The sequence below is a fragment of the Colletotrichum fioriniae genome, assembly GCF_027942845.1.
Source record: "Colletotrichum fioriniae strain IMI 355084 chromosome Unknown scaffold_12, whole genome shotgun sequence".
Taxonomy (NCBI): domain Eukaryota; kingdom Fungi; phylum Ascomycota; class Sordariomycetes; order Glomerellales; family Glomerellaceae; genus Colletotrichum; species Colletotrichum fioriniae.
Genome location: NW_027076848.1, coordinates 523,829 through 629,517, shown reverse-complemented (window position 1 = coordinate 629,517; position 105,689 = coordinate 523,829). Strand labels below are relative to the sequence as shown.

Sequence of the window (105,689 nt, the reverse complement as noted above, 5' to 3'; positions counted from 1 at the left end):
TTTAATAAACTCGTTTAATAAAAAGCTATAAAATAAAATATAATAATAATTTTAATAACTAAAACTAAACTACTTAGCTTAGAATATATTATTAAAAAAAATACTTATTTTAAAATACCTTTTTAGTAATATATTATTTAAACTCAGGGGATATTTAAAAAGTTTATTATAATAATTATTAAATAATAAAACTTATAATAAAATAAAGGGAATATATTTTAATTTACTTTTTATTATATTAATATTTAAAATATATAACTACGTTAAAAATATTTAAAAAGCTTATTTAAAATAGTTTATATATTAATAAATAAAATATTAGTTAATAATTTTATAAAAAAGCTTTTTATAAGCAAAGTTTAAATACTTTATATCGCTTTTTAAATATAAAAAAATATATAAAGAATAATTATATAAAATAAGGGAATATTAAGGAAATAATAAAACGCCCCTGGGAGCCCGGGTTTTTTAATTTATAAATATAATTTATAATTAGGAAATATAAAATTATTTTAATAACTCCGTTAGGTTATTATAAAAAGATTATTTATTTAAAAAAAGTAAGCGCGTATTTATTTAAAAAAGACTTTAATATAGGTACTACGTTTACGAGGATATAAATATTAATAAAAATATTAATTTTAATTTAAATATTATTAACTTTTATATATAAAATAACTAGTACTTTCTTTTTTTTAATAAGCTTTTTTTAACTAAGTTTTAAATATAAAAAAAGCGCTTATAAATACTTCTCTTATTAAAACTTTATTTATATAAACTACTTTATCCTTAACCTTACTTAATAACCTATTAATTACTAAAACCTTACGTAATACTATTATTATATAAATTAAGTCTTAAAAATAGTTAATAATTAATTTAAAACAATAAATATATATAAAAACTAATTTTTTATAGGGTTTTTATTAAATTCTCTTTTTTTACTTACTTAAAACATAAAAACTTCTTATTTAGTTTATATATATACTTTTTAAAAAAGAACGTAATTAGATTTTTTTATTAATTTAATAATATATATATTTATTATTAATACTTAAACTTAAAAAGTACTATTCCTCTATTTATTTACTAAGAGCACTTTTTAATATAACCTAAATATTTAATATTAAATAATAATAATATTTATTTAAAAAATCCCTCAGTACTAGGGGTACTAAAAGGGGTATATTATTAAGAATTAAAATTATAAATAATAATATTAAAAAAAAATATTATATTTATAAAGAACTATTTTATATTTATTAAAAAAGGAGTAAGGGAGGGGGCTCTAAACTACCCTTACTTTTACTTATTTTTTAAATAATCTTTTCTTTAACTAAAAGGCTATTATTTATAAATAAAAACGTTAATAAGTCTAAAAATAAAATTATAATATAATACTATTACTTAGCTAATTAAAGTTTAATATAAAAAAATATTATTTATTTATAAATAAATCGTTATTATAAATAAAGGAGCTATTATTCTTTTTTAAAATCGTTTTAAAATACTTAGTTTTATGTATTATAATAATACGAGTATATTTTTTAACCTTAATATATTTAAGTATTTATTTTAAATAATATTATTAATTATAATTCTTATTTTTATTAATAAATACGTATATAAACACAGGGTATAAAAATAAAAAAATAAAAGTATATATATATAGTTAATATATAAATATAAGTTAGAAAAAAAAATTAAAATAATAAGTAATTATAAAGAATTTACTTACTTACTTATTTTAAACTATAAGCTAATTATTTAGCTAATAAAAGGCCGCCCCTTAATCTTACTTATTATTAATAAAAGAGCCTCGAAATTATTTATAATAATAAATATAGTTAATAAATTATTACTTATTTACTTTATACCTATAACTTAGTATATAATATAATTTATTTTATAATTCTTTTTATAAATAAATTCTTATATAATATTATTTAAATTTATATATTTAGTAATACTTTTTATAATAATATAAATAGTTTAGTATACTTTTTCTAAATAAAAATTTATTTAAGGGGGTATATCGTAATAGTTTTAATTATTTATAATTTTATTATATATTATATAACTTTAGTTATATAATTATTTAAGGTCTATATTTGTTTATACTCTCTATTTTAGGGCGAACCTCGTACTTATTTCTTATTTTTAATAAATAACCGTTCTTTATATTTAACGTCGATACCCCTATTTATAACTATATAATAATAAAAAAATAGGCCAGGCTTCTCATCTAGGTTGAGTAATACTTGCGGATGCTTGAAAATGTACGTTAGGAAATCACACAGAGCGCTAGCTTCACAACGATACAATTGAAATTATAATAATACCGTAGTTCTTTATTTAGATTTAGGTTTTCTGCTGTCTTTATTTTCTTTTCTTTGTTTTTTCTTTTTTCTTTTCTCGAAGAAAAAAAAGAGACAAATACTTCTATTTGAATTGGCGACTTGAAGTTGACCGACGGAAGAGAGTGGAGCTATGTTTGCACCCTAAACGGGTCTGTCGTTTGTACCCGCTCCCTCCGGCCACTCAGTGTGGCTACATGTATCGATGCGTTCCATAACTCGTGATACTGACTTTGAGCCTCTTGTCGAACTGGTAGTGATGTCTTAGAACACGCTGCCGGTGGTAGTTCATCTGGATCCAACAGTTCGTGAGTGACCAAGTGATGCCGCGGAGTCTGTGCTCTCAAAGTATGAGTGTGCCTCCACCTTCAACCCCATTTTGTTTACTGCTTCAGAAATGCGGAAGTCCCCAGATTCAGAAGGGTCCGTGGCGACGATTAGGAATTGCGCTTTTTCTTCATTCTTTGCCAATTCCGTTTGTTCTTTGTATAGAGCCACCAGCTCTCCTAGAATGAACGAGTCGAAGATCTCGATTGGTAGGGCGGCAGGGTTGTCGATGTAACAGATGACGGTCATCTGTCTTGATAATTTTTGAACCAGGCGCTTGACAACGAACCACCAATGGTCAACGTCGGAAGTAGTCGAGAATTTGCCAGCGCACCAGTCGTCTTTGTCAAAAAAGTCGTACCCACATAGCTCCAAGATCTGGGAAACGAGGGATTGGATCATCATCAACTCGACCTCTGCGTCATCGGGGAACTTGTAGCCACAGAAAATGAAAAGACTAAGAAACTGGTCTCTTGGTTGTCCTCGAATAACACCCTCATTCTTTAGCTGCTTTCGACTGTCTTCGACATATATCTTGCAGAGCATCGATAATGCGGTTTCCGTCCATTTAGTTTCGGGATCGGGATCATTATCCGGACAGCAGTATTTCCTAATGATCAACAATGGGTTTGAAGTTGAGGATGACGTAGCGGAGCCGGTGTAGTTGAACAGAATCCTCTTATCTTCAGAGATCATTCTAGCTTGATGTGCCGCGGGATCCACTATTCGGTGTCCCACCTCCTCCAAGCAACGCCTATCGAGATCCCTAGCTGAACGGTCGAGAGCCGCTGCAATCCCCTGCCATTTTCTATATCTTGCTCGCTGTTCTCGGTCCTGATCAATAGGCAAATTAAGCAACTGGAGCATTCTGTAGTGTTCGATCTTCAGTAAGGTAGTCAGTCCAGAGGGTAGAGTGATATAGGTAATAAGAGTTTCCTAGTGACTTTAGATGAATCGTAGGTGTACATCTTGGTAAAAGGTCCAGTCAACTGGCAAAATATCAGTTGGATTCAAAGTATAGCTGCTGAGGAAGGAAGCTGTCGGAAGCCAAAAAAGTCCTCCGATGACCAGTAGATATATTTACGGGGTAGTCTGTGGTACAGCGGCAAGCTAAGCTGATTTACTTCTTTGTAGGAATGGAATACATGATACCCGTAGCCAAGCTTCGATGAATGCACCATGATTTCCGGGGCGGTGATCCATTCACTCCAAGCATCCTCTTTGTATGTGTGCTGTTTTGTTGGCCGGGGCTATCCTATTGGACCCAGAATAGGAGGATATACCCTCCTTTCCGAATTCTCCTGAACATCTGATTCACATCAATCTGTCTAACCCAAACGTGATGAACACTTTTCTTCGTCCCGCAGGTCGACGCCATACTAAGGTAAACCGCACAGACGTCCATTGACCTTGAAGTTTCAATAGCCAAAGGTAAGTGCGGCAAAAGGCACCCAGGGATGGCAGATGTTTCTTATCCAACAGAGCTTCAAATGACACTCGGTCTATCTTCGGCTGATATTGCAGACTAGACTTTCACCAGAAGAGTGAGGTACCTACTGGAAAAGTTCCTCAGCTGCACGCGAATGCAAAGCGCCAATCTAGGCATGTTATGGAGTTGGCTAGCTGGATGCAAGCTGAACTCCAATGTAGCCACATCGCAAAAAATCAAAACATAACGTGTAGGTTTCTTTTGGATACGATGGTTTGATTCATGAAACTATTATACATAACAGAGCTACGGGCAAGTGATTCAAAGAAAAAGAAAGTGATAAGTGGGGAGCTTATACATCCACGATAATTGGATGCAATTTGCCTCACTCGTGATTACGCTTGCGTGTCGATACCGATAAGTACCAAAACAAAAATAACGAAATTGGCTTTTCCCCTAGGGGGGGGTGAGGGTAGTATTTCATACAGGCAATGTCGTAGCTCAAGATCGTTGCTCTTCAAGACAGGAGCGTAGGGTTGCCATCGGCATTTATAAGTATACAAAATGACTCAATTGATATTTCTGTAGCCTAATGCTATTTATCGGCTTGAGCAAAATTCCTGTAAAGTGGAGACTCTCTAGAGGCCAGATACGTGGGAAGGTGCCTTTCTCATATCATTGAGAAGCTCCGATCCTTATCCGCTCCAAGCCTTAGGTAATGAGATGCAGCAATGTGCCGCTTTCCATAGAGGATATTATGAATCCTCAGCCTGGGACCGCCTCTGGGTCCTGGGCCTGTGAATACCAATTTGAATGCCTTACGTTCCGGATTTTGTCTTTGGATCTCTACTTGGTCTTCGACCAAACCGATCAAACTGTCTATGACGATATCCATCCCGTGTTCTGTATCATGTCGACCAACAAAGTCGATGAAACAGGTAAGCTCGACTTTCCAGGACACTTTACGAACCAACTCTCTGAAGAAGCCGCATAAGTATTCGATATCGTCTCTCTTGGCGCTTTCGAAAGCCAGAACATTTCCAGCTTCATCTGGGCAGCATCTTCTGGCGTACCTCTCAACGACCTGATAGATGAGGGATGTCATCATGGTCAAAGCAACGATCCCCGACTCGCTGCGTTTGGGATGTGCCGTACCCCCCATAAAAAAGACTAGAGAGCCGAAGGGCTTGCCTTCGCGGAAATCCCACCGCTTCTGGTCGGCCAATCTGCGACACAATACCAATAGTTGACTCAAATAAAAGTTTTCCCACAGATAGTTGGAGTCCATGTCGCAATCGATGAGTACCATGCATGACTTTCTGACTTGTTCCCACGCTGCTATTTCGCGTGAGGCCAGAATTTGAGGCCAAAGTGGTCCAGAAACCTCATGGGACGCATGGTACAACTTGACCTCATTGTCTCCCACCCATTGAAGATCCTGATCGTCGCGGCCGTGGAGCCACTGGATGTCGGCACGGGGATTATCGAGGAGAATTAGTTCCTGCATGGTATCCCATGCTCCTTTTTCAGAGGCGGACTCCGGAGACGACATGGTAGGCAATTCACAATGTCCTAGTCTTACATGTCAGTTTGTCATGACGTAAGCAGATATTGAAATGAAAGATCTTGTGGCGAGCTCACCACTACTTGAACGACGGCAGTTTGTCTTTAGGTAAGCTTGAGCTTAAGACTTCTTTTGTAGCTGGGTCGAGTGGGGCTTCGGCTTTTTGGCAGTTCTTGTATACTAGCAAGAAGTTGGTTGTTGAGTCTTCTATCACTAGCGAAAAGACTAGCAAGCTGTGAGGATTTGAATTTGGAGTACTGATAATGTCTCCAGTGGAGGTGGAAAAATAGGTTGGGGTGTAATCACGAAGAAAAGTTGATAGATCGGCTGCTGAAACTAATAGGAATCCCTCCTCGAAATCGGCTGCCCCCCATCCTATAAATACCGAGTCCCAAGATAGACTGAATTTTTGATGTCGAGCTACCTTCACAGTAGTGACTGGACTTACAGGTGCACACATTCTTTGATCAATTTGGATATCGTGAACATCTGCTTTGAATATCTGTGACGGTGATGACTTGATTGAGTACAGTCAATGATCTACGGATGTTCCAACCGCGTTTTCCAGTATCAACTTGGGGGCGGTGACCATTCTCCTTGGTATTGTGAAAGGGCACAGTCCCTTGAAAGTCACTATTCATTCTCACCTGAGCAGATCCCTTTGCGCTCTCAAGCGGGCTTGCTCGCTTCGGGGCGTTTCCAAGTCCAATAGGATGAAGAGTATGCAGCCCCAAAAAGCCCAAGTGGCGGATGCCATTGCTTTTTGGAATGTGTTAATGCCTGCTTTTGAATCATTTCGTAATGGTCGCATGATCAACTTGGTGTGGCGCCTGGACTCGTCTCGTGCGGTACTAACGGTATGAGGTAACAAAAGATGACAACACGTTAATGTTTCTTTCATATTGGGAGCGGTGGGCGGTAGAAGCTGAATTTGTACGACATCCGGGTCCATGAAAGAATCGGGCAACAGCTGTGTGATACAACAAAGAGACTAATCTTCAAGGAAAAATCAATATCTCAAGGTAAATCCGATGAACTTATGAAGGACGTATTTGATTGGAGGCACCTGATGCAAACAGCATGTGGGATCCGATCACCACACTACTTCATCTGCTGTGCCTTATACACTTCTTGAATAGTGAGGTCAGACCACAGCAAATCTATATCAACAGCCAGGAATGCAGCCACATTTATTTTCATGATCTATGATTTCGATTCAAACCAGGCGATCAAGGCATTGAGAAGGATTAGAAGTAGGTTTAGATTGTCTTACGTGTGTGGACCCCACGTCACACAATTGAAGAGCACTGGGAGAGATGGAATAGGTGCATGGTGGAAAGCTCTGACTCTGGTTCCGATCCTGGTTCCGATTCTGATGACGAGAAAGATGAAAATGAGAATCAATCTACTCTTTTGTGCGCATATATTAATTTCGATGGGAAGGTACTTGGCCCAGTTACCAATAGAGTTAAAATTTTCACCATCTGGAGAACTGAGGCATATTAAAACTCTGCCTGTCTATCCCTGACTCTTTGCTAAAGATACTAAAGCACGACAGTACATCATATATAGGAGCAGGATGCTCCTAGATGTAGCAAAATTCAGGGCTATTCGCCACATGGGTGTCACTGACAAGAGAGATGAAATCATCGGGCAAATTGCCATTAACTTCAAAGAAGCTCTCGACGATGAGGCGCGAAGGACGAAATGGGAGTCTAAGATAGGTAGCATCTCTCAAAACCGCTCGGGCTGCAAGGAAGAAGACGATTAATCAATGACACCTTGCTGCCCTGGGTGGTGATACGTGACGGCTGTGGGATCGAAACGAAGATGACCGAGGACTTCATGAAGACTGTGATTCAAGACACTCCTTTGAGAGCACCATGACCCTGAGCCTCATGAGAGGCTTTTCTAAGCCTGACACATCCTTTGCGTACTTCCAATGAGCAACAAACCCTTACACAGAGAAAGACTTGATTTTGCTCTTGCATGGAGCACCCGGTATCAGCAAAACTACTTTCCTTGATAGATTCTTAATGACCGCAGGAGATCTTGGCACCGTCGCGAAAGAAGTCGAGAACGAGCTCGAGAAGAATCTTGCTCTGGCAAACAGGTGGGTCTGCATCTTATTGTTAGATGAAACAGACATTTTTGTTTCCGCAAGAGAGCGAGAACAGCCTCCCAAGAAGAAGATGAGGGCACCGGGGGAGTCGTCCGTCAGAACAGGGCAGCCATCCCGCGCGTCGTTGATCCAAGCTCAGCAAAGGTTGCTAGTGGTGTTGCATTCCGATGTTCTGACAGCGAAGTACATTCGCATATAGCGCAATTGATGTGCAATACGCCTGACCTTCGTTTTGCCTCCAGACTTGGATATCTCTTCTTTCCTCATATTTCAGGTACAGTGGCTCATGGGTATCTCGATGTTTCGTATGGTTATCTTCTACCCATTCCAAATCCTCCTGGTCACGGTCTATTATGTATTTTATATCTATATTATCGACAATCATCGTCAGAATGGTACCTCATGCCCCTTTCGCATCAGCGAGTTCAGGTGCAGTCATGGTAGGTGATGAAGTATACTCTCGTCCTAGACCAACCATCATAAGTCAAAATGGGCGGGGCTATCAATGACACAAATGCCATGTAGAGCTCATTACTTGTGACTGGCGGCGTTATATATCAACACTTAATGCTGTATGTAGTGGGGATTATTGCTTCGGGAGCTTTTGAGTAGCTGCTATGGAACGAAATCCTTGACCAAATTTCTTATCAAAAGCAGTAGGACGATCAAGCTGTAGATATTTATGTCCGAATGCGCTCAAGAGGAAACACATCGGATTGTAAAGAGTCATGAAAGACTGTCCTTTGATCAGGCCAATCTCTGACCTTTAGGTACCTTAATGTGGGATTGCGACGAGAATTCCATTTTTACATCGGCGTAATTTCTCAAGCAGTAATTCATAGTTGGTGACAAAACGTGATTCTTTATGAGATTAATCCATAAAGATACCATGTGTTCCGTGCCTCTGTGCAGCTGGTCACCTCTCGTGAGTCGTGAAGTTCGGCAATCCACTCTAAGCCGCTACCTTTTTCACTCTTGACCGCCAGACCCAGCTTGATAAATACTAAGGAGCTTACTGCTAGCATGTTTCTAGAACCGAGGAAGCCAAGGTTTCGAAGTTCTAAAGGTCCATATTAAGTATATGGTATGCGCAACATGCCCGGGCACTTGCTCGATTCAATAGAAAGTCCATGTGAGTGACAGAGAAAGTACTTTGGGCTACCGTAGTGGTCTCTCATTAGCCTAGGGCCAGACCTGAGAGATCTTCTGATAAACCTCCGGCCAACGTAAAATCGAACGGTAGGCCCAATGGATGGCTTCCCTACAAAACCTCGGAGCCTCTCACTCCTCGTTGCCTTCATAACATCTGTTCGCATACAGGTACCCTTGAGGAGCCAGCACCGGTATTATCAATAATGACAGGCGCCTTGCTATCATAATGCTATGAGAACATTCGCCTTGCTCAAGGCTGACCCATGTAATTTTCAATAGGCGTGGGCAGGCTGCCAAATACCCCGGCCCTCTACTCTACGATCAGACTTACGAGAATAGCTTTCATTCCGCTACAAACTTTTCGATATTTGGTGTATTAACTGGAGATCGACGCATAGGTTGGAAGCCTCCTACGCGAACTATATATAATCTTGTCTCAAGCCTCTGTTTCTTTCCACGGTCGATATTGGCGGCCAGCCCAACATTTATTTCAGTGCAATATCTTACAATCTGGGAAATGATGCAAGCGGAACATTCATTACTAGAGGACCCGTACAGATCAGTCGAAATGAGTGCACAGTTTTGTTGATCTCGGCCAAGGCCTGCACAGCCTCCATCATATCCCTGTACCTTTGATTATCACGGGCACCGAGACCGTCGATGATGCAGATCATTTTTTTTGTTGTGCTGGCTGAGTCGGGGTTCTGCCAGTCTGAGTAACCCCGAGAATATCCCACATAAATCCGTGATTCGAAGATTTTGGGATTCGATTATTCGCTCGAAGTCACCAAACATTGACTCCACCTCGCTTGCGGTGAAGTATTGCATATTTTGCTGAAATATCTGGTAGATGAGGGCCCGAATTACAGTGCTTCCCCTGAGGGTTCTGTCTTTGTCCTTGTTTGCTAGGCCACAGAAGAAGAAAAGGCAGACATTACCCTGTCTTCGAACTTCTTTGGCCAACTCAGCGCAGAATACTGACAACAGTGTCAGAGCGTAGTCGTCCATTGAGATGTTCAAATATAGGCCATCCGTATGGGTTCCATACAAGAGGTTCAAAATGAGGCTAGATGGTTGGGCTCGGGAAGCGCTCATTAATCCAAGTTCGATCGAGCCATCATATAGAAAGCGGTTGGCCCCCGAGTCCCCGACAAGCCATCCTTCATCTTTACATTTCTCGAAGATACTCTCGACTAGTCTTCGACCTGCCTCATAGCCTTGGTCATCTTCGTAACCGCCCAAACCGAGCTTAACGAATATGTCGTTTTGGTTGTGTCATTCCTTCAAGGCAGTGTAGAATGTCTGAGTGTCACCAAAATCAGTGGCGAGAAAGGTTTGTAATGATTCGAAGTATTTCGATTCGGGGGACATGAGGAGCAACTTTTCTGACGTTCTCCTGAGTTCGGTTAGCTTAACAACATGATTCAAGGTGTAGGCGCCGGTACCAACTTCAAGGAGAATGTTGAGAATGCCAATGGATCTAATATTGGTAGCTGAAATTGTGGCACGCTAGCTGCTGTCGTGTAGCAAGGTATCCAGGAAAGAGAGTTTGCGTGATTAACATGCAGTGAATGTTGGAAAGTGTCGACTAGAGATTGAGGGCTAGAACCGCCGCAAGGATTCACAATTTTCACAAATTCAAGCCTCACAAGGCAGACTTGTCTTCCGAAGTGGTGTAGATTTGTCTTATGTATAGCTTCAGAGTTTGAATGTCTTCTTTGTACCAAAGCCAAGGTATGTGTACTTTGAAGGTGATGGTTCCAATTCTGAGATAAGGTAGTGACGTGTTACTTCATGCCATTCAAAGTAGTTTGTGATACACGGCGGTGATATAGATCGTGACCAGGAGGAACTATTTCCTGTGTGACGCTCTTCGTCAGAGTTTTTCAATGGGATGATGGCAAAGTCTTTGAAATCCAAGTTATAGACCGAACAAGGTCGTTGTATTTTGGAATGTCAGTTTTGGCCATGTGAAGTAAAATCCTGAGCCGAATTTCCCCATGGGTTTGAAGCCTGAAGGTTAGAAGAAAATAATCTCGCTTGCTGCGCTGCAGGCCAAATGGGGCCTCATGAACAAAGATTGGGTATGAAAGTATCCAAGCTGCAATACCACCTTTGTCATTAGGTAGCGTTTCTTAGCATGGAGTGCTTGGCGGCGGTAAGGAGAAGATAAGGCCTCATGACGTCTGTTCTTTTGTCTGTTCTTGTTTTCTACAATGCTTGTCGGCGGTGAGTTGAAAATAAACTTTCATGGGACTTTTGCCTGTTCTCTTAAAAAGGTGGATCGGCGGATGTTTGTTTCAGTATATCTATGATACATGTAGTTGGATTGACGGGACCAGAGAGATTGCATGTAGCTCCCCAACCAACAACCACCAACCACCAAAATCGCATTCTCTTTGTAGTTTGAACAGCCTACCACAAACAGACCGCACCGTATGTTTGGGTGCTCAACTTCATGATCAAACCAAATGTGGGGGTGGGGGTTCAAATCTGCGTTTCCGCAATAGTTCAGCATCCGCAACTTTCTCATTCAGAGGGGTGAATTACCAAACCACCATGTAAGTATGAATGCGTGAGTGCCAATGAGTGGCTGAGCTTTGAACGTGTAACTGTGGCGAAGTGGCTGTGTTTGAGCTGTCTGGAGCTTGTGATACCTACCATCTCACCCCTCTCTGTCTAGCAATTATTTAATTACTACATCGACTACCTTACTACTCGCCTGTGGGCAAGCGGTCTCGTGCTGTCATCGCCCACTTCTGACCACTATTTTTTAATAACGCTAGAGGTTGCAATCAAGCAATCGAGCTGTTGGCAGCATGGAGGGCACAGCGCCTTAGCAACAGAGATATTGGCTTGAGACGGATGCACTTACAACTAAGTGCACATTGGTGTAGGTACCAAGAATGATATTCAACGGAGCAAGAATTGCCTGGGCGAAGGCTTGTTATTTATTCTTGCTTTTCAATATTTCTTTTTTATTCTCTGACAAAATCGAGATCGGTTTAAATTGAATCATTTAAGTACGCTTTTTCAATCCTTTTAGCAGATGTCACAAAATCAGCACATGGATAGAGCATCTTAATCTACATTCGCTGTCAAAGTGAGCAACGAATTGATGATGCTGTCGATGGTGGAATGTCAAGTACCGGCATGTTCCAGGCCGGATTGCGGCCGGCTCTCAAAACTCGATTTTCTGTCATTTCTTTCTTTTTCTTAAAGAAAAAGAAAAAGATACTGTAAAGAACAACAATTGCCTTTTCTCTTTTTTATATAGCACACCTCCCTGGGAAGTTTCTGTACCAAATCATGAATGTTTCAATTGGTGCGATTCTGTGGTCGATGAAACATGATGTGTTCGAGTCTTAGAATTTAGGATATATAAGGCAGTATTTCAATGGACGAAAACCGTTACGCCTGCCGAACTCGATCTTAAGCCTAAATTTTGGTGCCCTCCAGGACGCTTAAAAACCTCCTCAGAGTAACGGTGCAGATGGCAGCAGTGCTAGTGTTAAATCGACAAGATGGCACAGACCCTCATTTGGGAAGAGTGCCTCATCCCAGTCGCTTAGTCGAGGACTCGTACAGATCAGTTGAAATGTCGGTACGTAGTCATTACCAGTATCACTAAGACGGACCATCTTCATTAAGGTCTATATGACCTTGCTCACTCCGAAGGAATCCTCCACATCCTTACGAGAACCCACACCACCAATGAAACAAACAATTCTTCGCTCTGGCTACTAATGATCCTTCACCGGAGGGAGAATTCGGATCACTATGTCGAGCATTCCACATAGTTGATCGAGATCCTCTGTCTCGATTTCCTCGTAGAATTCGTGTCCAACCGATATTACATCTTTATATTCGAGTATGAACGCGCGGATGTAGTCAAAGACCTGGGCCAAGAGAGAGCGTATCATGAGCAGGCCTGTTCTGACGCCGTATTGATCTGGTTCTCGACCACAGCAGAAAACTAAGCTGATGATGTTTCCATGCTCTATGTGTTGTCTCTCTTGAGAGGATCGGAGGTTTCTCATCGGAGTACTGCAGACCACTGACAATGGGGTCACTCTGAGGCCCTTGCGTAGGGTCCAGATGCGATGTGTCTCATCGGAATTTTGCGAATCTCTGGGAGCTTGTAGACGGAGAGAATTATCGTAGATGAACAAGCTACCTGGCCGCCCCTCGTTGAGGAAATCGTTACAATAGTCCATGGCTTTCGTGACAGATTCTCCCTTCTGGAATTGGACAGGAATATGATTTGCAGTTTCATTGATGCACCCGGTGTCAACTGTTTTGTTGACACTTGCATTTGGATTACGGAGAAGTTTTATCAAGTCGTCCAAATATTCTTGGCCTCAACTTCTTCGACGGACCATGTTCTCGGACTTTCCTCACCAGCCATGATGTATGATGGTGGATACTATCTTTTCCAGAACGCGTTTCATGAGTTGGACTTCTTGATGATAGATATGATCCAAGTGTCGTCCGGGCTGAGGCTTACTAACAGGGTTAAAATAAAGTTAAGAGATGGACCTCGAGTTGGTATTCGAGTCTGAATATAATGACCGAGAAAAGTGTTGCGAATACGCGAAGTAATCACAGTCGGGGATGAGAGGTGCGCTCGCATGAATTCTGAAAGCCAACTCACTTCCTGTGCTCTTTCGAGCTTCCCATAGAAGTTGATATGAATCAAAATTGGTGCTGGTGATGCCCATTTGACGTCGCAACATCATGGATGAGCTGGTCCTGCGTGACACATGTAGCTTTCATCAACGCTCTACTGGACAGCGACCGCATGTTTGGTAATCTAGAGCTTTGGTGACCATGGCTGAACAGTGCCCTTGATGCAGCCAGCACCCATACCTAGCCGTTAACTTTGACCATGCGCAGTGTAGACAGAAGCTGGGTAGTACCCAGCCATGAGCAATGAGGGAGCCAGAGACCGAAGTGAATTGTGACTTTGGTTGGCTCCTCAAGCACGCTGATAGGTATGCGCATGCGAGAAATCGCGTCAAAGACCAGCAGGGAATCTGCATGTATCCAGATCTTACTTCCCTGGGATTGGGTGTTTTTCATCGAGTGTCTATGGGATGTGAGCTGGATGACAAGTTCATCGCGACATCGTTTCGTGAAAAGGCTCAAACAACTGTTCGGATTACATACATACATGAGCTTAATGGGAATAACTGCATGTGGCCTCCCCAATTACCTGGGTCAAGCTTTGCCTTATCTTTGGAACAGCCGTTCACCAATAGACTCCACTTCGGCATCAGGATATCATTTTCATCATCACGACACAAAGAAAGTGTATGTATTCAAGTCTGCCTTACCGTAACAGTCGAGTATCAAGAGATTTCTTATTTAGGGATATTGATTACTCAATCACTTTGTCGGTACATGGGTACAAAAGAGTGGTTGAGCTTTGACCCTCGGTGGCCAAGTGGCCATGTTGGAACAGCCCGAAGCCTATCGTTTGTCACCCACTTCCCATGATGGCCATCCCCTCTTTCTTTACGCATCTCCAGATTCGGCAGCGGCTCTAACTGATACATGTAGCACCGGTTTTATCGCCCACAAAGGTCTTCTGATACAATGGCTTGGTGGCATGATCTACCTAATGAGCTTAAGAACCAGATTTGGGGCCATCTCCTCAAATGCGGCAGCGAAGAGAACCATCCATTAGCCCCGTACGCTTCCATCTCTTCCGAATGGCAGAAAATCATCGAACCCTTTGTCTTTAAAGAGATATACATCTCCCTCCATTCTCAAAAGTCCAGCCCTAGCCGACGAAAGGTTCTTCAAGCCCGCGATATTCTTAGCAAACCACGCCAGAAACTTCTCAAGCGACTCCGTGTCAACATCGACTATGATGCCACCAAGACGTCCAAAGGCTATAGAAGGGCGTTTGCAGAGGTTGTGATCTCCTTGTTCGACTTGTTGCAGACCTGGAAGGCGGGAGATGCCAACATCAGCCTCGAAATTTTCGAAGTTCGGCCCTGCGGGCCCCCACTGCTCACGTACGGGGGAGAGCTCTTGCAGCAGCAAAAGTGGTCAATCGGTTGCGTGCGGTCGCTCCGCATCGTGAAACCACAATCTTACATTTCCCGCAGTACTGGGCCCGAGCTTGCCGACCTTATTTTGACTGGGCTTGCGCCTGGTCTGGAAACATTGGAGTACAACTACGAAATCGGTTGCCGGCCTGGATATAAGCACAAGCTCTGCCTGGTCACGGATTGGCAAATTACTCCGGTGGAAGTAAAGTCGCTCACTATCCGAGAATCTTGCGACCAGAGCAACTTGAACACGCAACAGGATTGGATCGAATATATTCGCACGCATCAGGGCATTCCTGAGCAACTATTTCAACAGAGCCGCAAGTTGAAGAGCCTATGCGTCTCGTTCGCCATCGACGCGACTGACTTCTTTTCTCACATGATGGACCAGCCCGAGAACGATCGCTTATCCCCGCAGGACAGCGTCACTGGCCCTGATTGGCCTGAACTACAGCTCATCAGCCTGACGTCTCATTCTATCTGGGACAAGGCACCCGAGATGACAAACAAGCTCCTGTTGTCAGCCGCTAAAGCTGCCCGACGGATGCCAAAGTTGAGAGTGATGGAACTCTGGAACGCCCGGGAGCAATACATTATCTCGGCGGGCTGTTTCCGTTACTCCATTGAGAAAGATGGGACCCCAAGATTCACATGGGAAAGTACATGGGACTTCGAGATTGAGGAAGCGACAAAGGCGGCGTGGATCGATGCCGCCAAGTCACATTCTTCTCATGGCCTGATTTTCGAAGTGCGAAAAATTCCTGCTGAGCTACCGTGGCTCTTCTCACCTGCCAGGGCTCATGCGAAAGTGTTTTCCTCCCGGAATACCTCTCAGTTTTTGGCTGGTTCAAGCACAGAAAACAGCTTGGGTCTGCACGTGGCTGATCTAGGATTGAGTTAGAGATATTTCAATGCGAAACTTCATACGTTGATTGATCCTTAGCCTCGAGTGGGTAAATTGATATCGTACATGCAATTGGAATTTCATCCTTTGCCTGTAGGAACAATACCCATAACCAAATAAAATTTGCCCTCTCCATATTGATTGCAAGTAACACGATGCACCTACTTATCCAAGTGTTCCGGTTTCGTTACAGACCACGATCCTGATCCTCCAGCATTACGATAACTTTCGGTTGCCAAGACGACTCTGACCTCTACCACATAACAATGGAAGTTTGCATCAATGCCATCATTCCCAGCCGCGACCCAAGGGCTTCTAACCGACGCTGAGCGAGCGCACCGCCGCATGGTACACGGAACTCTCAACTTCACTGCTTTGCTTCCAAATGCCAAGGAAAATCTTCGTGATTAACCTTTCGAGGTACTAGTCGACGACACTAAGGGCAGCCACAACGGCTCATGGTCACCGTCTCTCGCCATGTCGGTAGGCTTCGCTCAGATATAGATCAGCCACAGTCGCGCTAAGCAGGAGAGGTTGGGGGCCTCCAGCTTGCATTGTCCTGGTTGTTCTGGACCGTGCTGTCGCGTTGCCGGAGTCGCGGTCGATACGAACGTCTGTTCCCGCGTCATGAGCGGCCTTTGCCGTGTTTGTCTAATTTGAGGTGTAGTATTGAAGGGTTGCATTCCAGTTTGGTTTTCGCAGGTTGATGTTGTTCATGAATTAAGGTAAGCAGGGGTTTCTTTGCCGATCGTATCGGTACTTGCGTATTGGCCACGTCCTGGCAGGGGTACATTAGTGTTGAGAGCTCTTGAGATCCGCGAGCTTAATGATTCCTAGAATATCCATAATACTGGGGCAGGCAGAGTGCCGTGAGTGCCAAGCCACCGAGTCGCAGGTAAGCCCGCGATGCGAAGTAATCCTTGCGGCCGACAGGGAAGCTAAGAGAATTCGATCGAAGTCGGAAACAATGTTTCTGTCTGTCAAGAAACATCGGGTCTTTGTGAGTGACGTCAATCAACTGATCTAGAGACACTAGGGAGAAGGGGCATAAGTCAAATGCAAACCGACAGACTATACTCAAAGCTGCATAACCCAGAATTTGAGGCTTAGGTAGCTTAATCCCTAGACAGCGGTGGACAAAGAAAGTTCTCGTCCATGGTTGCGCGGGAACATGATTGAGGTGAGCTTATCGCCCACAGACACTTTGGTGATTCCTCTTCAACATAAAACGCACGGCCAAGTATACCTGAAAGCCGCGAACTGTGGAAAAGGCCCAAATTGGGCGTTAGCGGGAGGCTTCGGTGGGCTTTCGACGGCGCCGTTGACATCGATGCGCCGCGCTACTGCAGGTCCTTGGCAAACATGAGCCTCCAAACATTCACTTAACAGCACTACTTCGGGAACGAGCCAGGCAAGCCAGGGGTGACCGTTGAGGGGCTCAGGAGCTCAGCGGTGAGGCTCTCATGTAAGTTACCTAGCTGCAAGTTTCCACGCCCTCGGACCATTCACTATGGCAAACATAACGCCTGGCGCCCATTCCGGCTCGGAATCGAGTTCCTGCCCGTCAGTTATGCAGCGTGCCGTCCCAAGCTCCGGAGGAGGGCCAGATGAATTCCCACTTTTTCTTATCCCACTACCTTAATGAAAGGGGGTACTCAGATGCTTTTTCCAATGTCTCGTTTGCTCCTAAACCATCTAAGCTTGTTTGGACGCGGGACTAATGACGGCGACATGCATGTTATCAACCCTAAGACGTCGAGGTTTAAGAGCCGTTTGCTTTTCTCGATGGTTGCCGAGGCGCTACTAGACCCGTCTTTCCCTTGCATAGCGTGTCCTATCTTCCATGAGGTTGACATACCACGCGACGAGGGAGCTTGAGCCAGGGACAATTGGAGAGATATAAGATAGATGTGTTGGCGTCCGTCTTTTTGAGGAACGGAGACATGACAAGGCACACAGAGTAACATCTTCATTCTTCATTCTTTCATTTGCTCCTAGGTCTCTTGTCGTTTTCGACCTCGAGTATCACAGTCACTACAACGCTACACTCACTCACTCTTCCCAAGATGAAGTGCTACATTGTTGCTGCTTTCGCCGCCGCGGCTGCGGCCCTGCCCGAGGTTGCCAACCTTGCCGGTCGTCAAAATGGCTGCAACGCCGACAACTGCCTTCGTGCCGTGCGGGCAACTCGCTTCGGAACTGCGACCATGGAGGTTCGCATGGCAGAATGCAGCTCGTTCCTTGCCGTGACCCAGATTCCGGCCACCTCGTAAGTTTCTTCAACTGTTATCACCCCAAACAAAAAGGCTCACAAATCTGCCACAGCACCGTCTACATCACTGAGAGCAGCATCCAGACCATCACAGCCAACTCCACCAAGACCATCTACCAGCGTCAGGCTGCCGAGACCCCCATCTCCGCCACCAAGGCCATCCCGGCCTACGCCTCCGCATGCGTCGATGAGAGCCGCTACAGCTCCGCCTGCTCCTGCTTCGGCGCCACCGCGGTCACCACCACCGCGCCGACCCCGATCGTCACTTCGACCGTCACCTTCGTCTCCACCACCACCCTCGCCCCCTTCGTCAACGTCACCCGCCCGGCTCTCGAGTGCAGCAACACCTGGAACTGCGGCGACCGCGTCATTCCTGTCTGCTCCAGCGAGACCGGCTGCGTCTGCTTCCAGACTGTCGAGGGCCGCAGGGTCTGCGCCCAGCCCAACGACTGCAGCCCCTCGTGCGACACCACCAACGACTGCAGCAATGGCGAGGTCTGCATCAAGCAGAGCTGCTGCTCCGGTGGTACCTGCATGAAGGTCGACGTCTGCCTCAACCAGGCCTTGCCCAAGATGATGTTCAAGAGACGCAACGCCGCGTGGGTCAAGAAAGAGGCTCGTGGTGACCTCCAGCATCTCAGCTTGGTTCCCCACGATGCTGAGATCGAAAAGCTTGCCTAAGTTCTGTTTGCCATGCCCAATAAATTGGGGAGACTGATTGGGTGATCCGGGAGATGTTTGGCACACCCTTGTACATACACGAGAAAACGAAATACCCTTCATAGACCTGCAGTTACCGAAAAACTCTGTTTTCGCCCGTATTGGCGGCCTCGGAGTTGCTTATTCCTCGTAAATGATCAAGAGACATTTTGACTCAACAGTCCCCGCCGCCACTCGACTTTTCAACCGTGAATTTGTGACATGGAACTAGGGTATCGGAAAGATAAGCTTGGATCAGGTCCGGTTTGTAGGGCTTGGAGGATCCATCCCCTTCATTTCCTTTGGAAAAAGAAACGTTAGCCTTGGCTCGGTTGCTCAAGATTTCACACGTGGCTTTCCTATTCGCCAATGTACTGGGACGGGAAGTGATCATCCGCGGCGACATCCGTGGGCAGGGAGGTTTTCTTCGATATTTGTTCTTCATCTAAATTTGACTGATGTACATAGTAGGCTGCATGAATTAGACTTGAAATATGCATAGCACTAATGTTCCATCATATCAATCATTCGGCCTTGATGTTGTCATTCTTTGCTTGAATGTTGCAATCGCCACTGGCACTAAATTGATTGTGTCAGAGCTGCATAATCATAAAATATAGCGCGTCTGTCTTATTGTTGTTTCTAGACAAACTGCCCTTCCATGCAAGGTCTAGGTGGCATCCTACATTGGGAGAAGTTCTCCTTTTCGCTCCCTTGCAGTGTCGGAAAGTTGGAAGCCTGCGGGTGACACTCTATCTCCTGAGTGACACCACATAGCCAAGAACTAATAGCCGTAATCTAAACAGTCTGCCAAGGTAAGTGTTATTGAAACCGCCTCACATGGTGCTGCCTGATATGCCTTGAGCAGAGTCACATTTTCAGAAGTGAAACCTCAAGTCCTCCTGTGCGAAAGACTAGAATGCAGCGAGGTTGAAGAGACGGTACAAAGGGAAGAAAATGGGTCGATGGTGTTTCAATTCACCTTTTTCCGCAAAGGTCACTGGCTCAAGTCTTCCAAATGCATCTTGGCGTGTTAAGTGTATTATTGGGACTCAAGTGAAGTGGCCGAATCATCATGTCCTACTTTACTTGGAAAGGACGTGGCTAATCCAAGAATTGAACTTTCCCGCGCTTTATAGTTGCTCAAGGGTTCCAGATTTTCCCATGCCAGCTCTTCTGTGACTACTTGATCTTGGATCTGTTGAATAGAGGGTTGCCGCAGACTTTCTCCATGTGACAACTTGTGAAATCTAGGAGAATGTTCCGTTCTCGGACATGAGTATTAGTTATTGTTCGGACATTTCTTGAGGTGCTGAAAGTATGATGGAAGTCAACACTTATTGACATCATAAGACGGCCTTGCCCAGACACTCAAGCAAATGTGTCCTCACTTTGTCCTGCAAGAATTTGTACTGTTTACCTCGGGGACTACGCTTGCAGCCCTTCTGCTCGTAACACAAGGTATAGCAACTCTCACAGCCAATACCTTGAAACACCATCTTCTCTTCATTCCGATCATGAAGATCACGCAAGCCCCAACGACGATTTATACAGCACTGTTATCCTCTTCACACCCATGTTAACCCCGCTCCCTTATAAAAGCATACGAGTAACGCTTGACTTTCTGCGGATTGCCTAAAAATCTTACTAGGCTCTAGGAATGATGACTATATGTATGTATTAGTATTACATATGCCTCTCTCTTGCCGAGACGTGATGCTGCAAAAGGTCTGCCGCCCCGCGCTAAACATGGGGGTGATGCAAATATCAAGTGTCCAACACCAACACGATGTCGAAGTGACGCAAAGGGCCCTGTATTCTCCATCTTTTCATGCAATGGCCACTACTTTCTTCTGAAGTTGCATCGATAAAGCCATGAGCTCGGTTCATTGGCAAAACCCCGCACTGATGCGGAAGACTGGTCTACTGGAACCCCCCAACATTCTTGATTGATTTGACAAACCAAATCCTTTCCATCAACGGACACTGATTGCAACTCCGACTCTACATATATCGGCATTGAAAAATTTCTAATGAAACCAAATTTGTTGTGAAAATGCTTGCTCTTGTCGCTGGCGCAACTGGCAACATCGGCCAAAGGCTGATCGACGCCCTCCACGCTCGAGGGCATCAAGTTCGTGGTTTGGGTCGAAACCCCGCAAAACTCACAGACGCCCGACGCGCCAAGTTGGAGGGCTTCGTCGTTACCAAGAGTCACTATGACATTGAGGCTCTCGATCACGGCTGCAAAGGAGCCGACGCAGTCATCTGTGCATATGGAGTATTCCCGACTGAGCTACAATTCGATGGGCAGCTTCTCCTGCTCCGAGCCGCTGAGCGCGCCAACATCCGCCGATTTGTTCTCTCCACGTGGAATAATGATTGGAGTCGAGACCCATTAGGCATGCATGAGAGCTATGACTTTTTCATTGCTTTCCGTCGGATTGCTGAGATCAGCTCGCTTATCAGGCTGATATAAATCTTCACAGGCGTCTTGGCTGAGGTGTTTTTGGTGTTCCCGGATCACCCTCTTGGTGCTGTTGAGCTAAACGGCTACTGGGACGGTAGAGAGAAGTCCATGAGTTTCTGGGGCGATGGAAATAAGCCAATGCCGTGGACTACGGAGCGGGACGCAGCCGAGTTCACCGCTGCGATTATCTCTAGAGACGATGCTGAGGAGGGCGGATGCTGGAACACAGTCTCCGGTATCCATTCAGTCAGGGAGCTTGCTGCAGCTTACGCAAGGGTGAAGGGCAAAGAGGTCAGCTTCAAAATCAGGGGGACTGATGAAGACCTTAAAACTCTTGCATTCGAGGCACGAAAGGCAGCTACACCGAGACAATTCTTCCAGTACATGTCGTACTTTTACCAACTCCATACAAACAACGGCACATGGGATATGGCGAAAGTCGACAACGATAAGTTGAATGTTCGAGCTACATCTCTCGAGGACTTTTTACGACACAACGATATCTAGTTCTGACTAGCCATGTGACAAAAGTGTCAACTATCTTTACCAACTAAATGTGGAAATCATAGGTAACAACAGTGACCACGTTCAACAGTCATCTTTATGCCAAGCATTAATCTTATCCAATCCTGACTTGTTCGACCTAATTTGCTACGGGAAGCGTTCCAAAGCTTCCACAAAAGCAATCCGCTTACGGAGCTATTGGCAACAGTCATTTTTGAGTATGAGAACTCTTGGTCCATGTCACCAAATGGATGATATGCGATTCGAATAAAGTTCGGCCTCGCAGTCCGATTTTCAGACCAATCTCATGATATCGCACTTAGAAACCTGAGTTACAGATGATGTGATTTTGGCCGAAGTGTTCGCTATCATTTCAATGGCATTCGTCGGACAGGTGGTCGATGGTGCATTTGAGCTGAGCTTACACTGTAAGGACGAACTCAGTCTTGTGCGAAATGAGAGCCCAAAGCTGCCGCACAATGCGGGGTCTATGCACGCGGCAACAGGCACTCAATTATGTGTGACAAACACGAAATGGTACTGCAGCACGTAATCCACCTCTTCATCATGTATGTACGTTGGTAAGTAGGTAGGCGGCATTTAAATCTACACTCGGTATTTGTTTCCGCTTTGGTAACACCGAAAGGCTACGCCAGCTCCGGGTGTCCCGGTGGTGGGGATTTACCCTTTCAAGCTTAGCAATCAATATCCATCGTGAAAGATGTCGCAGATGGCGCCTTCAATTGCGTTCGACTGCTGGGTGCGCTTAGCAATCGCTCGGAATAATAGTGTTTAGGTGCAGGATCAATCTCCCCGAGATGGTCTGAATCCCAGTCGAAGCAGAGATACTTAAGACCATCACATATCTCACTCAGTCGGAGCAAAGCAGTCCCATTAACATATCAGATCTTACCACCGGTACACACAAACTACCATACTAAATCAACAAGCTCACGCAATTTACAGCACTGCTATTGGCCATACCTCCAACATCACGAGCATCCACAACCGTCCGATTTCCACAATGTCACACTCCGCCGCGATCCAACTCGAACCCAAAGCCCCGCTCACAGTGCAAGATGTGACCACTGAGCAGCCTGGCCCCCACGAAATCCTCATTAAGAACGAACTAGTCGCCCTCAACCCCATTGACGCCAAAATCGCCAAGCTCGCCATCTTCCCCATCCCGTACCCCGCCATCCACGGCTCATCTTATGGAGGCACCGTAGCGGCCGTCGGCTCCGAAGTCACCAACTTCAAGGTCGGCGACAAAGTAGCTGCTGTCAAGACAGGTGGTGCAAACGGTAACAAGTACAGCGCCTTCCAAAAGCAAGTTGTATCACGAGATGTCACTGCGATCAAAGTGCCAAGCAGCGTCGACCTTCACACCCCGGTCGGTCTGCTAGGCAACTTCAGTACCATTGTTGGCCTTTTCAACGAGCACTTAGCCCTCGACAGGCCCGATCCGACTCACAAGCTACCCTCCAAGGGCAAGAAGATTTTGATTTACGGCGGCACATCTAGCTTTGGCAGTTTTGCAACACAATATGTGTCTCAGTCTGGATACGATGCCGTCACCACCACATCCCCACAGCACAAGGACCTCGTAGCCAAGTTGGGTGCCGTTCACGTCGTTGACCACACTCAATCACAAGACGCTGTCATTAAAGAACTCATTGCTCAAGGGCCTTACGAATATGTAGTGGACTCCATCTCATTGAAGCCCACATTTGCCATCACCACTGCAGTTCTGGCTGCACAGGGAGGGGGCAAAGTATACGCTTTGTTACCTCCCACTGACCCGGAGAGTGTTCCCAAAGATGTCACCGTCAGTTTCGGTTCTTGGTCGGCACCACTTGCAGAAGAGAAGAATGCCGATCTTTTGAAGTGGTCGTTTGAGACCTACTTCGCTCAGGCCATCGCTGCAAACAAGATTGTCGGTTTGCCATCTAAGAAGATTGATGGCGGATTGGACGGGCTGAACAAGGCCGTAGATGTGCTGTTCAAGGGTGTCAGTGGATTGAAGGTTGTCGTGGAGCCATGAGTTCGAATCTGAAGGTCGGTGATGGGATGAGGTTATGACGATTGACTTTCTGGTTGGATATTCAGCTAGGAAGTAAAATAGGGCATCGTGAATGCCATGGTAATCCAACAATCAACCCCGAAGCGGCTTTCAAATGGCGGAATTCTTCAAGCATCTAGCTTCTTTGATTCGCTTTGGTATTTGTTTTTCTTTTCGAACTCAGAAACACAGCGCCCGTCCTGAGTTTGCCATACAACTGTGAACCAACATCGATCAACGTTAAACCCCCGCCGCGGACGGCAATAGCATGTACAAGACTGTTATTACATACATATGGATTACTCCTCCCTCCATCGATAAATTGCGACTTCTACACACCAACACCCATTCTTTCGAGCGCGTAGCTCAAAGTTGTCTACGCTAGCTCAACTTGATGTAGCTTGCTTGTCGCGGGCCCCAAACTTCCTGAGTTCGGCCGCAAATCACACACTAGTTAAGCTGGGGGAGCTGCTGGAGCTTCAGCCGGAGGAGCAGCCGGCGCTTCGGCCGGAGGTGCTGCCGCAGGATCCTGAGCCGGGTTTGCCGGTGTTGCCGGTGTCGCTGCTGGTGCAGCCGGAGCCGCCGGGGCCGCCGGGGCTGCAGCGGGAGCACCGCCAGCACCACCTCCCGGAGGACCACCGCCGCCAGCTCCCTGAGCCGGTGCTGGGACAAAGGCGGCATTTGCGAGGGGAATTTGTCCAACGGCACCGCCGCTCACTGTGGTTCCGTCGACGTTTGCTTTCGCGGCAGCGGCTAACTTTGAGTATTGGACGACTTGGTTCGCATTGGTGCTGTTTACTTTTGTTAGCAAACAGTCAAACATTCAATTTGTCTCTGCAACGTACGGGTTGATGACCAGGACCTGTCCCTCTTGACAATGAGGTCCAGTGGCGCAGTAAAGGAACATCGGGTCGGCACTCGTAATCGGCATGTTGAATGTTCCAACCATAGCTTGCCCGTCCTTGAAGGGCACATGCCCGCTGTGAATAGCCGTCGGAACCTGAGCTTGAAGGGGTTGGCATGCGGCCCCTTCGGCACTCTGCGTCACGGTATGGTTGCCATTGCTGAACTGGAACTGAACAACGTCGCCAACCTGAGCCATGATCAAGTTCGGGACGAATGTATCCTGCGCTCCTCCAACCACCACCGGGATGAGTTGATTGCCTTGAGGGGTCGCTGGTGCGGCGGCTTGTCTTCGGACTGTGCTTGTGTGATCAGAGTGTGGAAACTGGGGTCTGATAGGTGTGGAAAACTCACTTCTGAATGGGCGATGGGGAACACCTCCCACAACAGTACCATCAGCTGGGAAAGGGTCTCTCTTGGAGACTGGATGAGGCATCGCAGTGACCGTGGCGGCTGCCATAAGGGCCCAAGCCGAAGTAACCCTCATACTGGGCTGTGAAAGAGAGGTATCGAAAGTAGAATTTTTGAAATGAATGAAGCGATCACTGCTCAGCAGTGACTTTTCCCTGTTGATTAAAATGCGTAAATGACTGGAAATGCCGGTCTCGACAGAAATCACGGCGAAACCTCACTAGGAGGAAATTTGACTGAAAGAAACTTGAAGGAAAAGAGGAAGGAATGGAAATGGAGACAGAACTTAGAGTTCGAGTAAGTCTAAATTTTGAATTAGATTAGCACCGGCTGTAGTACATATTTGCCATCGGAATACCCGCGAAGCCAAGACACGAGAAGCTCTTGTCCGGGGCTTTAGGGGGCTTTACTAATGATGAAGTGCCGAGAGATAGTGGAGGTGGGGGGCAGAATGCGAAGGTTCAAGACACTCCAAGACGTTGAACTGCGCAACCAGACTTTTCCTCCAACTGGCGATGCTGGACATCGCTGAGGCTCGTGCTGCCAAGCTGTCTGATGATGTTCCGTGATGGTTTGAGGCTCTATAAGACGATACCTCTTTGGGAAGTCAGAGCCTCACAGGGAGGGTGACGATCTAGCGGGAGATCATGTCGATTGGATCGTCGCCGTCTGTTCTCCCCACCGAGGATCATGGGATGGCGTAAGTCTGTGTTTCCGAGTTGAGATGTCAGTGGGGCCGGAGTGGGCGCATGGAGCCGTTAGGGGGCGCCATTCGGTAGCTTCCCAGGTTTCATCTCGCCTTCAGGTCACCCCATTCACCGTTGGCAGAGCCTTTTCTACGCTCCCTTCGGACTTTTCTGTGACGGATACCCTAAGAGTTCTCAAGGTTGTTTCTCCACTATTGGACTTTGCGACGGCTTGTCATGGCTTGTCAGTGTGTAAGTGACAGGCCTTTGACATCCTCCACCGTCCAAGACAGGTCAATGGTTCGGCAGTAAGCGTCGGCAGCGCGCCAAAAGGCCTCACTGTCCCGCTTAGTCAGGTCACAACGCCGGACGAAACGAAGACAAGATGAGACGAAAACCCTTTTACTCGGTGTTATCCTGAAGAGCGCGCGCGCTTCGGCCGTATTGAAATGCCCGCGGGCCCCCTTATCGAAAGTTGAAAATATTGACGGGACCCCAAGCAGATCACTTTGAACGATCGACACTGAAGCCGTATCAGTTTCTTCTGCTCTTTCACACGCTCAGTTCTGTAGCCTGTCGCAGCCACGAAGCCGCGTCGAGATTACGTCCTCACCTCCGAGATGCGACGGCTTGTCCATAGCCAAGAGAGGCTTTGCGCTGATGATTCAAATACGAGTATACGGATACAACAGAGCTGCCATCTCACCTTTGAGAACTCTTGCGCCATCGCAACAGCCCCACCTGCCCTGACTTGCCAAGTCAACTTGGACCTGTCGGACTTAGTTGAGCGAGTTGAGACTCGGATTTTTCGTCGCTCGGCCTTTGTTTCCTCGAGGCCACTGTCCATGCTTTTCGCCGACGAGGAGACCCCTGGGCACCATGATTTTCCCATAGATTGTCCGGGCCTCAGCCCTAGCGCATGAGGATTGTCTCCGACGGCCGGCCCAACGTGAAAGGGTAATGTGAACCAGTGACGAGTCACGACTTCATGAGACACGTGGTTTGTAAGCTGCCGGACTCCGCCATAGCTTGGATCAGGCATTTTGATTCCGGTACGATCCGATCTCCAACGTGAGCCCGCAGACCCCGTCCGCATCGTCTGCCGCAGAACACACAGCTTCTATGCCTTGGTAGACGGCGACATCAAGGCGACTGTCTATAGCAGGAACGCGACAACTACCAACGATGAGCAATATATCGAAACACTACCAACATCAGTTTTCAGGGTCACTTTATTCAGAGTCGGCTGAGATGTTGCTTCATGCCGTATCGCCGATAGCTCTTCGCGATGACGCTGCTCTATCCGTATTAGTTTTCGAATCTGAGATTACTAATGCATGCATTACATCATTTCTAGGATAAAGTGAGATGCGCATGCCGCGCCCTCCAGACAAGAAGCGCGGTTGGGGCTTTACGAGAGCCGCATACAAGTCGAGGAAGTGCTTGGCACGCGAAGCAGAAAGTGTCGCGTGTCCGGGCAGTGGGGGTGGAGCTTCTTCTGCATTTGGTCAAACTGTGACGTTGAGTTCATACTTTTGCGCCTATCGTCAGACACATTCAGCCATGCCGCATCTTATTTCATCCTAATACCTGATTATGTGCGATGAATATCTTCTGATTCTTTGATAATGAAGAAAGAGAGTGGAGGCAATCCCGTCGGAACATGAGCATCCGTCCTTAAGTGCAAACAAACGTGGGGAGAACCGCCCCGCATAAGCTGCCCACGTAAGTATGTGAGAGAGAAGAAAAGTTTTGTTCATTTTCATATGTTCATATTTGGTAGATTTCGGACTGCTTTGTCACCGGAGCCCAGAAAATGCTTACAAATTACATTCGCGAGCGGAGAGTATGAAACATACAATTCATGACAACAAGCTGGATCCATGGGCTCAACGACAGGGCGCCATGGCTGTAGCTTCGTTCAGAGTTATAACAGTGTTCAGAATGACTGCACTCATCTTGACCTTACTCGCGACGAGCAATTTCACTCTATACGTTGGTTTATACTTGAAAATGGTGGCCCTTGAGTATGAATTTTGTGAATCTGGAAGTCATTGTGAGCTGGTGTTCCTACACACCAAGATCACTAGACAACTGACAGATTCACCTAGTGTGGCCCTTTTTACAGTAGTCCTACGTTCTCCATCACGATAACACCTCCCACGTCTGTTTAGTAATATGAGGTGCATTTCAACTAATAAGCATTTAGGCAGATAGGCTTTCTTCCGACTTTAAGATTATCAAAGAAGTCGAATAAAAGGTTTTCATTCAGGTATCTGAGCTCTCTGATTGCGTTTGAGATTCATCAGCCTACAACTGAGAACTTGAACTAGTGAGTGGAAATTTCATCTTTACGGCCAAGAAGGTTAACATGAGGTCATTATGGAGTTTACCTTCCCTCCTTAGCCCATCTTCTTCGAATCCAAATTCAGTATTGCCTTGTTCTTAGTCCAAGCCTCCAAGAGGCCATCGACCTTCTTGATATTCTCGTGCCCGGCCGCCTTTGTAGCCTCAAATGCCAGGCGATAGACATGGATAGACTCGGCAAATAAAGGACGACGATGCTTCCATCCAGTCAGCTTAGTCAACTTTGTGGAGTCTGTCCACTGGGGAAAGTTGATGATTCCCGGCGGCCACATCTCTCCTTCTTTCGCATCCGCCTCATCAATGTACTTGAGTCCATCCTTAATGTGGTACTCCTTAACCAGTGCCTGCGCAACCTTGTCAAGCGTCTCGTAGCTTTGGGCCGAGATGTTAAACGCTTGGCCGTCAATCCCGGCTACGTCTGTGTGAGAGGCGATAGCAACATAGGCGTCTCCGCAGTCGTCGACATGAAGAGCATGCAGGATTGTGCTGGGCGGAGCGGTCAAGACGAGGGGCTTCCCCTCGGCGGCCGCTCTGGAAGCGACATTGAAGAAGGCTTGGTAGTAGCTAGAGGCACGTCCGTAGACATTGGTAGGTCGAACGAGGACTGGAGTGAAAACGTCGCCGTGTTCAACGATTTTCTGTGCGTACGTGGCTCGGTTGGTGAGCAGGGGGATTGTCCCGATGGGTGACTCCTCCGTGTGTGGAGCCAGATCCGGGGCTCCGTCAAAGTGCGGGCCGACGCCGTAGTCCTTACATCCGGAAGTGAAGATGACGATTGACTTTGTGCCGGCCGACAAGCTTGCGGCTCCAAGGGTACGGAGCAACTTGATAATGTTCTTATAGTGTGGGATGTAGTCCATTGTGTTCTCCGTGGTTGAAATAATGGCATCGAGCTTTGCTGGGAGATGACTCTGGATGTTGGCGTGCGCGTCGAGGTCATCGATGGCTCCAATAATGGGAATAATCTCCTCTTGAGCTAGAGTTGTCGCCGCTGAAAGAGACCTAACAAGACCATAGGTGGTCCATCCGGCGGCCACAAAGCAGCGGGCAACGGCATTGCCAATGTAGCCGTTTGCACCAGTGATAAAAACAGTTTTGGTTGCCATGTCGACTGCCTGATTTGATTTTGATGCTCTTCGTCTCGTCATCTTGAGATCATGACTGATGTGCTATTTATTTGTAGTTGTCTTCTTTGGGTTCTGATATTTCTTATCCGTAGTCTTTCCTCCAGACTTGATTACCTCGCCTGTGGCCCTGGATAAGAGTGCAGATCGGGGGGTACAATGATAAGAGCGGAAAATATTTTGCGGTGAACCGGTGGGATCAGTGACTAAAGACGGCGTAACTCGTGGCCGACGGAAGTGCTTATTTGTAATAGGGATTCAGTCTCGAGTGAAAATTGTCATTGTGCAGTTATCTTTATTCTGGTGTAGTGCATCGCCGAGGGAGATGGCTTTGGTCCGTCGCTATCCGTTCTTTATCTCGGTGTAGGACGCAGTTTGATATATCCTCGCAAATCATAGTGAAGACTTCTGACGTATTGCGCCTCTCAGCATGGACCACAATGCAGCGGATGAGTTCATGCACCCAGGAAGTCAATCGTTTCAGTTGATTCCCAATTAGCTGCGAATGATTCATTTCGCAGTGACATGGCCGTCAAGAAATGGATTAGTCAATGGATTACCCTTGTGTGGATATCGCTAGGTGGTAACGTTATACAAGTATCTTAGAGAACGGATGACTGATTGCTAAGCACGTAGCGATGAAGTGTTGGCGCGATTAGTAGTGACGTGGCTGGTCCAGTCCCAGTCCGCCGGAATTCCTTAGAAAATTTCCCGATTTCCCGCGAAGCAACTAGGATCGGCTACTCGAAGGCGGCTTGTCGGAGAAGCAATCCTCTGAACAGGCAACTTGCGTCGGGTCCGATTCAACGCATTGTTCGGGCGTCTTGAGCCGATCCGGCCCCACTACCTCCGAGTTTCACCGAACATACTCACCGAGGCCAGTTTCCCACCGAGGACAGCCAACCTCAGACAAGGCAGATCTCTATACAAGAATGATTCGTTTGGCGCGCTCTCCGCCTGAATAAACTCTGTCACTTGTAACATTCGTAAGCGTTGTTCAATGTCAAGAATCGCTTGACGGAGCACGTAATCACGGCCTCGCAAGAAAGTGTATTTGAGTAGGTGACATCCAACAAGATGCCGTCTCCCGCTCTCCCTCTCTTGGCACCGGAAATCAGAGCATCTCCGCGGTTGAATCTGATCAGATCAAAGAGCATCCGCTATCCAATAAAGTTCAAGGCATTCTTACAACTTCTCACGTAAGCGTCAAAGGTGGATATGTCATAATGATAGCCGCCCAACCTGCAGCGGTCCCTGGCGGCCCCTCCCGAAGTCTCCACTAGACATGGTTATCTTGACAGCTCGGCGTAACTCCGTTGTAATTCTCGCATGCACGTGGTGTTTTTACGTACTTATGGGCCAAGAGCGAGCCCATCCTCGTACTTAATTAACCTTGACAGATTAACTCAAGGATTGATCGAAAAGATTGCCATTAGCTTCTTGGAAGGGGGGATACTCCACGCGGCTCGTTCTGCATGAAGCCCCATCCATCTTACTCTTTCATGCAGGGTCCAAACATTGGTGCGAGCTATCTGAGCTGGCCAAGGTGGGCAGCATGACTACACTTGCCGCCCTGGAATAGAGTTATTGTGCAAGGTGTATGTAGCTCGTGCTACTCGTCGTCGACATGTCACCTTCCAAAGTGGCAACGCCTTGTAGCATCTGAGCTGCTGCATCTATGATGCCTCGAGTCTGCAGCTCACAAAGACCACAACATGCGATGAAGGGTTCTCTCAGGGGAATTCTTTATGCCAGGATATCATAGCGACTGCTGTGGACCAGTTCTGATAGAGCGGAGAAGTCCGTCATGGAAGTAATTCCCTCAACTAATTCAGAGGCTGGTAGGCGGAGTGTACTGATTTGGGCATGTGTTTACTAGACTCATGCTCAAGCTACCTACGCCACACTGTCTTTGTTCAACTTTTCTAATACCATGCTTTGAAGCTTTCATAATTTTGAGGCATTTTCATCGTTCTATGAAGCAATCCAAGATATCACTGGCAGCAATTTGTGAGATGGCATAACCAGCTCCGCCATGGTCGAATCGGAGAAATCGTCAACAAGTAATTGTGTAAGGGTATAAAGACGTCGTAACGTCGCTCCTCCGAGTCTCAAATCTCAGATCAACAGATCAAAACATTCAGAATAATCATGAAGCTCCCTGCTTTTCTCCTCGTGTTCTGCCTTATGGCACTCTACCTGAAGGTAGCAAAAGCTCTTACGCCCCTGAACGGCACTCTTTTCCAATCCACCTTTGTGTCAAACACTCAGGATCAGTCCTTCCTCATTGGCAGCACTCAGTATTTGGCTGTGACCTCGGATCCCATATTCACCGTCTCCTGTGTCCTGGGCCCCTCTCAGGGACCACTCACATACATCTCCGCCCTTTCCGCCACAACGACCGGAGATGAGCTGAAACAAGTCATCGATGATTCTTTCGGAAAGGATGATGTCTTCGTCGCGGGCTTTCTGAGCAACGTTCTTGTCAGTGCCAGCAGCTCCGAAGACCTCGATGATTCAGTCATAAGCTATTTGGAAGGTCTCGGATCCAACATCATCTACGGTGCTGGTGATGGGCCATCCACTTGTGGCAACTCCACGCTTGTTCCCTGTCCTCTATTTGCCATTACGGATGGAGATAGTCTCTACCTCAGCAAGGTCCTCCTCATGTACGTCGATATGTACAGAACTTTCGTGACTGGCACGTACGAGTCCAACGGAGGATATAAGGCATTCACTCAGTCCGAAGCCGACTGGGGATACCCTATGATTCCTGTTCCTTCCAGGCTCTACAGCACAGAAGACACGAGGCCTTTGGCCGGCCAGCGCGTTGCCGTGAAGGACATCTATGATCTCGAGGGAATCCAGACAACCGCTGGTAGCAGAGCCTACGCTGCCGTCAACGACGTCGCAGGCAAAACGGCACCTGCTCTCCAACAAATTCTTGACCTCGGTGGAGTTGTCGTCGGCAAGCAGAAGACTGCCCAGTTCGCGTCGCCCCAGAGCCCCTGGAACTGGAATGATGCTTTCTACCCCCGCAGCCCTCGCGGAGATACCTTCCTAAGCTGCTCGGGTTCCTCTTCTGGTGCGGGCTGCTCCATCGCTGCTTACGACTGGTTGGACTTTGCCATCGGAACCGATACTGGTCTTTCGATGCGACAGCCAGCCGCATTTTCGGGCACCTACGGCAACAGACCTTCTCAAGGAATGATCCTTATGGAAAACATTATCACGAATGCCTTCAATGCCGATACTGCCGGCGTCTTTTGTCGCGACCCTGTTAAATGGGCTACGTTCGCAAAAGCCTGGTACGACGCCTCGCTCCACCAGGACGCGTCGTTGAACGGCTTGCCTGCTCTCTCCGTCCCCGACGACCGTACGTTCCCTAAGCGAATTCTGTACCCGGTCGATCATCTTCCGCTGCAGAACCCCGCCGCGGAGACGATTCTTCAGAAGTTCCTGAGCGACGCTTCGGCATCTCTTGGCGCCACTGTGGAGCAGGTCAACCTTACCGAGACGATCGAGGATGTGACCGGACGACCCATCTCGCAAATCCTCGGAGACTTGCTTGTTCTGTGGACACACGACTTGATCCCGGAGACTGCCCAGCCCCTCCTGGCAAAGTATGCTCCGGCTTTTCCGCCCCTTGACCAGCCGTACCGCGGGGCGTTCCACTCCCTGACCGTCGACGACAACGTATACAAGGCGGCAATGACGAACCGGACCCGCGATGCGGCCCTGTGGCACGACAAGGCCCTGTTCTCTACGGACACGTCCTGTTCTGAGGCAATTTTTGTCTATGATGTCGGAACTGGCGGCATTCCTACATTCCGATCCCAGGACCTCAACAGCGACCCTGGTTCCACAACCCCTGTGAACCCTACAACTGCTCAAGCCGGGTCGACTGTGGCCTCTTACTTTGGCGATGCAGACTACACTATCCCCATTGGCCAAGTCTCCTACTTCAGCAATGTGACTTTCCAGGAAGAGGTTATGCCTGTCAGTGTGAACCTTGTGGCTAAGCGCGGCTGCGACTTCGTTCTTTTCAACCTGGTCAATGACTTGGCCGACAAGGGCATCTTGAAGACGGTCTTAACAGGAAAGCAGGCGTTTGCCTCTTAGGTCCAGAACTGCTCATAGATGATACATAGATTTGATATCGAGTGAACTTAAGAGTGGCCACCGATTGGCCACCATGTTCGTGGTAACTGCGGATTGTGCTGTGGAATTTAGAAGCCAGCAACTCCCTTCAATGTCACCAAATCTATCGTACTTAAATATATCAAATATCATCCATCTATCCAATCAAATCATAAATTGGAAGTCTTTTGTGCAAAATTGGTGTTAAACCCTTAGTAGCCTTATCATTGAACACAGCAGAGAGCTCCATGATGAGAAATTTCATCTCAGAAATTTATTGTACTCACTCACAATACGTGTCTTTTGAAATCCGGCGTAGAAAGAACTCCCTGGAATATACTTCAATGCGTTATTTTCTGGTCCTCGTCCTTTTTGTCAGAGTCTTGATCTCTAGGGACATTGATAGTCTGGCATCCGATCTCCGGATATGCTCGGGTTACTATATCTGGAGAACCGCGACAGGTGGATGGACAAGGGTTCTCATTGCAACATGAGTGGTATCCAATTTAAAAAGACCTGGAATCAAGGCCATTCATCTGCCCACAGTCGAATGTTCACATCCAGATACGCGACGATAACTCATCCTTGCATTCCTCACTTTCTATGTAAGCTGGGAACATCTGAAGTCTCTTGATGCTGGTGCAAGGTTTGAAGGCCACGATGCTTAGGGACTTGGAAGCGAATATGGAGAAAGCGCCTGGACTTCGGCTTGACGATTAATCACTCAAGTGTGGAGGGCACTTGGTTGCTCTTCGGCTTGAATCCGAGATGCCTGCAAGACGCAGGAGCATGACACAGATGATTTTGATTTCCTGGATTACTGAACACCTTTCAAGCTCAAATCGCAATAGCCGCTGACATGATGTTTTGCGATAGTTAAAACACTCCGAGCGCGTGTCGGGGACTAATGGAAGGCGGGCCCGCTCTTCCACTCGTTATTATTCTCGCACGCACATGGTGCCCTTGTCGATGGTCCGTAACGGCTCCTCCCGGATACAGGTCCCACTAGACATAGTTATCTGACAGCTCGGCGTAATTCCCTAATCTGGATCTCATCCAATACTTCATGCCCGCCGCTCAGGGTTATGGGCAAACAAGCAACCGCCTTATAATTGCCATACCCCTAGAATATGCGTGGGTGGGCCCCACATGCTTCGGGATGATACTCTACTGTTCGCTCACAGTGAGAAACAAGTTATGAATCATGAGGTGGCACAATCCTTGAGAAAACGATGATGGAGGTTATGGGAAGACTTAGAGATCGGGCGTCGTCGTAAGGCCAAACAAATTTTCGTTACTCCAAGTATTATCGTTTTCATCAATAACCCCAGCCCTCAGACCATCGCGTGTTTGGGTTACCAAGGTATTTGAGTAACCAAAACTATCAAATGAAAAAGCATCATCTCCTGAGTAGTCAGACGGCCGAAACCCTCTTCTGAGAATACATCGAACGATGTCTACTCCGTGGTCTTGCGTATGTTCAGGATGTGCCCAGTGGATCAGATGTAGCAATCCATGTCAAGAGTAAGGGTCCAAACTTCACGTTCTTTCACAAACGCCCACAAGTGCTGTCAACTCGGCCCCCAGGTGACCCTTGCCTGACGACGTATCTTCCTCAATGGGGTAGTGGTCTGGGCTCGCCAGCTGCGAAGCTGGTCCGAGCATTCCTTACAGCCCAACGAGGTTGGAGACGATGAGAGTCTTCTCTTTACTTCACAGAGACTGTGAAAATAATGCATCCGTCTAAGGGAATTCAATCGCACAACCTACCAAGCCGTGCTTGCTTAGGATTGATGAAACTATGCCTCTTTATGTAACCTGCTTTAGTCTATCAGTCTTACCAGGTCAGGGAGTCTCGTACAGCGAGTTTCTAGTCTAAGTCACCAAATATCTCGTAGTTTAGGTGCATTTCTTATCAAACTATGTTTATGTCTTGGTAATGAACGCTGGTCTACCATCATCACATTCCTTGACCTCTGCTCTTCTCTCCATTCGACTACCGGAAACAAGTAGACCCGTCCTTAGCCTTGGAGGCTCGCTAACCCAATAGTCCAATAAGCGAGATGACTTGTGAAGTTGATAGATATATCCCTCAACGAACGTTGACTTGACTCCATAGTTCAAAGGGAATGACTCGGCGCGAAACCCAATTCCGAAAATTCTCTCTCGAACCACGAGCGACCCAGGATTGAGGCCACGACGGGCAGAAAAATGACATTATTCAGAGAATGTTACGTTTTCTTCATGAGAAGTTGTGTCGACCAAGGTGGCAGGGTCAAAACTTGCCTATTGCATGTCGATGTGGACTGTATTGCAACTCAAGCTGCACGCAGGTGAGGAAGCATGTTGGCGATATCTCTTGTAGCCGGAACAGAGACAGATAGTGCCGGCGGTTAAGCCGGCAATCCAGTCGGCATATCGTTTTTGTTAGAGAAGCCCGGAGTTTCATATGATTCTAACGATGTATAAGTAGAAGGCCGTCTCCCAGCCAGTTGCCATTGTCTTTCTGAAGGACATCGCTCTCACAGTCTCACTCAGATCACTCTCATTCACAAGGCCCTCAGCATCTCAATAACTCACGTACCACAATCAAAATGCTCCCTTCTTTCAGCTTCAAGAGTGAGGACGCCTCCAAGGCCTCTGCCAACAAGCGCACTTCTTTCTCTCCTATTGGCAGCACTTCTGGTTCCCGTCTGGCTCAGAGGCAATCATCGAGCGCTGCCGAGCAGAAGGCTCGTCCTCAAGCCTGGGTTGATACCCCTCAGCTCATCTACTCTGAGTGGAACAAGGCTGCCGGCGATATCAACCAGCCTCTTGGCAGTCTGCCCTCCAACTTCTCGATTGGTCTCGTCGGAGCCGGAATCACCAATGTGGTTCTGGCCTTCAACCTGGCCAAGGCCGGCGCAGATGTCACCTTGATTGAGGCGACTGATAGCGTCGGAGGCCGCCTTCGATCTCTTCCCACGGCTGACGGAGTCAACGTGGCTGAGATGGGCGCTATGCGCTTCCCTCCCTCGGAAGACCTGCTCTACTACTACGCCAATGAGTTCAACTACACTTTCATCCAGAACTTCCCCGACCCCGGCAAGGTCCCGACCATTGTCTACTACCAGGAAAAGGCTACTTCTTGGACCGACTCCAACACTGCTCCCACGGGCTTCGAGAAGGTCAACAATGGCTGGGTTCAGCTTATCTCCAAGGGCTTGACCGGCGGCAGCAGCACCTTGGCTGCCGGCAGTCAGATTACTACCTGGCTCAGCTCCAACGACACTGCCACTCGTAATCTTGCCGTTCCAGAATGGCAAAAGTACTTGGACACCTTCGGCGACGACAGCTTCTACACTGGTCTTCGTCGCATTTTCGGCGAGGGCCACGAATGGGATGTTCCGGGCGGCGAAGTCTGGACCGAGGATGACTTCCAGCGCTTCGGCACCCTTGGAATCGGCTCTGGCGGCTTTGGCGCTGTCTACTCTGCTGGTTTCAACTCCGTTTTCCGCCTGGTTGTCAACGGTCTCGAGTCAGACCAAGCTGTCTTTGCAAAGGTCACCGATTCCGGCCTGCAGCCTGCCGGTATCCGTGATCTCGCCAAGACAATCTGGGACAAGGCGACTGAGCTCGGTGTCAAGACCAAGTTCTCCACAGTTGCTGAGGTCACCAGCGGCGGCGGCGATGCCCTCGGCGGCCTTGCTGTCGGGGTAAGAGAGACTTCTGGAGGTGCTTCCACCAATGTTCAGTACGACCTTGTCGTTGTCGGAACTAGCAACCGCGCCATGAACTACGCCTTCACTCCGGTCTCGGAGACCACTGAGGACCCTATCATGCCCTTGGAAGTTCAAAGAGCCATCAACGATCTCCACATGACCGCCTCATCCAAGCTCTTCATCCGAACCAAGAAGTTCTGGGAAAATCAGGCGGCTGGTTTCCCTCGTGTCATTCTTTCGGACACGAACCTGCCGCAGACCTACACTCTGGACTATGGACACCCCGACTACGGCATGGTCCTCGTCACCTATGCCTGGGAGGATCTTTCTCTGCAGATGACGGCTATCTCGGATCCCAAGGAGCTTTTCACGGAACTCAAGACCCAGATTGATAGAATCATGCAAGAGTCAGACTTCCCTGAGTATGCCAGCCTCCTTGAGCCCGTCACTGACGACGACATTTACCTCATTCACTGGCCGCTTGACCGCTACTCGTACGGTGCTTTCTCACTGGGATTCCCGGGTCAGGATGTTAGCATTGAGTCTCTTTTCTATGATTGGGAGAGAATCAACCAGACTCAGACTTCGCGGGTTCTGATCAACAGCGATTGCACTTCGTTCCTTGGTGGATGGGTAGACGGTGGCCTCCAGCCGGCTCACAACACTCTTTCGGCAGTCTTGGAAAAGTTTGGAACTTTGAACTCAGCAGCTGCTCATCTGGCACCTTCTGCCCTTCTTGGATCTGGCTTGTACCAGTATTAGATATTTTCTATGATTTCTTTTGTTCTCTTCGATTCACCATGCCGCTACCAGGTAGACTCAATTAAACACGCGCGTTTTCTCACAACACTTGTGAACATTAGTTGTCTGAGGTGCTTCGTCTCCCATGTTTATCGGACTTGCTAGCCATAAATTTAAACCATTTGAGATCCCATGATCAAAATCCAAGCTTGACCATCTCTATAATTAATTACAGTTCATGGCATAGTCACAGCGACACATGATTTAGTCGAATATTCACATTATGCATCATTGATAGTTCTAGCGGACGGAGTGAGCCAACTTACAAAACACATTCGCTCGATTGAATGTTCATACAGACAGTTGCAGTTGTCTTTTAGCCGTCAGTTATGCGGTGGAAATTTTGTCCGGGATAGTTTCCGGCGTGCCACCCCGGTCTTCAACGGCGTTGACAGCCACATGGATCTGCAACTAGGCTGCTCGGCACTCTGTTCGACTCCACACAATAGACCTTGGGTCTCAGCTGACACGCCCCTTAAATCTCGTTCTCGGGGCGCAAGGATTAGTCGAAGCCTACCTGGTCAGGGGCCGACAAAAACTCGATGTGTTCTTTATCACATTCGAATTCTTTTGCCTACCCACTGTCACTATGGGCGGGATAAGTCCCGGGCGCTAGAATTGGGCAGTAAATTCATATCAGATATCGAAACAACTCCCGAGAATGGGTCGATTCTGGTTCGTGATTGAGCAGATAGGTTATATATCCCGACGGTCTGCTTAGCCACCACTTGCGTTTCTAGGACTACCTTGGCCATCACACCTTCCATTCTTTGAAATCCTATTCACGAGAGAGTTTGGGCTGGTCTCAAGCCCCAATCATCGACAACATGAAGTTCACATCCTTTTCTAGTCACCTTGTCATTCTTTTAGGGGCCTCTCTATGGGCTTCAGAGGCAAACGCGCTCTGCTCCAACTCTTCCCGGTCAACCTTCAAACACCCTGGCCTGCTCCACACTGCCAAAGACTTTGACCGCATCACCGGCCTTGTGAACGCCCAAAAGGAGCCATGGACAACCGGCTGGAGCAAGCTGAAGACGCGCGCAAACGCGGCCTACAAACCCAATCCCAAGGAAACAGTGTGCCGTGGCGGCGCAGGTCGCGAATGTAACCCGGAAAACTACCCGTCTCTCTACCGCGACGCCCACGCCGCCTATACTAATGCCATTGCCTGGAAGATCACCGGCGACGAGGCCCACGCCAACGCGTCGGCTCGCATTCTCGACGCCTGGAGTGACTCGCTCATCTACATCAACGGCTCTTCGGACAAATTTCTCGCGTCCGGTATCTACGGCTTCCAGCTCGCCAACGCAGCCGAGATCTTGCGTGAGTGGAATGGATGGGACGGCTTGTCTGCAATGGCCGAGATGTTGCAGAGAGTCTTCTACCCCATGAACCACAACTTTCTCGTCAATCACAATGGTGCATCCATTGACCATTACTGGGCCAACTGGGACTTGGCCAACATGTGCACTATGCAGGCTATTGGGATCTTGGCGGACAACAAGACCATGTACAACGAGGCCGTTAACTACTTCAAGAACGGTGCTGGCAATGGTGCCATCAAGATCGCCATCTGGGAGCTGCATGAAGAGGAAGGCTCGGGCAAGATTCTTGGTCAAGGTCAAGAGGCTGGCCGTGACCAAGGGCATGCTCTGCTGGACTTTGCTTTCTTGGGCGTCTTTGCGCAACAGTCTTACAATCAGGGCGATGACTTGTTTTCGTACCTCGACAACAGGATTTTGGCAGGGTAAGTAAGATGTATCACAAGAAAATGAAATCAATACTAACGCGCGACGAAGGTCGGAGTACGCTGCAAAGTACAACCTCGGATTTGATGTGCCCTTCACCAACTTCACCAACAGTCACGGCACGGCTGTGAATATCAGTGCATCTGGACGTGGCGGGCTTCGACCTATCTGGGAGTTGCTCTACAACCACTACGGCGTCATTAAGGGACTCAATGCTTCTTGGACCGAGCAAATGCGCGACCACGTGGTTAAAGAAGCCGGGGGTGCCGAGGGAGGTGGCGGTGATTACGGCACAACCAGCGGCGGCTACGATCAGCTAGGATTTGGTACCCTTCTCTACAGATTGGAGTAAGGTCGGGATCAATCACTCTTCCTCCGGGGCATTGTTCGGCAGTAGGCGATAGTTTCGGCTTGCTATCATCCCTCAAACTCTCTACCACTAGGTGGCGACCTTCATTCACTGCTATTTCGTTATTTCTTCAGTGGTTTATACTCTCATTCATGTGGCATATTCTTCTTGTCTATACTCAATTATCCTTTTGATCCTTATCATAACACGTGGTCTTCTACCCCTTTTCTGCACCCTGCCAAGTGAATAGTATATTGGTGTGCATACTTTTGATAATCCAAGTTCCGTGAACCAGACTTTCGTGACAGCAAATCCACTGACGTGACCTATGTTATTCCTGCTAGAAACTGCATGCAAGTATCTGTGACCACCAGCCGGAATGACTCAATAGGCCCATATCATCCCTCCCCAGCTAGGATGATCATTGCTCGTCAATCGGCCCTCAGTTCCAACAGTCTTTTTAGCCTTTGTTACCCAAGGCGCTTCCAGCTGTCTCTTTACGACATATTGGTAGTACAGAATATCCCACATCGGATTTGTAGCCGTTACACCTCGCTTGTCCTGGGAGATGGTTGCCCAAGGCCCATTAACAAGAACTGCTTCGCATCGATACCACTTTGAATCATACGAGACGGTCCCATTCAGATTGAACTTGGCCGTATACTCTGCGCCTCTAAGAAGCAGGTTGTTACCTTGGCTGTAGAGGTCGGAACCCTGGCTCTGGGCTACCCGCGCAGCCTGAGCGATCCAACCCAGGCCGGACATGGCATGGCCTTTGGCATTCATCAGTCATGGTAGTCGTCGAGAATTGGAGGTAGACTTACTCTGATCACGGCCAGACTCCGAGCTTTGGCCCGTCTCGGGTTCAAAAAAGGAGTAAAGCCCCGCACAAGGGTTGTTCAAGTACTCATTAATGGCATAGTTGTAAAGGGTGACATCGTCGAGATACACAGCAAAGCTCAGGAGTGCCTTGATACTAGCCATTCCGTAGTTTGCCTGACCAATCGGGATAGACTGCCGTGAGAACAACCAGTAGAGCTGGATACTAAAGCCAGAACCGCCTTGCCAACGTGCTCCAGACTCGGTCCAGTTTCCCTCCCAGCGCATGATTTCCGCGGCGTTGACAAAAAGATCACCATCCAAGCCAATGAGGAGGGATCGGTCCGTGCCAATGATGTCGACCAACGTAGACCCCCAGCTATCCAAAATGGTCGTGCTGCGGTTCCAGTGGGCGTCGTCTTTGGTGATGTACCACATCAGGGCATTCTGCCACGCGGCGCGAGCGTCGGAAGCGAAGGACGTGTAGTTGGTGACGCTGCCGCGTGAGATGACTGGCTTCGGCCCCTTCATCTCATAGGATGACAAGCTGTAGCTATCCTTGCTGAAGACGGCATAGGTTGAGGCCCAGGGATCTATGTCTTGGAGGACCCCATTGCGGATGCGCTCTAGATCCTCATGCGTGTGCCAGATACCGGGGTGAACGAAGTCACTTGGTCGGCTCTTGAGATACTTTGAGATGTCGCCCCCGGGAGACGCGGATATGACTGGCACTGGCCCAAAGACACCGGGAATGTCGGCTACCGTGGCAAGGCATGATTGTGCGAATATGGTGACCCATGGCAGAGCTGACAGTGATGAAAAGACCTGAGAGTCATGAGCAAAGTACCATTCTCGAGGATGCTGAGTGGGACCTACCTTCATCGTGTTGCAACTGGTGAGACGCAGCTTCAGTAGACAGGCCTTTGGGGTAGATTGATGCTGAGTCGTGGAATTGGAAGCTCCGTCCCGTCATAAGACATCTGGCTGAGATCACTTTGGATATTTCATAGTGTTCACGGGTCACACCTTTTACTCCACCATCGTCGGCGCCGGGGGAGGTTGCGGGCCGGGAGTGCAACGGTGAGAGTTCACGGCTTCGAAGATCCCCAGAAAGCCATCACGCGCCTGAAGTTCAGCAACATCTGGGAGTGCTGGGATAAAATGCGGGGAGTTGCATTCACAAGTACCTGTGTTGCGGGGAACCAACGTTGCTGCACAAATCTTGTGTTTCGTGAGGTTCGATATCACTCGAGTATTCACTTTCACACTTCGTGATTCAGTGCCATGTGCAGGGGCATACCGTCAGATTGCTATTGATGTCCCCCACAGAAATGAGTAGCGGCGGGTCATCTACCGGAGTTCGTGTTAAACGCCCCGAAATTGCCTTGTCGGATTTGCTCACGCATCCGGTCAAGCTCAAGGAGTCAATCGTAAATCGGTATTTCTCGCATAGAGTGTCGCCAGGCATCTGAAACATATCATTAACTAATCATTACTGGTCGGTTAAGCTTGCCATGCCATCCTGGTGGACAACTGAGTCTTTGTGGCGAATGCAACAGCCAGTAGATCACCAGGCAGGAGAGAAGGGAACAATGTGGGTGCTGGCTTGTGGCGCAAATGGTAATCGTGATGAGTCATCATCGGACCTGTGGTGGCTCCTTAAGCCACAGACCCTCGAGATACGAACGTCCATTGGTCATATGCCTCTGGGAGCGACCCTCTTCGTCAGCCACCACCGCCACACTCTTGGCTGCCCCATATTCGCGAGCCTGCGCGGCGCGTACCCTACACAAGCCACGCAAAGTCCCAAGATCCTCCATCAAAGGTTGTATAGTGTAGTGGTTATCACTCCGGATTTTGATAACATCAAAATCGAACCTTTCCGGCAACCCCGGTTCGAACCCGGGTACGACCTCAATCTTTTGCCAATTTCCCTCTCGATCCCCAGGATCGATCAAATCCACACATTTTAATAGTCTGAGTGGTTCAATGATCAAAAAAGAATCGTTTGATATTAATTTCTACATTTTGCCGCTATTTCCTACTGACTAGCAGCAGCGCTGAGATGTAGCTTGATCAACGTCTTAAGAAAGTCAAGCCCGTAAAAATGCCAATTATCCAAAAGTCCCAACACAAACAGACAGAAATAATTGCGAAACAAGTGTCAATAAGCCCTGGTGCCTGTTCATGAGCCATAATTCTGGCAGAATTCGGGTTGAAGTCCGCAGGCCAGTCATTGCCGGGCTTATAGATTCCTCCATTCCCTCCACTACGGGATCCTGGCCCCGAATCCGACCCCGCTGCTGCTCCCGGTCCGGATTCGCACTCACCGATTGGCGGCACAGCATCGGAATTGTTGACTTCCACGTCCGGCCCCGGATTCGGAATCATGACGTCTCTCGAATCTGCCGTCCTGCATCCATTGCCCATGTTCGCCTTGAACATTTCTGGTCTTTTGTTGAAGCTCTCGCCATGGCCTTCTCCTCCACCCTCGCCTGCAACGCTAATAACGGCGCAATTCATGTACATCTCCCGATTGCCAAGATTGTTGAACCACGTCCAGGCGAGAACTGCATGGTCAGAAGACGGTGTATCGCCAGGCAGTCTGAATTCGAGTTGAGTAGCATCGCCCCTTGGGCAGCCGCCGATGAAGCTGCGGAGAACCTTGAATGAACTGCCGCCGTCTACCGAGAGGCTGATCTGGCATGATCCACCTCCGTGCACAGCATGGCCAGAGATTGTGACAGAGTAGCTATTGCCGGCATTCCATGTGTCGACGGGTTTCGCTCCTGGGCTACCTAGAAGGCTCAAGTAGCCCTTGCAAGGAAAGTCGGAGCCGCTCGACGATAGCGGGGTTGTGTAGCTATAGTCGACGTTCTCGGGTGAAGTGTTTGGGTTCTCTTTGGCTTTAATTGGGGGCGGGTCAGTCATGGCCATGTGTGCATGGCCTTTGCTGGCCTTCAACATTAGGCTGATCAAGCGGCGCATATGCATAATGCGAAGCTTTGTGTTGCGAAGAGGAAGAACGTTCCAAATTTCCCTTGAGAATTTCTTTCAATTATTTGCTTGACCTAACCTCCGTCTTTGGGGCTCTGAGATATTCTATCAGACAGTCAAAGGTGTTATGGCATCTTATGCGTTGGAGTGAAAAGTCTTGACCAGAAAGCTTATATAGAGAAATCTAGCTCGTGAATAGCGCAAGATTCGAGAGTTCGTCTTCAATCATCTCAAAATGAACAACTCTTGTGGTTGACAGTGAATAGGAATTCCAGTCGGCCTTGCGAAATTTGCATCATTACTCGCCGCTTACAGGTAGCCAACGCGGTACACCCTTCTTCCGCCTTGAAACTGGGTCGCATCATACCCGCATGATGTAGTTAGCAATGATGGTACATCACTTTCTTATGTTCAAAACTTCAAGTGCTCATTTGTTGACGTGACTCCAGATATTATGCTCTCGCCGCCCATGCAATCAAAGCAGCCCCGACTCCGCTGCCATCTCTCGCCATGCCGATCCTGATTCTCTTGTCGCCCATGAGACCAATCTCCGGTATTTCTCTCAGAGCTTCCCGCAGGTGCTCTTCAAAGTTAGGAAAGTGTTCGATCAAAGAACCATCGACGCCCACATCAATGATTTCGTTCGAGTCCTCGCCATCAGTTTCCGTCTGATAATTGCCCCGGTCCCTTGGCCGCGGTACCACGCGCGATATGCCCTTTGATGGAATCGCGAAACGAACTCTGACGTGAAGCCAACTCTTAAGCAGGTTCCACAGACTTCGTGCCCCGTAGAGGAAAGGTTTGAGAAGGTTGATTCCCAGGCCTCGTGATGTCGGTGCTACTGGCTTGATAGTGCTTTTGGGTGTAAACAGTCCGGACTGGAGAGCAACACCAGCGATCGCGACGGAAGATAGCCTAGCTGATCTACGTCCAATAGCCGCGGAAAGAATCTGTATTGCCTTTGCATCATTTGCCGACACGTCTGTAGCACCAAGCACTCTTGCGATTTCTTTGCGCGCGCTCTCTAGCGCTGGAGATGAGTCCTTGACAACTGCTGACAGTAAAGAACTGTCGATGCTGTCAGGCATGTAAAGCGGGGGGTCTCCCGAAACTTGAAAGTCAAAGAGGCTATGTTCCGATTGTGACAGGTCGATTAATATCCTTCGGAGTAGCTCGCCGAGGTACATGCCGGATATGCGTTTCTCGAAATGCTGATCGTCTGGGTTGACAGAGTCTCTGTCCAAGTCTCGGTCGAATCGTGTTGAAGGTAGCACTTCTAGCTTGTTGTCAAATCCTCCCCATTCGGTATTCAGCGCCATCATTGCGTCCGATGCCGAAGTTAAGAACTCTGCACGTGAATGCAGCTTGGTGATACGAGAAATGCGCTCCATGTACGCTCCGTTGGTCCCGGTTCCGAAGATAGCGCCTACCACATTACTGGAACGACCCGGAGATGTGTATGCTCGCGCGGCCAAAGTGCCGACAGTATCGTTCGCCAATGCTGTGACCAGGAGAGGCAGGTGTTGCTCATCGAGGGCTTCCTGCAGCATGGCACATGGGTCGCGGCCAACTGCGTCAGCGATACCGAATGACTTTGTCCAATACAGTAGTGTTCCCTTATTGATGGCATGCTGATCGAAAGTGAAACTGAAAGTGAAGCCAAGGCTCTTGCAGTGCTTTTGTCTTGTTTCTCCAGTAATTGCGTCTCCCTCTTTCAGGAGTTGGGACCATGTTGTGAGGTCTTCTGGGTGATGCTTCTCCAGAAACTCCTTCATCTGCGAGGCGATAAATCTGAAGAGATCCTTGTATGTTGGCGCAGCCATTAGGTGCCTGGGGATGACAGCTTTGGACTGAGTCAAGGAGTAGGTGGAGTCTCCGTGTAATTCGACAGAGCATACCCTCAAGTTGGTACCGCCAAGATCGATAGCCAAGCAGACACCCTTTTCAGAACCATTAGGAAGTTTGGTTACAAATGAAGGAATCTGGCACATTGAGGTGCCATCTTCTTCAAGGCCCTCATCTGTTTGCGATATCAGTTTGCTGTGCGACGACCCAGAGTTGACTGGACTTACTGAGCTGCTTTAAGAAATGAGTCGTGGCGCGACGAACATCTGCCGCTGGGAAATCGAAGTCATGTGCGATTTTCCGGGCCTGAGCTAACAACTCAGACGCCCTGTTACGCTCAGAATCAATCAAAGACATTGAAACACACCACTCTGCCGACAGACAATGTTAGTCGTAGGCAGTGTTGGTGGGAAAGGCTAGGTTCATGGGTGCCAGCGCCTATCAGTCGCACTCAGCAGGTTGGCAACCGATCAAGTATTCAAACCCCCGCGGCAAAAAAGAACGAATTTGGCACCGGAACTTGAACCAATTCCTGCAGCTAGGATACAACCGTTCGGAAAGAAAAGGAAGGTCATCTCATCGGAATGTACTGTAAGAACCAAGAACACTCATAGCTGGCGCTGTCTACCACAACCATCGATGCCCCGGTGAATCCGGACCGGGTTGGCTCGGTGGACCTCTTGAAATTAGCCAGAAATCCCTCCAATAACAACCCCCCGGCCTATCAAGGACCGGGTCAAGGACCCCGCGTTAGCACTCGTCACCCAAATCTTCAAAAGGACCGGTTCCCCGGTGCGACCGGTGAATCTTAACTCTGCCCCGATCCCACCTGTTTCACCGGGTACCCGCCGCAGAATGCAAAAGTGAATCGAACCTGGCGGAAAACAAGGCCGTTGGACACCGGTGTTTGTCGCAACTGTCGCAATTGATAGAGTGGGACTCGAACAACGCACTCGAAGTATCATTGCACAAACGAAACGCTTTCATAATGTCTGCTCACCAGATGAGGGACAAAGCGTCGGCCGATGGGCCGGATGAGTCGGGCCCGAGCAAGGCCCGGAAGGCATGCGGTAAGCACACGGTGGACTCCGTCTCATTGCATGCGACTGTAGACGCTGACGGGTGTGTCCACTTCAAGTCAATTGTAGACGGCAAAAGGTACGTCGGCCTTGAGCTGGTCCTCTGGTAAAGGCGAATGGTCTAATCGGCCTTTTCGTGACGACAGATGAAATGTAGAATTGAGAATGGGGCCACTTGTCGAAGATGCCTCCGCGCGGGAGTGCCGTGCGTATTCGTACCTAGAGCCAACGTAGGCAATTATCCCAGCGTCTCATTTGTATTTGCAAACCTCCCAAGACGTGTCTGACGAATCGTCTAGTCCGCCTCTCATCGTGAAAGTCTCTCGCTGGCTTCATTGATCCAGGCAAATGAGCACGCTCCAGCACTAAACAAATCCGTGTTTCTTCGGTTGAAGCGACTTGAAGACCACTTGGGTCTGCCAGTCCTCACCAACTTGGATGAAGCAGACTCACCCACGTCCCCAGATGTACCAACATTCGAACCCGACACACCCGGGGAAACATCGCTTGGTGCCCTCTGGAGCGCTGTATCTGTCTTACGAAGAACATGCTCATCGAACGCAGGCTCGAACATTTGGGAGAAGTCTCTCATCAAAAGACTATGGTTATCGTACGTTTGCCCCAACTTCTCGACACCATACCTCGTAGTTGCTCCAACATATCTGACGGACTGCAGCTTCCACGAAACCATGCCAGGACTTCACTTCCTCCCAACCAAGCAGACCTTCTCATCGCCGAGACCACTCATGCTAGCTTCAATGTTATACTGCTCAAGTATACGAGGCTTGCCAGAAGTTGCAGTTCTGGCACCAGATTACTTCAATGTCTTGTGCAGCGCCATCTCCCAATTGTGTATACCACAGAGCGAAGTCGGCCAAGCCCCGGATGACCCAGCTTCAGCTGAAGAATGGGCCTTTCAAACGGTTCTGGGCATCATACTCGCCGGCCTGCTACGGGAAGCCGTCGTCAAAGAGACGGGGATCTGGATCTCTCTTGCTTACCGCCTCATACTGGAGCACTGTCCCTCCAACACTGACGAGCGATCCCGCGAGTGGCAACGCCTGTTTTCTGGCCTCCAGGTAACAACTTTGTCCAGCGGTTCTTTCCATCTTTCTAACATCGAGCAGATCGTTGACCTGGAGCACGCCTCAATACACCTCTCCTGCCCAGTCATACCCATCGAGGCGCCCCTCCCACGACTCAAGATCCCAATACAAGACCAACTCTACCGGCTCTCGAGAATGATGCATACCGGCCTCACCCACTTCACAGGCAGAGGTCTGCCAACAATATGGTCCTGTTTCGAGAGCGAACCCAGCGTGTCACAGATCTCTTCCGTTCAGTTTAGCGGCGTCGACGGCGCTGTCATCCGCGACTGGGCAAGGCAGCTAGATGATTGGCTCGTTGAGTTCAGTGACAAAGACTTTGAGTCGGAGCACGAGAAGAAGCTCGTGTTTCGGCAGTATATCCTGCACAGGCTGCTTGTCTTGTCCATCTACCACCCTGCTCGAGGCTGCAACCTGTTCTCGAACACGACGCCGAAAGAGCAGCATGAGCTACTTGTGTCGGCAAGAGCGGCGGTTAAGCTCCAAATACTGGATGCTTCGATATGGTCGAACTGGGATCTCGTCATGATCACCTGGGCTGCTCTCATTGTACTTCAAGGGGTAGATGGCGGAGTAGGGGAACCGGATGGTAAGTCAACGCCCACTTCGTGACCGATGTAAGGGTACCTTACATAGCTAATCTGATAATATTTCTTAGATCTTGAGAACGTCGGAGTTCATCTCCAAAAGCTGAAGGAAATGCACGAGCCGAAGCCCAGTTTGCGAGGCATTCTAGCTACACGACTGGAACAGAAACTTCAGGGCCTACATACGCCCGCTTCAGGAGATGCCGAGGTGTTTGAGCAAGAGATCCGGAACTTGGATAATTCGTGGTATATCTTCGACCAGTCGAGTCTGCAAGCAGGATATGAACTTTGGTCGTATGAGAACCAGGGAGGATAGTCTTTGAATTCATTCACTCAGCCAGTCATCCTGGAGTGGCTCACTTGCATTCACATGAAGCTTTTATGCAATTTTTACTTCGTTGACTGATTGGTTCTAGAATTATCTGCACTCTTAACTATGGGTGTTCAAGTGGCAAGTACCCATCCACTCCCAATCCATCAATCCACGCGAAACATCACCGTTAACTAAATGACAGGCCATGAAGCAATACGAGACGACATGCTGTCCGGTGTCAACTCCACCAAGTGATCCTCGTCAAACGTCGGCTTTGCTTTAGATGGTGTTTGAGGCGTCTGGGGAGGGCTGACAAGTGACGTGGTCCTCAACCTCAAAGGCAGCTTCTGCTCGAAACCTTTTCCGAGTCCAACCTTTTCAATGCTTTTGAAGTACTACGGAGGTGTAAAAGTCAGCGAAACATTGACACGAAAAATAATGAAGTTGAGGTTCATACCTTTACTGTCTTGACCTGCAACTCCAATGTGGCGTCCTCATCTGCGACGATCATTGAGTAGGGGTGTAGTTGCAAACACGACAGCGTCCACATGTGATTCACCCCACCCTCAATCGCCTTCTGGAGAGCGATAGATTTGCTGGCTCCGTTGACGATGATGACCACTTCTCTTGCCTGTCCATAATTGTCAGCGACTCCGTTCTTTGCAGACGCAAGTGCCTTGTGTTCCCCTGGGAATAGAGGGCGGGGGATGGAAAAGGCTAATACACACTTCCATCACTGTCTGGACGCCAACAGTCAAAGCCATCTGCGGAACCTTGTTCAAGTCGCCACCAAAAAATCGAGCATTCGCCCGAATCGTATCCATCGCCAAGGTTTTCACCCTCGTTCGAGACGCAAGACTTGATCCAGGCTCGTTGAAAGCGATGTGGCCGTCCGGGCCAACGCCTCCAAGGAAGAGGTCAATGCCGCCGGCAGCTCTGATCTTTTCTTCATAGGAGGCGCACTCGGCATCCAAATCAGGCGCGTTGCCATCGAGAATGTGGACGTTCTCGGGCTTGATGTCGACATGCGAGAAGAAGTGGCGGAACATGAAGCTATGGTATGACTCGGGATGCGTTTGTGGCAGGCCGACGTACTCATCCTTTTTGACGCATTTGTAAGACGGCGATATTCAGACTATGAGGGACTCGCAAAGAAGATGACTTACCATGTTGAAGGTTATGACATCTTGAAAGGAGATACGACCAGCCTTGTGCTCTGCAACTAGGATCTCGTAGATCTGGATCGGACTGCTGCCCGTAGGCAGACCCAGAACGAATGGCTTCTCTGGTGTTGGCTCAAAGGTTCTAATGCGGTCTAGAAGGTGTCAGAACTCGGTTGGATTATCTTCGTCAAAGCCCTAGGTGATATAGAGGTCATACCGAGGATGTAGTGTGCAACATGGGCAGATGCGGATGCACTATCAGGCCTGATGATAAGCCTCATCGTGTCTGATGTAGTCTTGACAAAATAGATCTAGAGTAAGGGGTAAGTTATAAGGTGAAAAGTGAACCACAGTTTTTGATATGTTCTAAGGTTGTTATTGCTTAGGCAGTGAATGTAGAAGTGCAATGGTGAATGGGAGTATAATAATCTTCAGATGATAGCCAGCCAGCTCTGATACCGCAGGCAGTCAACGCAACTATACCTCTAGTGCACAAGCAAAGCTTCACATATTGGATCGGCAATTCTACCCGTCATCGTCGCCGGACTGCTCCCTCCCTCCGGTGTTCGCTCTCCGGCTTGACCGGTAGCACATTGCGAAAGGGGGTCCTCGGGACCCGTCAACCCCACGTGGATTAACCCAAGGATCCGGTAGCTGGGTGGCATCAAATTGGAACACTAAATTACTTAGTACATCCATGCAAAGTAAGCATGGTGCAGTAGTATTCCGAAGTCCTGACCTTTGAGCTCTGCAGGACCGTGAGGTGACGGGAATCACGGGATGGTCCAATGTATCAAAGTCAAACCTGTAGGGACAAATTTTTGAAATCCGGTAATCCGGCTCTGAATACATTCATGTAGCTTACACTATGTGCCCTTCGCATATTTAAGCATCTAGTGTGAAAGTTGAACAGAGATGAGGGAACTCTCAGTGGTTCCACAGCTCTGGGAGATGAATTCTAGTGACCCGGGTCTAATTACTCCTCCTTTGCCTGAAGCATCTTCTCGCTGTACTTGGAGCCAGCCTTGAACCACCATGCGCCAACCAGAACCGTAAGTCCACCAACAACGACGCAAGTGTAGTTCATGTTGGCAGGCTCAACAGGCATCACGTACGGGAAAGAGAAGAATACAATGGCAAATGTCAGCCAGCAGACGGTGACGCTGTTGACGATCGGACCCCACGTCGGTCCCATATGGAACACGCCGCGGTGCATGTTCTTCCGGCGCGTCAAGAGATTCGTGACGATGGGGAACATGTAAGAAATGTTGTTGATGGTGACAGCAGAGCCGAGAAGTGAGTTGAATGCGGTAGACGAGCCTAGGTAGAGACATCCCAAAGCTGCGACAGCAGCGGTGACAGCGAGTTGGGAGTTCATGGGAATCTGCCACTTATGGTGAACTTTCGACCAGCTATCAAGAACATGTCAGGATTATCGTATTTAACGATGCAGGAATTGAGTGAGGCCCAACTTACATCCGGGAGAAGGGCATGGCGCCATCACGGGAGAAGGCCCAGAAGACACGACCGGTACTCAATTGGGAGCTGACGACGCAGGGGCCCAGAGCAACGAACAGGATGAACGTCAAGCCAAACGCTCCTCCAGCGCCCTGCGTGACTTGGCGGAACAGCTCAGCCAGCGGAAGCCCGGTGTTGGTGGTGGAGAGGGCGTCAAAGTCCTGGACGGAGAACATGAGGGTGATTAGGTAGGTGATACCCGTGACGAAGGCGATGGAAAGCGTGATGGCAATAGCCAAGGGTGCGTTGCGAGACGGCTAATGAAGGGTCAGCACACGCTTGGTCTTTCGAGAGATAGGGGAACGGGGGATGACTTACATTTGGCATTTCCTCCGTGATGTGCGTGACTCCATCAAGCCCACCGAGACTGTAAAGAGGGTTGACCAGCCCAGTGATGAAGCAGACAACCTGGTTCTCCCAACCGGTATTATTAATCCACGTGCGGAACACGAACTCGGTGTTGCGGTGCGTGGGGGCGCACGCCGCCACGGTGACCATGACCACGAACCAGCCGATTTGTAGGTAGAAGAGCGAGAACTTGTTCAGCCCTGGAATAATCTTATTGCCAAACATGACGATCCCGGCGGTGATGAGATTCAGCCCCTGGTACACGATGAACGTCTGCCACGCCTGGATCTCGAGGTCTCCGTGGTAGAGCGCGATCAGAGCCATGAGAACCTGAGCGTAGATCAGGTTCGTTGACGCGGTCGTGAAAATCCCTGAATACCACGTAAGTCAGTCTCCCCATCACAACACATGATTGAGGTGTGAGACAACTTACAGCCAAGCACGCTGAACCAGCCGGTGAAGAAGCTCAAGACACCTGTCATCTTCCTCGGCGCAACGGCAGCGATCCAGTGGTACATGCCGCCCTCGGTGGGATACGACGAGACGAACTCGGCCAGCGACGCGCCGAGGAAGCATTGGAGCAGGGTGACGAGAATGAAGCCATAGATGACGGCGCCGGGCCCACCGGCGTTGATCTCGGTGATGAGGCCGAGGCCGAGACCCGTCCACGAGATTGTTGTCGTTGATGCGAGGCCGATGAGACTCAGCGTGCTGAAATGGCGCTTGAGCTCTTGGGTGTGGCCTAGCATGTGTCAATAGGTGTGTGACGGATGGTGATGGTAAAGAAACTCACCCATCTGCGCCAAACGGATCTCATCTGCGTCAAGGGTCTTCTCTGGGGCGGCGTCGACGCTCCGCCTCGGACTCGACGAGATGTCGGTGGGTGTCTTGACGTCTGCCATGATGTCTCGCTTGAACACTGGCAAAAGTAATGCTCGCTCACAGCTGCAAGATCTTTTCAATTGTCAATTGTCGACTGAGCATCTCGACAGGTCGTGTCCGCGTGCCATAGTCACGCGTGGGCGACATCGTCAACATATATCCATGCAGACCCGTAGGACCCTTTCGGTGTTTTCCGCCCCCAGAATGCCGTTAGTCCACAATTGATAGTGTGCGTATGGGGCTGATTTGGCTTCAGCCAGACCCATCAGACGATTCTACCCCATCAATTGAGAATGAAGAACGATTGTGTTTACGGTTTTTTGTGTGTCCCCCGGAAACAAGCCGTGCTTTGCCGCGATCCGATACCACGGGTCCATCATAGAGCTATGGGGCAGATAAAAGCATAGTCCCAGTCAGAAGTCTGCTAGTATGCGAAGGAGTTGATTAGTGTAAAGATACGGGCATCAGAGCCGCGGTTGATAGTTGTGATTATCACCCGGTAAACATCGGACCGGGTCCTCCAACTTCTCCAAAGAGAACAAGCTGCCCCCGTTCATCGGACCTTAAACCGTACCACACAATCTGAACACTTTCTTTTCTGCCCTTCTGGACTGCGAAAAGTGCGGAGAAGAGAGACGAGCCAGGGGGCACCGAGTCATCGGTCAGGGACGATCCTTGTTAGAGCCAACCGGGCATCTCGCATCTCCCCCGGCTTTCTTCTTCCACAACCCCGGTTCATGCCCGTAACCCAGTGATACCACTGTCCTTCTGGGCCATCACCTGTTCTTCGCTCGGGGATGCCCCGAAATGCTTCTTCGTCCTACCTTTCCCTCGGCTGCAGGGAGTCTCTCCCGCCGTTGGGAATTGCAACGTCCCACTGAACCAAAGCCTAGTGCGTACGAATCCGAATCGTTCATGTTCTCTACGAGACTAGGACTCTCATCCCGCCTTTCCAAAGCTAGGACGACGTATATCGAAGGTCCCCATGTCTTCCCACCCTCGTTATCACCTCCGCATTCTTACCAAACCTGGCCAACATCACCGACACGAAGTCGAGAGAGGAACCCACCCAGCCACCGCCGCTAAAGTAGCTTGTCCTTCTTGATTGATTGATTGCGCACCCGGGTTGGGACACCGGGGGAGGGGTTTTCCTGCTTGAGCATGACATCTCTTGGTATTCGCCCACTGCCGTTCGTCGCCGGTCACGCGGCTTCTACCCGTATCTGTGTAATGACGACGATCTTCCGGGGGCCCAGCGCGATATGGACAACTCTTGGCCGCGGCCTTGGCCGCGGAGAGAGGAAGAGAGAGAGCGAGATTCGATATGATTGTGTATATTAAGGTAGCTTGACACCACATCCCCGGGATCGCAATTGAGTCCTCTACCCCCAGGTCTCTGTAGAGCTTCCAATTACCTCCCTCGGACTCTGCAATTCGCCAATTGGTCCCTCTCGTCCTCTCCTCCCTCCGCAATGGCAGTCCCCTTTAAGACGATGGGCATCCTGGCCCTTGTCAGCTCAACAATGGCGGTGTCGCCGTACGTCGCCAATCTGTCCACCAATGCCCAGGGCCTCTTGACTGAGTCCATGGCGTGGATGGACCAGTACTACGACCGTTCCGCGGGGTACCTCTACGATATTGGATCCGCGTCCGCGCTCCGGCACGAGACGCGCAGCTCCGTCTGGTACGCCCTGGGTCTGCTGGCGCGCAACGACGGCGACGACGCCGCAGAGGCCGAGAAGATTATCAAGAACACCATTGGCGCACAGTTCAAGAATGTCTCGGAGCAATGGTGAGAGCTTACTTTACGTAGAGTTGACATGGGTGCACGAGACTGACTTGACTTTCAACACAAAGGTACGGAGACTACCAAAAGTACGACGTCGAGCCGTACGTGGGATCGCCTTACTACGAGGATAGCATTTACAACTCGTGGGACCCCAACTGGAGAGGTTTCGTCGGCACGACGCTCGTTATGGCGTTGGAGGAGTTCCCTCACCTGCTAAGCAACGACACCCAGGATCTCATCCTCGAGTCGCTGCACAACACCACAAAGGGAGACGAATACCGCGTCGGCGGCGTCGACGACGACAACCTCTACCCAGCCTACAGCAACCCCGTAAGTCCCCTCCTTCCCTCCAGATCGCAGAGCAGACACTAACAGTACAAAGGCCATCATGCGTGCCCTCGTCTCAGGCTACACCGGCCGCCGCCTAAACGATTCCAACATGACGGCCTCGGGCGAGTCGTACGCGCAGGAAATCATCGACCTCTTTGACCGCGCCAACACGCTCTCCGAGTTCAACTCGGGCACCTACACGGGCGTCTCCCTCTTCGGGCTGATCCTCTGGTCCAAATACCTCCCCGAGGACTCGATCATGACCCAAAAGGGCCCGCAGATGCTCGCCGACACGTGGAAGGCCGTCGCGCAGCTGTGGCACCCGGGCATGAAGAATATGGCTGGCCCCTGGGACCGCGCCTACGGGTACGATATGAACCGCTACGTCAGCTTGATGGCGCTCTGGTTCTGGACGTTGATTGGGAAGGAGAACTCTTCTCTCATCTCTGCTGTAAGTGTTTGTCTTTCTCCAGCACAACACAGTTCTCATATGCATTATGAGAGAGCGAAGTAGCGAGGCATACTAACTCTGAATAGCCTCAAGTCATGTCCCACGCCGCCGACTACGCCTGGGCCCCCCTCTTCGCCGTCCTCGCCGACTTCCACGCAAGCCTCCTCCCCGAAGGCCTCGTCGCGAACCTCACCACCTTTGGCACCGAAGAGCGTACCTTCTCCGCCTCGACTTTCTACCCGCCCTACGACCTCGTGCCCCGCAACATCAGCACCTGGCTCTCGGAGAACCTCACCATCGGCGCCGAGTCCTTCAAGGAGAACGTCGTCGGCGGGCCCTCCATCAACCAGGCGTCCTTCAACCCGGCTGTCGTGCAGTGGGACACGGGCGCCGAGATCGCCTTTATCTCGCTGTACCCCACCGAGATGTCGCTCGACGTCGAGGTCGCGCCGAATAAGCTGAGCCTGAGCTACCCCAACGGCACCGCCGACTCCATCTTTACGTTTGTCGTCGGTACCTTTATCAAGAAGCCCACCATTACCGGCTGGGCCGATGTTCAGGGCCTGTCTGTCAATGTGTCGGGTAACGTCAACGAGACGTACGCGCTGTCGTTTGCTGGGTCCATGGGAGGCACTAGCTCGCCCATCCGCGACTTTGAGTTTTGGAACTTTACGTACACGCTGCCCCAGGGCTTCGAGGGCACGCCGAGCATTGTTCTTGACTTGAGCTTGCTGTAGGGCTAAGATTGGTGGGATTAGATGTCAGGCCCCTCGAGGCTAGGCATGTTCGTAGTGTACATAGTTGAGCATCGCAGCTTGAGATGTTCATGATAATGAAGTAATGATACTACCATTCATATCGTAAAATACTCATTGTCAGTAAAGACCGTCGTGAGTGTGATTGTCGTCAGTCAGGGGATGGTCATATCCTCAGCTTCTTCCTAAACACGACCATGCAGTAATTTGACAATTTCCTTCATTTTTGATGCGATGATCAATCACTCGCACAGTATTACACTACAGTCATGTTTTACATACGTCTCTCGCAAAGCTTATCCCCTGAAGTATGCGAGAAGGCCTCGCTCAGCAGCGACACCAATTGCACCCGTGGCAGCAACAATCCACAACCACTTGTTATCGTATTCTCCAATACTGGGCCAGAAGCTGTTCTTGTCGCGCTTGTACTCCTGAAGCTGTTGGAACTTGAGCGGGTTCTCTTTGGCGTAACGCTCCTCCTGGCTGGCCTCGGTGACCTTGTCACCGCCGAGGTAGCGGAGGACAACGTAGTTGACGACAGGGCCGAGAGCGGCGAGGGGGTGCAGCATGCCGGCGCTATAGAGGAGGACGGGGAAGGAGAGGTGGATGAGGGCGTCGCCGAGGTAGCTGTTACTAGTCAGCATTTTCCTACCATGAGAAGCAGTCTAGAATCTAGGGGCACTTACTTGGGGTGGCGGACGATGCTCCAGACGCCCTCGCGGTTAATCTCCTTGCTCTTGCTGGAGTGCTCCTCAAGTTGGCTATCCGCAATCGTCTCGAGTGCAAGACCAGCAGTGAAGAGGAAGACAGCCAAGCTATGGAACGTCTCAGGGAACTCGGTGAAGGCAGATGACCGCGCACTCGTCAAAGGCGCACGGAAGGGCAACGTGAACGGCAGAGCAATGAGAGCCTGCAGCGCCGCCTCGGGCAGAAACATGCTGAAGAAGGCCTTGTCCCAGAACTTGGGATCCTTCTTCTTCAATGCGACGTAGCGGTCGTCGTCCTTGCCGCGCTTGACGCTGCGAGTGGCAATGCGGTAGAATAGACGGGCACCCCAGGCGCTGACACCAGTCAAAAGCAGCTTCTGGGTGTATCCGAGAGAGTTCCATGCCGAGGGAACAGAGAGCCCGTCGTGGACTACGCGTGCGCCGATGGCGGTCCACCAGGCATTGGCGACTTGGCCCGAGGGCCACAGCCAGTCTTTCGCGTCTGCGCGGTCGGTATATCGTGCGACGGCGTAGACGACGGTGCTCAGGCCGGCGTGGAGGCCAAAGGATGGGAGCAGGGCGTTTTGTACGAGGCCAAGTGTTGATGTCGTGGCGGCATTGACGGGGTTGCTAGGGTGGAGGCTGAAGTGCGAGCCGTAGCGATCCTGCTCGGCGCCAGAGACCCTCGGCAGTCTTCTTGAGATTCCCTCCGCAGCCTGATCTGCCTTACCGCCGAAGTGGGCTCCGAAGCGGTCTTGCTCAGCTCCCGAGGCGTGGGGGAGGTGTTCGTTGACCTTGGATCCAGAGGGCAGCTTGTCGCCGCCGAACCAGCCGCCGAAGCGATCCTGCTCAGCACCGGACGTCTTTGGGATCTTGTCCTTGATGTCCGATGCAGATGGCAACTTGTCGCCTCCGAACCAACTTCCAAACTGATCTTGTTCTGCGCCAGTCCCCTTGGGTAGCTTCTCGTTCACCTGGGAGGCAGAAGGCAGCTTCTCTTTAATCTTGTCCGTGACCTGGTCAACCACACCCTCCCAGTGCGCAGCGTATCGATCCTGCTCGGCGCCCGAGGCATTGGGCATGTGCTCCTTCACCCAGGTGCCGGCGGGCTGTCCCTTGTTACCACCGAACCAGCGATCATACCGATCCTGTTCAGCACCAGAGACACGCGGCAGCCTCTCGCCGAGCTTCTCAACAGAAGGAAGCTCGTGGCCGCCAAACCAGCCATCGTAGCGATCCTGCTCGGCCCCAGACCCACGGGGGAGGTTCTGCCTCAGCTTCTCAGCAGCCTGGTCCCCTTTGTTACCGCCAAACCAGCCTCCGTAGCGGTCTTGTTCGGCACCGACGCCTCGGGGCAGGTTCTCTTTGATCCTGTCCGCGGCGTGCTCGAGCTTCTCGGTGGCCTTGTCAGCCTTTCCGCCGAACCAGCCTCCATAGCGCTCTTGTTCGGCGCCGGCGCCGCGGGGGAGATTCTCCTTCAGTCTGTCGGCGGCATGCTCAATCTTCTCAGTAGCTTTGTCAGCTTTGCCACCGAACCAGCCGCCGTACCGATCCTGCTCAGCGCCCGATGTCACGGGCAAGTGTTGTGCCGTGGGGATTTCGTTGGTATTGACGCCTAGGCGGGCATTGTAGCCCTCTCCTCGGTCCGTCATTGTGCTCTGGGTTGTCGTAGATTGGGCTCAATGGTCTTGTGTGGCAGAAGCAAAGGAACCTTTAATAAGCTTTCGATGGAAAGGGAGAAGAGGAGTGAGGGGGAAAGGGTATTGCGAAGTATTTCAATGGCACATGTAATTAGGGAGGAGGGGAAGCTCCGGAACGAGCTCTGGTGGCATGTTTCCGAATTGCCCTTACATCTAAAGAGCTGGAAGCTCCGAGCTGGAGCTACCTACGTGCTACCTTCCTACCCCAGTTTGCCTCTGAAGCTGTGCTGTAAGGATGACGTCTGCCCCGCGGTAGGGCGGGTTACCCCTTGTTCCTCGACGTCACTGGGCGTCCCGATCCGATGAATTGGCTGATGCGGTTAGTCTTGCGTGTCTGGGTTGTACCACTGCAAGTTTTTCCCGTCACTAGCTTCACTGTTGTAAAACTGCGTGAAGGGAATCGCAGAAAATATGACATTTTACACTTGACAAAGGGAATTTTCCCACTATGCCATTTCTCTTATCCATTGATCAATTGCATTGGAGGCTGTTGGTGAAGCTTCTCAACGAGAGAAACGACTTACACGATACTTTCATCACCTATGCATAAGACTGAAATAAAATTGCGGGGACGGCGGGTGCAGATCAACGAGCACCTGCATTCTTGGCCAGGAACATGGGCTGACGGATCCTCTGCTCGGACACGGCGGGCATCTAACCCCAGGTTTCATACAATCCTTACTTACCTTGCGCAGTAGTCAAAGTCTCTCAGAAGCTGTGCTTGGGGAAATGTGGTGAGGGCACCTACCTATGCATTCAACTTGACAAGTCACTGTCGTTCCAAATGACGAGTGGAATTGTGGTATTGGAAGAATCAAATAACAAAATCACACGCATCTCGTGGGTATCTGCAGTGTCGTGATGGAAGCCGCGGTATCCCGTATAACCTAGCAAACACCAAACCAAAAAGCACTCATAGTCAAATAATAACAAATAGGGAATAATCAAGCAATCTTCCTTCCAATCGGCTGAAACCGAAAGCAGTGCGCGACGCTGGTTCCCAAACGCCAAACACCGCTCCATTCCTGCGCCCCCGACCCGATGAAGAACAAAAGAAACACCCAGAAAGGAAACAGACCAAAACGGTAAAGAGTCAAAACCAATTACCCGCGTGGCCACCATATCGATCGTACTCTGAAAACCCAATCTGCGGCGGCGGGAACATGGGTGACACCACCTCTGTCTTTCGCTGCCCGTCCTCGTCCAGATACGTCGCCGAGTCGAGAATCAAATCAAACAGCGTCTCCTCTTCGCTCTCGTCCACCGAGACAGACGGGTTCGGCGAGAACGGCGGCGCCGTTGTCGGGGCCGTGTTCAGGCTCGTATTGGTCGTCGTGCTCGTGGCAGTACTCCTTGCCGTGGCAGCAGCAGCAGCAGCAGCACCACCACCACCACCAGCCATCGGCAGGCTGAGTCGCTCAGATTTGGCCGACGCCTGCGATGAAGCTCGTGAGTACGAACTAATCAACTCCTCGAGCATCCGGCAGCTCTTGCAGAGAATTCCGATTCCAGAGTCGGAGAACCTGCACGTCGACTTCAGTGTCCCCTGCACTGCAGCCGAGGAACTACTGAAGGGGCCCTTGTCTGAGAAGATGTCCTCGCCCGGTCGGAGACTCTCTCTCATGTTGCACTTGCTGCACCGAATGTCTGCTGTCGTGTTACTGTTGCTAGATTCCCGGTAGCCGCCGGCGCTGCTCGGCGTTGACTCGACGCCCGAAGAGTACTCGGCGTCCGAGTGGGCTTTCGGTGACGCGTCGTGTTCCGAGACTGGGCTGGGCCCCACGTCAGAATGCTCTGTCAAGGCCGATATGCGCGGGAATGGTATCGTGAGCATTGTTGGGACTGGAAGCGTTGCGGCCCGTGTAAGCTTTCCGCGCCTTGCTTCGTCGCTATTGCTTCTCTGGCGTTGACGTTGACGTTGACGTTCCAGGCTGGTGCCGTCCCACGCGGCACCCTTGGTTTCGTTCACGGCAATAGTAGGGCCGCGCTGAATGAACCGTTGGAGGCTTCTGGTACTGGAGCTGGACGCAGACGACAGGTTACGTGGTCGGCCAGTAGCTGTGTCCACTGACGCCGACGACTTCCCGGTGTGGACAGGCGGCTGGTTACGACATGAGATGAACACGCTTCTGAGATGTGCTTCAACATCCAAAGACAGAGACGCAGTGATAACGGGAATCTGCGCTGAGAACGAGCCGCTGTCGGCCGATTGCGAGGCGAGAAACCGAAGGCGTTCCTCCAAGCTAGCCTTCAGGTTCGACATGTTGCCAGCAGCAAAGACTTCCTGTTCTACCAGCGGCAGCTCTACGGCGGGCAAGGCAACTAACGTCTGTCAGTGAATCTGTTTGCATTCTCGGATCTGGAAATACTCACCAGGCTTGGGTACCACTCTATCTAAAGGGAATAGCCACTTCCACAGCTCATCCCAGGAATCGAAAACCTTATCGCCCATCTGGTCAGATAGTCTCTGTGCTTTCGCACTGCTGAGGCCGTCTTCCGGATCGGTCCATTCAGAGTCACCCTCAGATCTTGGTTCGCACATTTGCTCTCTTGGGAGCATCAAGTGTTGCTTGAAAGCATTGGGCTCCGAGAACCCATGCTCACATCGCGGGCACTGAAAGAGGTGAGCATCGCCGCAACGCTTATGGTCCTTTGCGATATGCTTCCTGAAACAGATTAGTGACCCTTCCAATTCCGACAATGATATAATACATACTGCAAGTCTGCAAAGTCTTTCCATTTCCCGTTGGCGCAGTGCCACTTGTCATTAACGTTGAATCGTGCCGGATTGCGCAGCCTGTAAGGGCATGGCAGCAACCCACCTTGGCTACTGCACTCTCTTTGATAATTCGAGGAATAGTAGTCGACAATCGATGAGGCCCCGCTGGACCTTGTCTCTCCCTTGGAAGACTGTGTGTTGCGTTCGTCTGTCCCAGCCATTTTCGTCTGACCACCAGCTCTGTCTGTCGCCACATGGAGCGACTTCGATTCCAGAGCCAGACGGGCTTGGGCAGCCCCCCCGATTCCGCTGCTCGCACCTCCTGTTTGCGCAAAGCGCGAGATGTCCTCGAGACATCGTGCAACGGTGTCCCAAACTTTGAGGGGAGTCGAGGATCTGTCGGCGCCGGCACCAAACTCCTCGTCCAAGATCATGGAACAAATACGAGACACCAACGGCTTCTCGCCATCTGGCAGAGCATCATTTGACGCATTGATATCCTTGCGGTAGCTTTCCAGGTTGGAGTCTCTTGGCGGCAGGCGTGCAGGTTGGTTTTGTGAGTGGCTCTCACTGGGCTGTTGATCTTTTGGGCGGGCTCCAAGCCTAGTCACCAGATTAGCGGACCAAAATGAAAACTGGTAACCTCGATAGGCACGCATACCTAGGCATATCTGGCATCCTTTCTTTTGACGGGGTCACCGGCATGCTCATGGAGTGCGTCGGCCTAGACGGTGTCTGTGGCTCCGACGACGGGGGAGCTTTGCGAGGCGTACTAGCCGACGTCTCTACACCGCCGGCTTTGGATGAATCGGAGGAGTCTTTGCGTTTCAAGAGAATCGAGTCTCTCAGTGGCAGACGTCGACGCTTAGGTGAAGTCTGCTTGACGTTCCCAGATCGTACGAGGCCCCGTGGCGGAACAGGAAACTCCCAGGAGTCGTGGATCAGCCGGTTCTCTTGGTCCTCTTCCTGACTCTTCTTGTCTCGATGTCCTTCTCTGCTATGTGACAAAATGCGAAGCGTCATAACCGGGCTTCGGCTTCTGTCAAAAGGTCTCGTCGACGAGCTGTAGACGCGTCCCGAGGAGGCGCTCGAACGCTGGAGTGGGACCGGCGGCACAGCAGTCTTTGGTGCATCTTCTGGAGAGGTATACCTTGATCGAATGGTAGGTCGGTTGACTGGCAGCGGTGGGCGGTACTGCGTTTCGACTCTGGTTCTTTGACCCGGCGCACTTGTTCCCCGTGATCGGCTACTGGATGGGTGTTCCGGCCGGCGTGGCGGAATCTGCTGCGGATGCGCGTGCAGGAGGTTCATGTTGGACATGCTGCGATGGTCTCTTGTCCCTATCCCTGTTGTTCTGCGTCTTGCGTCTTGAGCACAGATTTAGTATCATCAACGCAGGATACTGCTGTCACAACCAAGCACAGCTATGCTTGTGAAGAAAGACTCGTTCAAGAAAACAAAAACAGCTACGAACCATGAAACGAACAGCGTGTACATTGAAAACAAATTCACGAGGCAGCAAAAACACCAGGGCCAGCCTGGTGGGGGATCTGAACAGTGATATGTGCTTGCTTTGTGTACGCCGGCAGCATCATGCTTTGGAGGGATGAACATGCAGAACATGCACAAGAGGGCGGACGGCACGACTCGGATCCAATAGACAACCTGTCACTAGTCCCATCGTTAGTCAAAATCATTTCAGACACTGATGCGCAAGACGGGATCCCGAGACTCTGTGACTGCATCGCAGCCATTGGCCCGAAGTCGAAGGGAGAAGCGAGACGGACTAAGACGGGAGTCTAAGGGTCGACAACCAAGACAAGGTCTCAAAATCCAGCCTGCGGCGGGGCATCTGTGGCACCCCAAAACAGTCCCTTTTTTGACAGCTTTGCCAGTCAAGCCAGTGACCATTGGACTGCTAGGCTCTAGCATATCCCTTCCATTGAGCACGACACAATAGAAGAGGTTGGACTCCCTCGATGGCTGGGCCTCGACACTCCATAGACCATGTGCAGGGCAACTTTGTCGGCGAGATTCATCTTCTAAATGACGATATTGACTTCTGTGGTAGAGAAGGAAACAACCAAGACCTGCATCGCTCGATGACAGATCATGTCCCGTGGCCCGCAGGCATAAGAAAAGGTTAATTCCGCCGTATCTGATGATCAGATCATGAATGGTGGTGTCGCGGGGGAAGCGTGCGATGGTTGTCAAGCCGACCTCTGTCGAGAATGCCCAGCAAGGCGCCGTTACACAACGTCGTCTTCGCCGGCATAGACTTTTTTCGGACACCTTGGACCGATGCATAGGTATCCTGCGCTTTCGTGGACTTTCGTGTCACCCCATTGTCCCATTGACGAGATTCCTTGGCAGACAGCTCGATATTGATGTAAGTCAAGATATCCTTGGTATCATCGACGACAAAGTCGCACCCGTTCCAGTGATGGCATTCCCAGTGTTGGATGCGCACGCCTTGAACTTCCAAGTTACACCAGGATCTCTGGGAAATTGTGTCGAAATCCGGCAGTAAGGATGAGAAGCTTCGGTAGTCTGGCGCCATCGTATTCCTCAGCGGGTAACCAACAGATGGACGGGATGAACGAGTGGAACTGGGGCTGAAAGATGGAGAACCGAGTGATGGCGGAAACGAAGTCTCGCAGTAGTCAGCCGTCGTGGTGGTGGGGGGCTCCCAGGGCAGGTAGCGGCTTATCTTATCGGAGCGCGCAAGCTCCGGTTCGCCTGGAGGTCACCGTAAAGGTACCTACGTAAAGGTAAGGTACGTACTGCGCGGCTCCTGGAAATCAGGTCGCGGGAGCCCATCCCGTAGGCGGCCGTGATCAACACTCAATCCCATCGGGTATTTCAACTATCGCAACGAGGCTACACAGACTCAATCGATATCGAGCCATCTTCTTTAGCACCGCATACCAGTCACTCGTTTTGATCCCCAGAGCTGTTCGATCTCTACGCAAATCTCAAGACTCCCCGACAACGGATCGTCTAACCAAGAATCCGACGACACCGAAATTCCCAATTGCTGAACACCACCCACATCCATTCCACGAACCCCTCCTCACCACGTGCTAGATAGCTCTTCGGATCGCGAGCACAAGATAGCCTACACACATCATGGCTGACGCCGGCTACACCAATGGCCCGGGCAACACGCCCTTGGCTGAGGTCAAGAAGCCCAAGAAGAAGAAGGTCCTGCTCATGGGAAAGAGTGGCTCAGGAAAGTCGAGCATGCGAAGCATCATCTTTAGCAACTACATTGCCCGTGATACCCGGAGACTGTAAGTCCTTCTCACCTATTTCTTGTGGTCGTTCCATCCATGTCGCCCGTGTAGAGACTAATCGTCCCACCAAACAGCGGCGCAACAATAGACATCGACCTCTCCCACGTCAAATTCCTCGGAAACCTCACACTCAACCTCTGGGACTGCGGCGGCCAAGAGGCCTTTATGGAAAACTACCTTTCCCAGCAGCGCGTCCACGTCTTCTCCAACGTCGGCGTTCTCATCTACGTCTTCGACATTGAGTCCCGCGATATTGACCGCGACCTCGCAACCTACGTCTCCATTATCTCCGCCCTCCTCCAGTTCTCCCCAGGCGCCAAAATCTACGTCCTCATCCACAAGATGGACCTCGTCGTCCCCGCCCACCGCGAATCCGTCTACGACGACCGCGTCCGCGTCGTTCGCCAGCGCACCGCAGAGTACGCAAACAGCATCGGCTACCTCAACCAGCAGCACCCAGACGCCGCCGACGACCCCACCAGCCCATCGACCGCGCCCCCCGCTGGCGGCTTCGACATCACCCCCTTCGCCACCAGCATCTGGGACCAGAGCCTCTACAAGGCCTGGGCAAGCATCATCCACGACCTCGTCCCCAACCTGGCCACAATCGAACGCAACCTCGCCAACCTCGGCGTCGCCATCGAGGCAGAGGAGCTTCTCCTCTTCGAGCGCACCTCTTTCCTCGCCGTCTCCTCCTGGACCTCGGAGGAGGGCCAGCGCAATCCCACCGAGGACAGACTGGAGCGCATGTCCAACATCATGAAGCACTTCAAGCAGACTATCAGCCGCTTCACCGGTACCCCGCGCAACGCAGAGCAGTTTGTGCGGATGGAGCACAAGGCCGGCACCCGGTTCAATCTCTTCATCCTCAAGTTCACGACGAATACCTACCTCATGGTCATTCTTCCACCCGGCGAGGCTAGGTTCAACGCCGCCATGCTCAACTGCCAGATCGCGATTGAGCATTTCAAATTCCTAGACGGCCCAGCCACCATGATCTCGCAAGGTGGTGGCAGCACAGCATGAGAGTATTCCACAGAGGGGCTGTCAATAACGCGGACCTCGCAGATCTGTTTCTAGTTGGATTATACGTGTAGGCAACAAACAGTTTGCCGCAGCGGCGTATGGCAAGGGATGATTAATGATACCATTTGAAAGGGCGTTGAAGGGACCTCAAAACTGTACAACAGACAAGTACGTGTACACTTAGAACAGGGTACTGTGGCAGCAAGCAATAAAGGATTGCCGACCTGATGTTACTGTTTCATGTGGGCATGTCTATTTCTCGAGCAAGTCTACATTCCACACAGAGGCAAACGGCCTCAAATGCCCAGACCCAAAGCTACCCGGCTATAATGCGGGCCAAGGCCCCAAAGTACCAAACGCCGCCCGTTTCCCGCCATTTTCTTTTCCATCTGCCTCGTGGTTTAAGCCCACTTGACGACCGCCGTGCCGCCCTTCTTGAACTCAGACATCTCGCCCAATACCAAGCTGCGATCAGTGTGGTCCTTGTTGGGGAAAGTCGTGGCCAACACCCAGGACCTAGTGCGGGTATCCGCAGAAGCGCGCTGCACAAATTCGTAGACGTCATTGACGGTGTTGGTGGTGTTGAAGCGAGCAGGCAGCCTGGTGCCGTTGGGCAACTGGATACGGAGGGTCAGGGTAGGCTGAGACTCATCGACGGCCTGCTGAGGGCCCGTCGAGCTGGCACTGGCCGAGACTGAAGCAGCAGGGGCGGTTGCGGTCGACGAGGAGCTGCTCTCACCGGGAACGGGGCTACCGAGCCGGCGGCCCTCTCCACCGAACGGCTTGTATGTCTTGGGCAACGGGTGGTAGTTCTCCTGGTGTTGATGGAGCTTCACGTCGACCGGCTGATCGTAGCGAACATTCATCAAGTGCAGAGGGGCTCTACCAGCCCGGATCATGTTCAGATCCATCGCATTCTCGGGATCGTCGAATCGGTGAAGTTCGCCGTCGTCAATGCTGAAGCCATCCTGCCACAGATGCAGTGTACGTTCCTGGGGCTCACCAGTCGCACCCGCTGAGCCACTCGCACCCTCTTGAGCATCAGGATCGGGAATACTGCGGCTCTCTGAGCCCTCGCCACCCAATGTGGTGCCGCTTCCGCGGAAAGCACCGGAGCGCGAAGGGCCCGCGGGCGATGCAGTCTCTGGCCGAGATGCGTTTCTGGTCTGCGTCAGTCTTGTCTTCCTCATTGCATCCTTTTGCATTGTCAACTTACGCCTTGGCCTTGGCGAGGATGTCGCTGATGATCTTCTTAGCACCACCGCCCTCTTGAGACGGGTCCTGCACAGCCAATCCAGACTTTTCACCGCCAGCAAAGAGGTCGCCGCGGCCTCTGTCGTCGTCGTCCTCGTCATCTTCATCGTCATCATCGTCGTGTGCGTGGCCTCCTCCAATAGAGCTAAGCGTTGCGAGACCCTTCTTCTTAGGCGCTGCCTTCTTTACGGTGCTCGCTCTGCCGGCCGACTCAGGCGCGGGTCGTCCATCGAGAGTTCGGGGACCGGTGTATTCGGCAGGAGCAGGAGCAGAAGCTTGAGCCTGCGCAACGGGTTCGATCTCTTCCTCGCCGGAGTCGTGGTCGGCGTAGTAGGCCTGGGCGGCAAGGCCGATATCCCAGTTTGCGGATTCGAGGTACTCTGTGCACTGGACATAAAGTCAGCAGGATAATTCACCACGCTCTTTCCATATGCCTTACCCTCGCTTCGGGCATGCCCGTCAGGCTCTTGAAGTCGCGAAGTATATTGTTGCGCGAAGCGCTGTTGGAGCTACCGGACATGTTGGCGGCACTAGATGTGGTTTGGCGGGGAATGCGAGGTGTCGATTAGGCAGAGTTCAATGGACGGAGGAAGGAAAGAGAAAGGTGTGGTCTCTTAACCTGATGAATGGCTGTGTCGTCGTTTAATAAGGTAAGGTAGGTAGAGATATCACCCGTGAATCCGTGGTCTTCTTGAAGTTTGGTTCTCTTCAAAGGTTGCGCCCTGTAGTGAATCAAGTGCGAAATGGGAGACGAATAGCAGGCAGCTTAGTGGTCGTAACTGCTTCCATTGGAGCTGCATCCGTAATGAAAGGTACCTGGCCGTCTAGCACGTTCCCTGTGACGTGAGGGAGGAGCCACCGCCCGCTCCAACTGAGGTGCCTCAACCCCACCATGCACCGCCACATCATCGGCTGATCTAATCTGCACCATTGTGGCTGAAGCTCCGACGGGGAAAGACCAATACGCACAGACCCCGCAGACCCCAAGCCGACGTAGTGCAGCAGCACATTGGGGGAGGCGGCAGCTGCGGTGTGATTTTCCGAGGTGATGCCGTAGCCGTAGCTCCCCGTTCCATCATCGAACTGCCCTGCGCCGAATCTCGGTAAACTTGCTCGTCGACCAAGCTCTCAATCATCCCCCACGATCACTACCTCCCGAACCCCCAAGCCAGCGTCGACGATGGCTTCCGACGACTCTCTCCACCCCCTTGCCGAGTCCGGCGTGACAATCCGGTCCGACAGCGAGCAGTACTCCCAAGGCGAGGACCTCACCGAATCACCTCCCTCGTCCAACTCCCCCATCATCCTCTACAAGCCGCCTACGTTCTGGGGTTTGGTCCGCGGGGCTGCTATCAACCTATTCCTCCCCTTTATCAATGGCATGATGCTGGGTTTCGGAGAGCTATTTGCACATGAGGCTGCCTTCAGGCTAGGATGGGGCGGCACCAAGGTATGGAACGGAGTTGTAGGACGCTCGCATACTTGCATTCCCCAGAGCATGCGCATGCTGCGAAAATCCAGCCGAACATGGCGAAACTTGTTGCAGTAGTATCTAACACACATATTACAGGTGTTCCCCATGTCCCGGAGAACGGCGCACGCTATTGGCCCCGGCCTCGAGATTCGCGACAAGCACCGGAGGCCCTCTACCGGTCTCGATGATTTGACGAGCATGGAGTGACTAGGCGGCTGGGAATAAAAGCACGAGTGTACCTTCGAGAAGAGGATGTTCCCGACCGTGTTAGATCGCAACCTGCCCTAAAAGAGACGACAAGAAACGATGGGATCCCTCAGGAGCGGAAAGCGGCTGCCAGCGGTGTCGGGATTATTACAAACAATGCCCGGCCAGATATATTACCTACTCAGGCAAGGTTACATACATCGGCGTACGGGAAGAGTAAAGACATTTACAAAGCACGGCCTTTGGACAGATGGTGATGGCGTGGACCAGGTTACAGTGACGAGTTCAAGACTTAAGAGTCGTACGTATGCGAGGATCAAAAGAAACCAAAATACAGCATGTTCCCTCATTTGTTGATGGTCGGCCAACAATCTTAGCTTTGCAAATTGCCCGTTACTGCACAGCTACAATCGAGCTTTTCGGTGTCACTGATATCCAATGCTGACCTTCCCGAGTCTCGTCCCCAGACTCCAGTGACTCTCCCCTGGCCGCGGAACGGAGCCGGAGCTTGGACCCGCTTCCCGTCCCACCCGACATTTCCCCGGCGCGTCCGCGGTTCCAATGGCGAGGTCCCCAAAAATTTCCAGCAACTCGCGTTGCCATCGAAGATAGAGAGACGATGACTGGAGAGTCAGTCTTCAATTCTCACCATCCCCCCCAACCCTCCTCCCTCAGAAACTGCCCATCATGCTGCCCAGCAGAGGCGTTCTTCGTTCGCTGCCCTCCACAAGAGTGGCCAGCAGCATAACCCGCCAAAGTGTACATACTTCCTCTCCGACTCCCAAGGCTCTCTGCCTTCGAATTCCCGCCTGCATCAAGTACTAACGTGCAGTGACTAGATCGCCCGGGCACCCAGACGACTCGGTGATGGACGGCAATTCGGAACCTCGATGCGCAACGGCGGTGCGCCGTGGGCGGCGCTGAGATCAACCAACTCCAGGCTAGGTGGCCTCGCCGGCACAGTAGCCATCGGCGGCTCCCTCGAGACGAGAAGAGCAATCTCCCTCTGGGACAAGTCTGAACCCCAGCCGGCACCATCAGCACCGTCACCAGTTGCACCTACTGCACCAGCTGCACCTGTTGCGCCCTCAGGATCCGTCGACGCAGCCTCAGCATCCGCTTCATCCATCCCTCCTTCCGCACCGGCCGCTCCTGTCGCACCCATCGTCCCCGAGGCCGCCGCCCCTCGACCTCTTCCCTCCCCGAGCTCGACGCCGCCTCCCTCCTCGACCTCCCCGAACAAATCGGCTTTCTCAAGACCCTCGGCCTCGATTTCGGCTGGGGTCCCTCGAGCGTGATGCAATGGGCCCTCGAACACGTCCACGTCCTCTCCGGCATGCCGTGGTGGGGCTCCATCGCCGCGACGGCTATCCTCCTCCGTCTCGTCATGTTCAAGCCGCTCCTCAAGTCCCAAGACACCTCGGCGAGGATGCAGAAGCTCCACCAGGATCCGGCCTACGACGAGACCCGCAAGGCGATGCAGGAGGCCATGGCGAGCGGTAACTCGGCCGCCATGACTGAGGCCCGTCGCGACATGTCAATGCTGAACAAGCGCGCCGGCGTGAACCCCCTCAACGCCTTCTGGGGTCTCCTCCAGATTCCCTTTGGATATGGCATGTTCCGCGTCCTCAACGGCGCTGCCAGCATCCCCGTCCCTGGCATGGAGACTGGTGGTTTCCTCTGGATCACGGACTTGACCGTCTCTGACCCTTACTTCCTCCTGCCCATTGCCGGTCCTATGGCCATGTTTGCCATGGTCAAGGTACGTGAACCCCAGGCGACCCAGTCTGCCTCGATCTAGATGCTAACATGTCGACTTTCAGCTCGGCTCCAAGTACTCCACGCCTCAAGCCAAGGCCCAGCAGAAGCTGATGATGTACATCCTCGGACCCCTCTCCGTAATCTTCACCTCGTACCTCCCCGCCGGCGTCCAGTTCTACTTCTTCATCACCGGTCTCATCGGTGTCGCCCAGAACTGGCTCTTCTCCAAGGCCGCCTTCCGCTCCCTCTTCAACCTCACACCCATCGCCACTCCGGCCCCTACCATTGGTACCACAGCCACCGCGACCAGAATCGCTTCCGGTCCCACACGCCTGAACTACCAGGCCCCGCGCTCAACTCCTGCAGCCGCAGCCCCAGCGGCTGACGCCGGCAGCATCAAGGGCATTGTCGACAACCTGAAGCAGACCGTTCACAACGCAAAGGGCGGTGCCGGAAACCACCTCGAGGCCGGCCGCAAGCGCGAGGCGGAGAAGGCTGCCAAGAAGTACGCCGAGCAGAGGGGCGAGCAGGAGAGGCAGAAGTTCTGGAGCGAGACGCGGAAGAAGTAGACGATTGCGTTTCAGGGGTAGTTTTTGGTGATGCGTAGCAAGTGGTGGAAGAGCATTGACTGGGGTCATCGTACCTTTGCACTTGTAAAATATCGAAAAGACGGATGGAAAACTCCCGACTTTTGTGGAAGAGAAGGAGTTTTGAGATACTGTACCATATGGGTGTAGAAACAAAGACAAATCATCTGGGTACCATGCTGCCACAGCTCAATAATAGAGAATCACTCTCCTAAATGTCATGTTGCCATTCACCGTGAATTGCGGCCGATGATGCCCGAGCAACGTCTAGGACTACATATCTAAGGTTCTCAAATCCTTTCCGGCCAGTTTCTCCTCTCGGAGCAAACTTCCTGAACCATTGAACTCATACCGTCCTCGGCGTTCGGGCACATGTGCAACACGACTAAGGCAGAGCCCAATCCTTCCCCTCTCTCGACGTCTCATGCATTGGAATACTACTAGGCGGCATACATCCAATAGTTGAGAGCTGTCTCGGGGGTGCGTAATCTTCAAAAGGGGCAAAAAGCGGCATCCTTAGGGAATCGAACCAGAAGTTTTGAGCGAAGGTTGAGGGCGGTCAAGGAAGAATGGATTCCACTGGCGCCTCCTTAACCACTTGACCACCTGTCCCTTTCGCTTGTGACCAGATAGGAGGAGAAGACGCTCATATACCATCCCCTCTCCTTCCTACTGGGTACCTGAGGCAGGTAAGGAAGGTACCTGGCGAGAGGTGGGACGCTGGTTAACCGCACCTGCCCCTCGTCAGCAACCGTACCTGCCTTGTTAACTCATGCCTTACACGGGACGCTTCCTTCCTTCCCTCTTATAACTTACCTTGTGCTTGCCTTGCCTTCCCTTATATCGTTATCGAGGTCGCTCTTTCGTCAACCAAGCCCAATCGATCCCCATGGTCGAGCGGTATAACGCCCTGGTCCGGTAGTAACGAACTTGGTATGAAATCTCGAGAAGTCTCAATAGATGGAGGATTTCGTAGGGGGTCCAGTTCAATTCTCGAACTGGGCACCTGAGCTTTTGCTTTCCTTACTCCCATTAACATCAGGATACATACAAGCCATTCGTAAGGATACATACCTATGCCAGGTAGATCGAATACATTGGTCCTCTGATTCTCGCCTTGCCTTCCTTGTCTTCCCTCCACACGCGAATTTCCCATACTTGCTCGATCTGAGGAGGACATCTTTGGTGTTTGCTCCCGGGAATCTGATGCACGTGACACTTTGGCCGCAAAGATCTTCAACAGCACATACCCCAGAGGAGATGTTCTTGCACCACCCTGTCGACAGATGCCGAGTGTTTGGAGACGCAGATGTTCTTTAACATATCCCTCGCTTCGTAACGCACGTACCAAGCGATAAGGGTCATTGAACGTAATGCTCACACACCTGGAAAGGTTCCATAAGATCGACTCAGCTCCATTCCGTGCGCATACGGCTCTACTCAATGCCTCTGACCTTTGATTTGTATGTGATGACGTCGCCGCAATAGCCTTCGGACCGCAGGTTTCTCTGGACTTGTTGTCTTGGCGGAAATAGCCATCTCGATACATCAACGCTGCTGTTTCATATTCATTCCTATTCCTCCCTGTGATGACTTTAGGCCAACGAAGATTCAAGACGACCATAGACGGATGAGGATCGCTGACAAGCGTCACCTCGTGATGGTATCACCCCCTGCCTCGCTTATTCAAATCCCCTTCCGCGTCTGTTTAGATACTTGAACGTCCTTTTAATAGGCTGAGATACCGGACCATCTAACTCGCACAGGGGATAGGGGTAAGACACGGCGAGAAAGGCATCGGCAACAATTTCTTCGTCAGCGTCGTCCAGCGTGACCTTACCTCAGCAGACCATCGATGATCCAGCGAGCAGGCGTTCTGGGTTTGGAGTGTGTAGAAAAGCATCTCATCGAGACAATGGAAAACTGGAAGGCGCCCACTACCGAACAAGATACCTGAAGATAAGAATCATCGTGGGTAAAAGTCACGGCTGTAGGCAACCAATTACCGCAACTGGCTCCTCGAATAACACACAGAAGCTTTTACAAATCATCAAAAAAAAATCAGTACCAACTGACAAAAGAGTTCACCCCCCCGGTGCCGATTTGGGGGCTACATCTCTGGTGCACATGCTGGGACTCGAACTCGCTAAGCCTGTCGTCGAGTAGGCTGGTTGGCGTGAAGTTGAATGCCGACCTTAAACCATTCCACCACCCACGCCACAGTTTGACCTGACCCCCGACCTAGAGGGCGCCTGCTGTGCTGGTGACGGAATTGGGCTTGAGGGGGGGTATATACCCTTCTGATCTTGGCAGTAGTCGAGCGTGGATGAGATGGGATGAATATACGGGGCAGGGCGTACGCGGGATGCGTGTCCCTCAAGGTGCTGGTGATTGTTTTGAGTACCCGGCGCGTCACCTGGGCAATCCTGTCTACCTCGCTCCTTCCACCATAGTCATTTTGCTTCTTTTTCTGTTGTCTGATGTTCATTGACTACAAATATTCCTCTTTATGAGCCACCCTGATGTACGTCCCCTTAGTTCATAACGAGAGGCAACTTTTCACTTTTTTTCAATCGTACAGTGTACTTATACGCAACTCTTCATCCTCGGTAGATACCAAATGGAGCAAAGGCTCGGCAACTCACCAGAAGGCCATTATTACTCTAAAGTGTGTGACCTCCATTAGTAGTACCTTTAGCTTCTCAAAGCCACAGCCAGGTGATACCGTAACCATGATTACTTGCTCCTGTTCTGCATCCGCTGTCCAGCTTGAGAGCATGGAGTAACAATACCGAGGCTGTTACTGAAATATTGGGCCTAAACTTTCCAAGTCTCATCACGGCACCCAGAACTGTACAACAACATCAAAAGAGACCCCCAAATTCTTGAACCATATCCAGGCTGATAAGCCCGTAATTCAAAGCAGCACCTCACGACTCTCTCCGCCTCTTTCTGCAGTGACTTTGCCTTGGCATCATCGCCTGTTCCCCACCCGCCGTTCGGGACGCACGCACGCACCCACAACCTGCTCGATTGCTCAGCAAATCATCCGTAGTCTTTGGAGGTAGTCTATACGTATCTTACGAACTATAAAGTGTAGTCGAACTGATGGCTGAAGTGAGATGACGACTCGACTCAATCGAGGCTACGAGTTTCACGGCAAGATAATCGTGGCAAGGCTGATGGGGTGTATCAAGAGAAGCTACCCTGACTCTAATCGCTGGCTTGGGTGTGATCGTGATTACGTTGGCCAAGGCAGCCATACATTGTGGTGTTTATGTTAATACTACAATCAAGTCGATCCCATTAAACCCCCGTCCAAAATCCAGTGATATTTCAACCTTGAGGGAAGAAAAGGGCCCTGCTAACACGTCCCTATTCCGTGTCGACATTAACCTTCGTCTGGTCGTTCCGTCACTCCTAAAAATAGCGACAAGTTCGTCGGAACCCAACTCCACTTCCGCCGGCCGCGGTCGGCTCCGACCTCCACCGCAAGGGACCTCCCTGTCCCGACCCACCCTGCCAAAGCCGTTTGCAAAATTTTGCAACCCTCGCCCACACCACCTCGCGCTCGCGGGGCCAAGGGCGCAGAAACCGACGCCTGCTTTCAACAAATTCCCTGGTCTGGTGGTGTAGTTGGTTATCACGTCAGTCTAACAGTACGAGAGCCTCGATCTCTCTTCCCTGCCACACTGAAGGTCTCCGGTTCAAGTCCGGGCTAGATCATACCATGGGCGATTGGTTTAGTGGTATAATGACCGCTTAGCATGCGGTAGGTCCTGGGTTCGATTCCCAGATCGTCCATCTTTTTGACTGTCTCGTCATGGTGGTAGTTTTTGTCCGTGTAGGATTTAGTTCTAATTGTTCCCAAGCCGGAAGGAGATGCCATCGTGCTCCCTGAAACCCGGATTACCATGGTAGAACAGGCATCCAGAGACTTTGACGGGAAGGTGACAGAAGATATACCGGCAGCGAGTCTCATCAGTCCATCGACGACTGATTGTTATGCTCATGTGAAGGGCTCATATAGCATCCCATCAGGATGCCTAAACCCACACCACGACGATCGACGACATCAAGGTCTGAGCTCCTTCCGGTTACTGGTGAGACATGATCTAGTGACGACGTCAAATGTCCCAAGCAATAGACTGGGCATTCGCCGAATGACCGAACGACGTCAAATTGGACCGGTGGGTGAACGCCGAACACCTTTGGTAACTATACTGGCAGATCTTCTCCCCAGTGATCGTAGGGTCGCGCCGACCGGTGACTAGTTACTCATCGTGTTGGATATGTCTCACAGGCTTTGCACTGGCCATCGCCGCATACGAGTGGGTCAACTGCCGGCATAGGTCACAGCTGATCTCACAAATTTACAATGTCAAGACGGAGTACTTGGGAGCGAGCGCCAGCGACCCAGACCCTCGGTGCGCTCAGCATGGCCACCTCGTGGCAGCGTCGCGCAAGGCGGAGTTTTCTCCGGAAACGTATTAGAGGAGGCTTGCGCCCTCGTCAACCAGCAAGCCTCTTTGCGTATTCCAGATAGGCTTGGCAGGGAGGCGAAAAGGAGGCCCAGCTACTCAGCGAGATAACCCGAAAGCAGAAATATCGTCGATAGAGGGGAAGGCCGGGAGCGGAGCCATGCTGAAGTGCGCATGGGACAAAGGACATGGCAAAGTTCAACAGGCGATTTTAAAATTGAAAGATTGATTTTGCAGCTTCCCTTTCAGGCTAGCCGCCTTCGGTCTGGGTCTCTTCTTCAAATTCGAGAAGCTGGGCCATCCTTGGGGGCCGGGTCCAGGGCAACACTGAGCATCCTTGGGCCTAAGCTCCTCAACGACCAGGGGGCCAAGGGCGGCGCCGAGGATGGCAGCATTGGCAGGATGGAGGAGGAGGAGAGGTGCAGTGGGCATATTCATACTCGGTGTGGTGAAGAAAATGGCCCGAGCCGATGAGCCACTCTTGAGTTTCTTCTGGTATGAGACTCTAGCAGAAAGCATGATACGATATCGTCTCCGTGCTGCTGTATTGACAGCCCAGCAGCCAAATCCATGTCAGGTTGTTGAGCCGCAAACAACGACTGTCCTGATCTGTCGTTGGATTTGGCGTCCACCGCGCAAGCTGCCAGAAGCAACGCCAAGCGCGGTCGGATCGACGTGTTTCCACCACGGAGGGATCCTCTTTGAAGGTCCTGGGCGCAAGTGAAAGTCAGAGAGTCACGAACCAAGTATGTAATAGGGGCGAAGCTCTATCACCTTACCAAGATGACCAGGAGTTAATCATCATGATCCTCTCACCTCGGCTTCATAGTCCGCTTTTGCAAAAACTGATTTTTGAGACGTCTGTTTGCTGTTGAGCAAACGCCCAAGGGTCCTGATGTCCGTGCTTGTGTGCCGAGATTCGAGAACACGAGGCAAAGTGCGCACGAGGCTCCTTTCATCCCGGTCTCGACACGTTTTTGTGCTTTCAGGTCCGTCCCTTGGAGTTTGTGGCGTCTCATGCGTTGGCTGGTAGTTGGTTGGTTGGTTGGTGCGTATTCTAGGAACGCGCTTGACCAATTGTGCCTCGATTGAATCACCGAAGACGAGATGGAATTTCAATAGCTATTTTGAATCGCGCGAGATCGCGGGCCTTGGTAGAAGAGATGAAGCTATCTTGCGTCGCGCCACAGAGCATTCGGTAGAGGAAACAGGTGCTTGATGCAATCGAGGCCTTTGATGTGACGGTAACTTGCTAGAGTCTGTCTGCGCATGCACATCTCGATGTGACCTTGCGCCGTGCCGCAGATGTACTTCGTACGAATACCTGGTTGCCAGTGTGTACCGTAGTGCAGGCTTTGAGCCAAAGGAATTGGGGTCAGTTGGTTCATTTCCGGGAACAGCTCGCTGCGGCCCGTGGTCCAATGCCAAAACGTTGCGAGGCACCATCAGATCAAATGGCTGCCAACTATCCACAATCACCACGCGAACGTCTGAAGTCTGCTCTGTGGCTCTCAACTTTCAAGTCTGTAGGGCGGCGCACTGCGGCATGCAGCTAAAGTCCGGGCCATTCCACAAACGTGCACAGTCTCCCGTACCTTGCAGACTTCGGCTGCACTGCAACACAGACCGGTCATCCTCCCATCCCACAGAGCCCAGATCCCTGGTAAGGATACTGTCAGTTTGAACCTTCCGGGCTTCCAGAGACGGCAGAGTAGTTTTTCTGAAAATTTTCTTGGGAGGCACCCTCGAGGGTATTCCCTACCGGCCCGTTTGCTTTCCTGCTTGCCTGTCCGTGAGCCCGAGTGTCGATTGCGCTGAGCTGCAGGACCAACTAGCCGAAGTGAGATGGACCTAGGACTTGCATGTGTGCGCGGCGGCCGACGTTGCATCTGGGACTCGGGAGCAAACAACCTTCTCCTTTGCCAACGTCCACTGTCCACGAACCAGAACGGCAGACATAGGTGGAGAAGGGGTAACGGCGAGCCGGCGACCAACTCCAGGCAGCCGGCTTGGTTGAAATCTCTTCTCTCGACCTCGGTACGGAGTACGGTCAGTTCGCAGGTTTCTTCTTGCTCGGCCCTGTGGGAAGACGTATTGTGATTGATTGGCCGGGGACTTTACGGGACCGAAAGAGACTGGAGCTGGTTGTGATCTGTACTGCATAGGCATTTAGCAGCAGGGCCATCACACTTTCGACCAACCGAAGCAGCGAAGCAGGCAAGGAGGCGAGCCTGCGCCGTGGCTGATGGACTGGAGAGCAGGATGCGGTTCCGAGATGCCGGGGACGCTCACAAACGACGATGGTGGTTGACCTGATACGGTGGGCGCATGTAGGTAATGCATGGCGTAGGCACGTCTAGTATGTGGGCTTTTGCTGCTCTCCGCGCCGTGATGTGATTTTCTGCTACGCCTGGCCCCCAAACCCCAATGTTGGTTTCCACGACTTTGTATTGTTGCCAGCTTGCCATGGTGCCATGGTAGGAATCGACTCGTCGAGAGCCACTAGAAATGGACATCGGCCTGAGGATCCAGCGAATCATGGTCGTAATGGAGCGTGATGTGCAGACAGCGAAGTCGAGGGGTATGCTGGGCTAAAGGCAGCGGCAAACTCGTCACGGTAGTGTAGAGCTAGGCGTTTTCTTGTGTGCTTGTGCACGTTTCCCCCTCGGCCTCTAGAGCCCCGTGGTGGTCGGTCGTTGAGTTCCACTGGTGACTAGGGAGCTTTCCGTAGCGCCCCCGGTTCTGAATATGGGACCTATGGAACGATCGTACCATGATTACAGCTCAACTGGAGTCTGTCCATAGAAAGCATGGATAGGTTAAGAAAGAAGGAGAGAAAATCTCGACGAGAAGTATCGGTTGCCGGGCTCTGTTGTAGCACGTCTGTCGATCACACTGTATGGGTACGGCAGCCGTCATTGGGGCGTTGCAGTCAGTGTCATGGATCGTGGCCCTCTTTTGGGGCGCCGCGGTGTTGATAGTTGATATGACTTGTCGCAGTCTCGCAGATATGAGGCGTGGTTGAGCAGCGAGGAGCATGATGAAGCTGCAGTAGCAAGAGTCAAGACATTGTCATGGCCCGCCGGGAGTGATTCCGGAGGGGGGTCCCTTGCTTAATGAGGCGCATGCAGAAGAGATGAGGTCCCCTGGAGAGTAAGCTTTGGGTGCAGAGATGAACTGAATCAGTTGGTGATTTGCAAAGGTGGGCCAGATCAGCAATGAGGTCGCAGCGATAGTGGTGTTGGTCGTTGTTGGTGGCGTGGTGATTGAGGATGACGATGGACGGGTGGGTGGTGTTGATGGGATGCTCCATGGATGATGGATGGATGGATGGATGGATTGGCATCCGTTGGGTGATGATCTGGGGAAGATGACGGCACCAAAAAGACACTGTGAGGACCTTGGTCAATCGGTCTGTGCATTCCATTATTGAGGTGAGGTGATGGAAGGTGTGCGCAGAAGCGCGGTCACCAGTGGCTGCCCTCGGGCGTCGATGCCATGTGTCCCAATGTGGAAGCCAAAGGCGCCCCAATGTTGAATCTGGCGGTAGAGACGAGCAACGGAAATAACGACTTGTTTAACTGTCAAAGGGGCCTGGAGTATGCACCTATTTTTGCGTCTGAGAATCAACATCGAAATGGAAGAAAATACCTACTCGACCGAGTACCTTGGAAGATGCGTTAAAAGGTAAGGTAGGCACTCCGTACCTGGGTACTCACCTCAGTAAAGGTAGGTACGTGGATACTTGTGCAGGTACCAAAGTCATCCGAGTGTAGTGTATCCGTAGGTACTTCGCGGGATGGGTGTGGAACCGCAAGCCTTCCGCCTGTTGGCCAGACCGTCCGGTGTTCAATTGTCCAAAGTCCGCGTTGGTGGAGCCGAGAACCCACCTTGGCCGGGGCCGTTTAGCGGGCTGCAGACATTGGACGACACTTTTCTCGCTTAATTCCAATCCAGTGGCGCCATGCACTGAAAGCTTGAGGAGAATCGGAACAGACACACTGTGGCCGCTTCTCAGGTACAGTGATCAAGTGGAGACTCTCTCCATGTCCGAGCAGCATGAGCCTTGAGCCTTGAGCCATGAGCCTCGTACCTCGAAATTTCGACATGGACCCCTCTCGAGTCGCTGGGCATCCGCAGCAAACTTTCACTACATAACAACTTCAAATGTACAGTCTTTGTATGGAGTATTGATTGGTGGATATGCGTGGATGCAAAGTTGCAGAAACAAGACGGTAAAGTCCCTCATTGTGCGCAGTAAGGTATGTTGGTCCAGGATTCCCTGCAGCACCCCCCCGCCAGACTTTGGAGTCTTGTGGCTTCCTTCCCGTGCCGTCCCCAAGGTCGGGGACGAGTCTTGACTTGTCTTGGTATTGGGTTGATAGCCTTGGGACCATTGTTTGTTCACCAAGGTACGAGAAGAGTCCGTAGTAAGTAAGGTCATGAGTTGAACTGGAGATGAAGAGAAAGAAACAAGGCAATGAGGACGGGATTCAATGCAAGCAAAAGGTTACTCGACGAGTACCTCCTCACATGCTTAGGTTGATTAAGTAATTTTTCATGTATCTCGGCCGTCCTCAGGTCCCAAGGAAGGTGCTTCGAATGCTTCATGGCGTACGGAGTACCTTAGGAAGGTAGCACGGTAGGTAGCTAGGAAGGTAGGTAAGTAGGTAGGAAGGTACGTTACGTGGTGTGGAAAGAACGGGAAGGATGGAGTCGGGTGCGACGCAGGTCCCCGGTACGTACTTTGCTGCCTTCCTTCCTTCTCTTTGAGGCGGTCCTTCTCTCAGGATGATTCAATCTGAAATTTCCAAGAATCATCACAGGTCTTCCATTTCACTCCATCAGAAAACTTGCCTCCATTGGCTTTCTTCTTGAGGCGAGATATCCCAAGCCGAGAGAGCGCATTGACAAGTAGTTCTTTTTCCCGTTGGGAGAAAAAACAACAAAGCAAGCAAAGCAAAGAGACCGCAGACCGGGGGGGCTATTCCCGGTCGGAGCTGCAGACAGACCCCCGACCTGTCGACCCAAGAACATCCATCCAGTTGCATTTGTATCCATCTGCAAGGTCGTAACTCGTAAGTCAGGGTGGCCCTTTTTCGATATTTTCTCTCACTCGTCTTCTTGATCCTATTACCGCACCCGAAACTCTGCCATCCTAATAACGGTCTTCTAATTGCCACGTCCCCATCCTGCTCCTTGTCTTCCTCGGCTTTGCCTTTCTCCCATCCGATCCCCCGTCTGTCATTTTGCTCCTTCTTCTGCCCCATCCTGTCCCGGCTTTGAGGTAAGGTAATGTAGGGTGAAGTATCCGCACGGCGCAAGCCCAGGTACACTACTTGCCTACTGAGTACCTCAGGTATCTGTGTCTGTACTCTGCTGAGTCTGTTCTGCTTCGCCGCGGCTCTCTCTACCCACGCCCACCTTTTACACACACACACACACACACACACACACCCCACGGCTGTCCCCACGTTCCTGGCCTCGCCTCGCCGGGCATCGTCTCGAATCGACAAACCGCGTGCCACAGAGCTTCCTTCATTCATCTTGTCTCTCTATCCGTACAGATACATCTGCGCACTTTGCTGGAGCAGTCGTTCCCTCTTGACTCGCACCTCCTCTTGTCCTCTGGCATCTTTCCAGGGCATCCCCTTTCTACTTCGTCGTCAACCCAATACACCCTGCGCGGAGCCTCTTTAGCTATTCAGAGTTCCTTATATCAGAGACGTTGTCATCTAATTATATCTAAATACAGCAGCAGCATTGGCCTCATCCACTCGGCCTGTCTATCGCATTGTCTCAACATCATACACGTACGCTACCACCTCACCCGATATCGACGGCGATTAGCCTCCGAGAGGCCAAGCTTGATACCGCTCGCCTCTTGCCCGAGCCCGATTGGCCATTGACGTTGTGCTGCTGGCTGCGCTGTTCCATGAGGTTGCTTTTTTTTCTTTTTTTTCTCACTCAGCTTCTGAAAGCTCCGCGGTGTCAAGCAACTCTGTCGTGCCTGCATACCCTGCTATAGTGGCCGCATATTGATCTTCATTTCCACTACCGCAAACATTGAACGCCTCTGAGATCCCGCTTGGCCTAGCTCAGATCCGGTCGACGGACGGATATTTTTTTATCACCCTCGCTCCCGCTGCCAAATTTCTCTCCGCAAAACCAACCCCACCGTCCGAGATCCAGCTTCGCAGTCCCCGGGAATTTCGACATCCAACTTCAATAATCCTGTTTCGCCGTTCACTTTCGCTTCTCAATACACTACCGGCACCTACTGTTGCTCTCTCATTATCGCGTCCCGACGGCCTGCGTGCTTCCTTTTCTCCGTCCCACAGCAGCCAGCTACACCACCGAGACACAGGACGAGACTCTTTGCGACAGACCACCTGCCAGACACCATAAATTGCTGCTTCATCGATCCACATCTTTTGGGAGAAGAGTGACGAGAGCACGTTAGAAGTGATCCAAGTATCCGTAAGTGCTCGAGACCCTCCTTCCAGCTCTTTCCCCGCCTCCCACAAAGCCGCAATTCGCACCCAATGTCTATGCTTTGCATTCCTGGCGAAGGCCCCAGACCATTGCTTGCATAGCGCTGCGAGGGGCCACCGGGGGTGTGCCAGGTGGCCGACAACAAGGTTGCGAGCCAGCGTGCCCCACGATGGTGAGCTTCAACAGTCCGAGGCAGATCCAGCGTGTACGGGTACAGGACTCTACAAGACAGACAGACGGACAGACAGACACATGGAAAGTGTACAAAGAGACGCGGCGGCACCTTGCCTTGTTTACTTTACGGGGCACATGTTGTCCTTTACTCATCAGCACGCCTCTGCTGCTATCTGCATAACTCTCTCTACTTTCGCCATGCCACCCCAATTAGCCCCAATTCTTTTTCTTCATGTGCCTTTTTTCCGGTGGTTGCGTGTCTTTTCATTGTCTGTGTCCGGCTTTGGCGCAGTGGGAATGGCTCAAGGTGGCTCGACATTTTTCCAGCTAACCAGACCAAAAGCATTTCGTCTAGCTCCAGCGGGTATCCCTGATCCAGATCGACGTCGGCCAGAACTCTAACACCAATAAGGGAATCGGTCCCTGAGCCCAGAGCAGCCCTCCCCCGACAAGCACGACAAGACAAGCCCCCCCAGCACAAGAGAGGGCCTGGACATTTCGTGCGCAACCAGCTGCTCACGGCTCCAGAAGCAGACTGCTGATATTGTTCCCCGCAAGTCCAGAAAACCGCCCCCTATTAAACTTGCGTGGCAGACCCTCGACTTATCATCTTTCGGTCTCCCCTCCCTTCTGTCCCTGTTCCTACTGCTGTTCCTGCTGCTGCTGTCGCCGCTGCTGCTCCAAATCGACGTCGTCCACCTCCGATCTTTCCCTCGCCATCTCAGCATCGTTGGCGAAGCGAACAAGGACGACACGCCTGCCCACTCGCCTGACGAACCCGGAAGCGAGCCCCCCACCCGGCCACGGCGATCGTCGCAGCAGGCCCGTGTCGCCACAGCACAGTTTGTAGCTGGCTGAAGATCGAACCAGCTGGCCACTCGGAAGCTTCGCCTTGAACCGAGTTCAGTTCAGTTCAGCACCGCCTGAACCCCTCCAGCCAAACCCCACCAACCGCCATCTCACGAGCCTCTCGAGCCAACGGCTACCCATTCAGCCAAAATGGGCCTGTTTTCTCGCAAGGAAAAGGCCCCCAAAGCCTCGGGCAAGCCGTCAATCAACACGTCAAACGTCAGCATCGCCTCTGGTGCATCCAGCATCAAATCACCACCGCCACGTAGCACCACAATGAACAGGTCCTCCGGAACGAGCACAACGCCTGGCACGCCTTTGACGCCCTTCTCACCTACCTCTATACCCAAGGTCGATCTGCCGCGTCCTCCTGACCCGCAACTTGACCCGGCGGGATACCTTCGGAGCTTGGGGGCGGTCAGAGAACGAAGCAAGATTGTCACGGACAAGGCGATTCGTAATGAATTGAAGCACTTTGACGTGGATATGCGCAAGTTCCCAGATGTTGTGACATTCGTCTCTCAGATCATCAAGGTACGAGTCAGCCTCTCAGCGCTTCTGCAGGTGTTTGCGTGCCCTGGCACCTCCCACCCCCACGCTATCTGGGTCTGCGAATAGCGGTATAACTGACCTCGCAACCCCCTGTAGAGAGACTACGACGCACCGTACAATTCGATTCCTGGCCACGGAAGACACCAACACTTCTGCGTCGGCGGTCGTGACCGCATTGCACAGCTTCTTTCCACATTCCCCGAGGATGTCGACAACAGCGAAAAGTGTCGTCGCATGATTGACCTTTTCCTCGTGAGTGTGCTGCTGGACGCTGGCGCAGGCACAAAATGGAGTTACAAGAGCACCGAAAATGGACGCATATACCGCCGGTCAGAAGGCATCGCCGTAGCTAGCTTGGAGATGTTCAAGAGTGTAAGTATATTCAACGATTCGGTAGACTCGTGCATTCCCTAACAATCTTCTAGGGTCTTTTCTCCAGCGACAGCAGAAACAAGTTCCAGGTTGACAAGGAGGGACTGCGCAACCTGACAGTAGAGAGGGTAGCTGCTGGCTTGCAATCGAAACCAGGCAACGAAATGGCAGGCATTGAAGGCAGAACACAATTGCTTCAACGGCTCGCAAATGCCCTGACCGATAAGAAGGAATACTTTGGCGATAGCGGACGGCCAGGTCACATGGTTGGTAAGTTAGCAATTCTCCGAGGCCGATGGAGACAAGATGCCTGGACTGGACTGACCCGCCCCAGACTACCTCCTATCGCACCCCTCGACTCAAGCTTCTTCGATGCCGATTGTGATTCTCCCGACGTTATGGAATCTCCTGATGAACGGCCTCATGCCCATCTGGCCAGCATCTCGGACCTCGATCAACGGCGTATCTCTCGGCGATGCCTGGCCTTGCCAATCAATGCCGCAACCCCCGCAGAGTCCGACGACGTCGCAATTCTCACCGTTTCCGCCATCTGCTCAGAACTCGACCGCGGCATGGGAGTCTATCTTGCCGTTCCACAAGCTTACGCAGTGGCTCTGCTACAGTCTGATGCAGCCTATGCAGTCACTACTGCGCATCCACTTTGCCGGCGTGGAATTGCTCACCGGCTTACCCGAGTACCGCAACGGCGGCTTGTTCATCGACTTGGGAGTTCTTACGCTAAAGGCAGACGATTCCGAGAGAGGCCTTGAGCACTACGACGAGTACTGCAGAAGGACAAACGTCAAGCCCGTTGAGGTTGCGCCAATGTTCGAGCCTAGCGACGATGTGATAGTCGAGTGGCGTGGTGTCACGGTCGGCTTCCTGGATAGGCTTTGCGTAGAGGTCAACAGACATATGAAGAACGACCTGAAGGGCAATCAATTGACTCTGGCCCAAATACTTGAGGCCGGAAGTTGGAAGGTAAGCTCGTCCGAACTATCAGGTTCTAGAACCATGTCGCTAATACAATCCTTTAGGGAGGTCGTGAGATGGCAGAGTTTAGCAGACCCAACACGAAAGAACCGCCAATTTTGATCGATAGCGACGGCACCGTTTTCTAGACTGTTGTTTATGTTTGGGAGGGAAGTATTGGACCGAGGCATTATACCTTTTCTGCCATTGATTAGACGACAGCGCCGGCATGCATTGGATCATGGGCGCTGAAATTAGCCTTGCATGCAGCCAGAGGATGAAGGGCATATTGGACGATGGGATTGGATGGCGGCTTATGCGCCTTAATGAACATGACTTGGCTGGACGCCAGTGAGGAAGATTAATGCAATGCGAAGACTTGGGCGCACAGCCTTGCTCGCCATTCAACCGCTCATACGGATAACAACTTGCCTGTCGATTGTAGAATGCTTGGTGAGAACTGTTCCTTTTCATCGTCCCATCCTCGACTTCGCAGTCCGGTTCTCGGCCCCGCGTCGGAGCCCCACCGGCGGACCCACACAGTTTAGCTGCCTGTTCTGCTCACGGTTCCGGCCCTGTGCCAAATTCATCAACGTCTGTCATACTCTGTACATCTCAGTCGACACCAAATTTTGACCCTTTGACTGCGCAAGGCACGAGGAGTTGACACGTGGGCATAGGAAAACTCTCTTTCAAGAGCGCCAAGGTAACTTATCACCCATATCCTTCACAGACCATCACTAACCCCGCGCAGGATCAGATTTGCACTTACGCCCGTCAGCACCGGGAATCTGCCCACCTACATCTCCGCCGCCGAGCAGAACGCATGGCAATCTTTCCGCAATTCGGGCCGGATCCCGAAACGTCACTGCTCCAGCAATGCCAGTTCATTATCTACCGCATCACCATCCTTCTCGATGAGCTTGAGCAGCTCAAGGCTGCCATCGAGAGGCGGCCTGCGTCGGGACATAAGCCCGTGGCATGGAACCAGGCTGTTCCTGGGCTCGGTTTCTTTGAGCGTCTTATTGTGTCCGAGAAGAAGCATCTTGAAAAGATGGTGGCTGCGTATGACGATGATGATGGGGGTGATGGTGGCGAGAATCGGGGAGGAGTTGATACCGAGGCACTGGATAGTCGGATCCGGTTGAGGCTCGATGCGTCGAATTACAAGTTTTATGAGACGGTGTGGGAGGTTACGAAAAGGTGTTGTGAGCTTACGGGAATGAGGAGGGAGTTGAGCTACAAGACTGTTGGGGGGAAGAGTGTGAGCGCCGTGATTGATTTGGTTGTGAATGGTGGCGCGGACTGGGTGAAAGTCGTGACGACGACGGAGCGGAGGCTGTTTTACGAGATGGCGGACGCCGGGTGGGACTGGGAGGAGGATTTCGAGGACGATGACGCGGACGAGGCCATGTTGGAGATTCTGAGGGACGAGACGGAGGATAGTATTGAGGTCGCCAAGGTCGCGAGGCACATGGTTGCCGCGGCGAGGACATCGTATCAGGATTATCGAAGGCCGAGGGTAAGGATACTCATGTCGAGGGTGTCTGAGGGGGCGAACGAGCCCGTGGATCATTTGTTGAGGTTGGTGAGGAAGATGGGCGGCGAGGACGTGGATCTTGTTGTCGAGACTGCGAATGGTCCCGGGATTTTGACGGAGGCAACACCACCGTTGGAGGAGGCGATTGCGAATCTTGTAGAGGCGGATTATTACAAGGATTTCACGGCGACGGTGAATGTGGATTGTTCCGTCTTCATGGCGTTGGCGTCGGATTTCAGTCACATGACTATCGGCCCCGAGTCGGAACTGTTGAGATCGAAGCAGCACCGGATCGATGCGACGGATGAGGTGGAGAACGGGCCGAGGTTGGTGAATACGCTGTATCCCGCCATCACCGGCCGGACGCTGGTGTGTACGCGGGAGGCGGCGGATACGTTTCTCAAGATTGTGGGGGATATTGGGACCGAGGAGGAGAAGGCGAGGACGAGGATCTTGTTTGAGCGAGATGAGGCTGCCGAAGCAGAAGGAAGTGATCGAGATCGAGCGCGGCGGGTGAGGCTGCTGCAGGAACTTTCCGTTCATCCTGTCCCTGAGGACCTCCGCCTCCCCGTGCAGATCGTGGACTCTGTCTCATGGGACGATGCGCAGAGAATGGTAGGCGAGGGCCAACTCCCCGCCGTCGCGCTGGCCGTCGGGAAGAAGGGGTCTGGGCTGAATGCCATGAACGTCTCGTCATTCTTGTACGGGTGGAAGGCGAAGCTGACGACGGTGACGTCGAATTGGGAGGCGGCCAAGAGGTTGAGGACTGTGATTGAGACGAATCGGGTGACGGGGACGGAGGTTGGGCCGCATATTTGGCGGATACCGTTTTCGAGAAAGTTGCTTGCGAAGCCCAAGATGATGCCGCCCGGTGGTGGTGGTGGTGAGAAGAAGGATGGGGAGAGTTGGAGGTTGAAGACGAGGCAGGAGAGAAAGGTTGAGAAGGAGGCGAGTTTGCAGAGTTGGATTTCGAGTGAGGGGACGGAGACGATTGCAAAGATGTCGATAGACGACGGCAAATGAAGTCTAATATTCTTATGGCATTCTTCGCCCAACTCAACAACTCTTGACATCGGTATCAACATCAACATCATTGGTATTCAAGTTATCGGTCCCAAGACGACTCCGCAATCTGGATACTTGATCCTCACCTCCGTCGTAAACACATCTCCCACATCAACCTCACCAAACCTCGTCAACAGCACCTCCTCGCAGTGCCTAGTATGATGATAACTCCAAATATAACTATCAACCCTCTCCAACCCACCACCTCCTCCCTCCCTTCCCCACCACGACTCTGCATCAGCGCGCGGTGCATCCGCCTCCACATGGCCGTACAATGCCGAAGATGGTATCCCAAGCTGACGTACACGCCGCTATACTCCCCCGTCATGATCTGCTCTCTCGTCAGCGACGGCGCCGTGCGGTTCGCGTCTGTGAACCAGGCGAGTTGTCCCGCTTCCACGAGCTCCGCTTCAAAGGTTTCGGCGAGGGCGGCGTCGTGACATTGCGGCGGGAGCCAGTTGAAGGATATGAGGTCGAACTCGCAGCCTGCGGCGCGGGCTTGGGTTGGCGTTGAGCCGCAGGGGGCGGTCTGGAGGTAGGTTACTGGGCGGGAGGAGGGGTCGCTGGGTGAGGCGAGGGTGTTGTCGTTTCTGTGAGAGGTGGTGAGGGTGCGGAGGCGGGTTGTGAGGATGGTTGTCACCAGGGCTGAGAGGGCGGCGCCTAGGAGGATAGAGGCAAGGAGGAGGAGGGCGAGGCGGGTGTATGTTGTTGTGAAACGTCGGTGGAGGGGGTGTTCGTGTGTGGCTTTGGTGTGATGCGAGGTGAGGAGGGACTGCGACGCTTCTTCTCGGTCGTGGGATGTTGATTCGAGGGTGAGATTCACATCATCGTCGTATTCTTCAGCCCTTTGAGTATTCTCCCAGGCCGATTGCCGTGGTATTGATGCGCTCCGATGCTCCATCGAGTTGCATCCGTCAGTGTCTACTATCCGTCTCTATCGTTACAGCAGTCCGGAAGGTTGACAGCAGCGACCTCAGACGGCTGCGGGAGTCAGCATTCAAGTACCATTCGCGACATCTCGAACAAAGGATTCTTCGTGCATGGTGGCGGGGAACTGTTTGGTTGGTCGTGCTGATGACCTTCCCTTCTCGGTATATCCTCTCACTGTGGACCGAATCCTTCAGCACATGCTTGCCGATTGCGTCAGACGTTAGAATCAAGATGGAGTTCGAGTTTCGATCGTCAATCTCAATCTTCAAACCTTCTCCGACCGAAGTTTCGTTTTCTCTCTGTCCCTTCAACTTCACAGCTGGTGTATCGTGTTCTGTGGCGGCGAGTCTGGCTTACCCAATAACAGTAAACAACCAGGCTCACTTGCATACTTTAATCTTCTTGCCCCGGCTTTGCCCCTCGTGCGGCTGAACGAATGATTTGGCACGGGATTGGGGAAGATGCGGGCAGCATGCCTCCTGCTGCGTGAATGGACCGTCGCAGCCTGATTTGCGCCCATGACCTTTCTCTACTTTCATCTGCTCATCGCAGTGCCTTTTCTGTCTGCTTCCCTCATCATTCACCACGGACCTAAGTAATACAGCCAAATCCCAACCGTACTGGACAGAGGTTTTCTCGGCGACAGACGGAGTCTTAATCCATATTCCACGATGGATGGCAAGCGCCCTGCGCCCGATGACGCCCGCTATGGCTATCCTGGCACAATCAAACGGCAACAAACTGTCCTTGACAACTGGGATGGCGAGACGCGACGTCCTATCGATGACACAACACCAGAGTATCACCGCTACACAATCGCCTGGATCTGCGCGTTACCCACGGAGCTGGTAGCTGCAGAGGCTATGCTCGACGAGAAGCACGATGCTCTCCCTTCTTACGCTTCCTATGGCAGCACCTACACGGTTGATACCAATACCTACACGCTGGGAAGCATCGAGGGGCACAATGTTGTCATCACATGTCTACCAGCGGATCAATACGGCACCAACAATGCAGCGAACGTGGTGACCAACTTAATCCGTACCTTTCCGTTAACTCGGTTAGCATTGATGGTAGGAATCGGAGGTGGTGTCCCGAGCATTGCCAGGGACATACGGCTGGGAGATATTGTTGTTGGCACGAGAACGATGCAATACGACTTGGGGAAGATCGTCGCAGGTGCCGATATTGAACGCACCGCGATTGCTAGAACTCTTCACCACTCTTTTGGGAAAGTCATCACGGTTTTGCGGGCAAAGCACGACAGAGAACCGAGCCAAGTTTCTTCAATTCTGAAAGACAAATTCCGGACACTTCCGCATTACGGTCGTCCGACAGATCCTGACCGCCTTTTCCTCTCAACGTACGACCACCTGGAGTCAACAACCTCATGCGACGGTTGCGATCAAACGAAATGTATGCCTCGACGTGCACGATCAGATGATGACCCTGCCATTCACTACGGAGCGATAGCGTCCGGCAACCAAGTCATGAAGAGCGCCACCGAAAGAGACATTGCTGCTCGTACCCTAGACGTTGTATGTTTTGAAATGGAAGCGGCTGGTATCATGGATATTCTTCCTTGCCTACCCATTCGGGGTGTCTGCGACTATGCGGATTCTCACAAGAATAAGGCTTGGCAAAGGTACGCCGCAGCTGTAGCCGCAGCATATGCTAGAGAATTACTCTCCGAACTTCCCTTGACGGATTCTGGGACACGAGCTGTCTCTCGTTCTGGCCCTTGTATGTATCTGTATCCTACCATTCAGGAATCACGTCTGATCACTAACAACTGTTCTCAGCACAGGTATTGCTTGACCAGCATGAGAAACAGGCCCAGTTAATGGAGTCTCTCAAGTTTGATCAGATGGACTCCCGCCGAATAACTGTAAAGAGAGCACATAACAAGACATGCGCATGGTTCATCAAGCACCCAGATTACTGCGCATGGCTCAACGAGGAGAAGCTCAAGCTGCACCATGGGTTTCTTTGGCTTCGTGGCAAGCCTGGCGCTGGAAAGTCGACAATCATGAAATTCGCCTTGTCAAAAATGCAGAAGGATCCCCATTGGTCGCCGCTCGTTGTATCATTCTTCTTCAACGCTCGAGGCGAATATTTGGAAAGGTCAATTGAAGGGATGTATCGTTCTCTGCTATTCCAGATTTTCCAAGGATATCCTCAACTGCGATCTGTACTTTGCGATTTGTGCTCAAAACAGCAAGGGAACGAGGGTTTCCCCAGCCTGGATACTCTCAAAGATTTGTTCTCTGAAGCTGTGCTTGGACTTGGCCAACTCCGACTTACTTGCTTCATCGATGCTCTGGACGAATGCGATGAGCAACAAGTCACAGATATGGTCCGGGAATTCGAGGATTTGGCTGAAGAAGCCTCAGAAGAAGGGATTGCCTTTCGGATCTGCTTTTCCAGTCGACACTACCCATACATAGTCATCAAAAGGGGGGATACTATGACGCTTGAAAACCAGCCAGGCCACATGCAAGACATGGAAAATTACGTCAAAAGTCGTCTCCGATTCAACAACACTGCTCTCGTCGAGGATCTACAACCACAACTCCTAGAAAAGGCTGCGGGCGTATTCCTCTGGCTGATCTTAGTCGTTGATATCCTCAATACCGAATACTCGCAAGGTGGACTGGCCTTGAAGAAAAGGCTTGTGGAGTTACCGAGCAATCTAGGCGCCTTATTCAAAGATATCCTCACGCGCGATAGCAAGAACATGGAGCATCTGCTCTTATGCGTCATCTGGATCCTTTGCGCCAAGCGACCTTTACGACCCAAGGAATTCTACCACGCACTCTGGTCTGGTCTATCTCAGAACGACCTCGTTGACCCCGATCCTCCAACCGTCACAAGTCCGGAAGATGAAGACAGCGCCATAAGATGCGTAATCGGTTTCTCCAAGGGACTGGCAGAAATCACCAAATCTACGCAGCCAACGGTCCAATTCATACACGAGTCTGTCAGAGACTATCTTCTCAAAGCCGGGGGACTTGCGGAACTGTGTCCTGATCTAGGCTTTGACTGGGAGCTCTCAAGCCATGAAAAACTAAAAGTCTGCTGCAACAAGTACATAAGATATTACTTGGCCTCGAAATTAGTCTCGGAGGAATTTCTGAAAGAGTTTCCATTCATGGAATACGCATGTCAGGAGATACTCTTCCATGCCGATGCTGCAGCCGCTGGCATTTCTCAACGCCAATTTTTGTCCCAGTTTCCCCTCGAAGACTGGATTCGCATCTACAACCGCTTTGAGAAGTACAAGATCCGACAATATACGCATCAAGCAAGCTTATACTACGTTTGCTCAGGGATGGACTGCTCAAGGCTCATTCCCATGATACATGGCGAAGATTGGCGACGCCGTTCTGAGGACCGGTACAACTATCCGCTCTTTGCTGCCTTGGCTCAAGGCAATAGCAAATCAGTCGCCGCTCTCTTGGGAATACCCTCCGTCATCTACAATGGAACGGACATCATGGAAGGGTTGACGCGCACAAGAGACTTTTCAGACTTCAAGAAGCGAACACCATTATCTTGGGCAGCTCAAAATGGTCGGCCCGGGATGGTAATGCTTCTTCTCCGAGCTGAGTATGATGTGGATGAACTTGACTATGGAGAACTTACCCCACTGCACCGGGCTGCTGAGAAAGGCCACGAGTCGATTGCAAAGCTTCTGATAGAGAATGGGGCAGATGTCGACTCCGAGGGCAAACGTATGCGTACGCCCCTTTTGCTTGCTATTACGCATGGTCGGGAAGCGACGGTGAGGATTCTCCTCGAGAACAATGCAAATGCCAACGGCAGTAGCGACAAAGATTACTCTAGCCCGTTATACGAAGCTTCATTGTCAGGATACAAGGTTGACCCGCCAGAAGCAATTGTCAAGCTTCTCGTCGAAAATGGTGCAAATATTAAATACAGACACTATGATGGCGGCACAGCATTACACGCAGCTTCTGAAGAAGGCGATGAGAGAATTACCAAATTTTTTATCGAGAATGGCGCAGATGTCAACGCTGTAGATAAAGATCAAGAAACAGCACTACATCGCATTTGCTGCGCGAATGGGATTTCTCTAGCTAGCCCGCGTAGGCTCACCATCCTCGAGACGCCTGGTGGCCCTGACGCAAGGCTCCAGAAAATCGACGAAATCATCAACAGACTTCTCAATGGAGTTGAACCAAATGTCCCCAGCGGCATCCACCGAGGCGACATAGGATCCAAATTAGCTTCGTCATTCAGCTATGAAGAGATCGTTCGACTTCTCGTCGAGAACAAGTTATATGCTGAGGCGGTAAATGACGAACGGGCTGTACATTTTTCGAAGAAGCGAGATCATGATTACCATGCTACTGCCAAAGTTCTTATTGACAACGGAGCAGCTCTCAATGTACTGAGCACCACTGGCGATACACCGTTGAACCTTGCCGTGACTACTCACGATAGGCAAATTCTCCAGCTGTTCCTCGAGAGTGGAGCAGATGTTGACCTGATGGGAGGCCGAGGCATGCCCACGCCGTTGATTAGCGCTATATGTATCCTGCGAGAAGACATGGCTGTGGATCTGATCAAGCACGGGGCAAACGTGAACTTTTCAGATCACACTAGCATGACGCCACTTTCTGCAGCAAGGCAGGCTGGATGCAGTGCTTGGTTGATCAGGCTTCTCGAAAGGCTAAGCGATATCTGAGGGATTTCTAAGAAGGTAGCAAGTGGGTACTGTGAGAAAAGGGGGTTCGTTGAGTCCTAGAGAAAGTGAGGCACAATGTTGAAGAAAATGAATGAGAAATTACCAGAAGACACATGCGAGCCACGTCGCGTAGTATTATGCCCAAGGCGAAATAATCAGTCCTCAATCGTCGTATCGTATATTTAGCAACCTAATTTATCTATGATGTACTCTGAACTCTCAATCCCGTGTTACTTGAACAGATGAGAATGATATTACAATGAAATTTATGAACAAGATGAGGCCCAGAGGCTGATGTGCCTACCTTGCCTCGGACCTGGCGAGAATTACTAGACAACCTGCGAGATAATCGAATCTTGTTGAGAAGAGAACGACTACCTGGTGTTTGTAATCATTATGACACAAAGAAGTGTTAGCTAGTGAGGCTGGTTGGAAGGAGTAATTTCTGGGACAGGGAACGAAGTAGGTGCGGCGATGGTCGCAGTGAGGGGCGGAATTGATCTTGGGTAGGCCAGTCGATTTTTCGTTTCTTCAGGTGATGGCGAGGAGTAATAAAAGGCATTTTGGGCTTCCTTTGCTCCAATGATGGTTTTCTAAACCCAGTGTTCATGCTATCTACTTACGATCCCGCTGCTACAGAAAACAGTAACACGCCGTCTTGCATCTTGATGCATTGAGTATGCGCTCGGTTTGTAGGTAGTACGGGCTTTGAGACCCAGGTATGAGACTTGTTATTACCTTCATCGGAGACTGGTACCTCAAAATGGATCATAAATGTCTCAGTTGATGTGGTGAACAAGCATTGTAGCTGTTAATGACCCATCTGAAAACCTATTTGCGATGCTGCAATAAGCTAAAATTGGCCTTTGATAACACATACGACTTTTAACGTGTGTTTCTTCGCAACTCGTATTGACATCTATATGAAAAGACAGTTTAGTTCTATGAATTGCATGTTGATTCGCGGGGCTTGAAATGCGTTGCTCTTTTTGTTGAATTGACTCAAAAAATGTATCCCATTTTCAGAATGCGTTGACCCGACTTGGAGCACGATGATGACTTTGTAACATGAGGTAGGCATACAAATCCGAGACCGGGTTTCAAGCACGCCTCAGTTCCGGCAAATGTCCGAACTCATCCCCCATCAACTATACATCTAAGTCGTCTCCTTAGTCATCGAGTGACTTCGCATCACTGTATGTCCTTGAGTCTTTTCCCATGTAGGGTAGCTCGGCTGTATTGAAAACAGGCCGAGAGAAGCGGTTATAAGCAATGAAGGTATCTCGGTTACCGACGAGAGCGTTGTTGGGGGTTGGTACATAGATGGATGCTCGACGCAGCTCGACGGCATCCTCCTGTATAGGCTTGACGCCGGCGTACTTGTAGATCAGATTCAAGGCGGGAATCGACAGGCCGTGTACCACGATAGAGAACAACACCAGCCAATATACGACCGGCACCATGACTCGAACGAGATCCGTTTCTTCCGTATCACCGTGACCAAGCTCCGGGAAGAGATGGCGTGTATGTTCGACGTAAAAGACCGCCCCCGCGCCGATGGGGCCAAAGTAACCCATGAAGAGGGCCTCTTTCCAGCTTTTGCATACCTTAGGCATGGCCTTGTAGCACATGAAGATGGCTGGGATACGACGGAATGCGATGACTAGCGCGCCTAGCGCGAATAGACGACCCCAAGTCAGTCCTGTGGTATCGGGTTGGTTGAATTGATCCCAAGGCATGATGGAGCCGATGTACATGAATCCTCCAAAGTTGAGCAAGACATCGACCGAAGAGTTAACCTCGTCGTGGCGCTTTTCGGTTTCAGCCAGGTAGTCGCCGTCCCAGTTCATGGCGTTGCCAGCCACGAAACATGCCAGAAGGTCATCGGTGCCGAGCATGCCGCAGATGCCAACGAGCCACAACTATAGGAAGATGATTAGTATAATAAAACTGGAGTTAAAGAGGATATAACATACTCCAATTGCAGTGGGGTAAAGCAGGTAGCTCTCGGAATCGATCCACTTCTTCCGCAAGGCAAACTTCAGAGCCTTTCCAGACCCGAAGCCGACGAGAGCGCCAATGGCCACCGACATCAGTACGATGTACAGCCAAGTCTCCACGGCCCAATTGGTCAGAGCAACACCAACTCCGCCTCCAAGACGTCCGACTCCCTCTTCTTGGCGAGCGAAAAGTTGGACTGCCCTTTCGACCACTGACGCATTGGTCTCGTTTCCCTTGCCGGCCCCAGGGATATCGGCATGGCGAATTAGATAGACAGCGAGCATAAGAAACGGGAATCCGAAGCCATCGTTCGCCCCTGCTTCCGAGGATATAATCTCACGTAGGTCTCGGGCCACAAACTTGTCTGCGAACGGGCCCTTGGCGATGGCTTGTGATAGGATCGGGTCGGTGCAGGTGACGCAAGAGGCGATGACGAGGGCAGCTAGTAAGGTGACCTTTGGTACCGTGGCGAGCATACAGAGGGTGGTGCAGAGCCACATGATGGTCATGATGGGAAGCAGGCACAGGGCCATGTCCATCCAGCGTTTTTGTTGATACTTGGCGGGGAGTTGATAGCCTGCAATCACTAGCTGAACGCCAATCATGACACGAGCAAGTCCCTACACGTTTCTCGTCAGTCATCGGTCAACGGCCGGAAATGAATCGTTGGAAAGGTGAAAAAGAGGTCGCATACTAGAGTAATAGCATTGGTCTGCCCTTCGGATGCGGAACCCCATCGGTCGCTATCGATAAACTTGGCTGCTAAGGGACCGAGACAAATTCCTATGGCGACAGCAGGCACTTGATGGAATCAGTCTCGATTCCTCTCACAATGGAATGCCAAAGCGTGATGAAGAAAGACCTACAAGCCTCGCCGAGATACCATTTGCTCTTGATCTTGACCGAGATGATGCCATAGGCCAGGATGTAAAGGCCTATTAGAGGTTAGAAACAAGAATGAGCGTGTCATGGCCGATGATTGTTGAATTTTACCAAGTACACCGAGAACGATGTTCAGCTCGCTAACGTCGAGAGTCGGCATTCTGACGTGAGTTTTCTGGAATGAACCCGAATGCAGTGGTGTATCTTGGCCAGCAAGATAGGACGGCTGATGTTGTGTTCGGAAATGCGCAGTAAATCAGAACGAGAAAAAAGAGAGATGAGACCGAAAATAAGAAGAAGAAATCGAGACGAAAAAGAAGCAGGTGGTGTTAAATCAGCCAAGTGGCCCTATGTGGGTGTTTAAGTTGCTCCCAAAGATTGGGATTTTCTTCAGCTCTGATGGCCGAGACATGGTCTCAGGGGCAGGACAAAGTGGTATCGGTCGTGGATCACCCACCCTGTCGGACTCGTTGCCCACATCAACCCGATACAACCAGAACGGGCAATCTTCGCTCGAGGCATGGACGGACTGAGAGGGCTTGGTCAAGTACTACACAGACTGGCTGGTACTGTGTCGAGTGCGGCCGATCATGCCTCGAGTAGGTGAAGACCAATACCAGGCGCAATGCCCAGCCCCGGTGAGACGGCTTGTGAGCGAGAAATCGACGCCACGAAGGCCTTCATTGGCGGCTGCACACTCGAGATCTCTCAAAATAGTAATTCTGATCAGAGATTTCATTATTCAAAACGAATTTCCTTAAGGCGGGTCGCCTGAGTGATAGGTATGCAGAAATCTTTACTTGTCGAGGTCTGTCGATTCCGTGAGCTCGAGACAACAGGCGAGAAAGCGAGCTGGGTTAGCAAGCTACTTGGAAGGGTGAGGACTACTTTGGTGCTTGGAAAATTTTCGAAGGTTCCGGTGACATCAAAGATTCATACTAATTCACTTAAACCCTCTTGGACAATTGAACATGTAGGCATGAGTCAATGAGAAGCTACTGAGTAAAGGACTACTTAGAGACTGGACCCAGCAAAGTATCGTCAACGGACGAAGACAGGATGATCAGGGGCAGAGGCGAGAAGACGGGAGGCTTGAGTTTCGATAGTGGTATTTCAAACCGCCAAGTATTCCGCCAAGTTCGGGGGCGCGGTGATCGTTCGGCAGGAGAGCGCGTATTTGGAAAATGTTGCCAAGAGAAACAATGCCGAGTCCCGCTGTTTTTTACGAAGGCCAAGAAATTGTGACGAGTTCCGCCAAACGTGAGTAGAAACCTATCTCAGGCTCTCAGCCAAGAAGTACGGTGGGTTTTCCTGGAAATGCCAACACTCCGATTGCGACTTCTGTCGCTATCGGCGGAAGTACACTTACTCCGTGGGCCGCTTTCTCCAGTGCTGAGTGATGCAAGTACTTGCCGTAGCTAGTCAAATGTCGGAGAGTCTAATGATAAAAATGAGCTGAGTGTTGGTCCCTGCCTATCAGAAATGCCGAGTAGATGCATGACCAATGTAACTTGTTTGTAGTACTATTCTTAGAGAAAGCCGAGTAGTTGGGTTCCTAAATAAGGCAGCCAAGGAGATTTAGCTGCGTTACCCAGTAATAATTAGGTCGGTGTTCCGATGAGTTTCTTATCCATAAAACGGTATTTCTCGTTGTTACGCCTGTACGGAGAAGTCCGGCCACCTTTGTTAAAGTCTTGGATCTGCCTTACTTGGAACAACATCCAGACCGACTTCCACTCCCAGTCCTTTTAGAACCAGTTGCTCCACAGGTCGTGTCATCCTGAGATTTCTGTGCTGGGCATCTCTGACCTGAATTGTTAACAGTGTATATGGACGCATTGTGAAAATTGGAATTTTGCGTGGACCATTCGAGCACTAGTATTCAGGAATGCTCTTTCATTCCTCAAAGAGACTTTGAGGCTGATGGAATGTCACTGGTTAGCTGAATCTTCTACCGGTATTGGCAAACACTGTGTGGTAATGTGATTGAAGACTTACCCACGCCTTACATAAAGCATTGTTGGGTAGTTTCTTCGTTTTACGCGTCGTCCACCTGCTGGCTCATTCTCCTCTCTACTGTCCTCTTGATCATCATGCACTCATGCAATTCCCTTATCACGCTTGAAGCAGATCGCTGGCCGAGAAATATCGCATCAAATTGGGCCAAGATTTTGGGGTACCCAGTGAGACACTCCCTTGCCTCCCATAGTAGTCTCTCGGCTAGATCTGGTTCTGAGGTGCGATCCAGCATCTCCGCGATCAATGTATTGTACCTTCTTTGATTCGGTTCGTCGACGTGTTCCTATAATCACCTCAGTCAGGATCAGGCCAAGATTGAAAAGACAGCTGCCAGTGGAAGCCACCGTCGGGTTTAGAATGGAACTGGATGCAGGGTCCCAGTGGACCTCGACGCAATACCTGAATATCATAAGTCAAATGAATGGTGGGCTCTAGAACTGCCCCCTTAAAATCAACTTGAGGATAAAGATTTTGGACGTCTTCGTTCTTTTTGACGGACTCGGCTATCATTTCTTCCCGGCTTTTCCCCTCCGTGTCCATCTGCGATGAGATGGACTCCATCTTGGAATTCACGTTGCTCTCCATGTCAGACTGTTCTCCGTCGTGTTTAGAATCGTTGTGAACTTGACGACTGATCGCGGATGATTGCGGTGAGGCAGAGGGTAACGTTGAATGCTGAGACGCTGGCCGAGGCAATTGAGGAATCAATCGGAAGGATGGTCTGCGGGGCAGAACCTAGGCCTTATGTGTCCCAAGTGTGGCGGTAAAAGAGGCGTGATCGGCGAGTTACACGGGTTGGCTGCACAGTTGGACCGGAGGATTGTGGCGTGAGCGGATGAGATCACAGTCAAGCACCCTATTGGTGTAACCTCCCATCACCTGCATATTTTGCCTGTACTAAACAACAAAGTGCGCTTTGGTGGCTTGGCGGGTTGAGACATACTCCAGGTGTTGAAGAAGGCACTCACTTGGCACTTTAAGAGGATGGAGAGGGCAGGATCTTTCATTCAGTGAGCACCTGTATTTGACTGTGTATGCTTTTCTATTTGAAAAAAAAAAACAAAAAAAAAAAAAAGAAAGAATAGAAGCACTAGCCCACCGATGAATTCACCAAAAATAAAGCGCATAGTCGATAAATGAACGTTACTATTCGATGCTCGGAAATGAAAAAATTCGACGTGAGGTATTGAGAGAAGTAGTTCTGGAAGAGAAAAGCCACTCATTACAATTAGATGTGAGTGGTGATGACCGGCGACTCGTAATCAACCCTTGATGATCTAGGTTTGATCCTGGTCTTGATGAACTTAATGTGCCAGAGCAGATCTCAGCATTTTGTAGGTCGCGAAGGCCTCGCTGGTCTCTTGGCGCCCTTCTTCCTATCCGCCTCGCTCGGCTCTTCAGGCTCAGCTGGCTCCTCGCACTCTCGTGGTCGAACAACGGGGTTGAGTATATCTTCTGGCGCAACGGCGTTGTGTACTCCCGCCCGACTGTCGAGACTCGATGACAGTCTGGAAGGGATGCTCAGAGCAAAACCGCTCGGGACGAGGGTGGCAAGGAGAAAGAGGGATGTTGTCTTCATGATTATTTGAAAGTGGTTTGGCTTGAAGGTTTAGTTGCTGAACCAAACGTGCTCTTTTCGGAAGGAGAAGCTGGAAGCAATTACGCGAGAAGGTGAAGTACTGGACACAATCAAGCTTTGAATTGGGACCAGTGAAGTTTAAGTAAGAATTGTCAATCAGTACCAAAGCTAATCAATCTTTCTATCATAGGCGGCCTTCCAGGCGGGATGCCGACGAACTCGGAGCAGACCGAAGGTTGGCTGACTCGGTCGAAAGAGGCAGAGCCCTACAGATATTAATGCGATAAGTGTCGTTCGCCAGTCGGATCCATCTGGCGGCCTTTTTATAGTTCGGCTGAAGTTTCATGTTCGCGGATATGGGTCCCGCAAACTCCAATGTTGGCGCAGCGAATGATAGGGTTGACAATCGGTTGCTTAAAGGACTCCTTATACCCCAGATTTGACGTTCACAAGCGGGGCTCCCAATGACTTCCATGGAGAGGGCGACTCGCTCTCGAGCCACACATTTGGACAAGGGATGTTCCAAGGCCCGTATCAGAAAGCTCGAGGAGCTGAACTTGCTGCTGGGTCTTGCAATTCTATGAGTACCTAATGATCCATTGTCAAAAGTATCTAAGTATATTGCCATTTACCTGGAAGATTCGGGAGTTACCAATGGCAAAGCGCTTGCATCATTATGCCGTCTTCAATTATTATATGCTAGAATTAAGAACATGTACTGGCCTTCCATCCAAATATCTACTTTTATTTGCCCCTTGAGCCTTTCCTTTGTAAATTTCAATGACGTACAATGTTTTTACTCAGCGAAGACCTTCAGCTCAACTAGACGGACACGCTTGCCATCTTGCGGCTTCACGAGAATGCGGAGAGATTGGGTGGACACTCCAGTCCACTTCGCGTTTGTGATACCGTTTGCCAACGGCGCGTCGTAAGTGGCATCAGCCACATCAGTCCATTCGCCGCTCAGAACCTGCAACTTGTAGCTGGCGGGGACATCAAATCCTTTCTCTTCATTCGCGAAGAAAGCGATCTCAGCACGAGCAGCCTCAACAGCGGATCCGAACTCGATGCTGACCCACTCCTCGGCGGTGCTGCCCTCGGGAGTATCGAAGCCGTTGGCGATGGTATCCTGGGTCCAGAACCAGATGCGACCGTCGAACACATCGTGAACACGGTTGATATCATAGTTGGGAACGGAAGCGTTGATGATGGGCAGGGGCTCGGTGGCCTGAAGCTGGACGGCTTGGTCAAAGGGACGCGCGACGGAGACGGGCGCACGCGTGACCTCGGCAGTGAGCCTCTCGAGCTTGTCGGAAGAAGCGATGACCTTTCCATCTACTTCAACTCGGAGACCTGCTTCGCCATAGCGCTCGCCAGTGGCGTCCCATTGGACGGCAACTTCCCGGCCGTGGTAGAGAATGCGCTCCGCGCGGAAGTAAGAGATGGAGGAGGGGTCAGCCAGGGGGTTGACCTCAAGCACGTCATCCTCGCGGGGACGAATACCGACGAAGCCGGTGACAATAAGGTCGACATAACCAGAGTGGAAGTAGTGGTGCGAACGTCCAAGGCCAACAATCGGTTCACCGGTGTCGGGGTCGTAGTTCTCCTCAATATCCAGGATGTTACCGTAGTGCTTGTTGTAGTGCTGGTTGGCGTACTGCTTCAGAAGGCGAGTGTAGTCTCCCACAGTGACGTGGGCCGCGGTGTTAGGGTAGTGGTCGAGAACGTTGGCAAGGGAAGTCAAGACCTGAGTTGTCTGGTACGGCCAAGAGGGACCGTTCCAGTGGCATTCGGTGTGAGTACCCTCGTATCTCCAGACACGCATGTAGTACTCGTATGAGGGCTCAACGGTGCGCAGGCCAAAGGGACCACCGAGCTCCTCAGAGTTCAGCGCGTGCTTCCATGCTTCACCAAACTTGGCGTCATCATCCAGCAGGTCATGGGCCCAAGGAACAAAACCAGCGAGCTCACGGCCGCGGATGAAGTCCCAGTAGGTGACGTTCTCGTTATTGACTTGGTACCGATCGATGAAGTGCTCGAAAGTAGAGTTCCACAAATCTCTCTGGAGGTTGTCCTTGATGTTCTGGGCGCGAGTGTTATACTCCTCAACAACGCTGTCCAGGCCGCCCTTGAGAGAGGCAGTCTTGGCAATCGCACGAGCATTGGCGTACTGGTAGGTGTTGATGGTGGGGCGGAATGCTTGGCCTCCAAAGAAACCATCGTAGCCGCCAGAGGCATCGATACTGGAGATGGTGTACTCAGTGGCGTCGGCAATCGGCTCGATCCAGAAGAGTCCCTTGGCCTCATCAAAGTGGTCTCCCACCCACTGGTTGTAAACCCGTTGCATATCGTCGAGGAGAGAAATGGCGAGGGCTGGGTCGCCGTCAACCAGATAGTTCCTCCAGACGCCGTCTGCCAAGCTCTCGGAGTATTGACGGGGGTTGCTGTCCGCGCTGTACATGAAGGTCGCGTGGTCCTGCTTGAAGCGCGGATCGCGGCACCATCGGCCCTCGGACAGGTGGAAGATGGCGGCGCAGTTGTTGGAGGCCCATGGCTGAGTCTGCCAGCTGACGTTGTCGATGAACTCGGTGGTAATGTAGCCGTACTTGGTGCCGACATCGCGCTGGTGAGTCCGGAAGAGGTTCCAGCGGTAGTAGTAGACGTCGGTGATTTCTGTATCGCTCGACTCGAAAAGAGGGATGCGATTCTTGTACCAAGGCGCGTCGTTGCCAAAATACTTCTCGGTGACGGCGTCGACATCCAAGGCAGCTTGCGCAAGGCGAGCGCCGAGGGGTACCACGGCAAGGGTTGCGGAAAACCTCATCTTGTCAAGATTGGTAAAGCAATTGAGCTGGTTCAAGAGAGCCGAGTGAAAGGCTTGAGGTTGCTGAGGCCAATGCTCTGGAGCTTTCGACGAGGAGTTGGCTCCATCGTTATATATCAGCCCGCACTGCGGCTGTTGATGATAGATCACTTGATTAGATCGATGTTTTTGTGAGTGCTACACGGACTGGGTGACTTTGTTTTCGTGGTCCCATGATCCGGCTGCCTTGGCTTCGCAACTCAAATTTCCGTGTCTAACAAACTTGCGCTTAATGAGAACCTGCATAGTGCCTGCAGATTGCCCTGAAAAACTACACCCGTACCAATCGAACCAAGCCGCTTCCCCTGACGGGATCCAGAACTGCCGTGACCACACACGGGCAGAACCGATGACGATGGCGACTGACAGGGGCAGCTCTGGGGTGATTATGGGGACCGGGGTCCCCGCATCTCGGTCGATTGGCGCGCGAATGGGACGTTGTCGACTCAGACGCGGTCTTCGCGGGGGCGGGCGACTAGCAGTTATCTAGGAAAAGATCAACGTCTACTTCTTCGCAGATACGAAATGAGAGAGGTAGGTTTGAGGCTATCGCGGACCGTTCCTCTGGGCACGGGGGCATGAGATATTGTGCTATGGGGCAATACGAAAAGGTCTGTAGGCAATCATCAAAGTGATTGCTTCAAGAAGGGCATGGAATCATCAAGCGACAATGCAACCATACAGGTTCCTGAGCCGCATGCGCTGGCTTTCAATTTGTTGACATGCCGTAGCATCGCCAAATCTGTGTGGCTAGACATCGGCGGTAATAGGAATTTGTACCTGAGCAGTGAGCCGTCGCTTAAGTCAGTCGGATCAACCCGTGCGGCTACCTGCATTTGGCATGGATGGCGCATGCGTGAACATGTTGCATACATTCACGGATCGACGTGATTTCCACGTGTCTTGGCTGCCTCTGTTGGGGCCCTGACAGGTACAACTCCTATTGTACCGCATTCAAGTAAGACTTGAGTGTCCCGTGCTGGCCAGTGGGTGTTAATTCCGCGCGACGTTGGCTTGTCACAGGGAGTCAAGCAATCACGTCGAAGTCAGTACAGGACCGAGCCTATAATTGTGGTGGGATATCAGACGAGCGAAAGATGCTGCCGCTGCTCGTAGTAGTCTACAGACACTTTGCACTGCTTATTTAGAGGATGTTGATTTTCTGTGCATAGTTCTAACATTGGAGGATGCTGTCAATGGGCCTCTACATGTGAACTAAAGGTGGCGGCACATGATTCTCTTATCAAAGCCCACCGAACACGGGAAGTGGCTAGATTCCGTGACTTGAAACTCTATCTCCTGATGCCACGCGTTCTCATGTACTTATAATGTTCATCGCTAACTTCGGCTCATCCCTAGGGTCAAGGTTGGCCTAAAAAGCCAAGACTGACTGACGGAAGTTAGAATTAAGCTCCTCAATTGCTATTGATGGGCTTTTATTTCGCCTCTCACCCTCATAACTATGGCAAACCATACCTTGACCTGTGCGTGCGAATAGAGAAATTGAAAATGTTGACGGATATCTGGTCCGATGAAACTGGGATTGATTCAGGGCTGGAACATGGATACTTGCTTGTACACTCACTTACGATTGTGACACAAGCTTTTGCCCATGTTTCTTGATTCTCTTTTCCGAAGGATCCCAGAGCTGCTGTATATTTCTTCTTTCATACATCTCCCTTGAGAAAGGGGTTGTGTCGTGTAATTATCGAACGCAGAATACCGGTTGAGATTTAGCAAGCTTCGTGATTTGCACGAATCAATCCGCTGGCTGCCTTTTCCAAAAAGACGTCTTGATTGAATTTTGTTCTTTCCCTATAAACATTAAGGGATCATTATTACAAGATTATAACCGCTAAATATCAAGGTAGATAGTGTTAGTGCATCCCGAAGTGGGTTTGCTGAAGTCTTGGTCTGCCCCAAGGATCCCGTATCGGGGACCACGCAGGACTTGAACGCGCTGGCTGCATCTCGACAGATTCGCCATCCGTCGTTGATGGTGCACTGGCGTGATCTAGCGCATGGCTCTCCACGTCAATTTCGAGATCGTCCAACTTTTGTTGACGCCTCTTGCCGGATCCAATCGTTGGCGGAGCTGCACTTTGGGACACATTCGAGGCCTTAGTGTCTGACATCGACGGCAGCAGACGTCTTAGAACGGGCACGCATCCGCATACTACAGCAAGATTCGCCTCAAGAGCAGTCCAGATCCAAAGTTCAAACCCGTCCCATGTCACATCATAAGTCTCTCTCTCTCAACGAAATGGGCCCAATAGGTTCTCATAATCCCAGCCACAACGACGACCGTGCCGAGGCTGAAAAGAATTATGAGGATAAGTCGTTGCATCATCGGTAGCCTTAGCCTAAAGAGTGTAGGCATAGGCAGGATGTATACGGCAAAATCAGTCAAAACTGTAGTGATAGTTTGACCCGCCAGAGGTGGCCACTCTTCGATGCAGTTGCGGTTCTCCACGAATAGGTCCCAGTAGTGCCACGCAGGTCTGCAAGAAATCAGTCATTGTCCCGAAAGGTTCATGACATGAAGTAGTCATCTTACAAGCACTGAGTCCACAGAACGATGAGAAAGATCCATATCAAGGCGAACACAAAGCCCATGGTAACCCATGTCAGCTTTCGGAACCATGATCCGAGTGGGGCTATTCTCAGATAGCTTGTGAGGATGGAAAGCTTCGAGAGGCCTGATGCGAAAAGAAAGAGAGTTTGGCCAGCGATAGATACCTGTGTTATACCAGTCAGCTCCTTGCCCAACTTCAAGTTGGCGGACCCCGAAGAACCTTACCTGCCGGCCCAGCCTCTGTTGAACGGGTGTCAGGTCCCACACGTGGAGATCCCATCCGTACAGTTGGGTCGCTATAGCAGGTAATGTCAATTATCATCTGTTATATAATAGTCCCGGAAATGAGGAGCGATATTACCAAGTATCACGCAGATTGTGACGGATATGCAAAATATCTTCAAATGAGGCAATCAGTCCCTGGCTCTTGTCGAGGTGAAGGTTTCCAAGCATGTCGTACTTACTACAGCAGCAACCATCAACCAGTCATCCCACCAGCTCCTGCGTATCATGAAAAGCCGAACGTAAAGTCGCAAGGCCAAGCATATTAATGCCACGCTCAGCGACGTTAGCTCGATGATCAGAAGTGCCGGTCCCCTCTGAACGGGATCAACGTAGTTCGGAGCCGGCCATGACAAAATGACTTCAGCCGGGGGAAATCTCATCGTGGATGTCGAGTTGAAGGCGGTCACATATCCAAGCTTGAAGGTCCAGTCTTGTCGGGGCCCAGGTGTACTTTTTCTTCGGGTTCGATGGTAGTGAAGA

General features: G+C 50.9%; 28 protein-coding genes and 3 non-coding genes across 31 annotated transcripts; 19 read left to right on the top strand and 12 right to left on the bottom strand.

Moving 5' to 3' along the window:
• Nucleotides 1-14,549: 14,549 nt before the first annotated feature.
• On the top strand, nt 14,550-15,911 carry N0V96_009381 (uncharacterized protein; the record flags this gene model as incomplete). Its single annotated transcript, XM_053199348.1, has 1 exon — nt 14,550-15,911. The coding sequence occupies one exon, from the start codon at nt 14,550-14,552 to the stop codon at nt 15,909-15,911; it is 1,362 nt and encodes a 453-aa protein (XP_053043188.1).
• A 2,069-nt stretch (nt 15,912-17,980) lies between these two features.
• Nucleotides 17,981-18,867, top strand: N0V96_009380 (uncharacterized protein; the record flags this gene model as incomplete). The annotated part of the gene is made up of 2 exons (XM_053199349.2): nt 17,981-18,183; nt 18,240-18,867. 2 exons carry the CDS (start codon nt 17,981-17,983, stop codon nt 18,865-18,867), a joined length of 831 nt encoding a protein of 276 aa, XP_053043189.1.
• Nucleotides 18,868-20,941: 2,074 nt separating this feature from the next.
• Nucleotides 20,942-21,862, top strand: N0V96_009379 (uncharacterized protein; the record flags this gene model as incomplete). Its single annotated transcript, XM_053199350.1, has 2 exons — nt 20,942-21,155; nt 21,375-21,862. 2 exons carry the CDS (start codon nt 20,942-20,944, stop codon nt 21,860-21,862), a joined length of 702 nt encoding a protein of 233 aa, XP_053043190.1.
• Nucleotides 21,863-22,426: 564 nt separating this feature from the next.
• Nucleotides 22,427-23,903, top strand: N0V96_009378 (uncharacterized protein; the record flags this gene model as incomplete). The annotated part of the gene is made up of 3 exons (XM_053199351.2): nt 22,427-22,432; nt 22,516-22,523; nt 22,826-23,903. The coding sequence occupies 3 exons, from the start codon at nt 22,427-22,429 to the stop codon at nt 23,901-23,903; spliced, it is 1,092 nt and encodes a 363-aa protein (XP_053043191.2).
• A 472-nt stretch (nt 23,904-24,375) lies between these two features.
• Nucleotides 24,376-25,023, bottom strand: N0V96_009377 (uncharacterized protein; the record flags this gene model as incomplete). The annotated part of the gene is made up of 2 exons (XM_053199352.2): nt 24,376-24,712; nt 24,767-25,023. 2 exons carry the CDS (start codon nt 25,021-25,023, stop codon nt 24,376-24,378), a joined length of 594 nt encoding a protein of 197 aa, XP_053043192.1.
• A 3,300-nt stretch (nt 25,024-28,323) lies between these two features.
• N0V96_009376 (uncharacterized protein) lies at nt 28,324-29,394 on the bottom strand (the record flags this gene model as incomplete). Its single annotated transcript, XM_053199353.2, has 1 exon — nt 28,324-29,394. One exon carries the CDS (start codon nt 29,392-29,394, stop codon nt 28,324-28,326), a length of 1,071 nt encoding a protein of 356 aa, XP_053043193.2.
• A 2,169-nt stretch (nt 29,395-31,563) lies between these two features.
• N0V96_009375 (uncharacterized protein) lies at nt 31,564-33,534 on the top strand (the record flags this gene model as incomplete). The annotated part of the gene is made up of 1 exon (XM_053199354.1): nt 31,564-33,534. One exon carries the CDS (start codon nt 31,564-31,566, stop codon nt 33,532-33,534), a length of 1,971 nt encoding a protein of 656 aa, XP_053043194.1.
• Nucleotides 33,535-36,146: 2,612 nt separating this feature from the next.
• Nucleotides 36,147-38,015, top strand: N0V96_009374 (uncharacterized protein; the record flags this gene model as incomplete). The annotated part of the gene is made up of 1 exon (XM_053199355.2): nt 36,147-38,015. One exon carries the CDS (start codon nt 36,147-36,149, stop codon nt 38,013-38,015), a length of 1,869 nt encoding a protein of 622 aa, XP_053043195.1.
• Nucleotides 38,016-38,881: 866 nt separating this feature from the next.
• N0V96_009373 (uncharacterized protein) lies at nt 38,882-40,154 on the top strand (the record flags this gene model as incomplete). Its single annotated transcript, XM_053199356.1, has 2 exons — nt 38,882-39,801; nt 39,854-40,154. 2 exons carry the CDS (start codon nt 38,882-38,884, stop codon nt 40,152-40,154), a joined length of 1,221 nt encoding a protein of 406 aa, XP_053043196.1.
• Nucleotides 40,155-40,535: 381 nt separating this feature from the next.
• Nucleotides 40,536-41,852, bottom strand: N0V96_009372 (uncharacterized protein; the record flags this gene model as incomplete). The annotated part of the gene is made up of 3 exons (XM_053199357.2): nt 40,536-40,924; nt 40,976-41,795; nt 41,847-41,852. 3 exons carry the CDS (start codon nt 41,850-41,852, stop codon nt 40,536-40,538), a joined length of 1,215 nt encoding a protein of 404 aa, XP_053043197.1.
• A 942-nt stretch (nt 41,853-42,794) lies between these two features.
• N0V96_009371 lies at nt 42,795-42,885 on the top strand. The gene has a single exon. It is a non-coding gene; the product is annotated as a tRNA-Gln (tRNA).
• Nucleotides 42,886-44,419: 1,534 nt separating this feature from the next.
• N0V96_009370 (uncharacterized protein) lies at nt 44,420-45,958 on the bottom strand (the record flags this gene model as incomplete). The annotated part of the gene is made up of 1 exon (XM_065758626.1): nt 44,420-45,958. One exon carries the CDS (start codon nt 45,956-45,958, stop codon nt 44,420-44,422), a length of 1,539 nt encoding a protein of 512 aa, XP_065612691.1.
• Nucleotides 45,959-46,815: 857 nt separating this feature from the next.
• N0V96_009369 (uncharacterized protein) lies at nt 46,816-48,900 on the top strand (the record flags this gene model as incomplete). The annotated part of the gene is made up of 5 exons (XM_065758625.1): nt 46,816-46,902; nt 47,191-47,501; nt 47,568-47,970; nt 48,019-48,586; nt 48,656-48,900. 5 exons carry the CDS (start codon nt 46,816-46,818, stop codon nt 48,898-48,900), a joined length of 1,614 nt encoding a protein of 537 aa, XP_065612690.1.
• A 188-nt stretch (nt 48,901-49,088) lies between these two features.
• Nucleotides 49,089-50,341, bottom strand: NAG1_3 (Glucosamine-6-phosphate isomerase (Glucosamine-6-phosphate deaminase) (GNPDA) (GlcN6P deaminase); the record flags this gene model as incomplete). Its single annotated transcript, XM_053199360.1, has 5 exons — nt 49,089-49,292; nt 49,355-49,528; nt 49,626-49,997; nt 50,064-50,212; nt 50,278-50,341. 5 exons carry the CDS (start codon nt 50,339-50,341, stop codon nt 49,089-49,091), a joined length of 963 nt encoding a protein of 320 aa, XP_053043200.1.
• Nucleotides 50,342-51,036: 695 nt separating this feature from the next.
• N0V96_009367 (uncharacterized protein) lies at nt 51,037-52,828 on the bottom strand (the record flags this gene model as incomplete). The annotated part of the gene is made up of 5 exons (XM_053199361.1): nt 51,037-51,472; nt 51,537-51,835; nt 51,897-52,297; nt 52,360-52,668; nt 52,720-52,828. The coding sequence occupies 5 exons, from the start codon at nt 52,826-52,828 to the stop codon at nt 51,037-51,039; spliced, it is 1,554 nt and encodes a 517-aa protein (XP_053043201.1).
• A 1,452-nt stretch (nt 52,829-54,280) lies between these two features.
• N0V96_009366 (uncharacterized protein) lies at nt 54,281-56,115 on the top strand (the record flags this gene model as incomplete). Its single annotated transcript, XM_053199362.2, has 4 exons — nt 54,281-54,600; nt 54,666-54,927; nt 54,980-55,378; nt 55,465-56,115. The coding sequence occupies 4 exons, from the start codon at nt 54,281-54,283 to the stop codon at nt 56,113-56,115; spliced, it is 1,632 nt and encodes a 543-aa protein (XP_053043202.2).
• Nucleotides 56,116-56,429: 314 nt separating this feature from the next.
• N0V96_009365 (uncharacterized protein) lies at nt 56,430-58,492 on the bottom strand (the record flags this gene model as incomplete). Its single annotated transcript, XM_053199363.2, has 2 exons — nt 56,430-56,760; nt 56,820-58,492. The coding sequence occupies 2 exons, from the start codon at nt 58,490-58,492 to the stop codon at nt 56,430-56,432; spliced, it is 2,004 nt and encodes a 667-aa protein (XP_053043203.2).
• Nucleotides 58,493-59,633: 1,141 nt separating this feature from the next.
• N0V96_009364 (uncharacterized protein) lies at nt 59,634-61,937 on the bottom strand (the record flags this gene model as incomplete). Its single annotated transcript, XM_053199364.2, has 4 exons — nt 59,634-60,862; nt 60,914-61,206; nt 61,257-61,862; nt 61,921-61,937. 4 exons carry the CDS (start codon nt 61,935-61,937, stop codon nt 59,634-59,636), a joined length of 2,145 nt encoding a protein of 714 aa, XP_053043204.2.
• A 2,451-nt stretch (nt 61,938-64,388) lies between these two features.
• GTR1 (GTP-binding protein gtr1) lies at nt 64,389-65,581 on the top strand (the record flags this gene model as incomplete). Its single annotated transcript, XM_053199365.2, has 2 exons — nt 64,389-64,552; nt 64,630-65,581. 2 exons carry the CDS (start codon nt 64,389-64,391, stop codon nt 65,579-65,581), a joined length of 1,116 nt encoding a protein of 371 aa, XP_053043205.1.
• A 401-nt stretch (nt 65,582-65,982) lies between these two features.
• On the bottom strand, nt 65,983-67,355 carry SHP1 (protein phosphatase regulator; the record flags this gene model as incomplete). Its single annotated transcript, XM_053199366.2, has 3 exons — nt 65,983-66,742; nt 66,798-67,222; nt 67,275-67,355. The coding sequence occupies 3 exons, from the start codon at nt 67,353-67,355 to the stop codon at nt 65,983-65,985; spliced, it is 1,266 nt and encodes a 421-aa protein (XP_053043206.2).
• Nucleotides 67,356-68,015: 660 nt separating this feature from the next.
• On the top strand, nt 68,016-68,516 carry N0V96_009361 (uncharacterized protein; the record flags this gene model as incomplete). Its single annotated transcript, XM_053199367.1, has 2 exons — nt 68,016-68,285; nt 68,406-68,516. 2 exons carry the CDS (start codon nt 68,016-68,018, stop codon nt 68,514-68,516), a joined length of 381 nt encoding a protein of 126 aa, XP_053043207.1.
• Nucleotides 68,517-69,406: 890 nt separating this feature from the next.
• Nucleotides 69,407-70,846, top strand: N0V96_009360 (uncharacterized protein; the record flags this gene model as incomplete). Its single annotated transcript, XM_065758624.1, has 3 exons — nt 69,407-69,682; nt 69,775-70,278; nt 70,340-70,846. 3 exons carry the CDS (start codon nt 69,407-69,409, stop codon nt 70,844-70,846), a joined length of 1,287 nt encoding a protein of 428 aa, XP_065612689.1.
• Nucleotides 70,847-74,485: 3,639 nt separating this feature from the next.
• On the top strand, nt 74,486-74,590 carry N0V96_009359. The gene has a single exon. It is a non-coding gene; the product is annotated as a tRNA-Val (tRNA).
• A 6-nt stretch (nt 74,591-74,596) lies between these two features.
• N0V96_009358 lies at nt 74,597-74,668 on the top strand. Its single transcript has one exon. It is a non-coding gene; the product is annotated as a tRNA-Ala (tRNA).
• Nucleotides 74,669-83,013: 8,345 nt separating this feature from the next.
• On the top strand, nt 83,014-84,908 carry N0V96_009357 (uncharacterized protein; the record flags this gene model as incomplete). The annotated part of the gene is made up of 5 exons (XM_053195990.1): nt 83,014-83,469; nt 83,512-83,787; nt 83,841-84,057; nt 84,122-84,768; nt 84,825-84,908. 5 exons carry the CDS (start codon nt 83,014-83,016, stop codon nt 84,906-84,908), a joined length of 1,680 nt encoding a protein of 559 aa, XP_053046723.1.
• A 297-nt stretch (nt 84,909-85,205) lies between these two features.
• N0V96_009356 (uncharacterized protein) lies at nt 85,206-87,322 on the top strand (the record flags this gene model as incomplete). The annotated part of the gene is made up of 4 exons (XM_065758623.1): nt 85,206-85,212; nt 85,423-85,429; nt 85,459-85,465; nt 85,646-87,322. 4 exons carry the CDS (start codon nt 85,206-85,208, stop codon nt 87,320-87,322), a joined length of 1,698 nt encoding a protein of 565 aa, XP_065612688.1.
• A 159-nt stretch (nt 87,323-87,481) lies between these two features.
• N0V96_009355 (uncharacterized protein) lies at nt 87,482-88,265 on the bottom strand (the record flags this gene model as incomplete). Its single annotated transcript, XM_065758622.1, has 2 exons — nt 87,482-87,517; nt 87,567-88,265. 2 exons carry the CDS (start codon nt 88,263-88,265, stop codon nt 87,482-87,484), a joined length of 735 nt encoding a protein of 244 aa, XP_065612687.1.
• Nucleotides 88,266-88,965: 700 nt separating this feature from the next.
• On the top strand, nt 88,966-90,112 carry N0V96_009354 (uncharacterized protein; the record flags this gene model as incomplete). Its single annotated transcript, XM_065758621.1, has 3 exons — nt 88,966-89,335; nt 89,735-89,939; nt 90,097-90,112. The coding sequence occupies 3 exons, from the start codon at nt 88,966-88,968 to the stop codon at nt 90,110-90,112; spliced, it is 591 nt and encodes a 196-aa protein (XP_065612686.1).
• Nucleotides 90,113-90,788: 676 nt separating this feature from the next.
• N0V96_009353 (uncharacterized protein) lies at nt 90,789-93,005 on the top strand (the record flags this gene model as incomplete). Its single annotated transcript, XM_065758620.1, has 1 exon — nt 90,789-93,005. The coding sequence occupies one exon, from the start codon at nt 90,789-90,791 to the stop codon at nt 93,003-93,005; it is 2,217 nt and encodes a 738-aa protein (XP_065612685.1).
• A 1,169-nt stretch (nt 93,006-94,174) lies between these two features.
• Nucleotides 94,175-96,048, bottom strand: N0V96_009352 (uncharacterized protein; the record flags this gene model as incomplete). The annotated part of the gene is made up of 4 exons (XM_065758619.1): nt 94,175-94,927; nt 94,982-95,583; nt 95,873-95,941; nt 96,000-96,048. The coding sequence occupies 4 exons, from the start codon at nt 96,046-96,048 to the stop codon at nt 94,175-94,177; spliced, it is 1,473 nt and encodes a 490-aa protein (XP_065612684.1).
• A 4,234-nt stretch (nt 96,049-100,282) lies between these two features.
• Nucleotides 100,283-102,310, bottom strand: N0V96_009351 (uncharacterized protein; the record flags this gene model as incomplete). Its single annotated transcript, XM_053195985.2, has 1 exon — nt 100,283-102,310. The coding sequence occupies one exon, from the start codon at nt 102,308-102,310 to the stop codon at nt 100,283-100,285; it is 2,028 nt and encodes a 675-aa protein (XP_053046718.2).
• Nucleotides 102,311-105,689: the final 3,379 nt, after the last annotated feature.